General features: G+C 30.9%; 1 long non-coding RNA gene across 1 annotated transcript; it reads right to left on the bottom strand.

Annotated features, from left to right (window-relative positions):
* Window positions 1-7003: 7003 nt before the first annotated feature.
* Window positions 7004-76231, bottom strand: LOC148281737 (uncharacterized). Its single transcript, XR_015822292.1, has 2 exons — window positions 75015-76231; window positions 7004-7036 (listed from the first exon to the last, which is right to left on the bottom strand). It is a non-coding gene; the product is annotated as an uncharacterized LOC148281737 (long non-coding RNA).
* Window positions 76232-128658: the final 52427 nt, after the last annotated feature.

The following is a 128658-nucleotide window of genomic DNA, read 5'->3' as shown; positions in this document are numbered from 1 at the left end:
CCGCCTAATAGGCCGGCCGAAGTCATAACAAGGAAGACAGAGACGCTGTTCTGCGGCAGGTGTTGTCTTAAACAGATTCAGCCTTCAGTCGGTTGATGACAGTGTTGGAGGACGCATGCGCGTAACATGAGCGGCGTATTTGTGAATTTAAATTTATTTTGCTTTAACAGAGCTAAATTACATGTTTATTTGCATAAATTATGAAAAAAGAATTATGTCTACATGTTTTTTTACAATTCATAACCCATTCATTTTTTTTGTTTTGTTTTCCAATTTCTGCCTTGACATTTATCAGGGTATTAATTAGCAATAATTATTATTCATGTATTAATTCAGGCCTATTTTTAAACAGGTACGTACAAGTATAAACACCCTTTTCCGTCAGGGAGACTTGGTGGACGCCTTGTGTTCCAGCGAGGAAGCGACCACGGAATAATATAAAATTTAAATTAACTCTTTTTTCAAGAATGCTTGCAGACTGGCTAGATTTCCTCCCTAGGGAGTCATTCATATTTAAACTTATTGCAACAGAGAGAAAAAACATTTTTGAGTAGGGAATATGGAAGTCTAGGAATTTACAGGGCTTATGACCTGTCATTGGCTGGTTTAAGTGGCCACTTTACACACTGTGTAACATTCACCCATTTGCCCATGTTTGAACATCCACATTTCCACAACTCTTCCATCTGTTGACTTTTGTGAAGTAAAGGAGCTGAAACCTTTATTATGCGGGCGAGATTCATCCGGCTGAACCAAATCACTTACTTAGGCAACGCCTGAAAACAATTTTCCAATTTTTTTACTTCTTCTTTTACCAGGTATTCAATTCACTAATGTTTGAGTACGTCCATATGCTTGCAGACTGGCTGGATTTCCTCCCTAGGCAGTTATTCATACTTATTGCAACAGAGAGGGAAAACGTTTTTGATAAAGCAATATGGAAGTCTAGGCATTTACAGGGCTTACGACCAGTCATTGGCTGGTTTAAGTGGCCACTTTACACAAAAGTCAACAGACGGAAGAGTTGAGGAAATGTGGATGTTCAAACATGGGCATAATGGTGAATGTTACACAGTGTGTAAAATGGCCACTTAAACCAGACAATGACAGGTCATAAGCCCTGTAAATGCCTAGACTTCCATATTCTCTTGTCAAAATGTTTTCCTTCCCTTTTGCAATAAGTTGAAATATGAAAAACTCTTTTTTTCAAAAACGTCATTAACCTATTATCTCCTTATTTGTTTTCTTTTATTGAATCAAATTTATTTCCGATCACTTAAGTGAGTATTATTTATCTTCCGTGTATACTTATTTTTAAAATTAAATCCCGAACCCGTAACTTTCCCAAACTCATATTCATAGCAGGTAACAAAGTTTAAGGAAATTTCGAACCATGCCAGAAACAGAATCGACCTTACTAAGTACGACTTTCGCGTACGTGAGTTTTTAATTACTCCTAACTTCGTAAATCCTAAATTTGCAAGCTAACCAAATCATTCTTGTTTTGTAGGTACTAACTAATGGGAGTTTAGCACACGGGTGAAATCAGTGGTTAATTACAGTTTTCTCAACGTAATGTGACGTTTTTTTTTTTTTTTTTTTTCGTTTTTTTACAATATAAGAGGTAAAATAGAGTATTTAAAAAATAAATCATAATTACATAACAATGAAATACATATTAATAGTAAAAATAGTAAATAAAAAAATCCCACAAAGGCATGGCCTGTTCGTGGATATACAAGAAAATATGAATGAATTTTTGAATATAATAAAAAATGGACAACAGTAATATTTGTGGGTAACATAAGAAAGAGAAAATAAAATATTTTGTAAGAAATTATGTGGCATTTTTTTATAGAAATTAAAAAAGGATTTGAAAAAAAAAACAAAAAATATTCCTTATTATTAAAGGGCAACAAAATATTTCATATAAAAAAAGAGTTCATATCTTTTGTTTGAATCCAGGATAGTGCGTGTTTTTTGAAAGAAAAAAAAAATTGAAAGTTTGGAATCAATGAAATATTATCAGTAAAAAAAGAATTTAAAAGACTTCAATTCAATTAAGTATTCTAATGGTGCCTACCCACATTCTTTTTTAGCCACTGTTACCCCTGTCTGTGCCTAGATTCTTTAATTATGTAGTCGGAAAGATCGGTGCTTTCTGAAACTAGTAGTGCTTTTAAAAAAACTCAAGTGTTCTAAGTAGGTACAAAGTGTTTTGTTAATGACATATTTTTACACATGATTCACCATGGGCCTTACTTATTAGATTTCCTTATACCAGGTTTATATCAAGAAATAACTATACCCAGTTTAACTATTTATAACCGAATTTAAAAAAAGGCTTACTTATTATCTGGAAAACAATTCACTTGTTATTTCATGCTTTATTTTTTTTAAACAGTCAACATTGATAAGTGCGCGTGTGCAGTAACTTTTATAACAACACAAACAAACGTCAAAGTCAAATCGAGACTACTGTCAGTGTAATCGAGAACATGGAGAAAACCGTTTGAAAAAGAAATCAAAATTAGGAAGAAGGGGAGAAGTTCAAAACGAATTCTATAGTATATTCGTGTTTCTTTTTTTATTACAATTAATTAACAACAACAACAACAACAAACCATCACGCCGTTTCCCCGTAGGGGTAGGCAGAGAAGATAGAACGCCATAACACTCCATCTTACATATCACTTTTTTTTTTGCACCACAACAGGCCAGGAGGCCTAATTACAGTGGTGAATTACATCATAGAGCACCCAGGCTTGAGAAAAATCACATTTTTATTTTTTTGTGTTCTCACCGGGAATCGAACCCGGAACCTTCCGTGCGTGAGTCAAGCGTCTTGACCACTACACCACGGAGGCCGCCGGCATACAGACCTCGCTTCCTCTACATTCATACATCTTCTCATGCACGCACGCCGATTATTCCTACTTTTGACATGTCCATCTTCAAGTATTTGATGGACTAGATCGTGCCATGTCTTTCTCGGTCTTCCTCGTTTTCTGAATCCATCAACATTTGCATCGTAGATCCTTTTAGCCGTTCTTTCGCTGTCCATTCGCTCTACATGTTCAAACTAGCGCTTATTATATTAAATACGCGCAACAATTAATTAAAATACACACAAACATATAACATTTCAGATATTATTTGAACAAATAATTCAAAATCACTTAAATCGCATTGAAAAGGTTGCAGGACGTCAAAATTGTTTAAAATTGAAAAAAAAAACTGATTAACTATCCATTTTGACTAGCGAAAAATATGACTTTTGACAAATCGCTTCCTTATTCCAGCGTTATACCACATAATGTGCAGGTATAAGTTTCTATGGTCGCTATCCCAGATTTTAACCGAGGTTAACTCTATGCGAGGTTTATAAGTAATACTTTTTGCTTTACTATCATTATTCTACCACTATTCTAGAGCTTAATTTTATACCCGATTTATAAGTAAGGGCCCATATCTGCATTTATCGTTGTGGGTGTTCCTGTCCCAAGATAGATGCAAGTTGTATGGTGTGTGCTGGGAAGGTAAAGGTATTTATCGGTCTTATAGACATCACAGCAAGAGGTGAAAGCAATCCTATCCACTATCACTCGATCAAATAATTTTATATTCGTTGTCAACGGGTCGCCCCGCTATCACCCTTTGCCATAACTATTATATTATTCTTTCAATCAAATACCCGTCTGGTGTTGTTGCATTACATAAATAAATCAAAAGGTCAATTTTTTATGATTTCTTCCAGTATCTTCCAGTTTGTTTTTCATTTACACGATAACATATTTTGAAAATGAAAAAAATCATTAAATCTGTGATTTTCAAAGGCTTTCCATTTTATTTAAGAGCCATTTCGCCACTGTTGACATTTACCACTCTGCCTATGTTTGAACATCTCTATTTTTTCATACCTCTCATCTGTTGATTTTTACCACTCTGCCTATGTTTGAACATCTTTTTTTCTTAAGTAAAATATAATAATATATAATCCTTTATTGATGTAAATTAAATTCATCCTTTCCATACCTAAGTCTATTTCTTTAGATAAATAAAAATTTAAAAGGTTTAAATTAAATTTATTTATTTATAAAATCACTTTGTATAGCACCTTTGAGATATTCTGTTAACAAAATGACGCTTGTGAGTTATTGATAATAATATTAATAAAGATTATAGTCATACTTCGAGTTTTTTATATTTCTTCTTAAACGGGTTGTTTTAATCATAGTGCCCATCAAATAATGCACACCGCATCTAAGGACTTAAGTATCCTGCTGGTGCCCACGTACAAGGAAAAATTACTGAAAAAAAAGGTCTGTGGTTCGAATCCCACTCTACCCCAACTTGATTCCATTTTCTTATAGTGAGTTATTTACAACTCGTTGAAAATGGCCCTTTAAATTAAATATTTGGGTAAATCATAAGAACGTAAATATTTCTTTTTCTTTAAAAAAAAAAGGGACATAATCCAGTTGATTTGATCTACAAAATTTGATAGTCAATGACAGGTTGTTAGCACTGAAAATGCCAAAATTCTAATATTCCCTTCTCAAAAATACTCTCTATCTCTAATCAATTTCTATAATAATAGTATAAAAATGTATATACCTACCACAAAAATAAAAATAACGTATCCCTAACTCTAGAAGGCCAAGATTCCTCTGTTGAGTTAAGATATAACATAGTGGAAAGTGGAAGCATACATATTATTAAAGAATACTAAAAATTAAAATTAAAACAAAAGCATAAATTTTAATTAACATCTGGACAACACACTTAATAGCAAATAAATCTACGCAATGTCTCGTGGTAGTCTCCTACAATGGTTTCTTAGACAAAATCTTAACTTGTACACTTCTTCTAAAAATGGCTTTCGTTTTGGAGCACTTGATATGTTCATAGATTTTATTGAAAATTCTAGGGACCACAAAACATACATTTATTTGAGCAAAAGTCGTACGTGTTTTTGGTATTATATAATCCAAATAATTTAAAACTGTCTTCAAACATTTAGACGCACTCAAAATATCAATGAATAAATTCGTTCGTTAGCTCTAAAATTCTACTTTTCAAGAGCCGGACTTAATTTGCGGTGACGACACGCCAAGGGGGCGCAGGGAGCGGCGGCCGGGGACAGGTGGGTGCCCCTGTCAACTACCGGAAGTATCTTCTTCGACTGAGAGACCCTATTTCCTGCCTTCCTTTTGACCTGTCTCAGTACTGAACTCGCTTTTCTATCGTATCATCACTAAAGAAACGTATTTTCCTGTTTTTTCCACGTTCCTTTCTCTCAAATTTGCGACTTATAGATATGTTTTTTTTATTAACGATAAAATATAAAAAAATGGTTCATGAATTTGAAATGAGTTCCGTGGGAAGTATTGCGGACTTCAGATCGGGAGATCTGAAGTTCAAACATCAATTTCGTTTACCATTTTTTAAAAAAATTAAAAAATAAGGGTTAATCATAAAACCGCATATATACGAGTATTTCTTCAAAAAAACACTAAAAACCTAAATAGATGAACTTTCACAGCAAGAATATGTACAATATTTAACAAGATAATATATAATGAAAAGAAAAAAAAGTTTTTGAAAATGTGTTAATGTATTTTAATACCTATGTTAACTGTTTATTGTGTAGGTTTTAATTTTTTATTTAAATATATATATATACGCCGAGCCCAGAAGAAAAAAAGGAAACACCGGTAAAAAAAGCTAGAACAAAAAAACAACTTCCTCGAAACAAGATCTGGTATTTTTAAGTGATCGCTTTAATCTAGAAAGACTTACATTAAAAAGGCGAGATCATTATAATGAAAATTACTCCTTAGAGGGAATATTTTTTGCCTGCAATATCTGATCAACAGGGAATCGAACTTAAGACCTCAGCCACGGTAAGCAAACGCTCTAATTTTATACCTATTCTTATGCTTTAAAACCGATAAAATTATATAGTATTAACACTTTCAGCTTAGTTATTCATTCAAATAAACACGAATATAAAGATTTTCTCTCGTGCACACCAAAATTCAAAAGCGGCGAATATTTTTTTTTAATAACTGAAACCTCTAAGTATATCCCTTTTTTTTGTATAAGTCTGTAATAAGCATTAAACTGAAATGTTCATTTTTAACTTGGACAACCAGCTTTTGGTTTGTTTGTTTTGAAGCGAATTCTTATCTTCCTAATAAATGGTAGGTCAAGCAAGTTTTAAACATATTTCAGTCTAATTAAATTAATTTGATTGAATAAACATATGAAAGTATTAGAAGGAAAATTAGGAATCTGTTTGAAAAAAGAATTGTGAAATTTCTAATTAGGCTTCTCTAACTCAATGGAGTTGCTGAGTTTGCAGTGTCAAGTAGAAAAATTAAAACCTGTTTTTGCAAGATTTAGAGACGGTTTTGAATTACGCTATTATTTTGGTAGGTAAGTTTTTTATGTATAATTAGTAATAAATAATTTTCCGTTGTTGGCAGAGATTTCCAAGTTTGCTTCTAATACCCACATATTGTAAGATAGTAAAAGATTTTAAATACATTTTGGGGATTAATTATCAGTGAAATATCAATAAAAACGAATGTTCATAGAAAACGAACCTTCTATATCTAATTTCTGAAGTATAAAAGATAAAAAAAACAATAAAAATACGGTTAATTTTCAAAGAATTCCTTTAGTACAAATACAATAAAAATATTTTTTTACATCCACGGGAAATAATACAGGTCTACAAAGGTTAAAATATAAAATTACTCAAGCAAGCGACCCTTTTTTTTATTTTACCATGTTATAAAACTGTTTATTGACTTTCCAATTAGTGTACTTTGATAGAAATACCAAGGGCTAACATTTTCTGTTTCCTATTTAAAATGTCTGCAAATATAATTTTCCGAATAAAAGGCGCACGTCAGACCGATTTTAGTAATAAATTGGTACAAAAGTAAAAAATAGCAAGGCATTATAAAAACATGAAGCTTACCTGGAATTAATATTTTTCTTTCCACTAAATAAGAGGGATCGGCTTCTGAAAATAAAGAAAAAAACGTTTTTTAATCGTGAACAATATTAAAAAACGTTTTGATATTTGTGATGTAGATAAATTGTTTATAAATTAGTATTTTTTTTAATCAAAGGCCTAATTTTATTATTTTTATAAATGTGTGCATGTTAACTTAAAACTATGTTTACCATATCATTAATGAAGTTATTTAATTAAGCTTCCTGTTTATTTTTCGTAATTTTGTTTTAGTTAAGAAAAGATATTAAAAAACATTTTTTTAAATTAATATTTCAATGGATAACTTATTTGTTTTTTCTAGACTCATACAAAAAAATATTTTTTAGAAGTTTTTTATGACTTGCTGCGTTGTAGAAAGCGATAAACAGTTATTACCGTTATTAAATTAAGATCCTATGATAAAATCTTTTTTTTTTTTTACAAAACAAGATAAAATAAAAAAATAAATAAAAATAAATCTCCCACGTTTACCCCGAATCCGTAAATTCTGCCGAAAAAAGCCAAATAATCGTCATTGACGGCCTTTCAGGGCGGTGGGAGCCCGCTGATTTAGAGAACAGGGAACTTGGGTAAAGGCTAACCTGAGGCATCCGTAGCACATCTCCAAGCCAGGTCCACCGCCGCACCCTTAAAACGCTCGTTAAAAGAGGCTGTTGCGTCCGTTCTCAAACTTAAATTTATCTACGTATTTAAGAAATTCGAATATATTTACAAATAAATCGATAAAATGCTGTAAACAATTTCTGTGCAAAACGATTTTTCTCCTTACACGTGACGATATATTTCTGCGGGGCGTCACGTCCGATCACGGTTAGGATCCATAAAAGAATGAAGGTAATTACCAAAGAATTTGATTTTATTTGTGTACACAGCACAAATGCTTTATAAACATAAACATATATGCATTACACATAACAGTGTTCTATACAAAACTATAAAATAATTCAAAAACAATATTATATATTACGCAGTTTTTAAAATATATTGTTATATATTATAATACTACTAGCGGACCCGACAGACATTGTCCCGTCCAAACCTTGGCTTGCCTTGGAATAATACTTTTCATTGATAAGTAGGTACGTACCTAGATACTTGTTAATGGTTGAATTTTAAAACATGAAATAATTTATTTTCAAATATGGAATTATTTTTGCAACTTTCAAACTTAGCTCTTCTCACCAACAGGTGTGCACTTTATTCATGAATGCAATTTTCGAAAATGTATTTAATGTCAGTTTATATTATTTTAGTTTTACCGAAAATCCAGGAAAAAGAAATAAATGGCAAAAAATTATACGTAATGTAAGGAAAGAATCTGATTGGGATCCATAAAAAGCGAATTTTACTTGTAAATATTCAAAAACAAACTTTTTTAAAAACAAAATCCTTTCATTTTTTTCGCACATATATTCTCGTCGAATGCACCCTGGTAGGTCAATGAAAAAAATATTTATGCTTCTAACTCTTTTTTTACGTAGATATTAAATTTTTCAATCGAATAAATAAAATAAAAAAATAAGTAAACTCATTGAATAATAAAGTTTAAAAAATCGAATGTGTATTTAACACGTATTTATTTATACATTTCTTTTCCTCTTGCTACGATTAAAATAAACATTCAAATAGGAGTTAGATTCCTAAACTATATCTTAAATACCAAGTCAAAACTTAATTTGGCTAATGTGAAAAATTTCAATACAACTTATCTGGTTCCCTAATCTGTGCAATCTTGGAATTGGTGAATTAATTTCATAATTTGTTGCATCAATTTTTATATGAAATGGTACATTATATCTAGTAGTCCTAACATGTATTCGGATTCAATCATATTTTGTAAGTCAGGAGAGTCCAACAAGTCATTTTTAATTTTGAAGAGAAACATTAAATGACTCAGTTTTCGTCCTCTAGGTAAACTTTTCAAATCAAGTGTATTTATTAAAAAATCATAGCTTAAAAACTCATTAAAAATAAACAGCCTGAATTGAATTAAAACACAATAGATTTCGTGGTTGTAACGTGTCCTTTTAATCATTAAATATCATCACGTGATACTCTGAAATTTTATGCAATATTCTTTAAAATATTTGATCAGAATATCCCACCTTTTATAAAATGTAATATTTGTATCTACATGTTGTTTTTTTTACAATACCAAAGTATTTTTCTTGGATGCATTCAATTGAAATATTCGCACTACGTATCCGTGAAAAGAGGTTAAAATAGAATTTAGGGGCAGTTTGTTTCCTTTCAAAGCCTCCAGACATATCAATGGATATCTCAGATGCTAAATGGAAAGAGATGGTTTTTCCTCTTCCAGTTTAACGCCCAGTTATCTCGTACGCCCAGATCACTCAATAGAAATTAAACGCAGATACTTTTTGCTAACGATTAATCTGTCTCGGGCTTCAGGGTTTAGGCTGTACCCTACTCAAGATTAATTTGTTGAATGTCAGGTTTAGTTCAACGGACAGGTGGATCCTTATAAATAATGCAGTCTTATTGCTAGTTTGCGGTTAAACTTGTTATTCGATAAGAGGTCGGCTGATTTAAAGGGTTTGCGACATTTTATAGGCATGTTGAGTTCTACGAGACTCTTGAATAATCATTTTTCGATAATTGAACACTATAGGTTAGGGCATATAGACGTTTCTCGGCCATTAAACGTGAAATACAACTACCCATGTGAGTAATGAATCCATAACATAACCCCATTTCAGAGTTATAGAACTATTATATCTATATTAACTAGAACCAATCATAATATCAAATAATGATAAGCAACTACACTGACTTTTCTTCATATTGCCATCTAATAAATTCACAATTCACTCATACCACAATAAGAATATTTTATATGTTATTCTTATTTATACATTATGTTAGTACATATAATTATATTATTATTTTTTAATTAGGTTTTTATATTTAATTTTGTTTTTTACATTTATTCTTGTATTGTTAAAACTTTCTACTGAATATGCTGTATAATTTTTAGGTTAACTTTTTAAATATAAATCTTGTATAATTTTTTGGTTGAATTTTTTTTATAAATCTTGGGTACAAAGGTAATTTATGTTTTTAAAAAAAAAATTATTAAACCAAATAAGTCAGTATTATAAGTTTTCGCAAAAGGCAGATTTGCCGTTTATGTTAAAAAAATAAAATAAAATTAAATATGTCTGTGTTTGTTTATTTTGTAAGACCGTACTTGATGACATTATATCGTATACATAGCATTTTGTAGTTACCGACCATATTATATGGGACTCGTTGCATATTATTCATTCAATATGTACCAATTAAACCGTTTTTTTTTTTTTTAGAATAAGGTTTTGAAATTTCCGGAGTGTCAAAAATGTATTATTTTTATATATTATATTGTCCATCCACTTCAACTACATTTTATTTTTTTTAAGAAATAACATGATGGTTTTTTTTTCAAATATTCAAAGTATCATCATTATCGTCATCATCATTCTCAATCGCAGCGTATCTTAATGATTTTTGTAACATGAAGGTAAGGTGATCAGTCTTACGCTTCAGGCTTCAGTCTACGGACTATAAAATATTCTAGAGTAAAAACACCCTTTTAAATAATATTTCATATCAACCATGTCGGGAATAGAACCCGAGACCTCTTGCGTGGTAAGCAAATGCGCTAACCATTACACCGCGAGGCCGAGTAAAAACATAAAGAAAAAAAAATGCATTTAATTATATTTTGACGTTTGAGATATATTCCTTAGATTTCTTTAATTTTGTTCAAATAATAGGAAGATATTTATGTATTTCAACGATATTATATTTATTTGAAACCTTGGCATTTAATTGTTCTAAAACAAAAAAGAGCTACAGAATTCCTCGAACCTGCAGTGCCATAATCGTATACGTTAATTTAGTGGGTTTGTGGTCCCTGGCTAGTTTCACGAATTCACAAATCAAAGGTTCAAGGTTTGCACCTCGCTCTATCACAACCTGATTTACATTTTTGAATACCGAATTTTACATTTAGTTGAAAATGGCCCCCAAAATTGAAACATTTGGGCAAATCATAAAAATGCAAATGTTTATTTATAAAAAAAAAAATCTCTATTATTGTCATTTTCAGCTAGTTGTGAATTCGTATGATAGAAAATGAGAATCAAATTATGGTAAAGTATGGTAAGTCTCAAACCTAAGACTTTTGATCTTTAAACCAGTTCCATGGAACTACAACCCGATAATTCTTGATATTTAATTCCCGATATTTGAAGTTTTTTTCTGCATACCAAATTATTTATTATTCTTCATTCTGCACGCTACATTCTACTTATTTGCCAAAGCTTTATTGTACCGTACAAAGCAAATGTAAATGCTAGATTTTCTCTCCATTTTACATTGTTTTATCATTACATATTTACTTATGTAGCGGAAGCTTTAAAACAGTGATCTGAAGGGTGCTTACAGCAAACGAAGCTAATTATGTTCGGGATATTACAATATATACAGCATACAAGTATCACATTTTACAGCACTTTGACCGCGTTTTGTCATACTGAAACTAAAGCGTGAAATAATATGAAGCTCTATCAGGCGCCCCGTTAGTTGCTAGTTAAGGGTAGAAATGTGAGCCGGCCTGAATAGGCTGTGCTTCATTCAAGAGCTGGCGACAATAAGCGCCCCCTGAAAGCTTGTATACTGAAACTAGGTTGGAAATACACAAGGCAACTTTACAAAGCTTAGGTTTGTGTTTCGCTTAGGAAATACAAATACACTAAAAAATATAACAATAGGTATGTTTGTTTGTGAATAAAATCAGTACATTTACATAAATAATTAACCTATTTGTGACAAGAGTTCCGTAAGGAACTCAAAAAAAATTGGCATTCTATCCGTCATATTGAGTCGTTTTGTGACAACACTTTAAAATTTAGTTACCAAAATTTACCCGTGATGATATGTGGAGAGCTGCACTTTCAGCGTTTCTAAAAGGGTGATTTTCAAAACAGAGGAATTTAGTAAAACATAATACCAATAGAATATTTTTTTTTTAATCGTATGTTTTACACAGTTGATAAAATTTGAGTATCAAAAAAAACGGAACAAAATGTTTTTTTATTAGAAAAATCAGAGTGGAATTTAAATTATTTATTTGTTTTTATAAAATACAGAACTCACAGCAGGTCTCACTATAGATTCGTTTGTTCATTAGTTAGCATATTTTAACATTATGAACAATAATAAATATAATAAGAACATAAAACGTATTTTTTACATTTTTCAAATCCTGTTGAAGGGGCAATATTTTTATTGAAGAGTTACCGGATAAAAAATTACATGATGAGGGGATGAGGTGATGACAATCAAATGCCGAATTCATGTCTGATCCCCAAGAAGAAAATAAAAATGTGAAAATTCAACAAATGTGTGCTTTACTCACTGACACCGCTTTAATTTCGTTTGGCTAAGCCTCGAAAAAGTAGGTTTGATAAAGTATGGAAATTCCTGGATAATGTCCTATTAAAAATAATCAGTGTCCGATACGTTAGATGCAAGGTTGGACTATGTGCAAAGTGTTTTAAAGGGGTATTAGACGAAATAAAATATTTGTTTTTGAATAAGTGCACGTGCATATCATACATGTTTTTATGTCCAGGTGGATGAAGAATGCAGTTCTCCGATTGAATTAAAACCAAAACCCCGGACGACTGTTTTTGACTAGACGGCTGCTTCTGTATAAAATCCTAAATAAGGAAATCGAGTAGAGAAAAGTTTGCCTTGTTACGAAATCATTGACGCCTTTGCCAACCATTTTTGAGATTTTAGGTTTAGTTCCTGGCAGAATAAACATTATGTATTGATTTTTAAGGTTATTTAAACTGCAATATTTCATCAACTGGCATCTGAAGCAGTAAACTGATCACCCTACCTTCATCAGACAGATATTTGAAACATACTGCATTTGGTTTACAAATACAGTGCCCTATGCACCACTGGGTATGGAAAAGGTAACAATTTATTTTTATTTTATTTATTTAATTAGACAATACGCCCAAGGAGCATTAAAAAAAATTAAACGGGTGAGTACAACATAGTAAGTAATAATTTTTAAAATGAACATCCTTTTTTTGTATAGATATAGAAACAAAAAAGCATGCTGCAATGCAAAACAAAAAGTGAAACTTTGCATAGTAAAAAAGAAAAATTAATATAAATATAAGAAAAATGTTAGAATGATAAAGCAAATTGTAAAGAATTTACACAAAAAAATGGTATTAACAAATTAATGTTAAAAACAAAAAATAAAAATGTATGATGATTTACCACACCAGTTTTATTGATAATTGAAACTTTATATTATAACTAACTTAACCTAACCTAACCTAACCCAACAAATTGACAAGTATTATTTCTGAGTAGTTATTCTCCGAGAGTTCCATATGGAACAATTTTATGGACTCCCATTGGACGGGGAAATATTTTTTTGGTATTTGAATAATTTTAGGCATTGGAAGTAAAGATGGCAACCTTCAAAAAATTTCTTTTTTATTTATGATGTCATTCTGTAGTTTATTAACTATATTTGATAAAAATCAAGAGTTGAGTTGCAAATATAGTTTTAAATCATACTTTTGATGATTTGAAAATAGTTTTTAGCAAACAAAGCAATATCCATCAGCCATTTTATTCGACCAATGACAGGCTTGAGATTTAAATTTTTAAAATGGCCGTGCTATACAAATATTAACAAAGTTTTTTGAATTCGAGTTTATATTAAAGTTTATTTATTGGTATTTAAAGTTTAAGTTCAGTAAAAATAAAATTTCTAACATAAAGACTCTCTTTGACATTAGTGTAGCAGTTTTTGTTATTTATCTCGAAAACACCATAACAGGAGTTTGCTATCTTTGCTTTTAATGCCTTCAATTGTGTTATAAAATATGTAATAATAATAAATTAATCGTTTAGTGAATACAGATGAATATATAAGAATACGTATTTATTCCAAAAATAAATTTTAAATTCATTATTTGAGTTCAAAAAAATATTTTCATTATTAAATAAATAAAACTTAACGATTTAAGATCTTAGTTGTACTTCTACTCTCATTTACTAAAATGAATTTATAATTCTGCGAGCACTTTAGATAATATAAATTGAATTTATCTTAAGTGTGTAAATTCATTGAGTAATTTCGAGTGCAATTAAAACTCCTGGTACAATAAAGAACATATTATATTTTAAAGTTAACAAGCTGAACCTGGCAACACTTTGCCATTGCTAGATTTGAGTACATACCAGCATATAGATTAAATTAACACAATCTAAAATTTAATATCAATTGTTGTATTTAGCTTACTTGTTGTATCTAAGTTCTTGTTTATGATTGAATTCCAAAACATTAAATAATACGTTTTCAAATATAGAATTCTTCCTGCAAATGTCAAACTTTGTTCTTCTCATCAACAGGGATGCATTTTTATTTAGAAACGCAATTTTTAAAAATGTATCGAATATCAGTTGTTATTCTTTTAATATTACCAAAAAATCCAGTAAAAAGAAATAAATGGGTGGAAATGATAATGAATTTAAGGTAATAATCTGATTGGGATCCATAAAAAACGAATGTTGTTTGTAAAAACAACATTCAAAAACAAACTTTTTTTAAAGACTAAAAAATAAAATCTTCCAATTTTTTTATTATTTGCATTTCCGTTGAATGTAACCCTGGTGATGGTTAAAATAAACATTTGCGCTCCTAACTTTTTTTGATTAATAAATTGAGATTTTAATAGCTTTAAATATGCTCGTGGCAAAAATCTACGTTTCGCTGAAAACTGCACGTATTCGGTCCAGTAGTTATTCCGTTTATCGAGGACACACATATGAATACTACCTTAATTAAACATAGATATAATAATTGTGCTTGAGTGTAACCTAATATATTTTAAAGTCGTATTCTATCTTCTTCTAAGGTCGAGTTCCCATAAAAGAAACCGAACCACCAATGTAAACTGGATTATAAGACGTGCCTTTGAAAACGAGGCCAAATAAAACTCATAAAATACAAAATTTCGCTTGCTTGCTTTAACATTTAACAACGCTTACACGTGGCTTTGAGCCCGAGCAACAAGTTTAGTTTTAAGAACCGTTTTGTAATTTAATTTCAACATGGCAACACTCCACCGCAAAAAAATTACAAAGTGTTTAAAGTCACACAGGTTAGTTTATTCCATAAATCAGATTAAATATGACTTGGCTGGGTTTTCGGTCAAGGAGATTTTTAATTGACAAGTTACATATAACGTCGGTGTTCCTACGTAAACATTGAGTTTCAGGGCCAGACGCGAAACTTCAGAGGAATATCCCTCATGTTAAACTTTTTTTTAAATCCTAATATTTTTTTTCAGCTCATTTTTTTAAATGTTTTTTTATAATTCAAAAATGGAGTAAATCCTTAATTTCTCAGACTAGCATCGCTTCCACAAACTTCTACCCCTCCCCTACAAAAAAAATAGATAAAGACGAATTTGACGAACAAAGCGCTACGCACCGAACGCGGACGACGGAAGCTGCTGGGTAGGGGAGGGATAGGTTTAAATTCTTTTTTTTAAATGAGCTGAAATGATAAGGATTTTATTAAAGCTTACTATGAGGAATGTTCCTCTGAATTTTCGCGGTCTGGCCCTGAAATACGCGTGTCCATGAAAGGTGGTATAAATATACGCACAAAATAATAACATTTCTATGTATTAATCATTTAAAAAAATGAACTACTATCAATCTTGTGTTTGTTGGAAAATCAAATTACCACGACACGCTTGAATATGTTTAAAATTCTTATAAAATTAATTATTATGAATTCAGTGACATTTTCTTTTATTTTTCAACTTTGGTAGATGATCAAAATTTTTGCTAGTAATTACGATTATGTTGGCTTCGTGGTGTAATGGTCAGCGCGTTTGCCTACCATGCGAGAGGTCTCGGGTTCGATACCCGACATCGTTGATATGAAATATTTATTAAAAAGGGTGTTTTTACACTAGAATATTTCACTGTCCCTGAACTGATATCTGAAGCATAAGACTGAGCATCTTACCTTCATGTAACAAAATGATCAAGATACGCTGCGATTGATGTACCAATGCAGTGCCCTATGCAACATTAGGTGCGGAAAGGGAATGATGATGATGATGATGAATTGGGATTATGTGAGTATTATTTAAATATATTTATCAACCATATACCATCGATAACAGTCTTTAACAACATATTATATTACAATATTTTGAGTTCGTTAACACAACCCTGGATTTCACCCCCTAGGGAGTCATAAAGATTAACAAATTACAACACAGATAGGGAACATTTTTGAGATAGGAATATGGAAGTCTAGGCATGTACAGGGTTTATGACCTGTCGTTGTCTGGCCACTTTACACACTGTGTAACATATTTATGTAATATAAAATATCGTAATAAAACCAACTGGTCCAAACATAGGAAAAATAGTGAATGTTAAACAGTGCGTAAAGTGGCCGCATAAACCAGCCAACGACAGGTCTCTGTAAATGCCTAGATGTGCATATTCCCTTCTCTAAAATGTTCTCTATCTCTGTTGTTATTTGTTGACATATCTGTAAATTTTTGTACTTTATTGAGCCTTTTTCCTAAATTTGACCTTGAAGCATTCAGTACTTTATTTTTTTTTCATTATTTTAGTATTTTTTGTTGGTAGTCATAAACATTTGTGATTAAAATACGTCGAAACTTTTCTCAAAATTGGGTTAAAAATAAGATATTACGCTTATAAAAAAATACTTTGAAAAAATCTTTACGATCAACTTTAGACTTGAAATAAAAAAAACTACGGTCTTTCAATAATTTATTCCACTCAAAGTTACTTTTCTAGTTTGTCACTTTTTTTTTAAAGCGTAATATCTTATTTTTTAACCCTAGTTGGGGAAAGTTCCGACGTATTTTAATCACAAATATTTATGACTACCAACAAATAATAAAAAAATACTAAAATCATGAAAAAAAATAAAGTTCTGAATGCTTCAAGGTCAAATTTTTGAAAAACCTCAATAAAGTATAGAAATTTACATATTTCCCAAACTATAAAACTTTGAATATTATGTATCTTTTTTGGGTGATACCGTGTATGTTGGATTTGATCCGACGTTTCGGCTACCATTGCAGGAGCCAAGATTTTAAAAAGAGATTGGTTTCTGGTCTGCGACTGGGACTCTAAAATTAATAAGTGACAGAATCTTAGGGCAATCTATCATGTTATCCAAAGTTTTATACATAAAAATGGCATCAGCCATGTTCCTTCGAGTTTGGAGAGTTTGGAGTTTAGGTGAGTTTATAGATTCATCTGGACCTGAGTCAACCGTCTAAAACGATATCCTAAATTCCGATGAGAAAGGAAACAAACGAGTAAAGCCTTGGCAGCATCCGGGTGCCTAAGTTACGTCATATGGCACTAATTTGAGTTCACCATATAGAAAACATATCAGTAAACCTATGAAGTACATTTATAAATAATAAATGTTTTAATATAATAAATAAAACAACGTTGTTTTTAACCACTTATGTTTGTTTTTAACCACGAAATTAATGGTTAAAAAGAAAGTCGTTTAATTAATTTTATTATAATGAGTAACCACAAAGTTAATGCTTCAAATATAATAAATGTTTTATATATTTGTGTGTAAAATACATATTTGCAATTAAAAAAGAGCCGTTATCACATTAGTAAACATGCAATTTTTTTTAAATAAGCAATGTGGAGGAAATAAAGGTTTTGAATAATATATTTATCAGTTATGAACGAAAAAACAATTCCATTTCTAAAAAAAACTGACCGTTTTAATATTTAGTACTTGTCAAAACTAAGAATGTGTCATAAAATATGATCAAACTTTTATAGGCGCGGTACATATTTAAGTTGTCCCTCCAAAAAGGTTCGAGAGCTTCTATGCTCACATATTTATTATAACAGGTGATATATATTTTTACGGAAGGGAGGACATTTTCATCAATTTTGAATGACGCTCTTAGACAACATTGTTTTATTGCTTAAATCCTTGCCGATGGCAGAACATGACTCGCAACCATCATAATAATGTAGTAGGCACATTTTCCGTGAAAAAATTGACACATTATGAAAACATTTATACATGTTTTACACAATAATGTAATTTACCTAGTTTAAATAAAAATAAGGGGTGGATATTAAATCATCATCTTCATAAGCTCGACAGCCCTGAGTGAGCCTTGGGTGAATCCAGGAGGCTCCTCCACTCTGGCTTGTCTGTTGCCCTTCTTTTCCAGTTTTTCACTTCCAACATTGTCACATCTGCACTGATACAGTCCATTCATCGCATTTTAGGCCTTTCTAGTCTTCGTGGTCTTTGTATCACAGAGAGAGTTGGTGTTTAATGGAGTTTTCGTCGTCCATTCTAATTATATGGCCAGCCCACCACGAGAGTCCCACTTTTATGGAATATATTACAACGGTCTCTCCATAGATTTTGTATGGCTCTATGGAGGAGCTAAGTGGTTGAACATTACATAATTGGTTAATTTATAAATCAAAAAGTGGACTAGAATGAAAAGATGTTTGATTATTTATTAGAGGAATATTATTTGTGAAAGACCTCCATTTTGTTAAATTTAAGACGTTTAATTAGTTTTGTTAAGTTAAGTTTTGTAGTTATTTTACATAAAAAGAAGAGACGGGTACGTCCCAAAACCGGTTAATATAAAAAGTCGGTAAGTGGGTAAATGCTTGTATTTACTAACATTAATTATAATGTTTATTTTTCTTTGTTTTTTCTTTTATTCTTTCGTTTCTTGTTTTAAGTTAATGTATATAATTGTATTTTTTGTTAAAGAGCATATGTTCAAAATATACTTCATTCGTAAATTAATTGAAATAAAATAAAAATGGCATGCTGTCGTTGGTTTCATGCATCATGTGCTAGCATGCTTAAGAAGAAAAGGAATATTTATTGGTAAACTCCCACATTATATGTCATTATGTCCGTAATTCGTATGTTGTTTTTAACCTTTCGTCTAAAATTCATAAGAGGGGTACCAAAAATACCCCAACTATAATGCTTTAAATACGACTTTAGAAAAAATAAAAATGTCATTACGATTGCCATGGTAGGGTTTATAAAGTCGAGTTTTCTGCGAAACTCATACATATTTTCATAAAATACTGCTGATGCTATTTGAAATGCGATGCACTCACCGTGACACGTTGAATAACACTGATTTAATGTCGCGTCACCCATTAGTGTAAAAGTAGAGCAGGAAGTAAAGAAGGGAAATGCATGTAAAATTTAAAACATGAAATCCAAATTTTCGTGGTTATGGCTGGAAAAAAGCCACCAAATAGCAAAAAGCACAGTTGCAATCTAACGAATATTTCAAATAATATAACTGTAGAGCTATAAATTGTAAAATTTGCTGTTTGAATGGCAGGAAGCAAAGATAAATGTGAATTATTATTAAAATTATTTGAAAATTAATATTTCTCTAGGAACTGGCTATATTGAAAAGCCCAATGTTACTAAATACTTAGGACTATATGTTGACTCTCAACTTTCATGGAAATACCAATATGAACATGTTAAATCAAAAATAGTACCCGTAACTGGCGTTTTGCATAGACTTCGTGGTCTGCTTCCTCACTCTGTTTTGTTTGCCGTCTATTACGCTATGATACATTCTCACCTATCCTATTTATGCTGTATTTTTTTTTAGGGGTTTCGCTAACAAAAACCAGATCTCTGAGATTCAAGTTCTTCAAAACCGAGCTCTGAGAAGCATTCTTGGTTTGAAATGGGATTCCCATGTCAAGGATATTTATCGTAACACAAAAATACTTCCTTTCAAGGTAATGGCACTGTATGACATCACTAACACTATTTCAAACATCATAAACTTTTCTGCTCACACAAATTTAAAACTTACATTTAATCATGAAATTCACAACTATAATACACGACATGCAAAAAATCTTCACATTTCTAAATTTTGTTCCACGAAGTTCGGCAAAAGGTCTCTGGAATACATTGGTCGTATACAATTTAATAAACTGCCTGATGACCTTAAAAATGAAATGTCGAGTGGTAAATCTCAAAGACCAGAAATGAAGACCTATTTTTTTAATCTTTTTGAAAGTGATAGTTTTTAGCTCAGTTTCTGTGAATAGTCTATATATTGTGTTTTAGGTTTAAATGTTTTTTTTTTCTTTTTTTAATATTAAGTTCACAGAATGTTTAAATGTTTTTATTTTCTTTTTTAATATTAATTTCACAGAATGTTTAAATGTTTTTCTTTTCTTTTTTAATATTAAGTTCACAGATTGTTTGAATGTTTTTATTTTCTTCTTTAATATTAAGTTCACAGATTGTTTAAATGTTTTCTTTCCTTTTTTAATATTAAATTCATAGATTGTTAAAATTTGTTTAAATTTTTATTGTTTAAATGTATACTATGTATTGTTACAAGAAATGTACTATTTTTTTTTATGTACCGTCCCAAATGAGTTTTCTCGTACAACTCCTGGGAATATAATATCATGATATTCATGTCTTATATGTTTTATTAATAAATAAAAAAATAAAAAAATAAATAAAAAAAAGAATTCGTCAGAAAAGTATTTTGATAATTTTGATACGTTCTTAACATTATTGGTAGGGTTATGCAAAAAATAATATGAACTATATTATGATAATTTACTTTTTTTTTTAATGTTACCTAAAAAACCCTAGACACGCCCCTTTGGCCCGTAAGGGTAAATAATTTATACCATGTATAGAAAAAAAACTATAAAAAACCGTCGGTTTTAACTTTTATGATTAAAACTAAATTAATCAAAATAAAATAGCTATGCCATTTTGTTTGTCCTTTCTTTAATTATCTTGAATTTTCATTTTTTATAACCTTATCTCACATAATTTGAGCACTGTATTGGAATAATTATTACAATGTTTTTCAAATAATAAATAAATAATGGCGGCCTCCGTGTTGTAGTGGTCAAGACGCTTGACTCACACACGGAAGGTTCCGAGTTCGATTCCCGGTGAGAACACAAAAAATAAAATGTGATTTTACTCAAGCCTGGGTGTTCCGTGATGTAAATCACCACTGTAATTAGGCCTCCTGGCCTGTTGTGGTAAAAATAATAATAATAATAATAATTTTTATATAAAAGTAAGTCTTAGCTACCCATTTAGCAACTAGACTGGTGTATTATAAACTTTATGTACGAGGTATACATTTAAGTATTATTTATAAAAAAAAAACAACAAACAATTCTTTCCTTTCGTTTATACTACATAAAATAAAATAAAACTTTACATTCTTAGTAGAATGAACTAGATCTCCCCGCTCTTGATAATGTTTCAAGAGCTGTGCCGAAGAATAAAGTTAGGAATTTCTACTTGTATAATGAGTGGCATGTTTTTAAAGTGAACCTTCCAAAATCTTGTATTTATTCCGTAAATATGTTGTTTTAATCTAATTATGACAAAAACGCGACAAGCTTAGATACTCAGTGGTCCGCTAGGAAAATGGCTTGCAAAAATAATTAAGTCTTTTAAAATGAGACTTTCACAAAGCCGGACTTATACCGGTCGCACAAATCCTCACGTTACGGTAATGTTAGGGTGGATTAATTTTTAATAATTATTTTTATTTATTTATAAACCACGTGAGAAGCATTTGGGTGGAGATAAGTCGCTCTCGTGGTGTACTTATTAGTGAATTTGCCTGCCATCACTACAAATTTTTTCAAATATGAATTTACAATAAGAATCAATCCACTCTATGTCATTTTACCGTGCCGCGTGGATTTGTGCGATCCGTTTAAAATGAGCTATACCTCTTCAGAGAATATAACAAGTGCTTCAAAAACTTGTAATATTCTGTTCATTTTATTTTTACCTCAAAATGTATTTTTTTCTATTGTTGTTCAAGAAATGTTTTTTAAACAAAATTTTAATGTGGATTTCTTATGACAAATTGAAGTTATGTTTTTTTTGCAACACTCGATCCATATTCTATTACATAATTAAATTATTCAAAATATTAAGGATAGTCAAAGTTAAGTAAAAATTTTACTGGTATTATTAAAAACAGTGAATTCCATTTGTTTACATGTAAGAATTACGCTTCAGTTGCTTCTTATAGAAAATAACAAAATATTTGACTGAAACATAAACGCTTATTTAAAAATATTTTTATCAATCTCACAGTGAATCATAAACGATACCAAACTCATGCGTATTTGTCTCTTATTCACTTCACTATTAGACAGATATGGATACGGATATGTACGAATATGTTAGGTTTTGTAAAATTCTAAGAATCAATTAAATTTTAATATAGATACCTATTCATCTTTTAGATAAGGTTTTAATTACCAATTTAATTCTGTTGAAAATATAAAGCAAAAAAATTATAACTAGTAAATTTTATTTTATTTTTAGATAAAAATAAATAAATATATGTATCTACCGAAATGTGTCAACTTTGGGGCCATTTTAAACGCGTTGTCACTATCAGAAAATAATAATTAAGCTGCGATAGAGTGGGGTGTTAAATACTTAGGAGTTTATATAGCTGAGGATGATGGCATGCACAAAGAGCTCGCAAACTGCCTAGGAATTGCGATAAAAACGTTTAACACAATACATGCTGTCTGGAACTCTAGTTTATACTCGGTCAAAACGAAATGTTAATTATTAAACTCTTGTATAATGCCGGTACTCCTACACAGGTGCGAATTCTGGCACCTTAATATAAACATTTATGTAATAAACATTTGCATACACATTTGAAATTTATGGATATATACCCACGTAACGTAAATTGTTGTGAATTATTATCTCTCAAAATATAATGACTTTTTTCAACCAACCTTTTTATACCCGCGGTATCTTCTACCGTAGATAACTTTAATAATAATCCCTACAATATATTGTTTCCTAGTACCATGCGGTACCGTATTATGATGGCTTTAGCGTGTTATAGTCTAACATTAAATAATTATTTACCCGGATCCCACAAACATCTAATGATTTATTAAGAACTCAGCCCTTTCCCACGTAATGGCGGTAATTCGTCGATAATTTTCCCTCCAAAATTGCGTCTATGGGACTTCCGCCTAGGTTTCTCGGGGCACGGGAACGATAATCCGGTTATTTTCTCGAAATTCCGCAGCCGATTATTAATCAAATGGATTTAATCAAAACACGACGGATACGCAATCTCGCCATAACTGTGTGTGATCAACCAACTAATAAATGCCATAACATGTCTAATCTATGAAACTCAAATCAAGGAGCGCGGAATTAGCGGAGTTGCTGATATAATGTTATTTGATATGCGTCAAGCTTGAATCCCAATTTAACAATGAACAGTAAAAAATGATCATTTTTAAAATGCTACATATTATTTCCTTTGGTCCAGATATATCTCCATTCCGGTCCACAACACATAACAAACACGTCCTTGCTTTCAATCCGCATGTGTTTATTATGCCATATAATATTTTTCAGGCATCCAGGTATTGCCGAGGCTTCATTAGTTTGTTCCCTAACTTCGGAGTATTGGTCACTGTGGCTCTAGATTTCCACACCTAAATATTTAAAAGACATGACTTGTTCCGCTGTTTTAACATCTATCATCAGTTTGCATCTTTTAGGGTACTTAGATTTTTGTTTTACTAACTGAAATGCTCGTGTTTGTGTCACTCCTTGGTGCGAAGTGGACTCAAGAGTGGCTCGATGATTTGGGGGCCACATGAACTGAAGTACTCTCTTATGATAGAGAAAATCCAAAAGAAGTTTCTGAGATATTCTTTACATGAGAGAGTGCGGGTATTATCCTTAGCTCTACCCGATCGAGTTTCTCCAGGGTATGCTGGGCTACAACAGTTTAGAGACTAAAAGGAATGTGTATTTGACTACACATTTTTAGCGAATGTTGCGCTGTATGATCGATAATTCAGAGATTATAATGAGCATTCGTTTGTATGTTCCTGATAATTACGTAAGACAGCGTCAGCATATATTATTTCATATTCCAATGTACAGGACCAACCTATCGCTATGCTTAACAACATCGCTCCGGATATTGATCTGTTCCATGTATCCGAAGGGGTTTTCTGGAGCAGGATTCTCCCACTACTTTGACATTTTCTTCCGCTTTCATGTATTTTTTTCTTTTTTATAATACGTACGTATTGAATATATGTTTGTAGTGTATATGTTAAATTTAAAATAAATTAATTGAATTGAAATTAATTTAATTGAATGTTAAATTTCTGAAATTCTAGATGAAACTTGTGTAGCATGCGTTATAAATTATTTTTTGATTATGCCACTATGGTTGCATCATCTGCGTAGCATATTATGTTGATGACCTTATCTCCCATTTTGTAGCTAAGTCCTAGATTTGCCACCTCACCTATGATCTTGTCCATAATTAAACTGAATAGAAAATGACTCAGACTGTCACCCTGTTTTTTGCCACTGGCTGCTAAGATTTCATTGGGCATTTCACCATTAAATTTTATTTTGGTTTTACTGCTAGTGTTAGTTTCTTGGATGGTTTTAGTAACTGCTGGCGATATTCCTTTATCTGTTAATATTTTAATGACATCATTCAGCAATACCTTATCAAACGCTTTCATCAAGTCGATAAAGCATGTGTATGCGGTTTTATTGCATTCAATTGATTTTTCTTGAATTTGTCTCATAGTGAAAATAGCGTCGGTGGTGGAACGATTTCTCTTAAATCCTTGCTGCTCTTCTCTGTTTGCAATGTTTTGCTCAAGTTTTGTTCTTAATACACTTGTTAGAAGTTTGAACATCGATTCAAGTAGCGAGATACCTCAATAGCTTTCAAGATTGCTTTTTTAGCCTTTTTTAAAGATAGGTACTGTTATGCTTGACTTCCGATCTTTGGAAATAGTGCACGTTGCCAGAATTTTACTAAACAATTTTTATATTTTCTTTAATATATTCGCACCGGGGTATTCGCATTTAATTAGTTCATTGTGGATATTGTCAGTGCTATGAGAATTTCAATTCTTCACTCTTATAAATAAATATTTCGTATCAGGCATGTCGGGAATCAAACCCGACACCTCTTGCATGGTAGGCAAACGCACTGACAATTACACCGCTGGGCCGACAATATACTTTAAAATACACTGTATATAGTGACCAACATATTTTTATCAAAAAGAGCAAATCATCTTCAGAAGATTGGGTTGGAATAGTTATAATTTGATTGATTAATGTATTTTGTTATTGTATAATTTCTTTAAAATAAATATGTATTTCAGGTAATTAATAATGTGTACAGTACGAGTATATTAATATTTCATACTCGTTTTTTTTAAAATATTTTTATCTTTAAGCACTCTTTATACCACATATATGTAAATGGCAGAAATGCCGTATATAAATAAATAAATAAAAATATATCCTTTTTCAATTATTATAACAATTATGTTATTTATTTTAATCATATTATGATAAGCTTTATAAGTATTTAACGTTTAGGCATAGCCTAAAAAGGTATAATATGTTAGTGAATATATATATATACAAATGTTATTTGAAATTAATACATAAATACTTACCTAGATAGTCCCTTTATTAAGCCCTTAAGGCGAGTGGATGATGTGATTAGTGATTAAAACGAAGAGTTTGTAGGGGAGAGTTGGATATTGGCGAGCCCCTAACATATATTGCATTTTGCAACTACAACTGAACAGATATTTTAATTTCGATTACATTTATAGGTACGTTCATCTTTTAACTCTAATAACATAAAGGAAAATAATGGAAAATTAGTTGTTAGGTAAGTTTTCTATGAAAAAACAAAAACGTCATCAAATCAAACCGGTATGTTAATAGCGCGCCTTTAGTTTGATATTACTGCGCCTTTCTTGATACATATATGAGTTTAGTTTAAAATAGAAACTTTAATAAAAAAAGCAAAGATAAGACAAAACTTTTAGTAACAATTTAAAATCAAATGAAATCCTTTTTAAACCATATTCTATCATAATTTAAAACCAAAAAATAAAGACAAAACTTTAAAAAGTACTATTTCAAAATCAAGTTTTTACACTCTGATACACTTTTTTACGTGCAAAAGTCACAAATATAGTTATCTGGTGTATTTTTTCCACTGCATTCTTTGTGCACCCAATTACAGCAGCAACAAACAACAAAACCACATTTCTAGGTCTCGTCCAAATTTCCTACAAAAAGCGCTAACTCTTTGGAATCGTCATTCACTATGTCGTTATCAGAATCATCATCACATAGAAACTATACTATTCATCACTCGTTTCTTCGCTGAATTCCAACTGTAATTTCCTCTTGTAACCTGGTTTTACTTTATTTTTACATCGTTTATTGCTATTTTCGTCCTTTTCTTTTTTGATCTTTCGTTTCAAGCATTGTTTTTAAAGGAGTGGGAGTTAGAAATGGCGCGCGCGGTTCAAATACGCTATTACTGGGTCATTTTAGTTTTTAAAAAAAAACTTTTTTAAATAATTATAGTATGAATTGAACAAATGTATTGTTTAATGTAAGCATGAATAAATTCAACCCCGCTTATTATCAAACAAATAGTGATATAATAGATAAATGCAACGTACCTCAAATATTTTAATCTAACAAAAATATAAGAAAACACACCAAAATATAGATCAACTGGTCCAATACGCTCAAGACACCGAAACTTTCTGAAACAAGTATATACTGGAATCCTATTCCAAGCCAATTGTATTATTGTAATCTAACGTGTTCAAACTTGCATAGTTTGGGAGATAGACGGGGGCGCGCCATTATCAACCGCGCGCTAATGTCCAACTCTCCCCTACATAATTCCGTTCTGAAATTTTTCAAACCGAAGCGAAGGGAGGATAATTTGAAGACGTTCCTATGTACATGAGAACAAAACTCGAGAATTTTCACGGAAAAATCATTTTTTGCTGCGCTTGGAGGGCGAAATTTTGGCCAAAACATCAATTTAGATAAGGGAAAGATAAAATCGGTAATTTTTAATCTATTTACTTGGCAATTTATTCATTTAAATATGAATCAAAATGTTTGGTATGCAAATAAGTTGTTCGAATACTATTATTATTATAAATAATAATTTATTTAACAGAAACAAACAGTTGACAATGATATAATACTCGTAACATAAAAAAGATACCGTTTAAAGACAGGCCAGCGAAGTTGTATGAGAGTAAGTGTTTAGGTGTGTGTAAGCGTGAGTGTCATATAGTATGTCATTATGGTACGATAACTGCTCATTTTAATTCAATCATTTGTTTTTTTTTTTATTCCTAAACTAATTGTTTTTAACTTCTTTATCAGTTTTTTATTTAAAATATTTTTGACTGTTTTTTTTTTAAATATAACATTTCTTTCCCTCGTATGCTATATTATAATTTATAAACGAAGAGATTTCATAAATGCACCCTCTTTTATAAAAATAACTTATTTAGAAACACCCCTCATATATTATTATGTAATCCTGAGTGCCTGGAGGGTACACATACGTATAGACATATGTATAATAAATGTTTTAAAGAAAGATCGAAATTCTTGAGAGAAATAATACGTATCGGTTGGTAAAAAACCTGAAGGGTTAAAAAATCTTCTGCCTTATGGCGTCAATTATTTATTTTATTTTATATTGAAAAGTGAATTATGCAAACGGTAAAAAGTATTTTCTTTAATTATGTACTTTTTCAAATACTCTAAAAATTGTCCAGATTCTCAAACGTATGTCCATAGTAGATATAATACATTTATGTACTAATTCAACTAAAGGTTTTTGTTAAATCAAGCACACTTTTTTTAAAAGAAATGGATAATCTAATTTTGCTTAGATCAAAGCAATGAAATTACGTAGATCGAATACGTAAAGCCAAAAATTGCCGACGAAGCTCGCAGCATTTTTAATGGCGACCAATTGAAGTAAAGCGCTTTTTTACAGTCTCCACGAGCAACACAGCGGATAAAAATTATCATAAAGTCTTCAGAATTGAATAAAGGAATGAAAGAAATATGATTTCGGAGTAATATAAAAATGTTCCCGTTTCAATGGCCCTTATAAAGAGTATATCGCTTTCCTTCGTTTGTTAGGGCGGCCTGGAAGTGTTTCCCGGCAAACTATAAACCTGACGAGCCCTGAATATTTCAAAGCTTCTTCGTGCGGAAATAAATACTCGCTTTCATCAGTGTACATTGGGATGGCGCTCACAATCCATGTTGAATACGTTATTGAAATTCGGTCGGGGCGCACTTATTCCGCACTCAAATTTCTAACCTTAAGCAAACCCGAGTAACATATTCCTCTCGGAGGCTGTTTCTCATTCAGAAACTTTCATGACGACGTTTATATCTTTTATGAACTTGGCGTGAAAACCTCGTGTTTATATCTAAATGGGAATGAATCAGTTTATAGGATTCCGCGAAAAGATTTCTCGGAATTTGTTGCTACGAATTATCGGAAAGGGTTTCAACTAAGAGCGCTTAAAAAACCAGCGGAGATTTGAAAACATTTAAACCTCAATGCAATAATACATCGTTTAATGATCTAAAAGATTTAGTTGTCAGAGATGTTTTAAATTTTCTTCATTAAATACTAAATTGTCTCTTAAATTGTTTAATTAATCAAATTCTAATTTTAAGGTCGATCGTACCTTGCTTTCTCTTTCTGCTAACTTAGCTCGTAGATTAGGTAAATTTACACGCTTCCAGACAACCTTTAGAATAGGGAGACGTCAAATAATTTTGTTCGCTAGTAAAACGTCTGAGTTATCCTTAGCACTCTCAACATTAGCTAGCGTTTATGGCAGGAAAAATCTACAAGGAATTTAATTACGTATCTTCTGATTACTGTAATGAAACAATTAAATGATCATACCGAAATCCGCCTTCCTCAGCCCAACGTAAATGGCGAACGATAGAATATTGAAATTTATTACCTCGAAAGAACGTTATGTCCCGTCTATTATCTTCCTTTCCGTTTTATTCTCTTATTAAAAATATTGAATTTGAGTAGAAAGAAATCCAAATATACCTTTTTACATTAATATACCTATGTATAAAACTCCCTTAAGAAAAACGACGACAAAAGAATTCAATGACTTTATATGTCATTGTATTCATTTCAGAGATATTTCAATTAAATAAAAAAGGTTTTTTTCCAAGTGATTTTGCGTGTGTGTGAAGCCTAATTATAAAATATGAAAACAAGCTGAGATTAGTCCACCACCTAGTTAAGTGGTTGGCGCGTTTGGTTACAATACATAAAATTCCGGAATCGATTCCTGACAAAATTGATCCGAATTTTTAGTCCAAAGCGTGATTTTACACTCCAATATTTTATTGTACCTCGACTACCACCTAAAGCAAAAAACTGATTAACTTACCTTCATGTTACAGATTATCTAGATACGCTACATATGGTTTTCTAATGAAGTTCCCACTGCACCATCAAGTGCGGATTGGAGTATATTGATGTTGACATGATTATCTGTTGTCGTAAACCGCTGAAGTTCTTTTTTTTTTTTTAGCGTTTTACAGTTTTCTATATTAACAAAAATATTTTTCATATATCTGTACACAGGTAGAATCATCAATCCAATACGTTTTTTACACTGTGGTCACTATGTGAGCGTAGGCATTCCTATTTGGTGACGATTTTACTAAGAAATAAAATAAAAAAATTATAAGATCTGATATTTTTACTGTACTCTATGCGATACTATGTTAAAATTCCAAATGTTGTTTTGTGAAACCAACACAGTCATAGTTATAAACAATATCTAAAGAATAACAACAAATAACAAGACTAATTACGGGTTTCATATAGGTACAAAAATATAAAAAAACAAAACGTACAGTTCGCTAGGAGTGAAAGGAAGTGGGATGGAAAAATAGGGAAGGAAGAGAAGAAGAAGAAATCGTAAATAAATATAAAACAATAAAAAAAAATTAAAAAATGTACATATACAACATACATACATATACATACACACACCCTTTTTTTTCCGCAACATATCAGTTTCTTAGAATAGGCATTGCCTTTATAGGAATATATATATGGATGTGTGTTTATTTTATTTTTACTTATTTATATATAAGAAAAACCACATAAGCCAAATTACAAACAAATATTTTACTTAAACACTAAAGATAAATCTGTTTGTCTGTGCTCTATATTAATTTGTTAAGTATTATAATATATTTAAATGTAATTGCCTAGCTTGGAACGGGGTATGTACCCTTGTCAGCTGGGCAAAGTGAATATGGAATTGTATTTTGATAAAGAGTGTGAATAAATAAATAAATAAAAAAAAATAAAAATAGTAACTAAAAACTTTGCTACTGTGACGTCTCTATCGCAATTTTGATATATTTTTGAAAACAGTATTTTCTTTCGTTGAAAAAATCTGTCGTGCTTAAACTTTTATCGTATCTTTTACATAAATTTGTGTGTACTCTCAAGAAGCATTTTACCTGCCACATTGCTGCAGGTTTTGACTAATGCTCGTTGTTTCGTTACTCCACCATTGTCAAAAAAAATCAAATCTAACATTCAATATTCAAAACAATCTAGTCATGAACAATTACCTTGCATAAATATTTGAAATACCACTTAAAACAGCCATTACATTGTCTGACTCCAATTCAACCACTATCCGTCGGTTTGTATTAGCAACCTATGTCAATATTTCGGTTTATATTGTATTTGGCAAGATACTCGTAGTAACCACAAAGCTGTGAATCTATTAATTAGGGAGTTATAATTCCAACTTTGTTAGAACGATAATAATCGGATCTAAACCAGCCGTTCAAGTGATTCTAAACGAAACTGACGCTTTGATAATTTTTTATTAAAAATTGCTATTTTTACGTTTATTTTCAATGGAAATTTTACAAAACATGGTTTGTGGAAACTTTATACTATATTAACTAACTAACTAACCATCACGCCATTTCCCCAAAGGGGTAGGCAGAGAGGATAGAACGCCACACCACTCTGTCCTGGCACACTTCCTTTGCTTCCTTCACATTCATACATCTTCTCATGCACGCACGTCGATTATTCCGACTTTTCACAAGACCACTTTCAAGAATTTGTTGTACTTGATCATGCCATGGTAACAAATACCAAAACAATATGATTTACGTTTTTTTTTACAAAATGGTGTACAAAACAAAAAATAAGATAAGTTTTATAGCTCATCGGGCAGTTTATTAAATTCGGAATGGCTAATATTTTCCAGAGAAATTCTGCCGAACTTCGTTGAGCGAAACTTAGACACATGAAGTTTCCCTGAGTAACGCGTATTGTAATTGTGAATTTCATGACCAAATGAGTATTTTAAATTTGTGTGTGCAGAAAAGTTATTGTTTAAATCTAGAAAGACTTACATAAAAAAAGTCTAAATCTTTTATTTTCTTTTTTTTATGAGATATCATATGAAAAAGTTATAAAAAATATTTTTAAAGTCTCCTAATAGTCCGATGAAATCTGGTGAAAAATACTAAATTAAAAGCGTTCAAAACTACCAAACGTATTCGTCATTCATTTTCCGCTCTCTAGTTGGAGCATCTCTATTGGCTACCAGCTTCTATGCGTACTCCCGAGTCAAGTTTTCGTCCCGTAATTCTGACATAAACTGTCGACGAACAGTCAGCGGAGGGCGTCCAGGATAACGAGAACCTGATGAAGGCTTTCATGAGGCAAACGCAGTACATAGTCCAGCCAACCGTATCGCCTCCGCTTGATGATAGTTGTCACCGAAGTTTGCTACGTCTATTCCATGTTTACTTAATTTCTCACAAAGTCAAACCACCGCACACCCAAGATTCTTTTGAGACAACTATTCTCAAGATTCAGTATTTTGCTCTTTTCGGCCCAAGTGAGGTGCCACGATTCGAATCCGTAGAGGAGAATAGGTGTTATGCAGGCGTTATGTAGGCGGCATCTGGTTTTCTATGAGTAAATATCCGATCTCTAGACAGCCTTCATACTGTTGAATGTGACGCCTGCTTCTCCTAGCCGCATTTCCAGTTCTTTTTGAAAGCTGCCATTTTCTGTAACATTTACTCCAAAGTATTTGAAACTTTTGACCCTTTCGATGATTTGGTTTGACAGAGTCCAGGGATTTTGAGCATCAAGGCACGAAGTGTTGCTCAGTACATGGATTTTCGCAATATTGATTTTTAAGCCCATGCATGCGGGGTATCTATTTAGCTTATCTACAGTTACCTGAAGACCCCCGACTGAATCGTCTATTATAGCCGCACCATTGGCATATTCTTGGTCGCAAAGATTTTGGGAAAGTATTACAATTATTATATAAAATTATTGTAATAAATTCTAATGATTCCAAAATTGTTGTTGACATACTTTTGTATGCGCGAGTATTATTTAATATTTTCCACTGGAATTCCACTGTCAATACCATGAAGTTTAGCATTAAATAAAGTTCTCAGTTAAATTCACATCCGGCATTCCATTGAAATGGATAGTTTTGACAATGGTTTTGACGCTTCCATCCCAGACAGGATTTCTAAAGGAGCATCCTTGCAGTTGCCAACGCATACCGAATGCAAGCTTTGTTTCTAAAGCTATATCGCTCTATATATATCATCTCATTTTCAATTAACATTATTATGAATAGGGCAAAATCAGATACTACGAATACCGATAAAATCATGTGAAATGGCTTTAGATAAATTAATTGTATTTTCGCAATCAAGGGGACATTCAGGAAAAATGTTTGCTTTCATAATTTTCAAAATAAAATTGTTAAAAAATACGTCTCTACAACGTGACATGTTTCGCTTTTACAATTGTGGCTTCAAGATTCAAACAGAGGTCAAAATTTTACCGAATCGTGACATATAAGGAGCGTGACCGTTTTCGAGAAAAATGTTTATTTTTTTAACTATAAATAAAATTTTCAAATGTAAATTGTATTCTCGAAATCAATATGGATATTGCGAAGAAATGTTTTCATACATAATTTTTTAAAGAAAATTGTTTAAAAAATGACTGCTAAACCGCGACATGTTTGGCCTTGACAATTGTGACGTCAAGATTCGTGACGATGTTCTATTTAAATTTGAACTGTCAGAAACAAAGTTCAAAACTTAACCGAATAGTGACGTTTTAGAGGCGTGGACGATGCAATGTACCGTTTTCGTGGAAATTTAAAATTAATAAAATATTTTTTATGCTACTAATAAGAAAAATCATTTTTTTTACTCTACAATTTAATTGATTAATTAATTTTACAATTTTTAATTTAAAATTATATAAAAATAACGAAATAATTCCGTATTTAAAACCTACTAATCTAAGAATTGTTTCTGATCACATTTTATATCACGCTGTATCTTCTCAAGTGCAAGATTTTTCTCAGTCGCAAAAATGCAATTATTGTGAAAATACTTGTTTACTTTCAGTGCTAATTCCTTTTGTATTTGATAGAATTAGTAAGTACACATACTTTATCACCCGATCTATTGTATGTCCGCGTCGCAATGTGATGGTCAGCGCGTTTACCTACCATGCAAAAGGTCTCGGGTTTGATTACCGACATGGTTGACATGAAAATATTTATTTGAAGAGGTGTTTTTCCACACTAGAAAATTGGTCCCTGGACTGGCACACAAAGCGTAAGTCATGTTTATTAGTGTACCTATGCAGTACACTATGCACCGTTAAGTGCGAAAAGGGAATGATGATGTATCAAATGAACCCCTAATGAAAATGTAAAATTCGTCATAGAGCAGCGTGCCCCGTTACAAGTAACAGTTAAGTTAATATTTCTGAAACTGTTCCAGCAGATGCCAGTACTAGGTTTTTTGCCTTTTTAGAAACAGTTTCACAAAAAAAAATTGTTTTGTGAAACTGTAAGTGATACCGCTACTTTATATAAATAATTTGAATTCCCATCTCTAGCGGCAAACTGTAAAATTAATGCGAAATTAGGTGAAAGCATCTGTATTAAACGGACAATGTAATGCTGGTTAAAGAAGTTCAGTGTAGAGTTTTGATTTATAAAACAAGCTACATGGAGGAACGCCTAGTACTTTTGATTTAACTTGAACAGTATACGGTATTTGAGGTGCAATAACTTAGTTTTATCATTTTCATTTTAAATCAGTTAAAGAAAACCTAGTCTAACTGAAAATTTAATTGATATTTCTTTAAATAAACCTTTCAACTCTCACTTTCACCAAAATGTATTTTAGTATTTGCATATTGGTGTACTGAGTGTCCTGACAAAGATACGAGTACGTCGTAAAAAGTCAAATAGTGGTTAAATACTTATATTTACTATCATTAATTAAAATGTTTGTCCACAAAGTTAATGCTTTGAACATAAATATTTATTTATGTTCGTTTCTGGGTGGATGGAAATATAATTTTATACGTGATATACATCCAGAATCAAACTGTACGATTGTTTTCGATTCAATCGCTACCTTAAGGTAAAAGTCCTGAAAAATGCAATCAAATGGAGATAAGCTGGCCTCGCAAGTAGTCCTAGGTGCGTTTGCCTATCATGCTAGAGGTCCTGGGATCTGGTTCTACAGACAGTTTTTTTCGTGAACTGGTACTGATTATCAATATTCATTAATAATTTTTTAGGCGCCCTTGAATAACGCATATAATGATTATCAACTTGAGAGTCCCTGTCCCATGCAAAAATGCAAGGGTTCAAATAAATAGCATACAAGTAGTATAATAAAATTATACTACTTGTATGCTAAAAGTACATGAGGGTAAGCGGCGGTAAGCGGCCCTACCCATTTCTCAATCGCCTTACAAAAATCTGACCAGGACCTTAATTTTATTTAATATTTGCCTTGTTCGTTACTGCAACCCCCTCAAACAAAGTTTAAGTTTAATAAAATTGAGGTTCAGGGGGTGGTCGCCATATCATTTTTTACTCGTGATACAATGCTGTTTTACAAGTTATCTATAATAATAATAAAATATGTACATAATTTAAAATAGTTTCTCAAGTTCGCAATATTAAAAAAATACCTTATTATAATGTTTAAAATGCTAATATATAACTTGCTATTTGAAATAATACAATTTATGATATTAGTCTACAGTCAGAGACGGTCGGTGACTGAAATTCCCAGCAGGTTATTTTACGTCAAACTTGCATTTTTGGAAAAAAACGGGTATAACTTATGTTTACACTAATATAATACAACAAAACTGCCAATTACAGTATACATATGAGTAGTTATTTGCGAAAATTGAGTATAAAAAAAGGCGCACAACTAAATCACCAATTCACATTACGCTACATAGTTAGAAATAAAGGGCCTAAAGCAGGTAGGCTGTTCAACAAACCTTTCATACTCTCGCAGGCATCATCAACGGTAAATTGGTCCTTCATTCAGGAAGAACAAATGGTTGGTGTTGCCTAGATCTTAAATAGTTTCTGGGTGCTTATGATTTCATGTAAAACTAAAATGTTAGGATTATGAATTAACCCGTTCAGAAGAATAAAGGCCGGAGATTTTTGCTAACCTGTTAACAATTTATTTATTTATTTAGTTATTCACACTCTTTATCAAAATACAATTCCATGTTCACTTAGCCCAGCTAACAAGAGTATATACCCCGTTCCAAGCTAGGCAATTACATTTTAATATATTATAATAGTTAACAAATTAATATAGAGCACAGACAAACAAAATATAAACTTATCCGTTTACACATTTTGATACATTTACATACAGACATACACATATACACACACATTTATTTATATATATATATATATATACACATATGTTTATACACATGTACATACACACACACGTACACACATTTATGCGCATACACATACATACATTCATAAAAACATAGACACTTTATTTATGCGAAACTTCATGGTTGTCATATATAAATATATATTTTTTTAATCATTCCTTATTTTTTATATTTTATTCTTGACATCCAGTAAGGTTCTCCAATCCGTGGCATGCATCAACTTTTCTGACTCCCTACGACCAATGTCATGAAAGAGCGAGGTCAACACCTTCCGTAACTTGACAACACTCCCGTCTTTCCACGATTCTGGCAAAAGGTTATGGACTTTTTTGCCTACGTAATAGTGTTGTCTCGATGCCAGAACAGTGTTGACCCCTTCACTTAGTATCAGATCCCTATTAGAGTATCTTGTATTATGGTTGTGGTTGACGCTTGGGTAAATGTCTCTATTAATTTAATGAGGAAGTTTGACAAAACAGATTGATTTGGTCCAGAATAATTGACGGAATCAAATTTTGCGGGGCGTTCCTTTAAGGGTCAGATATTAGAAACATTGCTTTGATGATTGAACTGTTAATTATATACGGAGAGTTAGATAAATATCTAAGGTAGTGATTGAAATCTCAAATTTATTTTTTTTAAATCCCAAGAGCAATAAATGTGTAAACTTACGTAAAATTCCCGAAATTCCTCTTTCAGCCATGCTCCGTGCGCCTGTTACAGAGACTTTTTTAAAACTCCCTTATCTTATCCGTGATAAAAAAAGTTAAATAATACTCTTAGTACATACTTCGAAGTAATTATATTTTTACTTTCATTCAATCGAACTTTGAGAATATTTCGCCTTTCTCCATACATCCCGAATAAATAGAACGAATATATTTCTTTATTTTCAAGTTCGGATCAATATTTTGAGCTAGATGCACGTCAGTTTAAATTGTAAATTATTTGAAAAATTTAAGGCGAAATGTAGGTCTGTTCACGTACATAAAATACATACTGTCAGCTGCCTGAAAGTTTGTGTCTTGGGTCTTAAGGCTAGTAAAAATCAGGATTTATGAAATATCATGTTTACTTCAGGTAAAAACATAGGTTTATTTACAAACGCATGGTTACTGATTTGCAAAGTTTGTAAATGATTTCATGTGAATTTCAAAACTATATAAGATGTAATCATTACAAGAGCGATCTTTCATAAAATTATTTAGCAGACATGCAAGCTGCAGTTTATCACGTTGAGGAATCTGCTTTACCGGCTAAAAATATGCTACACTCCCGATGCACTCTCTTACAACAAACATTATTTAGACCGGTGTATGCAAAAACCATCCAATCTAAAATTAGCGAATTTCGACTTTCTGATGATGTATGATTCACAAATGTCGAGATCCGTACACTACGTAAAGTTTAATCAACAAAATCAAGGAAGGGGCGCTGCGTTAGTTTAAACATGTAGAGCGAATGAACGGCTTTAAGGATCTACGATGCAAATGTTGATAGGTGCAAAAAACGAAGAATACCAAAAAAGACATGGCACGATCAAATCCAATAAATACTTTAAGATGGACATGTCTAGAGTAGGAATAATTGGCATGCATACATGAGAAGATGTATAATTGTAGAAGAAGCGAGGTCTGTATGCGAAGACAGAGTGATACGACGTTCTATTCTCTCTGCCTGCATCTGCCAAAAAACGGTGTGATGTTTGTTTGTTGACTTTTAAATGAATGTTCCTTCATTATTTGTGATTTTTTTAATTTTCTGAAGACGTTCAACCTAAATGACTAAAGAATCTTTTTTAGAGATTTTTTTCTTAACCACAACCAATAAATCTTTGAAAAAATTACGTCAGAAACATCTATGTGGGTTGACAGTTTTCAGAATGTTTCACTTTAAAATTATTTTCGCACATAAAAATGTTGCGGAAAAAATCTAACTCCAATAAAAAGATTTTGGAGGTTTTAATAATATAAATTTAATTATATACTTATTTTCAAGCACCTAATTTATTACACATTTTTGGAGACATGGGTCCTAACTTCATGGGACCAAAAGTCCTTTGTTTAGTTGGGATGAGTAATTATTTGACACAAACATACGAGTATATCACTATAAATATTATATAGGACGTGAAACATAATAAAAAAATTGTAAAAAATAAATAAACGGCGCATCAATATAGTAAACAAAAAACTCAAACATTTGGAAAGTCATCAAGGAGTTTCCCACTTAAATCCCTCCCACTAAGGAAAATCCAGTCGTCAACTTCTCTACTGAAAATAGTTTTTGTCCTTGAGAGCTTATACGCTCTTCCAAAATATTGAACACTCTTCTTAAGCCTGGTCTTGTCAAAAGTAGGCAGAGCCAAAGGACATGTATGACAAGATGTATGAATGTGGAAGAAGCTAGAAATATATGCCAGGATAGACGTATGTGGCGATCCATTCTCTTTACCTACCTCTACGGGAAAATGGCGTGATGACAATAGTAGTTAATTAAATAAAGTTTTCTACAGTATTTTGAGTTTGTTAAATTTTTGTAGACAAAAACTAAAAGAATAAATACTACATAGAATAAAGTTTAGTACATTCATATTTTTCTTCAACTTTTTTCATTTTGCTGATACCATCTAGCCAATGAAATTCTCAAACTGTGGTTTTATTGACAAAATAATAAAAATATTGAATATGACATACGGTAAACAATGCTTTTGAATTGTTATTTTTAAAACAACATAACACATTTTTTTTTTAAATATTTGTAGCGCCTAACTATGTGGATCATTGTTATATTGTCATAAAGTGTAGTTGCCGAAACTAGTCAGTTGTGTCAATAAAAAGTGGTTCATAAAACAAAGTTATTTATCTTTTTAAAAAAAGAACCTAACTTCTATTATTTAACACAATGACGTGATATTCTTTTGAATTCCGCAAACTTTCTAATGCAATTATCTCAGCTTGCCAATTTATGGGTAGGATGATTTCTAGATAACATAGTCCATTCAGTAATTTACCTTTGCACTAAAATACGTAAATATAATTATATTACCAAGTAAATTCGTAAAGATTGGCTCCGACATATTTCCCGGTGGATAAGTATTTGGAAAAATCTTACAAAAAAGTCTTACAAATATAGTTTTGTTGTACCGTGTAGTACCTATATTATTTATTGAATCGGCATTAATATTGTTACACGATTAAAAACAAACAAGAAACTAACCATCACGCCGGGTAGGCAGTGAGGATAAAACTCCACATCACTCTGTACATACAGACCTCGCATCCTTTACATTCATTCATCTTCTAATGCACGCAAGCCAATTGTTCTGTTTTTTGACATGTCTATTATTAAGTATTTGTTGTGTCATTTTTTTTTTTTTTTTTAAAAGAAATATTTACATTCTTATGATTTACGGAAATATTTAATTTTGACGGCCATTTTCAACGAGTTGTAAATAACTAACTCATGTCATGTCTTTCTTTTTTTGATTATTGCGTAACGAAAAAAAATGTTTTTTAAACTATTAACGTTTTTTCACGATAGTCTTAAAGCTCATATTTATATGTATTTATGAGGTTTTAAGGCAAAAAATGAGTTTTGTCGTTCAACAATAATAATTTTTCAGATAGAATAGTTTTTTTTTAGATAAAAAGCAGGCTGCATCGATTTACAGCCCTCCAACTATCGTTCTACAAAAAATACGACGATCCGCTAGTCTACAGCATCGTTATTCTCTTTTAATATTGATTTTTCCATAAATTTTCGCGAAGGGGTGATATTTTTTTCAGGAGTAAAGGTAAATTGTGACACTTATCAGCTCCCTGCTATCCCTGTGCAAAAAGTCACATCAATTGGTTTCTTTGTTGCAAAGTGAAAGAAAATTTATTTTTTTGAATTCTGAATTTTCCCCAGGGAGCGATATTTTTTCCGGATGAAAAGTAGCTTATGTCACATCTCAGCTCTTCGGCTAATCCGATGCAAAAAATCTAGTCAATCAGTAGCTCCGGTGCAACGTAAATGAATGACAAACACTAATGCATTTATAATATTAGTATGGAAGTACGAATACTAGTTGCATTCAAAATTCATTATGTAATTTTTTTATAATGTTTTGTATGTGGCGGTATTTACGTTATGTAGGTACTAATATTTATAAGCAACATTGAGTAGGTCGGTGAAAAAATACTGCATTTAACCCACGAAAATTTTTGCATAATATGACGTTTTTACAACGCTGTTTTAGAAAATTATGGTTTTGAATATATGCAATTATAAAGAATGAAGATATTTAGAGGATAAAAACAGACAGAATTCCAAAATATACACAGTAGATTTTGTAATTTAAACTTGTAATATTAGAAATCAAACACTGATTTGAGTCTACTGAACACTTTATTTTATTTTTTACAAATATAAAAAATATTTAAATATTTAAAATATAAAAGCAAAAATTTCGTGACAATTGTTTTGCCTTGTTAGGACATTTTTGAAAGGCTAAACAACTGTTGCGAAATTTTTGTTTTTATATTTTTTATATTTGTAAAAATAAAAAAAAGGGTTCAGTAAACTCAAACAGTGTTCGACATCTAATATTAAATGTTGAAATATGGAGTTCTACAAAATAAACATACAAAATCAATAATTAATGTGTAATTATTACAGAAAGGCATAAATTAAATAAATTCGCAAACGTATAATCTACAATCTTTAACATTTGTATCTCCATTTAATTACTTGTAAATCAAAATATATTTTGCACTTTAAATACCATTGAAAGAGAAAATTGAAACAAATAACGTTCCCAACACGTTTGCTATAAATTTGTGTCGTTTTTATTGAACAATTTCGTAAATTGCATTTTGTTTATTTTTATGTAAAATAACACACTTTTCAACCCAGATATTTTTCAAGTTTCTACTCCTTGGGTATGAATATCATTATCTGATGGAGCAAGCAAATGAGTTCATAGTACTCCCCGTAATGAATTTTATTCAAGAGATTGCATAAAATATCTTACATTTTCAGGAAATGCAACCTACATACACTTCCAGATCCTGTAATTGCATTTAGAAATGACATTATTCCATGAGCTGCAAAGGTTTTCCTTGCAATGAATTTGCGACTTAACACCTTACGCGTCACCGTGTGTATTTTAACTATCATGTTTTACTTGATATTATTTTACTATACGGCTTGAGAAACTGTTCAAATGACTGATCGAATCATTAGTCTTGTTAATAATATGTCTCGTAATTTACTAATTGGCAAAATTTTGCGTAGGAAGGAAAAAAATTATAACACGTCCTATTTTAATCAATATTTTTACTCAGACTGCGCGCACATATAAATACTGCATTACAAAAATTATAAAATAGGCCTCGTCCAGACATTATATATGATGAAATAAAATTCCTTTGAGTTTCTGATTTAAAAAAAAAATATTCGTTCTCCATTTCAGGACCCGTATTATAACGGAAAGTTTACAGAGTTATATTCAATGGTCTATAAAAAAACAAAAGAATTCATATTTAATTCTTATAAAAATTTATAATGAAAAATGTATAATTTATTGTGTCAGGCTATTTTTCACGCTAGGCGAAAATAAAAAAACTTTTAAAAAATCTCTTTTATAGTAAGTCGGTATATATATTTTTTAATTAAAAACAAATATTGGCTTTCTTACGATTTACCCAAATATTTCATTTTGCAGGCCATTTTCAAGGAGTTGTTAATAACTCACTATTAGAAAATGAGGATCAAGTTGTAATAGAGTAGGATTCGAACCACGGACCTTCGGTCCGTAAGTCTGAGACACTAGCCACGGGACCACAATCCTATTATATTATTTAATTTTTTTAGTGCAATTCCTTTGAACTGGAATTGTTATTTTGACTATCGATTATAAATTACTAATTTCAGCTATATATCTCGAGAGACGAAAAACTGATTAGTTTAAGTATTTACAGGACTTGTGACATAATTTTTTGGTTGATCAATTAACTTAATGTCCTTTATAATTATATAAAATATAATAATATGTACCTGTATAAATTTGAAAACGCCTTAAATCCTTTACATAATGAAAGGGTTGCTAAGATATATAAAACATTTATATTACATAAGTGGAAAATATCACGTGTGTATGTCTAACTCTTAACAATGAATTACTATAATACATAAATCACAAGTGTAGACCCACGAACCGTTAACCACTGGTCATGTTTGGCACCCATTAATTCATTTCAAATCGTTAAGGGTTCTTCATAAATCAAACGTCGAGTGTTTATGTCAAACTGTGACGTTAACACTCCAGCTTTCGAAAGTTTGATAACATCTTTACCAATGAACGGATTTTGAATTTGATATGACAGATTATGACATGTGAATAGGTACATCCGTTTATTGTGTACGTTTCACACTGGCATATTTACAACATTGGCATAAAATGTGTGTTGTATCTAGAATACTTGCAACGCAAGATTGCTATTATTGACAGTTTTTCATTTTTAGTTATATTGCCAACAAAACAGGCGTTTATTTAAATTGAGGACAGCTTTATTTTTATAAAAGGTAAAACAAATAATTGGGTAACAAAGGTACATTAAAAAAATCAGTATATAAATTAGTTAGCTATTTTAGAACAGCTATTTATAGCAATTTTTATAACGATCCGTTATTCCTTAGCTATTTTTATACTCTCTTTTATATTACTCAGATATTTTGTTTTAAAAGTACATAGTTAAACACAAAATTTAAATATTCATTTGAAATAAATAAAAATAGTTATTACAAAAAAAGTCATCTTATCATATCACAGTAGTTGGTCTTTTATACGTTTTCTCTCTTGAGTCATCAACCATTAGGTAAAGTTTTCGTTAAAATAAAAATTGTTTTCACTACGTATTTTATGCAGCGGGAGATCCTTACAAATTTTTGGTGCATTAAAAGCAACTTTTATACTTATATACGAATGTTATTTTTTCTAGTTAAGCTCCCGTGTCCTTATTGTGCGAAGCGAAGCGAGATTCTCCCTCATGTTGGGGAGGGTTCAGAAAAAAATTCTGAGGTATCTCTACATGAGGGAGTATGGTAGTTATACGTGGCTCTATCCCAAAGAGTTCTTCTTGGGTATGCTTGGGACCAATAGTTTGCAACTTAGAAGGGATGGGTCTACACTGACCCATTTTTTCAGACTGTTAAGGGGTTTCATCGATAACTCGGCCATTTTAGAGAGTATCAATTTTTATGTTCCTGATGGCTATCTCCAACAGCGTCAGCACAGACTGTTTTACCTCCCGGTTTCCAGAACCAACCTGCCTTTGGTCATGCCAATTGGAAGAGCAGTCAAGCAGCTGAACATTATCACTTTGGAGATCGATATCTTTCACATTAGTGAACTCTTGCTATTAAAGAGTATTATACCTTGATAATGTCGAACCATTGCTCAAGGGTTCTTGGTTTGATATAAAGTTCCAATTTAAAGTCTTGAATCCTTTGTTATTTGTTATGTTACTTTGTGAATAAATAATTTGAATTCGAATTTGAATTTGAATTTGAAATTGTGCTAAATGGATAACGATCCTCTTTGTTTTCTAATTTCTGTTGGTATAACTTTCAGGTAAATTGTTGTTATTAAAACAGTTTAATGCATTTTTCAAGAACAGTAATATGATGTGCATAAAATAATAGTAATATGAAGGTGCCGAGACGAGCCAATGCCGAAAAAGAACTACTGTCCTCAATAAAGCAGAGAAAACTCGCATATCTGGGCCATTTCATGCGCGAAAGCAAAAATATGCGCTTCTACAGCTAATCATGATGGGGAAGATCGAGGGAAAGCGTGGAGTTGGAAGGCGACATATGTCCTAGCTGAGAAACATCCGCGACTGGACGCCCTGGACGGGAGTGCGCGGGGTCGAGGCGCTGTTCCAGTTGGCGCAGGACCGGAATGCCTACTCTAGAGTGATCGCCAACGTCGTGGGAAATGATATGGCACAGAAAGAAGAAGTAGATAAATTATTTAGTTATGAATAAAAACAATCAGATTTAATTAGCTTATTTTTATATTTACAGCAAATCCTTTTTTTAATTATTTATTTTTTACCATTTTTTTTTTTAAATATTTGCATTTCGTTTTCCATATGTATCGTATTCTTTCAGTAGCCTTTAATGATTTTTTAAATGTATAACCACATACAGGCCATAACTTGATGTTTTTTTTGTTTATGTGATTTTTTTTTGTTTTTGTTATATTTATTGTAAAAAGCAAAAGATATTCTAAAAATGAATAAAAAAATGCTAGTCCGTAACATTAAAGATTTTTTTTCCATTAAATAAGGAAAATTATTTCGTTTCATCAAAAAAAATTATTAAAAAAAAAATTGAGGTTTTTTAGAGGTTTACCATGAGGAATGTTCTTCTGAAATTTCGCGGTCAGGCTCTGAAACACCGTATAAACATTTTTTTCTCTTTTATATTTCTTTCAACATACGCTACTTTGTGGAGCATGCGGACATCACCAGCCAGGTACACTACCGCAAGTACAAGACGCTTGTTATATAACGCTGCTTCTGCAGTGTCCCTTCCAGCATTTCAAATTACCACTTTTTTGTATAATTTTTAAATAAGCACGTAGGTTCATTGTTTGAGATTTATTTGAAATCATCACTTTTTGTCTTCTATAACACTTAACTATTATTTAAACTTGTTTGAAACTACATAAAGTTGACCATAATATACTTCGTATGATCATTAAATTGTCAGCGCTTTTTTGTTTTACATGACAAGTACTCTGTTGTTCGAGCGATTCTGCAAAAATGAGATAAAAGACTGAAAAAATAATACAAAAACTTCGGAACAGTAAACTTGATCCCGAGGAGTGAAATATGTTAAGTAATTACTGGTCCTTTTTAGGGCCGCGGAAAGTTAGGTTAGCAAACTTCGTCACGTCTACAAAGAATTTCGAAACTTAACTTAAATCTAAATGACCATTATACGATGATAAAATTAACTCGCATAACTCAACAGTGAACGAGTAGAAAGTTCACCAACTCCAATTGAAACAACGTCTTTATTGCCCAGAAATAATAAAAGGCTTTTAGCCCGACAATTAAAGTAAATTTATACGTCTACTCATGCCTCTGAAATGTTTTCTAATTGCCTTTTCATTTCAGCCACCCTCACCTACAACTTCCATCCCTTTGCTCTGTGTTTGCCCCTTTCGCTGAAAACAAAAATCATGGAAGCTTTCGGGTCGAAAGGGTGCCGTATCTTATTTGCAAAGGTTAAAATACCATATTGGGGCTTGCGTCTTTTTTATCCGGATTATCCGACGGCGGCTTAAGGTCGGAAATACGAAGCACTCGTTAGTAGGCGATAGATGATACAAATGAACGTAATTAACATAAACTCCTAAAGGACTTTAATATGTTTGGCTTTACTTTGCACGTTTAGCGGGACTAATAATACACTAACATAAACAACGAAAATGTTCTTTGACCAGTTGTTACATCGAAAGCTTTTTCTGAACGTTTAATAGGCACAACGCGCAACGCAAAGAAATAACGTTTACTGAATTATTGTATTTTCATAAACGTGGTTCAATAATACCTATGTTTTTTTTCCATTACAAATACTCGTAGAATGATTTGTTTTAAATATTATGAATATTTTTCCATTAGAAAATAAACAGTTTACATATTTATTTACCTGCGTACATTACAATCTACAATCTGTAATTCATGGAATGAGTGAGTTGAGGTATTTTTGATTTAATTCATTAACGAATTTCAACAGAGATGGAGAATACCTTTAATAACGGAATATGGAAGTCAAGGCATTTACAGGGCTTATGACCTGTCATTGACTGGTTTAAGTGGCCACTTTACACACTGTGTAACATTCACCGTTTTACCATCCATATTTGAACATCTATATTTCTTCAACATTTGGACAAACTCAAATAGCGTAATGATTAAATACATAATAAAAATAATATTAAATATCATACCTTATTGTAAATCATCACTAATAAAGACGTCAAATAAATGTTTTTATTTGATTGCCATAAATGGGAAACGTTACAAAAAATAAATTTCATATTTATATCAAATCGTAAGAAAATAGTTTACAATAATATTTCGCAAATTTATATAAGAAGAAAATCTATACAAAAGTATTTTTCAGCCTCGTGATGTCATGGTCAGCGTATTTGCCTAACATGCAAGAAGTCTCGAGTTTTAAAAAATATGATTCAAATATGCTGCGATTGGTGTACCAATGCAACGCTATACGCATTATTAGGAATTACGGTCATGATATAAGTAATAATCCAATTTTCATTTCAATTAATTTATTTTAAATATAACATATACATTACAAACATATATTCAATACGTACATATTATAAAAAAGAAAAAATTCATGAGAGACTCATATTAAGGTAGTAGGAAAATCCTGCTCCAAAAAACCTCTTCAGATACATGGAACAGATCAATATCCAGAGCGATGTTGTTCAGCATAGCGGTAGCCCTTCCAACAGGCATAATCATAGGCAGGTTAGTCCTGTATATCGGAATATGAAACAATCTATGCTGACGCTGTCTTAGGTAATTATCAGGATATACAAACCAATGCTCATCATAATATCAGAGTTATCGATCAAACCGCGCAATAATCGATAAAAATGAGTAGTCAAATACATATTCCTTTTAGTCTTTAAACTGTTGTAGCCAAGCATAACCTGGAGAAACTTAGTCGGATAGAGCCAAAGATAATACCCGCACTATCTCATGTAGAGATATTTCAGAAACTTCTTTTGGATTTTCTCTATCATAAGAGAGTACGTGGCTCCCAAATCATCGAGCCTCTCTCGAGTCTACTTCGCACTAAGGAGTTGTAAAGAGTTCCCAGAACGCGGGTATTTTCGAAAACCCTGGCAGTACGCAGAACAAATCCTAACATCTTCAATGCATTACCACTGATTGTCTATATGTGTTCATGAAATGTCAGGGTGCTCACAAATCTAACGCCAAGATCCTTAACATTCGATGTTCGTATCAGATTCTGGTCATTCATTTTGTGGCGAAAAAAAAGTTTTTTGGGCGCTAGTGAAGGGCGTGACCGAACACTTGGAAACATTAAACCTAAGTTTGTTTTGCCTTCTTCATTCAAATATATTAGATATATTCGCTTGGAGAAGACAAAAATCGTCAGAAGTTGTCACCTTTAAGACTAGTTTTAAGTCATCCATAAACAACAGAAAACGTTAGTTCAAAATTACATTTTTAATATTATTAATAAAAATTGAAAACAACAATGGACCCAGGTTAGAGCCTCGCGGAACACCCGAGAAAGTTAGGAAACACTCTGACGCGAATAGACCGTGGGAGACGTATTGGTTTCTATTTTGGAGGTAGCAGGTAATAAGTATTAAACACTATTAGTAAATAAACATTGTTTTGATTGTACGTATTTAATGTTCTTATCCTATCTACACTTAATTTTCTTATTCAGATTTTTACCTGAGAGTAGCTATTGAGTCAAAACCACTCGTCCAGAGCTCCGGTTCTACATATTTCACATACCGAGATGTATCCTTTATTCAGTACATGCACTAACATCTTCTTTATGTATTTAAATATTTTGTACGTGTGATGTTACTGAACTCCTCCATAACGATTTAACCAAATTACGTGCGGTTTTCAGCGAAATGTAGATCTTTGCACCGCGCGTGTTTACAGACATTAAAATGTTCAATCGTTAGGAGTATAAATCTTTTTTTCATTGACCTACCAGGGTTGCATTCGACGAAAATGCACATCCAAAAAAATTGGAAGATGTTGTTTTTTTAGTGTTTAACAAAGTTGGTTTATGAATGTTAACAAACAACATTTGCTTTTTATGGATCTTAATCAGATTTTTTCCTTAAATTCCTTATAATTTCTTCCCATTTATTTATTTTTACTGGTTTTTGGTAATGCATACCAAAATAATATTAACAGACATTCAATGCATTTTTGAAAATCGCATTCATGAATAAAGTGAACCATTGTAGGTGAGAAGAGCTGAGTTTGACATTTGCAAAAATAATTCTATATTCGATAATTAACTTCTTTATGTTTTGGCATTCAACCATAAACAAGTACCTAGGTACCTCCTTAAATTCAACATTTTAATATTAATACTGTTTAACTTTGGAATTCAATCATCATCAAGTACCTTAGTACATACTTATCAATGAAAAGTCTTTTCTCTTTAACCCGGACAGTTTTTGCACGCTTTCACGACACAATTAGACATTTTTCTTTTCACTTTTTTTGGTTTCGAATTAAATCTCAAGCTCGCGTCAAAACCCAGTTACCGATGAGTTATGACACGACTTATGGCACGAAAACACTGATTTTTGCACGATTTTGATTTAAGCATGACGAAGACTCTTAGCCAATCATATGAGGAGATACAACGAAAAACTAAGCCTTTTTAGCAGGCAAGCCAACGTTCAAGAAATACAACGTTTGTCGGGTCCGCTAGTATATTATATTTATTCGTAAACAAATTGCGTGAAATGCCACAAGCATTTTATTTATAATTGTTAAAAAATTGTGAACATCTAAATATTTACTTTTAAACACAATCAGAATAAAAACAACAAAAAACATTTTTTTGTTCTTGATTTTCTTGTTTTCCTTGGTACAATCTGTCTCCACATTCAAAATCAACTGATTACTTTTCAATCATCAACGCATCATTTATTTTATATTACATTACGACGTTATATCCTGAGACTTGTAATTTAGGGAAAATTGCGAATTACGTAATCGTACCAAATAATCACTAACAGATTTTCAATTATATTGCTAGATTTTAAGGGAAGTAAGGTTAAACCGAAATATAAAATAATTCAATATATTAAAAAGCAAAACTTTTTTTTTGTACCACTTTAAAATTTAATAAATAACTAATATCGGCAAAAGCACCATGTCCTCTTCAGGGTTAATTACAAATTCCTATGAAACATATAAAATAGTTTAAAATTAACCCTGTAGAAGAAAGGCATGGTGTTTTTGCCGAAATGAAATTGTTATTAATTTTGAAAAAGTCTACTGTAAAATTAAAAAAACAAAGTAAACATACTACAACAGAGATGGAGAACATTTTAAATACGAAAATATAGAAGTCTAGGCATCTACAGGGCTTATAGTCTCTCATTAGCTAGTTTCAGTGGCCACTTTAAACACTGTATAACATTCTGCCTATATTCAACCATCTATATTTCTTTAATTCTTCCATCTGTTGACGTTTGTAATAAGCCCTATAGATGACTAGATTTATATATTTCCTTCTCTAAAATGTTCTTCATCTCTGTTGTCGTACCTTTGTTAATATTAACAGCTCCTTAAGGGGTTAAATCTAGTTGATGTCTACAAAAATTCGGACAAATTCAAAACATTGTTGAAAAACAATATTGTTTCATTTTAATGTATTGAATTGGTTCCATAAGGTGAGGGCTTCAAACATTCAAAATATATTATATTAATTAATTATCAAAACAAGTATTTTTCAAGGCTGTTTGCTTTGAAAAATCTCGTTTGATATTTTATTTTTTGACCTTTTAATTATTTGAAAAAAAATAAAATTATTCTAAAAACCAAAAACTTTAATTTGATTATTTATCACAAAATTTCAGTATAAATTTTCAAAAGTGCCCTTAAGAAATAAAACTACATAAACATAACAAAACAATTTATCAGTAATTATAAAATATATCAGTTATTTAAACTTAGTGTTGAAAAATTACTTTTATTTTCATTTAAATTACCTCTTATTTCATTTTCTAACCAATATTTTCGCTGCTCTTATATTAAAAACCTTTAAAAAAACATTCTTTAGAAATTATTCTTAACCTTAATTTTTCTTACGTTAGATGAAAATCACATTTTCACATTTTTTTAACAAAATTTTAAAATCGCTGGGGGCTCTTAGGAAATGTTATTCTTTTCATTAATATCATAATTAACTTTTTAAGGCTTTCAATGAGATCTTTTTACCTCAGACAAAAGCTGTTAAGGCAGTAACTGACGAATTTCCAATGCCTTAGAATGAAATCCTAATAAAACTGTTTTGATTAGGGGCAAAATACTAATTATTTACTTCTACAAATATGTTTTTCTGTCGAATAATCAACTTCAGGATATTGCAAATGACAAACTGTTTTGAATTTTATTGATTAATTAATTTTAAATGTTGGAAAGCAATAAGAAACGAAGGCCGTCCATTTAAAAAAAAACAAATGATTGAGTTATAATTCATTGCGGAAGAGAGGGAGGCAATGAATTAAACTATTAATCTACTGGCATCTGAAGTAAAACATCGAATATTATTAAAAAAAACTGTTTTGTCCATTTCTCTTTCATTTTTATGTATGTATGTTAGGGTGGTCCATACTTTTATGGCGAAAAAAAATCTTTCAAGTAGAAGTCACGCCACCCCCTTGTTTTATTACAACTACCATATCTATTGTGTGTTCGAATTTTCAGCCCCCTATCTTATATACAAGGGAGTGCTCATCGACTTGGAAATATCTGAATTTTATGCAAAAATTCTTAAAAAGAACTATTTAGTACAAAACGTAAACTATGTATAAAAAGTGTTTTTTATATTTAAAAAAAAAATAATAAAATCCAGTCTGATGATGTTGGTCACGACGAAACCTAGACACTGGTAAAAATTTATAAACAAAAGTGGAATAAAACGTTACACGTATTTTTATTATTATAATTAAAATGCAGTTACACCAAGAAATGTCAGTTAAAAAACTCAATCTATTTAAACACACATAAAATGTTATATGTTAAATAAAACAATACTTCAAACAATATTATTTACATTTCTTTTTTCTCAATCTTAAACTTTCGCTACTTAAAGTTCATTAGGACTTTTTTGGATGTTTCAAAAGAAACGATTTTTCTGTTCTGTTCAACGACATGAAGTAAAATTTTTTTTTCTTCCTCATTTTTGATGAGTATCGTATTGTAATCATCAAATAATTTAACACCCCTTTCTGCAGCGTCGTTAACCACACACAAACTTCTTAGGCAACTTTTGCCTTGAAGATGATCAACATTCGCACAACCCCAAATCCCAGGATGTAATTGCAAGAATGAGTCCGTGATGTCTAGAGCTGAGAGCGTTTTCAGCGTTCTTTCTGATTCAATGGCTTCTTATGTGAATTCCATGGACAGTTTAGCAGAGTCACCTCGTACTAAACGAAAACCGTCGTCAACATCCATTTTTTGAAAAATTTACATTTTCTTGCCATAAGACAGCTTGTCAGAAAACAAGGCAAATGCAACTAGCTCATCAGACAAGTACCACAAGGAATATCGATTTCAGAATCAATGGATTCGTGTAATTTTAATCTCTTCCAAAGTTGCAAGTCATCAATCGGTGCATCTTCTGCCAAAGACGCTTCTATACAAATCTTGGTGTATAGGAGAGCACCGAAACTAACAAATCGAACGATTTGTTTTTCTTCTCTTTTAGTTAGCTTCAGTGCGTGAACATTATTCTTAAGGAGAAATATAGCATACGTACAACAGTTTTGTCATCCATCAAGCATTGTGTATTGGTCCCGGGACGCGTCAATGAATTCTCGCAGGTAGTTTGTTCAGAACAATCATTGTGAGATTCGTTGGCTCGTTGTAATCATCGCAAGCTTGTTTTTCTCCTGTTAAAGCTGTCGCAAGACTCTCAAGAGTGTTTTCACCAAACTGTTCCCTGCTAGTGCTGGAGTCAAGACACTCGTAGTGCTCTTTTGGAAATGTATCTCAAACATCTCAACGGAAACTCAAGGGAGCTTAATGGCTCAAAGCATAGTGTAAATATTTTTGAAAGCATTATTTCAAACACGTGATGACGACAAGCCATAAAAGATCAGGACCTATTTATATTTCTACCAGAGTGCACGCTCCTTTTTTGTCACCAATGTTAGAGGCAGTAATGTCAAAACTCATAGTGCGGACTTAATTTGTGACATTCTACTGTTTCATTTCGTCAAAAATAGCATCGGACGTATTTTTTTCCGTTCCTGCAGTAAGTTTGGGTACGCTAAATAGTTTTTTTTAAAACATTACCGGAGACAAAAATTAGAAGGCGCTCTACTTTCTTATTTTTCTTTCTTTTCTCTTCTATGACTTCTTGAATGAGTATTTATGCGCAAAATCTTTTTTAAAAAAACCTTTAACGTGTGTGATAACAAAATAATGTGATAACAAAATAATGTGATAACAAAATAGAACCTACCGGAGCGCTGGAAGTTGGCTAAGCCTTACCAATGGCTTAAGATCTCAACATCCAAGTAGAAAAACGTCGTATGTTTTTCGAGTTGATGAATTTATTTTAATTCACTGATTCCCTCACAGTCTAGAAAATAAGCATAAAAAAAATTATGTTCTTTTATAAAACTTTTTAACAGTTGTATTTCAAAGTAGATTTCATTAATTTATCACACGAAACTGATCTGTAACAAAAAATCAACATAAGGCATTTTTCACAAAAAATTCAAAAGCAGCCCTCGATTGAGCACCCTCTTTCGTTAAAGCTAGCCAACTGAAATATTACCATGTTATTACTATGGATACATGTTACAAATTTACATGGTAGCCAAACTGAAAAACACTAAAAAATGTAGACTACCCTATGGGTTTTGTATGTATATAGATAAATATGTATGTGTGTATGTATATATATATATGTATATATATCAGGGGCGAACCACGTTTAGAAGCGATTATGCTCAGCTTACCATTATATTTGACTAACCATAATATTGTTTTATTGTAACTTTATTTACAGAAAAACTAAAAAATAATTACCTATTGTTCATAATAATTTCCACGGTTTGCATTTTTATCCTAATATAAAAATAAATATTAATAAAGCGCGCCCAGCGCCTGCGGTGAGCCAAGAAACTATCCGATTATTCCAGATTATTTTTTCGTACAAATAAGTATACTATATTTTGAATATCTCAACCCCAGTGCCGGTTTTCTCTCCTAGATTAAACTTGCAGATTACACAAATTATTTGAAGTTTCTTGATTTGGAAAACAGTATTTCAAACATTGTTTCCTTAAGACTATTTTTCTTTGAGATGATACTTTAGACATAAGACCATAATTACTTTCATGCGTCATATTACAGGACATATAGCGCTTGACGTGGCCGTTTTTAGCGCTATTAATTACTAGAACAATTCGGCCAGTTGACATTTCCATTGAATACCTAATATCGACTGAATTCATAGTGGTATTTTTCATTTATTTTTTAATGAATTATGTTTTAAAGTAATGGATAATATATCACGAAGCTACATCGTTTGAGTTTATTTCATGAAAGAGAGTTGTTGTATCACACAGAATCACAGAATTATATCAATTTATAGGATATATTACTTACATTATATTATGTCCCTCCTAAGTATGTACAAATATATGACTTTATTTTAGCTTACCTGTAAATAAAATCATCATTCGCCACTGAGATATATATATATGTGTATATGTAAGTTTGTATGTTTGTGTATGTATAAATATGTGTATACTAGTAAGTATATATTTTATTTGTTTGTTCTTTCTTTTAATTTGTAAATAATTATAATGCTTTAAAATGTAATTACCCAGCTTGGAACGGGGTATGTACTTTTGTTTGCTGGGCAAAGTGTACAAAAAAATGTATGTAATATTAAAATATGTATAAATAAATAAATTACTTGTGTCGAGAAATAAACAACAATTTATTACAAATATTAATAAATGATTCATTTAATTTATCGAGACAACAAATATTTTAATTTTCTCTGTAGTTAAAAATTTTATAACTAAAAAATTGTGTCATATAATAATATTCTCTACAAAACAGGTCCAAACAATTATACAATTAGAAATGTAATTTGAATTCTATGTTTTGTAATAAATTGGAATTAGAATTCCCAGATTATTTATTTATTTTCACAAATATTTCTGAGTTCCTACAATATTTCTATTCATTTTAATTGAATTTATAATGATATGCATAAATTCTTTATATGGCGCTATCATCTTTTGAAGTTATACGAAGCAACAAGATTGATCCTATTAGGGGTCCATGTTTAAATAGTTGATGAGCATGGCAACATTAAAATATATTCGTCAAAGGAAACATTCAAAGGGTTAATAATTATGACCTCGTATTTTGTATTATAAATACATATTTTGGAACATCAATTTACAAAAACATTTAACACTAATTTCGACAACATATTTTGAAATAATTTCATCAAAATATTTATCGGCCGAGTTGAAATATACTTATACATTCAATGAGATGTAATTGCATTTCTTATATGCAAAAACAAGATAATCGAAAAGAAGTAAAGCAATGTGGTTTATACCATAAATTACTGATTTAGAGATCTTCACACTACCACAGGACCTCAATCCAAGTCATATTATAATTCTAACAGAAGTTAATTTAACATATTATTTATTATTGTCAAATATGAAAAATTAAACGATTTTGAGAACGAAGTATTTTTAGTTACTAATAAACAATGATAGTTTTATAATTTCTATTTAAAAAAGACGTAAAAATGATTCTTAAAAGTTCTAATAAACTAATGAAAAATCACTTTTGGCATTCGATAAGCCTTGTAAAAGTATGCACATATTTTTCTATTTTAAAAACAACCCAAACCATTAATTATTTATATCTTGGCATATATTTAAAAATACTAGTTTGAAAAAAATAGACATTTGTGTAATAGTCTCACCAACGCAACTCATTTTTTTTTCTATCATAATTAAATCGAACGCATATCTATTGTCATAAACAACTCAATGAAGTTGTATTTTTTAATTTCGACGTTGACGAAAATATAGGTGAATGTCATAAATATATATTCTTTTAATATGAAATGTTTTTAAAAATGGAAATAAATAATAACTCAATTGATATTAATAAACCTATATAGAGTCCTGTGTACCGTGAGTACATAATATATTTTTCAACATATCATATTGAAATACGCTTTTTGTAAAAATATATGTAAATTTTATGTAACCAACCCTAAACAGATTTTCAGTTGATAAGCTCGTTTGATACTCTATAATACACACGCGTTCGAACATCTCAATCGGATTTCCTAAATGTATGCAAATAAGCCATAATAATGCTAGCGTACGTTTTTTATTTTTCAACATTTCTCCATATAATTTGAGTAATTCTCCTTTTTCACAAAAAATCTAATAAAATTTTTCACAAGATACGCCTTTTTCAAATTATCATGTACCTTCTACAGGATTTTTGTGAATTTAGGTAAAACAAAATGTCCCTTTTTGTATTTTGATGATCCGCCTATCGAAAGTAACATCACAGTATTTTTTCCTTATTCTGACTCCATTTTTTATATTTATTGTCAATATTATATGAACTTTAATAATCTTTTCGCATTCATATTATTTTTAACCAGTCATATTATTTGCTGTATAATTCTAGTTGCATTAAAGAAATACATTTTACACTAAATTCCAAACATTCTTCCTATGAAAGAAATTTGGTAAATCAAAGTGTAAAACCATATTTGAGCATTCACCAGGTACTAGACTGATTTGTCGTGGAAGATTAGTTATTCCAAGATCTAAGTCATAAATATGGACAACGAACTCTACGCTTTGTTGTGCCAAAAATTCAAATCTCATTCCAAAATTGAACGAAAGCGTAAAACTTCAAACCTTTACAAAGCAAATTATCTAGATACGCTGCATTCGGTGTACGGATATGCAGTAATTTATATACAATAAGGCGAAGATAAGGAAATAGTAATTTTGAAAACGTTAGTTCTCAATTACACACTAAGAAAATGAACTTAACTTAAGCTCGCATTGACGACTTTGACGCGACGACAAACGTAAAACATCAACACATTGGAAAATCACTAGAAATCTGTAAGGAACCAGTTTTTTGCGTTAAATATTTACGATCGAACAGAATCAATATCATAAGTCAACAGCCTCAGCAACAGTAATCCCTCCGTCATGCGTCAGTACCGCATTCATCTCGTTACCTAAAAAATGCGTCTTGCCATCGGGTATAACGGATCACCTGCTTATAGAGACGTCTGAATATGGGATTGAATATCTGCGGTAGCAATATTGTACCGTAAAGTTGGCCATTAATTCCTTTTAGCGGAGGAATCCGCGTGGCAGGGATCCACAAGTCCAGTTTTTGTGTTTCCAATAACTAGTTTGTAGGAATCGGGAATAAACGACATGCGACATTATTAACTCGTACCTCGGGGGACATTCCGCCGCGCTAGTTAGGAGAAATCAACGTATTCATTTCAACGAAATATTTTCATAAATGTTATTAAATATTTGAAGACCTCCCCGGAAGAAGGATCTATATGGTACGCGTGGTCAAAAAGTGATTTTTTTATGAAATAATGATCTTTATACCATTAGGTGTTGGAATGTTATTTCTCTTTTTGCAACACTGATTTTGACTCATATCTATGGTTGAAGTCTTTGTTTTCGCGTATAAGGATCTATGTGAATCCAAATGGCGGATACTTACCAGGTTGAGCTGTCTTTTTTTTTTCATATAGACCCTTCTTCCGGAGAGATCTTCATTTGTATATAACCACTTACCGACTTTTCTATGTCTACCGGTTTCGAGATGTACCCGTCTCTTCGTCAGGACACCGATTAAACCAACATGCAAACCAACATGTAAAACCCACTATACACCTTCACCATAGTTGTTGCACAAAAATATAAAACCAACACGACATGCAATTTAATAAGCACATGCACGGATTAAATTAAATTAAATTAAAAATTAAATTATGAAAATATTATTTTGTTTGAGAATTAATGAAAAGAGTAGAGGGGATGGAGGGAGGGGGTAAGCTTAATAGGTGTAATAGGATGACTATTACAGTGGAACATCGTATAAATGACTATATTGGAATTTTGTTTGGTTATTGATCAAAGTATAATTATTTTTTAAAGCTTTTCTAATGTGAAATATTTCGTTTAGAGTTTAGTTTAATAGGTGTCTTGACGAAGAGACGGGTACGTCTTGAAACCGGTAGACATAGGAAAGTCGGTAAGTGGTTATATACAAATATTTAATAACATTTATTAAAATGTTTGACCACAGAGTTAATGCTTTGAATATTAGAAATATTTTCATTATTATGATTTACCTAAATATTTCAATTTTGCCACCTTTTTTTTTATTCGTAAATAACCGTGTTAGAAAATTTCGAATTATAAACAAACAGAACAGGCTTTCGAATCACAAACCATTATTTTTCTTAACGGTACAAATATTTACCTATCAAGATATTTTTTTGAATATTGTAACAAAGCATTGGTTTTATGTATTAATTTTAAAATGTACACATAAAAAAGTTTTAATTTTAAACTGTGCCTTTCCAAAAGAGGTCTTGTGTTTTTAATTTTTTAAATATTTTTTTTATTATCAATATATTTTCAAAAACGGTAAAAGTTTTTTTATTATAATACAAATCTGCTTTTATATATCTAGTTAATGTAATAACCTCTCCAAAAAAATAAAACTATCTCTTGTCCTTGGAGAATGACTTACACTGTTATAGTTATTTATTTAATAGAATTAATATAACTTTTAATATACTAGTACATGAGAAAAAAAAACTTATAGGATGTAAAAAGAAAACAATAATAAAATAGAATACAGTTTTTGCACGGGTTCAAAAAATTTCTTTTAATTTACTAGTTTTAATATTTTTTTGTTTATTTTGGAGATTATTGTAATTTTTACACCTTTGAAGACAAAGCTATGTTGACCATGACTTGTGTGGAATTAGGGAATATTAATATTACTTTGGTATCTGGGTGACTTATTCATCTCAAATACTTTTATGTTTTCTTCTTTTTAAATTCGTATAATGGAATTTATAAATTGTGTATTCTGTATGAATTTTAAATTATTTGTATAGAATTTCCTTATTAAATGTTGAGGGGTACTTTAAAATTATCTATTCATATTATAAATATTTCAGCTTATTTGACTAAATGAAACCTTAGCCGAACTTTCACCGATTTTTCATTTAGTTGGTTGGAAGATATCACTTAAAGCAATAGCCCACCAATGTACATAATATATATATTATACAAACCTTAAAAAAAGAAACACCTAATTTAATGCATGTAATATTAAACTTTTACATTTGACAATTACATGGTTTGCAAAGTTCACAATAAGTTGACTATACCTGGCATAATGGTAAAATAGGGATGTAGAAAGAACATTCTTGTAGCTTACCCCGTGATCCCAGGGGTCCAGGATCGGATCCTTCGGGGACATTTCCATTATCCTCTGTATCCCCGGAAACGGGAAATATCTTTAGAGAAATTTCATAAAGAACGACGACGGACAAAGCCTCAAATCTACCCCATAATTTCATACATAATATTTTCCTTGTAAGTTTATTTCTTCCATGCCCAATGAACAAATGATACACATGCAATTAATTAATATTCCTACTATTTTATAAAAGCATGCTTTAATTGATAAATACTTTGTAAGAAACTATTATGAATCTGAAATTGAAAAAAAAAAGGATTTTCTTATAGCATTCACACACATATCGTAACTTTCGATTTTTTAACAATATTTCACTTCCGATTGAATTGTTGTTGATGATTTGAAGTTAAACTTATTTGACTAAAATACTAGGATGCTATTGCTAGTGACTGTTTTTTATATCTCATGCTATATAATATCTCTTCCTACCGTAAATAATTACGTCAGTTTCACATAGGTCATATCCATATTTGTAATGCTAATGTCTTTTTGACTGACAACTATAGCTGTCATTTCTTAAATAAGAGACTCAATTTTGACAGCTGCTGACATAACCGCAAACATGTGAATAAAAAAAAACAGAAATGCATAACTTTGAAATTCGAAGCGGGCAAAGTTTTTTTGCTAAGATAAAATTGGGTACTCATTATACTCAAAAGAATTTTACGATAATACGAATGACTCAAGGTTTTATCCTCTTGAGGACCGAGATAAACCTGGTCACCAGAAAAAATTACTTTCTCTTTAGAAATCATGAGGGTAATAAAAATAAACTTTTTTTTAATTAGAAAATTATTAAGAAATTAATATATTTTTTTATTAAAAAAATAACTTTACAATGATTTAAAAAACATGTTATGAAGGCTAATTTAATAATCTGTTACATGTTTATTTACTCAAATACTTTCCCACTTAAATAATTACTTTAAAAAGCATTGTTTTAAACATAAATTAATAATTTACACTCGAGGATTTTTAACGGAAAAAATAACTATTAAAACCGGCCTTAAAATGCTATGTGCTGTTTTAGCAGTCAAAGAATCTAAAGAGTTGTGTAAAAAATATATTTACTGTGTTGAAAAAGATAAAAAACTGATGTTCACCCAGGGACGCTACAGGTTGATGAATGTTACTATACAAATATTCATAATTATACAAGCAGAGTTCTCCAAGTATTTATTACACTAGTCTAATAATAAAAACTATAAATTAATAAACTGTTTTGTTTCTCGTGGAACAACTACGTTGTGGTCCCGTGGTAGTATTGTGGACTCACGGACCAAAGGTCCCAGGTTCAAATCCTACTCTACTACAAGTTGATTCCCATTTTTCCGACTTTTATTAACGACTAGAAATGGTCTGAAAACTGAAATATTTTAGTAAAAAATAAGAACTGTAGTATTTCTCTTTTCATTTCGAAAAAAAAAGTAATATCTTTGATTTTAGATTATTCTTTAACAATACTAATAATTCAGTGAGCTATTTTGTCAATGTGTGTAATGTCTTCTACTGAGAACCAATTGCACTAAAAATGTTTAAGTTTAAATTATTGTTGCGTTTTCGCCAAAATTGAGAAAATAAGTTGTTTTGTATTTCTGTTTTAGTGCAACCCATTTTGTCAATTTTTGCGAAAACGCAATTTTTTGGTGCAACTGGCTCTTAAATAGAAAAAAATCGCCTGTCGTGAAAATAATGTATTTATTCTATTTAATTAAGCATTTAAACAAGAAACAATTTACATCACTATTAATGAACGCCAATGGGCAATATTTAATCATGAAAAAATTGTCTACTTTTTTGCAAACACATTACGTTCGAGTCATTTGTAAATACTCTTATCACAAATAAAACACGTTATTTTTTTATTTGATTTTATTTATTATTTTTAAAAACTCGTTCGGATAATATAATAAACATTATTAAAAGTCTAGTCATGTTATCTCTCGAATAGTTAGTATAGTCATCATGTGCTCTTTCAAGTTTATTTTAAATTTTTCTCCAGTGCAATTTTGCGTTTAAGGGTTGTACTGTTTTCAGTCCATTGTACGGTATTTTTGACTGTCCTACGTTTGTCTCTGGATTTTTAATGTGGTTGTGTTGTTGTTGTCTGGTATGTATTTATTGTTATTTGTGTATGGCAGCATTTTTGGTTAATGTTATGTCATCATATTGTATTTTTCCCAGTGTAATTTATTGTACAATTTTTATCGTCTTAATTTTCATCAAGTTTTTTATGTCCAACTGGTGCGTTTTGTCATACAGTTCAGTTTTAGAGGTCAGGTAAAGTAAGTTGCATGTTAGTGAAGTTATTTTATTTTGTTGTCTTTGTCCTTTCTATGTCTGTCTTGTTGCCGGTTCTTCTGAAGTATCTTAATTTGATTTTAACATAAGCTCCGTACATCATGATTTTTTTCTTTTTTTGGTGTAAGTTTTTTAATTTCGAAGAAGAGGCTTTGTAATTATGCCATTTACTTTGGTGAGTCCTTCTATGTGTTTCGTCCATTTGAATTGTTAGTCCATCGTGCTTTTTACATTATCACGTGTTGTAGTTCTTGGAGAGTATCGTTGTTTATTTTTATGTTTACGTTATGGTTTAATTTTTGTGTTCCAAATTGTATTATATTGCATTTTTTTGGCATTTACTTTTAGATACTGTTTGTGTACGTCTTTGTTGATATTTTAAGTTATTTCAGTGACATTATTTTTTAATAAATAATAGTCTAACGAATAACGTTAATAAAAAAATAAAGAATTAACAAAGTCGGGTCTATAATAATATTTAATATCTTGAAAAAAACTAACTTTTATCTTTCTTCCCACCTTCGGGGTCTAACTTGGCGAATTCTCCTTTCTCCATTACATTCTCGGCTTCCCTCGTCTCTCAATACTTCAACTTTTAGTTTTAATACGATTGGCCGAACTAATGAAAATTATCAGGCATTAGCAGGATTATTATAGGGAGTTATTTAATTGATAGCGATTCATTTCCGGAAATTCTCTATCGGCAAAGTAATTGAAAAGAACATCAATATTATTAAGCCTCTTTTCTTGAGTGAGATCTGATTGGAAATCAATTTAATTGTATTAAGTCAGAGAGCGAGTTATTTCTACCGGTAGAAATCATTGTTTAAATGGAGGTCATAGGATATAACATTTTAAAGGTAAATTTACGAAGAAAAATAAAGTAATTTAATTTATTTATTGATTGATTTTTAAATTATACATAATACAAAATATAAAAAATAATGTTTTTAACAGGGTACTTGTGTCAAGTAAACTTTAAAATTAAATTAATAGTAATACCAAAAACAATATTATAAGTGAAAAGAAATCGCAAAAACACTGTTTCGAGACATGAATTAAGTTTAACTAACTATTTTTTTTTTGTATTTAAATAGTACAAACATAATAAATGAATGTCCTAATATTAACTTTTATCTAATTATTATTAAAACATGTTATAATTATTAACATTTTTTAAAAATATACGTACACTTAAAAAGAAAATTTCTATAAAGCTAACACGAATAAGATTACTTTTTAAAACTTACCTGCTAAACACATGTTTTTTTAATTGACATTTAAATGAAAAAAAATTTTTTGACCTATTGAAAAGTACGTTTTGGGTATTAACATTCAATTTAGTCCGTTTTTTTCCTAATTCAAAAATTAGCACACTTGTTTTGAGCACTGTTGGCAAAATGTATGAAAGAATACTGATTAGAAGCGTAAGAAAATTTAATAAAGAAAGAGTCTGGGGTATACAAGCGGTTTTATGAATGAAAGAAAATGTATGAATCAAAAAGTTGCTTTACAAATTATGACAATAAATATTCTTCCTAAAAATCAAAAGCTTTTCTGCGCATTTTTCAATGTGCAAAAAGCGTTTGATAGAGTTGACCGAGAAAAATTGTGTTAAGTGTTATCGGAGTATGGAGTGAGCGGAAATCTGACACGGGTTATTGATTATTTGTATAAAGATAGCACAACAAGTGTCAAGGTAAATGGATCATACACATCGAGGTTTGACATTCATAAAGGAGTCAAGCAGGGATGTGTGATGTCATCATGGCTGTTCAACGTGTATAATGATAACTGCATGAAAGAACTGAAAGGCTTAAGAGTGGGAGCAGAAATGGGTGATTAATATGCTGATGATGCCGTGCTTCTGTGAAAGTGGAACTGCAATCCATGGTAACAAAAATATACGATGTAAGCAATGGAAGCGATTTGCTGATGAAAGTCAATAAATTGACGTGATGATTTTTGAAAGAAACGAAAGCATGACTTAATGTGAGGTTATACTAAAACAGGTAGAATAATTTGTGTATTTAGGATGTATGTTTACTAGGGATAAAATGATTGAGAAAAATTCACTCTGTTCCCGGTACTTACCCTCCAACCAACAAATCAACCTTGGCAAACAAATGTTTGTCGCATGTGGCAAAATTAGCAGTTCACAACGGGTCCCGACTCTAATGAATGGGAGCGAAGTATGGAATTGAAAAAACGGGGATAAAAGTAGACTAAATGCTATCAAAATGCGATCTCTCGGGCGAATGTGAGGTAAAACCGTGTGCTATAGATGCGCAAATGTCGAGGTTCATAGATTATGGCTGAGATAAGCATTATCGACAAAATCAAGAAAAGAGCGCAGCGTTGGTTTGGACATGTATTGCAAAAGGATAGCTAAAAAACGTCTCAAATATTTACAATGCGAATGTTGATGACTGCAGAAATAAAGGAAGACCGAGAAAAACATGGCATAACCAAATCCAACAAAAACTTGAAGATGGACATGTCAAAATTCAGAATAATTGGTGCGCGTGCATGAGAAGATGTATGAATGTAGAGGAAGCGAGATCTGTATGCAAAGATGATGTAGCGTTCTATCTTCTCTGTTTACCCTTACGGGGAAACGGCGAGATGTTTTTAGTATTTTTGTTTGAAAAATGAGGACCAAAATTGAAAGAAAAGTTGTACGTCATTCGAAAAAAAAATCTGTTCTACAAGTGATTGTGTCTGCTTTAACGTCACACATATTATTTTATTTGATTACAAGCCTTCAAAATGGAATATCAAGTAAATGAGCATTTTCGACACACCTTCTGTTCACGTTCAATCAAGGGAATGAAAGAGAAAATAAATAGGAGTAAAATATTGCAGTATAAAACCACCTTATAAGCGAATATTTTATGTCGACCTTCCCAGGAATTGAACCCAGGACCTCTGGCATGGTAGGCAAACACGACAACCATTACACTACGAAGCATTTTTTTTTCTACTCGATTTCCTTTTTTAGGAATTTGACCTGACAGACCAAAACGAGATTTCAGTTCCATTTTGAAAAAACCAAACACGTGGAGTATTTTTTAATTACGAAAACGTTAACTGTTGACAAAAGGTGTATATTTCAATGAAATGCAACGTAATTCGAGTTGAAACAAACAAGATCTGTAAAAGAGAATTATTTTAACAACGAACAAAGAATGCTACATTTAATTCGTAAATCAGTGAACCGAATTCAATTTAAAATGATTTCAATCTTCGCGGTATCTCGGAATCCTCCGGGAGTAGATTTTAACGGTCTGTTTACCATCAAACAACTCTGAAATCCGTTTTTATTCCTGAAAAGCCTTTTCCGAGGATAAATAAATTACAGAAATGTTTTTTTATTGGCTACAATAAAAAAAATATTTAAGTCAAAAGAAACAGTATAACGTGACATCATTAGAAATTTCTAATGAAAGTTTTAAAATAACGTCTTATTTTTGTAATAGGTGGCGTTCATTTTTTTTACATGGTCATCATAATATTATCCTTTTCCGCCATTGATCTAAAGGTACTGCATAAGTACTTCCATTGCAGCGTATCAGGAATAATATAATTTATTTATCCGTTTTCAAAACAGTTCACAAAGAAAAAAAACAAATAAACATACATGAATTTAGGTCAAGGGTACAAGCATATACATATATGTATTGTTTTTTTACTATATTTTTTATTGTTTTATTACTGATTATTCTTACGTTTTAGATGCCAGTCCAGGGACAGTGAAATATTTCGGTCAAATAACTCTGTCGACATACCAAAAACACGAATTAAAGATTAAAATGTTTTTTTGTCGGTTTTGCTAATACAATTTTTTTGGTCAAAAAATGCGTAACTACATTTTATTTAATTAAATTTCATAAAACTTGTTTTTTACTAACTTTAACTCTAGTATTTGCATGGCCTCTTTCATTAGAAGTGCGGAATTTTTTTTTGAGAACTTAGATCGGATATTGCCGTTTTTCCTTTAGGACTAAACTGCAATTATTCGAATAGTAACAAGAACTATTTTTTTCTGAAACCATTAGATATTTTCTATCTCTAAACAACTGTATAGAAAATGGTAGTGCTTTTATTTCAAATAATAATTATAATTTAATCGAACCGTACTTAACAAATTAAAAAAAAAAAAAAAAAAAACTTAAGTTTTTTTTTATTTTCTCTTCTTAAAAAAACTAATCTTGGATCACTACATTTGCTTCCGTCGGCTTTTTCTTCAATGGGTTTTTCAGAGTTGAAGAAAAACTTTTTTTTTTTTAGAGTATCTTTACATAGGCATACTTTCTTTGCTTTGTATAGCAATATAAAAAAAAAACTATTACTATAATTGGCTTAAAATTTTGGTTTATTTGTAAATACTGTATTTTTTTGTTGTGATTGGTGTTGTTTTCTTTAACTCTTAAAAGACTGTGGTAAATAATTATTTTGCGCGCGGTGATGTTACATCGTGTTACCACTAGTAAAAGATAAAATATCCTAAACTTCAGACATTTGTAGAAAAAAAACTGTTTAATAATTCTTATTTTCATTTGTTAAGCCTTACGGATTATTACATTCATTTTACAAAAATAATATACACATTTTTTATTCATACTCTGTTGTTCAAAATAATATTTTTTACATCTTTTGAAAAGTTCGTCTAAGTCTTTTGTTTGGTTTTGTCAATCGAAACCCGATCTCTTACATGGTAGAAAAATGTGCTAATATAAGGCCGATGTAAGTATAAAACTAATAGAAATAATTATGACTTACGAAAATATGTTTCTCTTTCAAAAAATTGTTAACAAATTGAGATATTTAACCTATGTTTTCAAACGTTTAACTAGTTACGTTCATCTAAACACTAGCAAAATGGTTTATTATACCCTTGTATAGTCCTCACTTTTTTTTTATAATTGGATGGGGAAGGGCCTACAATAATTATCTAGACTTTTCGAAACCGTACAAAAACTAATTATTGAAATAAAGCTTCATAAAAATTCAATTATTTCAGAAGTCTGAACTTTTAAAGCATCGAGGAATCTATTGCCAGTAATGTTTAAAATATGTTTTTCTACGCCAACATTTATTTTCTAAAAACTTTAATAAATCAAGTCAAAGATTGGATACTTCACTTAAAATCCCTATTGTAAATCCAGACCCGGACAAAGACACTCATTTTTCAAAGCTCGAAATCTGTTCAATACATTTCATAAGGACCTTGTGATAGAAATTAATTATTTAAATTTGTTTAGATCCATATTTTTGTTGAAATTATGGATAAAAAAAGCAGATTTAAAAAGCTTATTTTTTAAATAAATAACATAGTTTATTACTTTTTTAATACTCGCATAGTGACAAAATTGAAACATGTTTTTTTTTATACAATCTACTTTTTAATTTTTTAATGTTATCGTTGTTAATTTTTAAAAAAGAGACTAACTCTTGTGCTTGAAGAGTGACTTACACTGTTATATTTATTTTGTAATTTAAAATTAAAATACTATACTATCGTATACTTTTATTTTTTATTATTATTTCATTATAATTTTCTTTTATAGTGTTTATAATTTCATTTTCATGGTAAAAAAAATTATATTTTAATATAACCACTTATTTTTTTAAATATTTACTGTATTCTTCCAGTAGGTTTTATTAAAATTTAAAATAAAAATTTGTATTGGTAAATTATTTATTTATGTAGGTATACCTTTTGTAAAATGCAAAGAAAAAAGTATAATGAAAAAATGATAAAATAAAAAACGCACAAACAACGAAGCTGACTCATCTTCACTGGATTTCTTATTTGATTCCTTATTTCATTTTTGCCCGAGAGCAGACATCGAGTCAAAAACACATGTCCAGAGTTCTGTTTCTATTTAACTTACAGTACTGTAAATTTTCGTACTTTTGGACAGAAAAACTTTGATAATTAAAATTTTATCTAATCTAGGAATAACGCATTTATTTGCCTACTATTTGTACTCTAGTAATAACGGCAGTGGAATTGACTTGTCTATTAGACAAATATAAAATACATTTTTTTCTGTTTTGACAATGTTATTTTAAATCTGTTTTTTACAATATGTGTTCATTTTTTTTTATGTCTTTTTTTTAACTACTAAATAAACATACATTTTATTATGTCTTTTACAATGATTCTTAACAGATATTTTATTTTTACTACGTTTATTTACTGGGTTTCTAAATAAACTTTCTTCTATGTCTTTTACTCCATTTTAATGTGTTTTTTTACTTTGGGTTTTAATTGTTTTTTTACTTTATTTTTACTTTGTTAAGTACATTTATTTGTTTTTTCTATGTGTTGATTACTGTTTAAATGATGTTTTAGAACCCTAGTTATACAGTCAAATCATGTGTTGTGTATTATGTGGCTACTTTACACACTGTGTAACGTGCAACAAATTTAGATCTTAAAAATTCCCTTGGAAGGAAATCCAGATTGTCTACAAATATTTAAGCGTATTCAAAACATTGTTGATTAAACAACTTGGGCTGGTATTACAAACGCGATTATAGGGCGAAAAAGCGCGTTTTTACGCACTAAATACGCGTTGTAGCGCGCTGTAAGTGTGTTCGGAATACCAGCCCTGGTATAGTAAGAAGCATATAAATTAAAAATTGTTTTCAGGTTTTGCCTAGTGGGTAAAATAGTTAAGCCGGAATAATTTCACTCACGTACTTAAGGTTTCAGCTCTTTTACTTCACAAGATATTTCACTTTTACGTCAACAGATTGATGAGTTGAGGAAATATGAATGTTTTAACATAGGTAGAATTGTGAATGTTACCCAGTGTACAAAGTGACCGCTTTAACCAGCCAATGACGGGTATAAGCCCTGTAAATGCCTAGCCCTCCATATTCTGTTCTCGGAAATGCTTCCCTCTCTGTCGCAACAAAATTAAATTAAGGGTTCCTGATTAACAGACATTTATATATTCAGATTAGGAGAAACTATATTAAAGGCCTAACGAGCCTACATTTAGCAAGGATTAGAATTTAATCCTGGATTTACCTAATTGAATAACAAACTGATGCTTTTAACTTGTCGCAGGCGGTTTTGATCCACTCGATGACATACTTTTCCTTATTGAATAAAGGACGAACTCAACTCAACTGCTTGTGATTTTGTATCGCCGCGTGATCGGTTATAAGATATTAGAGTGATCGCAATGGCGTTGCCTAGTATGTGAAGTAATTCAGTCAGATAAATCTCTTCACAACAATAAAGGTTTCAGCTCTTTAACTCTTTCAAAAATGATATACCTACCTTAAACGTATGACGTTCTAAAAGTAGTTCCAACAGATTGTGCCTCTTTAAAGTATATAAAAGTGAAAAATAATACAAACAGTGGTGTTTTTTAAAAAGTTAAATAATTTGAAAGAGTAGTTTTGGTGTAAAAATAACAAATAAACTAAGTATCGATGAAATAATAACTTTTTGATAAAATATTACAATCTGACAGTTAACAATTAAAACTTTCAAAAATGTGTTTTTAAGTGATAAAATAAAAACATTCTAGTGTAAAAATAAAAAATAAATTAACTCTATAAAGAATAGTGAGATAAAAAAAAACAATGTTCTAATAAAATTATAAAATATAAAATCTGATAATTAACAATTAAAACCATTTGAAAAGTAATTTTATAGTGCCATCTATGATATCAACAAAAAAACTATTGGATAATTATTAACTAATTAATTATAATTATAGTCGTACTATTAAAATTATTCAATAGATGGAAAAAAAAAAGTAAAATGAACTGATATAAAAAATAATGATAAAAATAAAAATATCGCAATACATTATATTTTTAACTTGAAATATATGGATTAATATACTTATTTTTCGAAAGTGAAAATATTATTCATTTAACAAGAAAAAAAAAAAAAAAAACATTTTTTATATCCCGAAAAAACTTAATATGGAATGTAAAATATGTAATAGTGGCTTGAGCCCAAAAAAAACTCTAAAATGTAGTCGATGCTATGAAGTATTCCATTACAGCTGTACGGGGACAACAGCAGAAAATTATAAAAAAATGTCGAAAATCTACCGAGATAGCTGGAAATGCACCTTATGTCGTAAGGAAGATCCAAGAAACACTAAAAACATGAACTTGGAAAATCTACGATCAAGGTCCCTTACTCCTACACCAAATGACAAAAATAACTTAGAAATACTCAAATGTCCTTTTTGTAAACAAACCCAAGATGTAGATAAAAGTATAATAAATAAATTGAAGGATCAATTTGAAGAAAATACTATTATGACAAAACAAATATTACTAGAGTACAAAGAAAATACAAAATTGATTAAACGTATGTCTCAAGAATTCATCACGGATTTAAATAAATATAAAGAAGAAATAAAAGACAAAATATTTACATTGCAAAAAAATATAGAAGAAATGCAATTAACAATACAGAAGAATAATTATGAAGAAAATAATTATGTGGCCAAAAATAGTGAAATATTTTATGAAAACCAACCTCTTGAAATAATAAACAAAGTACTTTTACCACCAGGAGAAAAGATCAAAATATTAATATTCGGAGATGAAGAAGGGAGAAGACTTAGAAAAAAAATTGAAAAAAATATATTCAGTAATGTACAGTGTAGCAGTTACATCTTTCCTGATGCAACAATTGATAATTATATGTCGACAATTATTCAAGGGTGTAAACAACTAACAAAAAATGATCTTGTATTTTTATACCCAGGAAAACATGAAAAATCACCTATTAATATTTTAAGCAATCTTTACTTTATACTCCAAAACTTAAAGCATACCAATGTAATTGTCCATTCGGTTGCAACAAATAAAAACCTAAATGTATCAAAACTAAACGTAGAAATAAAAAACAAAACTAATCTATTTGAGCATGCTAAATTTATTGGCCCAATATTTAATGACCAAATGAATTCATATTTCATCAACAATGCTTATAAAACAGAAACATACAGAATTATAGATATAATTAAACAAGAATATATATTGAATGTTTTCAGTGATACTAATGAAAATAATACTTTAGACAAAAAAAATTCTAGTGGGTCAAAAAACTTGGAAAAAGAACCGGATCAAAGCCTGAACTAACAAGTTTTATAATAAATAACCACATTAAAAACCTTAAAATACTGTACATAAATATTCGTAGTCTGAAACCCAAAATAGATGAACTAAAAGCACTTATAATAAGTGAATTTAAAAACCCCGATTTCATCATTCTAACTGAAACATGGCTCACTAATAGTGAAGCAGAATTATATGACATCAATAATTACAATGTAATAAACTCCTGCCGGGAAGGTAGAGGAGGAGGTGTAGCAATTTACATAAAGAAAAACTTAAATTACGAAGCAAAAAATATTGAAAATAACAGAGATATGGCAAACATTGTTTTAATAAGTCTCATAAAACAAAAAATAAATTTGTGTGCTATCTACAGACGACCAAATAAAACCGAAGTACATAGTTTCATAAATCTTCTAGAAACCCAAATACTTCCGTATGGAAATAAAGGAAAAACAATAATAGTTGGGGATTTTAATATCAATATATTAGAAAAAGACAATGTACTAACAAATGAATATGTAAATAGCCTAATATCTAATAATTATGTAATTCTTAACGAAATTTCACTTGAAAAATATACAAGATGGAATCACAGAGGAGAAAATTCGATTATTGATCATGTATTAACAAATTTTGTAGAAGCTAAATATACAATAGACTACAAAGATACTCCACTAAGTGATCACAGAGCACTCTATCTAAATATAGATATACCTATCGAAAGACAAAAAATATTTAAACAAAAATACACCTTAGAAATAACAGATTATGTCAAATTAAAAGAAAATCTCGTGGCGAAAATACAAGAAGTTAATAGTTTTAAACAGTTACAAGACATTATCCAAAACGAAATAAAAAACAACACAAAAACCAAGGTGAGAAACTTCACAACATCAATAAAGGAGGGTTGGCTAACTAAAAACATATTTCAAAAAATAAAAAATAAAAATCAAGTATATAAAAAAATGATTAAAGAAAGAAATAACAGTCAACTTGTAACCGAACTAAAAAATATTCAAAAAGATTTAAGAAATGAAATCAGAAAATCAAAAAAACAATATTACCAGAATTATATAAAATCAGCAGAAGGCAGCAGCAATAAACTTTGGAAAATAATAAAAAATATCAAGTCTGGAGAAAAATTGCAGTCAGCTAGTATAAAAGAAATGAATGTAAAAGATGGGATTTTCACAAATGATGAAGAAGAAATATCAAACATTATCAATGAATATTACTCCAATGTAGGCCAAAACCTTGCAAGTAAATTAGATGGACCATGTCTAAACATATCAGAAAAACGAAGAAGAAAAATAAATAGTACCTTTTTTCTTAGACCAACAACGACAAAAGAAGTGTGTAAAATAATTGACAATCTTAAAAAAAATGCATCGCCAGGATATGATAAAATTAAACCTTCACTCGTAAAAAATCTCAAAGATGTTTTAAGCCCGGTCGTATCAAAATTAATTAACATGCATATAAAGTTTGGAATCTACCCGGAAGAACTAAAGACTGCAAGAATAACTCCTATATTTAAAGGTGGAGATCGAACGGAACCTAGTAACTATAGACCTATAGCAAATTTAACTGTATTTAATAAAATCTTTGAAAAATGTATTCATAAACGATTAATGGGACATATTAAAAATCTTAATATAATATGCTTAAACCAACATGGTTTTCAAGAAAAAAAAGGAACTGGAACCGCTCTAGTAAATTTGATTAATTATATTCAAACAAATATGGATGCTAAAATTTCAACCACAGGAGTAATATTAGATTTTAAAAAAGCTTTTGATACGGTTCACATTGAGACCATGATAAAAAAATTAAATGATATAGGAGTAAAATCTCAAGAATACAAACTATTAAAATCATACTTAACTAATCGGAAGCAGTATACCTTTGTAAATGAAAAAAAAAGTAAAATACAAACAGTAAATTTTGGAGTCCCACAAGGATCTATTTTGGGTCCATTGTTATATATTTTATATATTAATGACTTATCACTGTATAATTTTAAAGGGAAAATTATTATGTATGCCGACGACATTGGACTTTTTTATAAAAATCAAACAGACGTATTAACAAACAATGACATAAACGAAGACCTTACTATATTGACTAAATGGACAAACACAAACTTACTTACACTTAATGAAAAAAAATGCAATATTATCCATTTTGAATCTAGAAAAAAATGTCACAAAGTAGATGCTTACATAAATAATGAACGACTAACTGAAATTGAACATGTTAAATATTTAGGACTAACAATAAACAGACAATTGACATGGACAATTCATATCAACAATTTAATTAGCAAAGTGGCAACTTTATCGAGTCTATTTTTTAAAATCAAAAACTTTGTTCCAATAAAGGAAAAAATTTTAATGTATGAAGCATATGTTAAAACTAAAATATGTTATATGCAACTACTATGGGGAACAGGATATCAAAATGACATAAACAGACTACAAAGACAGCAAAATAAAATATTAAAGTTAGTATATGACCTTCCCTATCTAACAGCAACTAAAGAACTTTTTGAACAAACTAAACAATTAAACGTAACTGAACTCTTTAAACTAGAATCTTTAAAATTTATTCATAAATTAGCCACTGATGTAATTGTAGACGAAGAATTAAAACTTGAAAAAAAATTGTAGTAAACATGAACACAATACGAGAATTTCAGAAAAATATCATATACAATCTTTTAAAACGAGAAAAGGACAATCGAGACTTATAAACCATGGACTGAAATTATACAATAAACTACCAGACAAAACTAAACAAAAGACTCAGGCAACCTTTACAAAAGATGTTAAAAATATTATTATTAACAGTAGAATTTGAATTTTAAAAGTGAAAATATTTTGTTAAATGTATGTAACCCGTAAGGGTTTATCAATAAAATTTAAATAAAAAAAAAAAAAAAAAAAAAAAAAAAAAAAACTATTTGGCTCTTCGAATCGGAGAAATTCGTTATGTCTACTGATCGCTATTTTATTTACATAAAATCAACTATGCATGAGGCAGAATCTCAATTTTTATTTTACCGTCTCGGTTGATTATTTTGATAACCTTTTAAGGCTTATTTTGTGATTCTAATTCAAAACAAATATGTCCGCCTTCTCTGAGTAACTGCGGTATGTCATAAATATTTTATTTGATAAATCTTCTACCTTATTGTCTCGTTGCGTTGCGTAGTTAAGACTGTAGTCTGGTAAAACGCTCGCAATATTAGGAAATCATACGATTTCGCCATTTTAAAACGAACGGTTTTTTTGTAATCGCACAGTAATAAAAAAACAAACATTAGACAAAAACATTTTTTTTAATGGTATTTCTTTTTAAAAATATACTCAAAAGTTTTATGTAACTAAAATATAATTACTTTTAGACCGGCAGATTACGCCATATCAAATTTAGACTTAACTTAGGTATCTGGGATCTCAATAAACTTTGGTATCTGGGATCTTTTATTTCTACGTAAAATTATGCATAAGAAAAATATGCATATCTACGCAAAATTATGCATGTCTACATAAAATTAGGTAAGACTAAAAAAAAAAAATTAATATTTTTGTTGAAACCTTTTTTTATAGAATTGTAGTCTCTTTTTTAAAAAAGAAGACAATGAAAGAAAATTTCACAAAAATTTATGTGATTTAAAATGCTTGTATTTCTTTTAAAAATCAAAAAGTTGGTCCTAGATTTAGTAAGTATATTATACATGCATTTCAAATTAAATATTCTAACAGGGGAGCTTAACTATAAATGTTTAATAAAGCAGTTTAAATTAACATGTTTTAGTGATGAGGGAAATTTCAGATTTAGTGCTGCTTTTTAAGTTATTAAATAATGTTATTGACAGTCCCGAACTTTTGAATTTGAGACAACGTGGGACGAGACAAAATACTTCTTTTGCTGTTGATTTGCATAGTTCAAACTATGCTAAACACACCTATTCCACGGCTCCACGTGTTAGCGAACAAACATGGAAAATTTGATTTATTTTATTTTTCTTTATTCAAATTAAAATCATTACTTTTTAATCACTTCTTTTCTAAATTTAAAAAATGTACTAAGTGTGAAACCTGTTTTACTGTTTATACTAGTATACTCGTACATTGCCTCTGTTACTTCAATACTTTTTATATTTAAACTCTTTATTTTTTTTAAATTTTATTAACTTTAAGCTGCATATCGATGTTATTATTTTGTACTTAATTTTCTTATTTTATTTCTTTATTTTCTGCTATTTTATGTACCTATGTTTTCTTTACTTACGTACAGGTGTTTTGTTTCATTATAATTGTTTTGCAATAAAATTTTATACTTTGTCAAAGGCGTAAGCCCTCGTAATAAATAAATAAATATTGTGTCAGTAGTCAGGTAGTACAACTTGAATGAATTTTTCCGAGTCGTGGTCCCGTGATAGTGTTGCGGACACCGTACCAAGGGAACGAGGTTAGGTTATATACGACTATTTGACAATAGCCACCAAATTAAAATATTTCAGTAAATTACAAAAGTATTTAATAAATATGAAATAAATAATAAAAAGGGCAGAATTTTCAAATATGAAAAAAAAATGCATTTGATTGAATCTCCACTATTTTGAAAAACACTAACAAACATTATTCATTGTTTTTCCAGTAAAGCTATCGGAAGTTTTTATGCTTATGAAGACATTTTTAAAGTCAGGGTCAGTTGCACCACAAAAAGTAAGGTCAAAAACAATTAAAAATAATTCTTGCGTTTGTTGCAAAACCGTTATGTTATTAATTTTTTATGTAAGTGATTGTTTGAATTTCTTTAAAATTGCCAAAATGGGTTATTTTGTCTTACTTTCTCCATGAACACATTTTGGACTTTTGGACTTTGGAATTTTTTTGACTTTTTTTGCACCACAACAGGTCAGACCCAATAACAGTGACAGAACACCCAGGCTTGAAAAAATTCACATATAATTTTTGTTTTCTCATCGGAAATCGAACCCGGAACCTTCCGTGCTTGATTCGAGCGTCTTAACCACTATACCTCGGAGGCCACCCATTTTGTCCATTTATCCAATTAATTTACTTAAAACTCATTTTTTCAATGCAACTGAGACTGAAGTAACAAAACTATGTTGATTTTATCATTAAAAATGCACGAAAGCCTAATTAATGTCCACATTGTAGCCATTTTTTTAATAAAACATGAGCTTCAAAAAACCTATTTAAATTCAAACTAAGGAAATACCAAAGTAAATTTTCCAGAGAAAGAACAACAAAGCGATGAATAATATAATATTGAAAGCCTTACCTTTTGTGATGTAAGGAAGTCCTCTCAGTTAAATCCCCTGACGCCAAATCAAAATGTTCCTCACAGCTTATACTTTTTTTCCGTCTCTTGTTCTGTTTGCGCTATAATTTGAAATTTACCTCGCGCAGGGAAAGTCGAAATGTTTTTTCAAACTAGAAATACTTCCCTCGAAGCAGTTCGTCGACTGTCTTTACACGTTTTACCACCCCCTATTAAAATACAACCCTCAGAAACGAATTCGTTCACAATTTTCGCCGAGCGAGACAAGTTGATTAAATGTTCAAATAATAGATTCGCGTCGAGTTTATTTTGGGATTATATGTAATCAAAAAGAGAGTGTCTCTCAACTTACTCGCGGCACACCGAACACAGATTTAATGTTTGTAACTTGTCGCTATTTGTAACAGTGAAGCAATTTGGCGACACAATAAAGTTTGCGGGTCTTGAACAGTTTTTTAATAACGCCGATAATCTTCTCCACACACTGGAAAGTCGTATAAAGTTCTTCGGAATTAATGTCGCGACTGATGGAGGTTAAGTTTTTAACGTTCTTATTTCGCTCGCAGCGTAAAAAGTTTCGTTATAAAGATTCCTTCGGCGATGAATTTCACTTTTGAAAGTGGTCGTAAAAGAAAAGGATATGTCGGAAGATATGTTTGAAAGTTTAATACGAAAGGTAAAGAGTGTATAAAATCCTTTTTGTTGCGAATTATTACTTTACCAAAAAGCGGGTTCGGGTTTATGAATTAATACAAAGCGAATACCTCGCTTAAAACAAACGGTAGATATTAAGAAAGTGTAGTTGGAAGGGAAACGATCCAAAGAAGTTTTGTAAAGGGTAAATATCAATTTCCGGCGCGGAACCGGGAATAAATTTAACTTTAAAAAAGTTTTGTAACTTTGGCACAAGTAACTTTTGTCTAGATTTTGAGGATTTCGACAGCCTCGGTGGGCCAAAGTCGGTTCGGAAGGTGCAACTGCTCGCTGAAACTCGCTCAGTTCGAGGGTTCCGTCCAGTGGCTGAAGGGATCTCGGTGGGAAGGATCCGATGTCCCGGGTCGACAACTCTCGGGTGCGGAGGTGAGGCGGGTCGGGTGCCAGGGAGGCTGGATGAGGCTGGACTGGGCACTTTGGCGCGCTAATCTGCTAAGGACGACACGAGACCACTTGCTTCGATATCGCCCTTTATACGACTGAACGCCGCGAACTCGACACGGCGACTGGGGGAAGGGAAAATCCCGCTAGTTCGGAACGGCCTAACCCCCGCCACGCGATTCTCACCCCTAATGGCATCGCGCGCACATATCGCGTTCGCGCATAATTCTAAACACACCTGAAAACTGTTAGGCGACTCTATTCACTTAACCCTTCCCGCCTAAGGGTCAGAATCGCCGAGAGGCAGACGCTTCAGTTTCCGCGTATACCGGAAAGGGAAGGATATAGGCCCGCACGGGATTTCCTTCTCGCGAGACAAGGACGGAAAGTACCGCGAGGTGTTTACCTGTTTAAAATGTAAGTCCAACGTCGACCGGCGGTGAAATTGAAGTTTGACGTTTAGGTAAGTGATTCTCATACCGTTCTGCTCGTCCATCTCTCTCCCTAGGAAATAAAGGGAATAGGAACGCAGACTGTATGGAGCGTAGATACTTAATAATGAATAAGACTTTTTTATGGAATATTTGAATTTCCAAAGGTTGACGAACAAAAAAAATAATTGACAAAAATCGCAAGCATCCTATTTGCATCAATTCTGGCGATAAATTTTACGATTATTTTTTAGTAAGATATTTTTATTTTACCTGTGTCTGGGCGGACGAAGCATACAGTTCAAAGTGTAACAGAATCCTGGACAAGTGTTTTTGACTTGACAAAAATCTTGAAAAAAATCGAGTGTATTAATCTCCTCAATACAACTAAATATTATTGTCATTTGAAAAGTTTTTGAATAAAAATATTCGTTAAATTCTACGATTAATATGTTATATATATTTTAAGTACCAACTGAATATTCAAACAGGCAAAATGTTAACCATGTAAAATCAATGATACTAGCCAATGAAAGGTCGTAAACCACATAAATACCAAAACATTAACTGTATTTATTGGACCATAATACGCACTTTTTTACTCTGAAAATTCAACCAAAAATTGGTATTCGTCTTATGGTCCGATGCGTTGTACCGTCCAAAACATCTTTTTTTTCTAAAAATTAATAGATAAAGTTTTAAGTACGTCCTATAGTCCAATGTGTCTTATCATCCGCAAAATAAGGTATATTTTATTCCCTTAAATAATATTCTCCATCAAAAATATAAATGTCAATCGAATAATATGTTATTTATTTTGTCACACACGCAACAATAGGTACTCGAGATTGGTAAATGGTTAAATAACTTTTTATTGAAAAGGTACTAGAGAAAGAGGAAAGCTTATTGGTTTACTTAACCAATCTAAATACTTAACTTATTTAATTCGGCCTTTGTTAAAGCATCCGTATATTTTCGGGTCTTCCAACTGTAGTTTACTATGAATAATAATGACAGAATGAAATATCAAAATATTGTGCATACTTAACGTTCTCTCAATAAATTGCAATGATACAAAATAAAGCTTGCGGTAAATTAAAAAGCTTAAAGCTTGAAATAATCCGGTTTGTTTCATTAAATAGAGTACTTTTTTTGATAATTCACATTAAACTAAAATCGAAGCAAAGTTCGCATCATCCGCTCTCCATCGGGCAAAAATAGGATTTTCTATTACGGTATGAATAGTGGATTGATATTTCCAATAATTGTCATACAAACTTAGTATTTAGTCGGTATATCTCATTGATACACGGTGAATCATAAATCATTGTACCATTATTCTGGATTATCTTTAATTTTAAGTCAAAATATTTTTTTCGTTATGTACTCCATTGCAATACTAGTAGTAAGAAAATGTCTAGTTATTTTTTTTTTGTGTTTTTTATACCTTTTTTCAATTAAGTAGGTATACAAAGAAAAATCAAGTATATTAAGTTTTTTCAACTGTGGGTTATACTGTTTTGAAAATTTAAATTTTTCTCTCGGTATATTAAATTTATAACATGAAAATAAAATAAAAAGTACTTACATTTTCTATTCTCCATAGCACGGGTTACTTTGGTAAGGATTCATTATGATACATTTAATAACTGATATTGTAACAAAAAAATATGCATATTGCACTAAAAAATTACGAATTTAGGTAATCGATAATTCCAACTAATAGAGGCTTGTCAGCTAGTGGGAAAGTGTGGATATGGAAGGAGGTTATGAAAAATTCACCACAATACCTAGACCAATTGAGTACAAAATATTTTTTGAATTTTTTTCTTGCAACTGGCGGGAATCAAACCCACGACGTCAGATTCACAGTTAGCCGTCTAACCAACTGCGCTACGGCACAAATCAATTTATTATTAAAAATACTTTACAACCGGTTGTACTGATTATTATTTAATGGAATTAACATTCGCACAACGAATCCCACCCCCAGAAACTGTCAAATATTCCGTTTTAATTTCGGAAGCCTTTATTATTATGCGTTTCATACCATAAGAACAATAATTCGGTAGGTAATTTGACGGCCTCCGTGGTGTAGTGGTCAAGACGCTTGACTCACGCACGGAAGGTTCCGGGTTCGATTCCCGGTGAGAACACAAAAATTCAAATGTGATTTTTCTCAAGCCTGGGTGCTCTGTGATGTGATTCACCACTGTAATTAGGCCTCCTGGCCTGTTTTGGTGCAAAAAAAAAAGTTAAAAAATGTAAATGTAAATGTAAATGTAAAAATGTAAATGTAAATATAAATAACACAATGTGTAAAGTGGCCACTTAAACCAGCCAATGACAGGTCATAAGTCCTGTAAATTCTTAAACTTCCATTTTCCTTTCTCTTAGAGTTCTCCATCCCTGTTAATAATGTTGATTATATTTAATATAAATGTTTGTTAGAACTTTTATTTAAAAAAATCATTTTTCTTTTATTGTTTTCTCCTTATTTACCTTCAACCTACTTTATTATGCTCAAAATAACTTTTTAAACGTCTACACATATGTAAAAATACAATGAATACATTACAACATACAGAAAAAATTCATGTAGACTTGACTGGAGGGTAAGTATAATATAATTAGGATAAATATGATCACTGAAGATAACCATAATAATAATACTCAATCTATAAAGTTTTTTTAAACGCTGATTAAAACTCTAAAGATCTGAAATATATTGGTGTAAATTTAATAACTTTCCTAACATGCATTTTTTTAATAGTTAATAAATATTCAGTGGATTTCTTGCACCTTAAATCAACCTGGATCCCGTAATGTCGGTCCTTTATATTTTTCTAAATTTTGTTCCTAGTTTTACATTTTATATTGAATATTTTGATAGAATATTGTCTTAAATTATCAATTTTAAAATGTATTTTTTAAATTTAAAAAATTGGTCGAATCAGTAATTATTTAAAAAAAACTTATACAAACATTTTTTGTCGAGTCAAAACCAATAAACTTATATATTTATACTTATGATACATTGCACATTTACATGTATTATACATTTTACACTTATGTATTGTATTAACTCTTGTGTGGCTTTGATGTAACACATGTCTAATGAGAATACAAGACTTAATATATCTCTCTTACTTATTTAAATGATGAAGTTGTGTTTTTTGTTATCTTCAAATGGGCATTTTCGCATGGGATTTGGGAAATAAAATTTGTGAAAATATGCTGGATTTTGATATACAAAAATATTTATCTCTACTATGCGAATAAAAATTAAACAAATATAAATTCTGCCAATACCACAATAAATCTATTTTACTGCATAAGAAAGACCACGAGAATAGAACTTATAACAGGAAAGAGAGAAACGCTGTTCTGTGGCCGGTGTTTGTGTGAAAGAGACAAAAACAAAATACCAAATTAGTTCAATCGGTCAGTTATTGGCAGTTTGTGAGAATGCACACTAGTTAAATGACTGGCATATTTATGATTTTTAATTTATTTGGCTATCACGGGCCTTAATTTAATTATATTTCTTATAAATTATGGAAAAATTATTTTTAAAAGTATGTCTTTACGTTTTTTTAAATATCTGAAGTTCAGTATATTCTGTCTTTTGCTTGTGTAACACGATGTTACATCACAGTGTATAAAGGAATTCCGTAGCCTTGTGGCCTTTTAAAAGTTAACTGGAAATTTATGATAGCAGTTATGCGTTGTAATTATTTTATTATTTGGCTACTGAATATATTTTACATTAAATTTAGCCAACCAGACATATACGTCCTATATTGTTTTAATACATACGTGATAATAATAAAATATTTTTATTGCGTTCGTTTGAAATTTCCCGTTGATAAAACGACATCTGTGCGACTTCCATTAACATTTCATAGGAATAATATTTGTTTTATTTCCAAATAAAACGACTCAAAAACATTAAAATCGGACATATTCACAATTAAAAAATGTTGTGTTTTTTCTCTGTTTAATTGACTATCAAACATAGTAATATTTTTTTTATTTTTACATATTTTATTATTATCCCTACGATTTTTTAATTTTTTTTTTTTATTACTCCGTCACTATTTCTCTTCGGTGAGTCTACTGACTTATGAGCTGGCTCCCTGGAAACCGGAAATCTATCACAATCCTTTATCATTGGTTGATTCAACGTCATTAAAAGTAGTTAATTTTGATTTATTTTTTCTTACATTTCAGAGAAACTTCGCCGTACAATTTTTATATGCTTTAATTTTTACCGCGTTTAAGAAGAAAAAAAAATATCCTTTTTCCCGTAGCACTAAACTTCCTCATTCTGGTAATTGATAAACATGACAAATACACGTTTTTGAAAAATATTTATCAAAATTTAAACAAATATAGTTCATATTTAAAGCGTTTTTTAGCAGCTTTGTAGTCAAGAATTTTAATCAATGTAAGTTAATAATGCTTTATAACCATTTACCTAATGTTCTGTCTACCGGTTTCGAGCCATACCTGTCACTTCGTCAGGACATTAATTACACTTACATTAAAAATCAGCTACATACTCATGGTAATTTCACAAAAAAAATCCTAGTAAACGTGCTAATAGGACACATGTTTTTAGTAGATACATTTATGTCTAAATATGATATAACTGAATGATATTACTTACACTTTTAATGATTGTAAGTCTCATTATATTTTGTTTTAAAATAAATTGTATTTAAATAAAGTAAATTAAAAAATGCTATTTCAGAGTGTTTTAGTTAGTTTTAGTATGTAACCTCAACGATAAAAAAAATATTGTAGCTAAGCATACAAATAAATATGTTCATTCACATACGTCTATTTTGCAACGGTTTGGTCGTGAAGAATCGATAAATAAATAAAAAATGAAATTCGAAAGAGTTTAGGTGAATTTTTCTTCCCGAATTTGCGATCCTCTATTCACCAAAACTAATTGCTACCGGTTAGGCTACAACGCTAGAACATAGCAGTGCTGAATGGGCTCGAAGCTTGTTATGTCGATCACATAAATATATTTAAGAAAAAACATATTTTAAATAAAAAACAGAACCCTTACAACATAAATTAGATAGTAAATTGACTGCTTTTTTTTATTCTCAAAAACATTTTTTTTTAAATGTATTTATTCTGCTTGGGTAAGAAAAGGTTTTTGGCGTATATATTGTTGTGCTATATTTAGTTATAAAGGTGCTAAACTTGCTTTGTTTCTTTGTTGTTCTCAATACGTGTTATTTTCTAAATGTTAATATTATTTTTGTCCCGAATTAAGTTGTTGTAACTCCTGGGAATGCAATTCAGCGTATTATACTTGTAAAATACTGTTATATGATTTATAAATAAAAAAAATCAAAAAATAATTGCAGTTAACATTATACATTTGCATTTAAGTAAAATTGCTACCAGATTCTAGAATCCATTTAAAATACAACTTTCACTATTGCTTGTTGAAAATTATAATTTTCTTATTAATGTGAAACATAATCTTGCAAAAATAAAATATAGCAGCGCGTTGAAATCGGATTTTTAAGAAAATATCATATTGGCTGGTTGTTTTTGTAATCTGGAGTGCTCCATCTAAAGTTATGGGTCATCTGGTTCGATTTATCATCAGGTCAAGTTGATTGATGGTTCCATTAAAAGCATAACTTCATGGCCCAGAAAAGGCTTCGACATAACACAGCATTAACATGGCGACGATGACAGTTTCTTGATTTGTTCTTTTCCAAATTACACAAAATCCTTTTATTTTTTTTTCGTTTTATATCGCTGAATTATTCATTTATGGATTGCTTCATCATCTTAAACCCTGATTCTTGAATATAGAATCAACTTTAATAAACCAGATGGCACTAGCCAAGCTGTATTTGAGACATTATTGTCACTAAATAAATAAATACACAATAAATTTATAATAAATAGAATGGTAAAAAAAGACTGTAGATATCAATTGAAGATTGATATAATGTCTGGGGACATTGAATCAACAAAATTTATAATAATCTAAAATAACTTTGTTTCAGCTAACTGATTCCCTCCATCTTGACACCTCTATTGCCCGGAACGATACGCTTAGAAATTGGACGTTACTAGAATTATCTACTACTACCATCACGCCATTCCGTAGAGGTAGGCAGAGAGAATGGACTGCCACACACGCCTATCTTGGCATACATTCCTAGCTTCTTCCACATTCATACATCTTGTTTTACATATCCTTCGGTTCTGCTTTTGACATGACCAGACTTAAGATTTTGGTTTATCTGATCATGCCACGTCTTCCTTGGTCGTCCTCGTGTCACGTGATTGTTCATTTTCGCTAAATATACTTGTTTTACCATTCTTTCATCGTCCATTTGTTCTACTTGACCAAACCATCTCAGAGACCCTTTCTTGATATTATCAATTATACTTGACTCAGATTTCCTCTCTCGCCTGATTTCATCATTCGTAACCCTGTCATACATTGATTTCCAACACATTCGTCAAAGGGGTCGCATTTCAACCGCGTTCACTCGGCTTTAATCCTTCTTTTGCCAGTTTCATGTTTCACTTCCATACATAAGTGTTGGGACTAAAACTTCGTTGTGCACTGCCAGTTTAGCTTCGATTGGCATATTTTCATTAGCAATTACTGTGCTTAGTGCTCGGTTCATTTTGTTGCCCGCACGCACTCTTCTTTCAACATCTTTTTCCTTTCTTCCATCTCTTGAAAACATGCTTCCCAGATACACAAATTTTTCTACTTGTTTGAGACATTCGTTGTGTACATTTATTATGCAGTCAGTAACCTCACTATCCCTTTCAAATGCCATCACTTTTGACGTACTTTTGTTCATCACCAATTTGCTCTCCAGGCATACATCATACATTCTAGAGACTATTTGTTGCAAACCATCCTTGCTGCTTGCTTACAAAACTGCATCATTAGCATACAAAAAGCAGTTTACTGAAAAATTACCCATTTCACACACCATACAATTTCCATAAATATTTTCAAACTAATATACCAAATAAGCTAGATCCAATACGCAAGTCTTATAACTCTTCAAAGACTTTGATAAATAATCCCTTGGCGCTTTCAAGACCTTTTTCTACTCTTACGTCTCTTGAAAACATGCTTTCCAGATAAGCAAATTTTTCTACTTGTTCAAGACATTCTTTGTTTACATTTGCAGTCAGTAAACTCACTTCCTTTTCAAATAGAGATTTAAAAATTATCTAACGTCGTAACAATGGGATCACACTCATAACGGTGTGATCACAGCAGAAAACGAGAGGATAAAAGGCGAATTTCTGGCACCTCCAAATCAGAACCAATCAGCTAAGAAAAGTCAACCCCGACAAAAAAATCCACCAGAGAAGGCAACGGGAAACCACTCTGGCCATATTTTCCCAGGAATCACTGTGGCGAGTACATCCAATTAGCAATTATCCTGGCTGCGGAGTATAAGAGTAGCGCAGGACTGAGATGGTTCCGCTGTTATGATCGCCAACGTCTGGGGGACCTGACAAGGCACTGCAAGATAGAAAAAGATACTAAAATGGTGGCCTATATTTCTACCAAAGTGGGCATCGTTCTATCTACTAACGTCACCCATTACAATATGTACATTGTATTTTTTGACAATATTATTATTTCAAAAATATTTTCTAAATTAATTACGTGGTTCATTTTTAATATAATTAATGCACTGTGGCTTTCTTTTTTGAGCCACCGCACCGCGTTAAATCTTATATCTCGTTCAGGTTACTACATATGGTGCGGTTAACAACGATAATACAACATGACGTTTCTAGACACTTGGCTACCATTGGTATGACAGTAGTGATACTTGGTATTGTATTTTAGTGGTATACACTAAAATATACAACACCGGTATCGGAATATACTGGGAAATGTATGAGATACTTTATTTTCTAACCGGTTCAATCAAGCGACAATGTATTGAAAATTTTTGCGTTAAAGAACATTAAAAAAATAAATAAACCAACACAGTTATTTCTATTTTTAAATATCTTTAGCTTTGTTTTTTTTATTTTCTATTGAATATGTTTTGTAACTTGAATTGAACGCAGAAAGCAGCCAGTCCACAATTTTGAAAAGACGAAATATTGATGTTATCGGATGCAACAAAGTTATTCTATGTTCTGCTAAAAACAGCCAGACCGCTTTCATACAAAAAACTGTATTAATCACCTTCTGAAAATGATGTCCACAAAAACGACATTTTTCAATTTGCAGAAAACACCCACAGCACTGGAAAAACCTAATGTGTTTATTGTTTATCATTTGTTAAAGTCAAAAACATTCCAACGGTCGTCTAGATTTTATTATTTACTCTTTTCACAAAAATACTATTATCCCATTACAATATTTGAGTTTGTCCAAATGTTCGTAGACATGACAGGTCATAAGCCCTGAAAGTGCCTAGACTTCCATTTTCCCTTATTTAAAGTATTCTCCATCCCTGTTGTAATTTGTTACTATTATTCCAGTTTCTCTTTTCTATGGCAGACAGTTTTCTGCATAATTACGTTCAATTATAAAAAAAACTTTTATTTCAATGCTTGGTTTGGAAGAAATTGCCGTTTTGCAATAAACCCGCCAATGTACAATTAAATTTATGTACAAAACATCAAATAACATTTTTTTTTAATAATTTTAAAAAATAAAAAAAATTTAAATATGTATAAATTTACGGAATAAGGAGGGAGTTTTTCGAAAAACTGTCGGACACTTAATAGTATTCATCGAAATCATTTCCTAACCGCACCTAATGGTGCATAGGGCATTGCATTGGTACACTAATTACAGTGTATCTTGATAACTTTTTATTTTTACGTATTTTAAAAAAACAATAAAGGTAAGATTATCGGTCTTACGCTACAGGTACGATTCCGCGTACTATGAAATATTGTATTGTAAAACCACCTTTTTAAATAAATGTTTCATGAAAACTCTGTCGGGAATCAAACCCGAAACCTCTTGCATGGCTGGCAAACGCACTGACCACTACACCACGAGGCTAATATTTCATAGTTTTACTGATAATTTTAAAACGCATTTTTTGCTGTTTAAAATTATGTTAATGTCACCATCCAATTTTTATGAGTGCAATTAATGTATACGTAAAAATAATTATAGTTTGTTGAAATTGTTGAGTAGGCAATTTCAGGTGTTCTTGATGTAGGTATTCATTTTATGTTCCCAGCACTACCCTTACATTATAGGGTGGTTTAAGTACATACGAATGAGAAGTGCAACATCGCGCATCGCTACACGCAACAATACGGAAAAACAGGTATTTTTAACTTGTTTATTTTTTAAAATGAAAACTGTGTTTATTCCTTTTTAATAACAAAACCTCGTATTTATTAATTATATATCATGGTAATTACTTATTAATATCACTTGAAAAATTAATTATTCACTAAAATGACGTTTTTATAGATTTCATACTACTGGGTTTGCACCTGTCTGTTTGGGTTGTAGTCTAATGGTTATCGCATTAACCTCCAATGCATGAGATTTTGGGTTTTATTCCCTACAAGGGTAGCATAAAACATTTATTTTTGAATTGTTTTGAAACTGCGATATTTTATATATTTCGCTTAGCTTGAATCTATCTTGATCAGAATATATGCATTCAGTGGTTTTTAATTTTTGTTTCATCTGTTGATAGACTTATCAAACTAAGCCAAAATAATTCATTTTCATGTATCTGCCCCGTGATGAAATGGTCAGCGTATTTGCCTACCATGCAAAAGGACTCGGGTTCGATTCCCGAGATGTTTTCCACAGAGGGTGGAATACAAACTCTGTTGGCTTATGTATAAGTCACTGCACAACTCTGATCCAGAATATCTAAGGGAACTCTGCATTCCAGATGAACTAGCTGACAGACGTCTTATGCTTAAATCAGCTACATCTAAGTCGAAATGAAAAGTTATTATACCTCTACGCTAACAGCGCACTAAATTCGGCGAACGCGCATTTGCGGTCGCAGGCCCTACGGCATGGAAAGCTCTCCCAGCAGAGGTCCGAAACTGTGAGAGTGAAGTGACATTTCGGAAGAAACTTAAAACCTACTTGTTCTCTAAATCATTTGAATAAATTCTTAGTATGTGGTGACAAAGTATATTATTTTTCTTAAATTAAAAAGTTACAATTTAATTTATATCTTTCTTTAATCACTTTGAAAAGCGCCCTTGAGGTATTATATTACGGAAATGGTGCTATATCAGTTAATCATTATAACAATGTGGATATAACATATTTATTTAAAAGGGTGTTTATACACTAAAATATTTCAAAGTCCCTGGACTGGTACCTGAGGCGTAAGACTGATCACCTTACCTTTATGTAACAAAATTGATCAAGATATTTTGCGATTGGTGTATCAATCCAGTGCCCCATGCACCATTAGGTGTGGAAAAGGAGTGATGATTATTATCAATTTTGTAACTTTGAAATTATATCTCAAAAAATGAGTCTATCAGATATTAAAAAAAAAAAATAAACCGAATAATTAAATAAATACATGACTTACCCAAATATTTTATTTTGAGGTAATGCAACTGGGCAATGGCAATTTTGGGCACATGCAACTTCAGGTGCCAGGCTTACCACGACAAAAGCGTAACACGTTACCAACGACTAAATAACTAAATTCAGACTCTCTCCGCCCAGCATTCGTTCCGGTCGTCTTCAAAACAACGTCGTTAATTACTTATAATATTTTACGTAAATTAATTTCAATTATCAAGGTTTAATTCTACCATTATTGTTCGGTATTCATTACAATGTATTGTATTTAATTATAGTCAATTTAGCTGAAAATACATAAAACTCCAGATAAATATCTAAGTTTGATCTATTATTTCATACACACAACTCTAAAACAAAATTCTATACAATTGTTATATTAAACAAAAACAGATTCAATAAAATAAATAAAACAACTTTGTTTTTAACCACTAATTTTTATTTTCCACCGACAGGTTTCAAAGCAAAAAAAGCTTATTCGTCAAGGTTTACGTAACTAATGAATTGATTCCTATTTTTTATTTCTATCATGTTCACTAAATACTACACGTGGACCCAATAAATCAAGTGGTTTTTTCCTTATACGGGTGGTAATTTGTTTTCATTATTTTCGAAGTAAGACAGGAGAAGACTAAAAGAAATATTGTTTATTTGGTTATTAATTATTGTTTTCTTATTATGAATCGCTTTTTTAATTTCAAAGATTTCTAAGTTGTCTAATTTTAATATTTTATTTTCAACATGAAGTACTTTTAATCCAGTGTCTTTATTGAATTTATGATTATATTCTATCAAATGATTTGCGAATTCAGAAAAATTATTATTATTTAAGCATCTTAAGTGTTCTTTTACTCTAATATTAAAGTTTTTTTTAGTTTTTTCAATGTAGATTGAATCGCAATCATAACAATTTAATTGGTATATTCCAGATTTATTATATTTATGGACTTTGTCTTTGTAATTTTTAAACGATGTTCCTTTATTATTAGTTGCGTAGAAAACCGGTTTAATGTTTGATGGTGGGGAATTTGATAATTGTTTTGAAAAATGTTATTTAAAAAAAGAATCCGCCTCCATTATTTACGTGGGTTTGCTTTATTTACTGTGGGAGTCGAATATAAATATTTGTTTATAAGTTTGCGTTTTTGTTTTTGATTTAATATTTTATCAATTAAGTTCTCATTATATCCATTATTATTAGCAATCTGTTTTATTGTATTAAGTTCTTTTTTAAAATTAGTACCATCTAGTGGAACGTTAATTAACCTATGTATCATTGAATGGAATGCGGAATGTTCATGAGCAATTGGATGATTTGAAGAATTATGAATAATTGTGTCTGTATATGTTGGTTTACGGAATATATCGAAATCATTTTTTTTTATTATTGTTAAAGACAAGTCAAGAAAGTTTAATTTTTTATCTTTTTCCATTTTCAAAGTAAATTTTATTTTTAAATTTATTTCAACAGACGGAAAAAAAATTGAAAAAATTTTTAATATGAACAACTCCCTGGGGAGGAAATTCAGCCAGTCTGCAAGCATTTGGACATAATCAAACATCGTTAAATTTTATTTTTTACGTAATGAATTTAGGAAATTTAGAAATGTCTGAAGTTTTCGATCCGATCCTGTAAATAAACAAATATGAATTTAGGAAATTTAGAAATGTCTGAAGTTTTCGATCCGATCCTGTAAATAAACAAATATGAATTTAGGAAATTTAGAAATGTCTGAAGTTTTCGATCCGATCCTGTAAATAAACAAACAACATCGTCCACAAAATTTTAGGAATTAAAAAAACAATTCATAATAAGAAAACAATAATAAATAACCAAATAAAGAATATTTCTTTTAGTCCTCTCCTGTCTTACTTCAACAATAATGAAAACAAATTACCACCCGTATAAGGAAAAAACCACTTGATTTATTGGGTCCACGTGTAGTATTTAGTGAACATGATAGAAATAAAAAAAAAGAATCAATTCATTAGTTACGTAAACCTTGACGAAGAAGCTTGTTTGCTTTGAAACCGGTCGGTGAAAAATAAAAATTAGTGGTTAAAAACAAAGTTGTTTTACTTATTTTATTATAATGAATAACCACAAAGTTAGTGCTTCAAATATAAACTTTATAAAAACAGATTCACTACAAAAGCGTCTACTTTTTAATGGCGATTGCATAAAAAAGAACAAGCATTTTTATTGCATCAAAAATTTGGACGGTAAAGGAAATTATTATTTTTTTGTTCAAAATGGCTGGACTTGTGGCATTTGGTTAATAACTTATGGGGTGTCAGAAAATTACAATTCAATTATACTACGGAGGCTGCGTCTAGTCTTCTTTTATATCAGAATTTTCCACACATAATAATAGCCGTTTTTGTATTATAAGAATAAACTTTTCCCCGCATTATTAAGAGAATGTTCCATTTTCGAAAAATCGAAAAACAAAATCACAAAAACACCCGTGTAACTTTATGATACCCTTTTTAGAAACCTTTGTCAGAACAGTTTTAAATTACCTTTGTCAATTAATTAATACTTTCCCGCTCCTGATGAAAACAGTGTGCGACAAATTTCACCAATACATGGCTATCTATATACGTATGATAGATTTTCATCAATAGCAAATTCATTGTCAGTAGCTAACAACCTTAATTTTATTTTTTATGAGTCAGGCGTCGTGGCGCAGTTGGTTCGACGGCCAACTGTAAAACTGGCGTCGCGGGTTCGATTCCCGCCAGTTGCAAGAAAAAAATCCAAGAAAGATTTTTTTCTCAATTGATCTGTGTGTTGTCGTGTATTTATCATTACCTCCTTCTATATTCCCTCTATCCCACCTGCTGACAAGCGTCAAAATAGAGGCGTAACGGGTTATTAAAAAAAAAAAAGTAAAAGAAAATAAACAGTAATCACAATCAAACAAAAGATACCGTTATTATACGCTGCACAGGCAGCTTTGATTTGTATTAACAAATCTATTACAGATAAGATTGGTAACATTTCATCACTTTAATCTCATCTTAATCTGGAAATAAAATCTGATGGTTTTTAGGTTTTAAAACCAGTTGAGTACTCGTATATTAAATACCTGAGAATAATTATTGACAAAAATCTACGATGGGAGGTTCAAGTCCAATCGCTGGTTTCCTGATTAAGATATCTGTGTCATGTATTCTGCTCACTTTTATTCTGCGCTCATCTTGGACATTGGCACTCTTCGAACTGTATATTTTGCTCTTTTTCAGTCAGTAGCCATCTATGGTAAAGTGGGCTGGAGAGGTTGCACGGCATCTATCATGAACCCCCTAATATATGTACAAAAATTAATACTTAGAGTGATGCTTTGATGTCCCCCCACTTTCCCATCTGAGACATTGTTCCAATTCATAAAGGTACTGGACATTAGACCTTTTAAAAAAAAAGAGTCATTGACATATTTCTGGTAATGCGACTACACGAGTAGATCCCGGCAAAATGCTCGTAAAAGGTTTTCCTGTAATTTTCATGATTCAATTTAATACGTACGACGTTTGCTCAGAGGAATTTCTTTTTTATGGCCCCAAGAGTGATCAATGTCCTGGATGAACATATTAAGTTCTCCAAAACGAAAGTCATTTCTAGAAAGAGTGTACAAGTCTGGATTTTGTCTAAGGGAAGAGACCATTTCAGGAGACTGCTGCGAGATATTGCATGGATTTATGTACTATTAAGCGTGTTATCCACATGTTTATTGAAACATTTGTATGTTTATGTAATAATATTTCATTTTTATTTTTGCTATTATTTAATCATGAACATACTTTCTCATTCCATTACGTTGTATCACAACTCAACACAGGGCTCTTGGCCTTATAGAGTTAAGGATACGATATTATTATTTTTTTGTAATATGTATGTATTTGTATGAATAAATAAAAATAATAATTATATTTAAAGACCTACTCAGAGACTGCATAAACTTGGCATTGTTTAAGCTCTATTGGTATATAAACAATATTTTGAGTTTGTACAAATTTTTTAATAGACAAGGACTGGATTCAACTCCCTGGGAAGCTGTATAGATGTTGAAATATGGGCAGAATGGTGAATGTTACACAGTGTGTAAAGTGGCCACTTAAACCAGCCATTGACAGGTCATAAGCCCTGTAGGTGCCTAGACTTTTATATTACCTCCTCTCAAATGTTCTTCATCTCTGCTCTATTGGTTTATATTTTTTTTATTTGACAATTGTAGTCTCAGTACTTTACGGGTTGTTTGACCCATTACGTTATGCCGACTACAAATATTCGGCAGAAGAATATTGCGAATGACAAGTTAGAGCTTATCCAGAAGAGGCGAATTCACCGCGAAACGTTTTACGCGAATGGTTAGCGAGATACGGGGCGCCAATACATCGCGTCCACAAGCATCGCGCGAATTCAAAATACGCGCATAAATCGCGTGCACTTCGCCAGACTCTTCGCGCGTGTCGAGATACTAGAAACGCGTTGTTGCGTCCAGTTGACGCGCGAACTCCAGAGCGAGTGCACATATCAAGTGCGCTTCGTTCAACTCCATGTTTTCTACTGACTTAATTCGTCCCCACATGTTCGCTCGTTGGTACGCTCATTCTGGACGCAACGGTCGCGCGTAAGACGCACGAGAGAATCGCAGCGAATACGCCCTTCCTGGACGAGCTCTTAATGAATGGATGCTAAACTTCCGATACGTACTAAAAAATAGTTTTGTATTATTTGCAGAAGTCTAGTCAGCAAGAGAATTGCCCTATTAATAATGAACTCATTCAGTTCTGGTTTGCATTCGTACGACTTCTGTATATGTAAAACTGTGCATATGATCTCGTTTTATTATTGGGAACATACAAACTTATCTTTTACAGCTTATTTCGATTATATACATACTTCGAGAAATCAACATAGAGAAACGTTTCCCAAGAAAAATATGACGACAAAATTCAAGGATGTTCAATCCAGCATCCCTGCTAAAAATAATGATGGGTAATTGTTATTTTTAAATTTGTTGCAACGGAGATGAAACATATTTTTGAGAAGGGAATATGGAAGTCTAGGCATTAACAGGGCTTATGACCTGTCGTTGTCTGGTTTAAGTGACCACTTTACACACTGTGTAACTTTCACCGCTCTGCCTATGTTTGACATTTACATTTCCTCAACTCTTCCATCTGTTGGCTTTTGTGAAGTAAAAGAGCTGAAACCTTTATCATGTGGATGAGATTTATCTGACAGACAAGCAAGTATTTGGACATACTCAAAGCATTATTGAATTTTTAATTTTTTTAAGATATAAGTGACGCAAAAAATGTTTTGAAACATTTCTATTTTAAGAATGTGGTTCGACTCCGAAGGTTCAAATTATGTAACAGTATTCCAGTATGCTGCGGACAAATGTTTCATACAATGTGCGTATTGCAGTTGTTTTACTAAAATATCTAGTTTCGAAGTAGTAATAAGCATCTTACTTTATTTATCCACAACACTTTCAACGTGAAATTTACTTCAAAAATAATGCCAAGATCATTAATTTGGTAATTGCGTGGTAAAAGTACGTAATTCGTGATATGAGAAAATATAGATGTTTTTTGGAGCGAGTATACAAAATAACAAAGCATTTTGGAATGCTGAAAGGTAATTTATTAAAAACTGCGGTTCAATATCAAAATTCGAAGAAAGGCTTTTGATAAATGTGAAATAATTTATTGGTTCAATTCGCCATTTTCTTTTCATGTCCTATTTTTGGTTTTGTTAAAAAAACATTTTATTATCTGTATTTGTTTATTTTGTTTACTTTATCACTTTGCAGTGTGCAAATAAGAACCTACTTTTAAATTACTTTTTTTTAATGTAAAAACATGCAAAAGCCGTTGAAAATACGTAAATAAATCAATAATAATAAAGAGATTACACGATTTGTACTTCGTCAAAAATAATAAAGAATTATTTAATTTCTTTCGTGTTGCTTAAGTTTTATGACATAATATTCCTTCTCCCAATCAGTGGTGCATAGAGCACTGTATTCGAACATCAAATTTAGCGTATTATCCATAGAATTCAGAATAGTCCAGAAACCGCATACGCACATCAAGCAAGAGGTGACTAAACTATTCATAAATGAGTAGGTTTACGTTTTGACCCACTAGTTTCTTTGTAGACGTCGCTCAGTACGCAACTCCTGATTTGAATTTAACCATGCCGTGTTGTGTTATTTTAAAGTGTGGAAATACTGCTTGGATCTTAAAGAAACATAATGCAATCACATTTTATGTGTAATTAGCAAATGAATGTGTATGTAACAAATGCATTACTTTAAAATTGAATTATTTTTCAGATTGTCAAAAAAACAAAATAAACATTTCGTTGGTGCTGCCAGGGTAGTAAATTTTTTTACCCTACTTTGCTCGTCTAGTGAGAGAACTAATGAAAATTGGACCTCAGATTAAACAATTCTGTGGTGAACATTTGACCGATATTATCTTTGAAACATCAAATATTATTTAACATGATATTCGTTTTATGTAAAATAAAATTTGTTTTATATTTTAAGTTTAAATTTCATTAATTCAATTACTCTTATTATATGACCCTTTATTTATATTCACTGTTATGTCAATCAATATTTCAGCGTGTACAATAAAATTTCAGAGAAATTAAAATACTGCTTTTTTTACCTTACATTTGTGTTATAATGATATTTTTTCCCATCGTGCAACATTACGTGGCGGCATCACGAATTCGCGCGGCGAAAGTGAGGCATGGTGGGGGAATCATTGGGACACAGCCCGATGTATTCAAATATGATTCTACGCTCCTTCAGGACCCTTCTTAATTCTATGGTATTATTATATAACACTTGTTAGTAATGTGAACAGTCTTAAGCTTTAAATTTTAGTCCAGAAACAATGAAAATTGTAGTTCAGAACCACCTTTAAAACCCAATATTTCACATCAACACCGTCAGGAATCAAACCCGGAATCTCAAGCACGGTAAACGAACACGCCATCACGGACTTATCTTCACTGGATTTCCTTTTCCGGGACTATTGCCTGATGTTCAAATATAGGCAAAAGGTGAATGTTACCCAGTGAGTAAAATGGCCACTGACAGGTCATAACCTTAACTTTCATTTTCTCTTCACAACAATGTTTTCTATCTTTGTTGGTAGATAAATCAAGAAATGTTTTTTTTTATTATTTGAAATCAACTTGAGTCAAGGCTAATGTGTAAAGGTAAATTAACCAATGACTTATTGACATCGGGTACACAAATGTATTATTAATATAATTGTGGATAACTCTTATTTCCTTTTATTTAATACAATAACTAAATAGTGCTTTACGAAGTGATACTATAAACATAAATTTAATTTAAACATAAAGTTATTAAATGAAATTTTAAAAATATTTAGTTATGATACAATAACATATATTTAAACATAAGTTACCAATTCATAATATTTCGTACATTTACACTTATTTATTTGACCAATTAGCTCTTTTACCCTTTGATGGGCATCTTCAAACTGGTTTTTTCATATTCGGTAATCGGTCAAATAAATAAGTGGGAGTGTACAGAGTATTTTTTATTGGTAACTAAAATTTAAAAATAAGTTATTATATCATTACAATTGAATTCTATCAAGAATTTTTAATAAATAACCTAAATCAAATTTGTTGCGACAGAGAGAAAAAACATTTTTGAGAAGGGAATATGGAAGTCTAAGCATTTACAAGGCTTATGATCTGTCATTGGTTGATTTAAGTGGCCACTTTACACCCTGCGTGAAAATTTACATCTAAATGACATACTCAAACCATTGTTGACTAAACTATCTGGTGTAATAAGAAGCATAAAAATTCCAAAATTGTTTTCAGGCGTTGCCTAGTGGGTGACATGATTCAGCCGGGTTAATCACGTGATAAAGGTTTTAACTCTTCTTCTTCACAAATATCAATAGATTGAAGAGTTGGGGATATGTTGATGTTTGTCATGATCAATTGTCTTCAACTGAACATTGACAAATGTAAAATAATATCTTTCTCGCGACGAAAAAAAACTTATACTCTCAACTACAAATTAAAAAATATTTCCCTTTCAACGGTTTCGTCAATAAAGGATCTTGGCATTACTTTTGATAGTAAACTCTCTTATCGTAAACACATTGATAATATTGTAAAGAAATCTTTCAAACTTCTCGGTTTTATCAGTAGAATGACGACGGACTTCAAAAATATTAATACCATATCTGTATTGTTCACTAGTTCAACCCCATCTAGAATACGCCTCTCCTATTTGGCTTGCATTCTACAGAACTCATATTATCAATGGCTGGTTTAAGTGGCCATTTTATACACTGTGTAACATTCACCATTCTGCTCATATTTGGACATCTATATTCCTTCCTTTTATCTGTTGATGTTTGTGAAGTAAAAGAGCTGAAACCTTTATTTACGCGGTTGAGATTCATTTAATTGAATTATTTCACCTTCATACTAGGCAACGCCTATACATGTTATTTTTTCAATTTCTATACTTCTTCATGGAACAGATGGATTAATAAACAATAGTTTGAGTTTGTCCAAATTTTTGTAGACAAGGACTGGATTCAACTCCCTGGGGAGCTGTGTAAAGTGGCCACTTAAACCAGCCATTGACAGGTCATAAGCCCTGTAGATGTCAAGACTTCTATATTACTTATTATTCTTGTGATGTAGTTCACCACTGTAATTGGGCTTCCTGGCCTGTTGTGGTGCAAAAAAAAAAAAAATTACCTTCTCTTAAATTTTCTTCATCTCTGTTGTAATATGTTAATATAAACAGCTCCCAAGGAAGTTGAATCCAGTCTTGTTTCACATTTGGACAATTTGAACTCAAACTATAAATGATTTAATTGAATTGAAATTTTCCCACTTAGAATATTTTTATTCAATAAATTTGAAAAGGGAATTGAATATATTGTGTTTGTCGAGTAGATACGTACTCTGTTAGCATATTTGAATCCAGCGCAAATATTTCGCCCTAAAACAATATGCTTTCGGCTAGTATTGTGTCGTACAGTTTCCAATGCATTATTTACCCCCTGACCGAATACATCCAGTAGGACTGGCCCGAATATATAAGTATATTTTAAGAATACTTTCTATTTAAAAACGATCATCATTTCCTTTTTCTCACTCAGTGGTGCATAGGGTACTGCATTGGTAAACCAAATGCAGCATATTTTGAACAAACTATGGCCGTAATTCTCCGATGGCCCCGTCTTTGTCGTATCGCTATCTCAAGACAAGATCTGGACTGTATGGTTTAAATTTACAACGATTTAAACGAGCACTAAATAAATATTCTAGATGCCTTGAGGTCCCTTGTCTGTCATTGCTTCTTTTATTGTTTCTTTTATAATGTTTTTAACTATTCATATATTGTTATATTCATTCCTATAAATTGTATAAACGGACAATGTCCGTAAATAAATAAATAAACAAATATTATTCATCAACTATTATTATTAACAAATTATGACAGGGATGGAGAATACCTTAAAGAAGGGAGTACAAAAATCTAGGCATTTACAGGGCTTATGACCTGCCATTGGCTGGTTTAAATAGCCACTTAATAAAATGTTTAACATTAACCACATTTCTTAAATTCTTCCATTTATTGATTTTAGTGAAGTCAAAGAGCTAAAACCTTTATTGTAACGAGTGAGATTTATATGATTGAATTATTTTACCTTTATATTAGGAAACGCCTGAAAATATTTTTTAATTTTTGTTTCTTTTTGGACCAGGTGGATTTATCAACAATGTTTTGAGTTTAAGTATGTATATATAAATAAATACTCAAAACATCTGTATATACATATATATATAAATATATATGTATATATATACATATATATATATATATATATATATATATATATATATTTATTTTTTTTTATTTTTTTTTATTTGAAAATTTATTTATAAACCCTTACGGATTATTACATTCATATTACATAAAATAATATATACATTTTTCATTTATACTCTGTTGTTCAAGATAATATTTTTTACATCTTTAGAAAAGTTTGTCTGAGTCTTTTGTTTAGTTTTGTCTGGTAGTTTATTATATAATTTCAGTCCCTGGTTCATTAGTCTTGATTGTCCTACTCTTGTTTTAGAAAGTTGTATATGGTATTTGTCTGATATTCTCGTATTATGTCCATGTTGACTACAATTTTTGACTAGTTTTAGTTCTTCGTCTACAATTACATTAGTGGCTAATTTATGGATAAATTTTAATGATTCTAGTTGAAAGAGTTCAGTTATATTTAATTGTTTAGTTTGTTTAAAAAGTTCTCTAGTTGCAGTTAAATAGGGAAGGTCATACAGTAACTTTAATATTTTATTTTGTTGTCTTTGTAGTCTGTTTATGTCATTTTGATATCCTGCTCCCCATAATAGTTGCGTATAACATATTTTAATTTTTACATAGGCTTCATACATTAGAATTTTTTCCGTTTTTGGAATAAAATTTTTGATTTTTAAAAAAAGACTCGATAATTTCGCCACTTTGCTAATTAAATTGTTGATATGAATTGTCCATGTTAGTTGTCTGTCTATTGTTAGTCCTAAGAATTTAACATGTTCAATTTCAGTAAGTCGTTCATTATTTATGTAAGCATCTACTTTATGTCATTTTTTTCTAGTTTCAAAATGGATGATATTGCATTTTTTTTCATTAAGTGTAAGTAAGTTTGTGTTTGTCCATTTAGTCAACATAGTTAGGTCTTTGTTTATGTCATTGTTTGTTAATCCGTCTGTTTGATTTTTATAGAATAGTCCAATGTCGTCGGCATACATAATAATTTTTCCCTTGAAATTGTACAGTGACAAATCATTAATGTATAAAATATATAATATTGGACCCAAAATGGATCCTTGGGGTACTCCAAAATTTACCGTTTGCAAAAGGCTTTTTTTTTCATTTACATATGTATACTGCTTCCGATTTGCTAAGTATATATATATATATTACATATATGTGTGTGTATGTGTGTATGTATGTGTTTACATTTATTTATTTATTTTATTTATTTTTATTTGGGAAAAAAACAACAGTTTTTACATATATTGTATAAAAAAAATAAAAATACAAATGAACGAAAATTGTGAAAACAGTCAATAAAAATTTTCCACAGTGGTGTAAGATATCGATTAAGTACATTATCGGTAGTAAAATAAAAGCAATTAACAATTGTTAGGCACTTTGAAACTTACAAATAAAATAAAAATACATATACTTTATAAAGTTTATATTTGAAGCACTAACTTTGTGGTTATTCATTATAATATAATAAATAGAACAACTTTGTTTTTAACCACTAATTTTTATTTTTCACCGACCGGTTTCAAAGCAAACAAGCTTCTTAGTCAAGGTTTACGTAACTTGACAAAGTAAGCGTACGTTACGTAAACCTTGACAAAGAAGCTTGTTTGCTTTGAAACCGGTCGGTGAAAAATAAAAATTAGTGGTTAAAAACAAAGTTATTCTTTTTATTTTATTTAATATATACACTTGTTTACAGTTATAAAAATAAAGTTAATAGAAACAAAAAAAAATAAATTTAAAGAATAAGAAAAGAAAAAAGTTATATCAAAATAATGTAAAAGGTACAAAAATATAAAAATGAACATACGAATACATACATAATTACTGACATCATAAAACTTAACGGGTGTACTGTCTATAAGGAATTTTTGATATTTCATACATGGTGTTATAATATACCTAGCTGGGTACATTTTCTTTTATTGTTTTTTCTAGTCTTTCTTATGTTTTTCTTACTTTTAACTTTTATACTACTACTGAACTTGTATGTATTGCTAATAAATGTAAAAGACCACTGGGCATATAATTAAAAAAACAGTATTAAATTAATAAAATAATGTTTTAATGAATTTGATTGAATTTTAGATGAAATTGGTAAGTGATAATAAACCCATCAAAGTACAAGCAAATTTTTTTTCCGAAAAGTTTTATAAATTAACCGTATGAATAAAATATCTTTTTTTTATGTTTATTTATTTTGACAAAAAACAGCGAACAATATAGAATTTTTTATCCCGCAATCCTAAGACATGTCTGCGGGTTACATTATTTTTTTTATAAGGTAGGTACTGATTTAAAAATATATAAAGAAAATATTTATGTGCACAGTTACGAATCACTTACTATTTTGAGTAAAATTTTAGAGTTGATTTTTAAAAATGTATTTACGTTTTCTTCCTCTCAATTTTCACTAGGTTGCGGGTAAGTTACTCACGTCCCATTAAATTCAGTCAATGCACACACGTAGCTGCATCAGAGCGATAAATCAAATTCGTATTACGTCAAATGTATCATTATTGACCACTGGGATACAGAAATGTGATGAATATACCGATTTAATCATTATATTACAAGGGAATTGGAATTCAAAATTATTTTACCATAAGTTTTAACTAAATCAATACCGAGGAAAACCAAGTTAGTTGAAATATTCTAATCGATTATATTGTTTGTTGAGCGTAAGGATTGTGAAGAATATTATAAAGATGAGAGAGAGATTGAAATTTATGCGCTGATGAAAACGAAACCACTTAAGTTCGGAAAGAAAAGATGATTCATGGTCATACTTTTTGAGATTGAAAATAAAGCGGATGCTTTGATTCTGCAAACGCTCCAGACAATCTATGAGCTACGTATTGGCGTCGAGATAGCAAATGCTAGCAAAGCACAGAAATTATTGATACAGAACTGTATTCTTCGCCCGGGCAGTTTTGACATTGTATTAATAATTTTGTCTGTCACGGCAGATGTAGAATACAGTTCAAGTGTAAAATAGAACCAGAACCCTGGATGAGTATTTTCAACGCGATGGCTACTCTTAAAAATATTCCGCCTGGAAGATTAGTGTTTAATATGTTCGCCTACCATTCTCCGACCCCCTCATTAATTTACTCTCTCCGATGGCGCTACAGCCCATATCGAGCTTTAGCCTCCAGCAACTTTCGCCTCCAACTCTGTCTGTCCTAAGCCGCCGTCTTCCGATTTGCCACCTGGAGAAACTGAGCTGCATCCTTTTTCATTAATTTTCATTGAGTTTGTATTCTTTAGAAATAATTTTGCTAACTTTACTACCAACAATTTTCACATGATACGCAATCCCACCAAGAATCGTCACTGGATAACCTTCAAACACATTTTTACGTGAAAAATTTCTTAGGTTTAAAATAGGCGTGACCTAAAATGGAAGTTTTTGATATTTCACTGGGCAAAAATAAATTCAAACGCCACGACGCAATTATTATGCATTGGAATAAGAGTGGAAAAGTAGCGAATCTGGTTTATTTGCTATTTGCTTTGGGCTCACAAAGGCAAAGTCGGGAAATTGAACTCATTAGCGAAGTTGAGACAAGTTTTCTCTGTATCGACACCGCAAACCGAACATAGGTCTACGTACTATGTTACCAAAGAGGTTAGCACACGAATTTTCATGAGAAAATAATTTGTTTTGAAGTTGAAGACAAACAAAGGTCGAGTCCTTGCCATATTGTCTTCAAATTTCATAGATTTTTACTCCGTGTGTCATTCAAACACTTTTCTGACAGATTGGGTCGCATTACAGCGTTTATCATCGGGCAAATATAAATATATTGACGCTGGAAAAGAAAAAGTTATAAAGCTACATTTGGCAACTTTACAGAAGAGCCCCGTAAAGGTTTTTTTTTAAATGAATGAAGAATCTTGTATTTTCAATTTTTATTTGAATTATGAGATTTTTTATTAATTTTAATTGACTGCAAAAATTAATAATTAATTCGAAAAAAAAACATAAGTTGGTTATTTTGTAAAAGTGCTACATGTCGCTTAGAAACTATCCTGCTTTGATATGTAACGTTATTTACTTAGGATATATACTACAGTGTTGCATTCTTTACTATATGAACTGCATGTTATTCTGAATAATATGTACGAATAAAAAATGATAGTATTACTTTAGCCCCTAATTGAGTTGTCAAACTCCCGATGATAGAATTCATTGGTATTATATGTTTAATATATATATATTTTTTTAAATATGCAGTCTCCGCTTTTATGTAAATGATATAAGTCCATTCAAATATCTTCAACCCTGATGATGGATACTGTAATGCGATCCAAAATATCGGAAAAAAATGTAAACGACACAAAAAAAAATATCCCATAAAAGTTTTCCCCACACATATTGTCTTTGTTTCGAAATAGTTTGAAATTTCATTTGTATCACATAATAAATTCTAAAAATGTGTAACATGGCTGAAAATTTGCTAGTTAATGCCACGCTACCAAAAATATCAACTATTTGGGTGACGTTTGGTCCTTTCAATATAGCGCGTGGAGTACTATAAATTTTATTGTCTATAAAAAAAATATTTAAAATATTAGGTAATGGGTGAAATTCTACTTTTTAGTTCAGTAAAAAACTGCTGTGTTTAGACAATTTTATTTGGATTAAATACCTGCATTTTTGTATATTGAAAAAACGTACCTATATTTCACGAAAATGTTCCATTTCCTTTATTTCTTTTAATGAGTCAAAATGCCCATAAAACAGGAAAATAAGATTTTTGCAGCTAGCACATTTCTCGTAATGTAATACTTCTCATCCTCATTTTATACTCTTGTTGGTAAAACAATATGTAGAACGGGTTCAAAAATTTTCGATTTTTCCGCTAGAAAATTACTGTCAAACCGTAGGTTTGACTTTTTAGTTTTATAGATTTACGGACAAAGTAAATTTGAAACATAAATTATAACGAAAACAATCATATATAATAACACAAAACTAAAAACGCGACAATAAAAAAATCTTTTCATATGTTCTTCTTCATTATTATTTTTATATTTTATTTTTTTACTGGTGGAATTATATGGAGAATCTTTTTACGGGTAAGCTTTTTTCTAATTTTTTTATTGCATTGTTTTGACTTATACATATAAAACAACAATTGCCCTATAATGTTGGTTTATTTGTATTTTTTGTTTTGTTACAAAGGCTGTTGTTTTCTTTTAATAAATAAAATATGAAAATATAAAATATAAATATTAAAAAAAAAAAAGTAAAGACAAATAAGTGTATTGGACAAACATTATGGGATCCATGATGATTATAAGACAAATGGAGTTTATTGAGTATATTTAATATTTTTTTAGTTTATTAGTTAAGTTATTTGATTCACAATTAAAAAATTTCAGATTCCGATTTTCGTTAACCAATCCGATCATTCGGGTAGAGGTTCCTGAATATTATATTTAGCCTTAATGTGATGACCTAGGAACAAAATTTCATTATTTCTGAGTCTACGCGAAGGAACATTTATAGGTATTTGTTGGAGAATAGTTGGGACATCATACAAACTATATAGTATTTTAAAGATGCAAATAAAACCTGCATCAAATCAACGATTTTAGAGACTTAATAGATTGAGAAAAAGTTTCATGACAGTATGTTTATAGTTGTTTCTTGTGATTCCTAATTTGTGAGCATTTTTTTAAATAAATTTATTCTGAATTGATTTGACGCGATTTATTTATCTATTTACTTATCACTAGTTTATCACCCATTTTTGTAACATAAGTCACAACTCCATGGGACTAAAAGTTCTGTGTTGAGTTGTGAGTAACATATGAAGGAGACCATATTGCAGAGACGTATTCAAGAATAGGACGAACGCGGCGACACAAAAGTAAATCGCGAACGTTCGCACCAACGATCGCAAAGACGTTCGTTCGCGAGAGTTACATCTGTTTGCCTTTTGAACCTTCTTTACTGGAACAGAATGCCTACATTTCCTACATACCGTGTTGGTATAACCTTACACTTTGGTATCAATTTACAAATACCGCGCGGTTGAGTTTGGCAGCGTGAATTCAATTTGTGAGTGAAGACTGTCAAACAAATAGAATCAAAATGAGAGAAGTTGAGCAATAATTTTATTAAAAGAAAGAAAAAAATCAAATATTTACATATAAACCAAAATTATGGGCCAATTATAGTTTTCTATGCATTACTAAATACAATGTCAAAAAAAAGGAGAAAGTTGTACCTTTAAAAAAACCACTCCGCATAATTCCACATGTAAAAAAAGTACTTCAATAATAATGAAATAATAAAAAAATGAAAGAAAAAGTTTTTTTTTGCTCGGACTTAAAAATCCTTTCGCCGGCGGATCCATACGGAGTAACCCCAGATCAGCCTTCCCTCTTTTCTTCTTTCAAGCAAATAAAATCATTACAATAATAAAGTAAACAAAAAATAAAATATTAGGTAGGTACAGTTAGATAAAATTATAATGATTATTTGTTTAGAATGAAGAAATATATATGAATTTCAGTAAAAAACGTGCTATAATTATTTAGCATTCTGGGAAAAGATGCATTCTTATTAATATTCGAGCTTGAAATACCAACATAAAACAATTGTTGCGGCCAGCAACTTTTATAACTAACATTGAAGTTTGAGAACGGACGCAGCAGCCACCTATAACGAGCGTCTTGAGGATGCGGCGGACCTGGCTTGGACACGTTCTGCGCATGCCTCAGAACAGCCGAAACCTAAATTGCCTCTTCTTTAAACCTGCGGACTCACGTCGTCCTGGAAGGCTCTCGATGGCAATCTTTCGACTTTATTCGGCGGAACTAGGGGGTGCTGGATTGACGTGGGAGGAGGCGCAAATGCTGGCTGGCGATAGGGTCTTCTGGAGTCGACTGGTGATGTCCACAAAAAAAAGAAAAAGAAGAAGAAAAAATTACCCCAATTTTATATGCTTTTTTTAATAAGTACTTAAATAAGTATAATTATATTTTTTTTGCTTTTATTTCTAATAAGAGTATACATCTTTAATGGTCCACCTCGTCCAGTAAAAATGTATCATTGTCACGAAAAAATAAACTTTCCAATGCCTAATAAATGTAATATTACAAGCCTTAATTTCGTTATATTTCCCCCAAGTAAAAGAGCGTGAAAACTAGGACCGTTTTCATTTCCCCTCTTTCCAGATCTGTTCTTTTTTTGCGAATCTTATTACCATCCCACCTTAGACTTTTCCTCACAATTGAAAATAAGGTTAAGCCACTATAAGTTTCAGGCGCTTGGAGAAAACCAACTCAAACTCCATTTAAAAATTACTTTTATTCTATTAAAAACTCCATACTCCATTTAAAAATGAATGGATAACAGTTTACAAAAACGTAGAACGCATATTGACTATACTATTAATCGATGTGCCATCATTACTGCGACAATGTTCAATGTACTTCATAGTCTTAACGCTCCTATATACCTATATGAAAAATTTCAACGCTTATCAGTTCATGGTTTACCTTTTCGTTCTCATTCTCAAGGCACTCTCTTAATACCCATACACAATTCCTCTTTCTTCTCTAACTCATATAGTGTCCATGCGGCTCGACTGTGGAATCATCTCCCATCCACCATCAAAGATGTTACTACATTATCTCTGTTTAAATCACGTCTGAAGAAACATCTCCTTTCTCTTTCTTAATCTCTCCTACTTTCTTTTTTTCTTTTTCCCATTGAGTAATAGTTTTGATTTAAGGTAATTTATAAACAAATACGTTTATTTCTATTTTTATATATCTTTAGCTTTTTAATGTTTTTTTTCTATTGAATAAGTTCTGTAACTTGAATTATAAAAATAAAAGTTTTATTTTATTGGTTGGTTGGAAGAAATTGCCATTCGGCAATAAGCCCGCCAATGTACAAATAACATTATGTACAAAAAGTTAAATAAATAAATAAAACAAGTAAAATTCCATTTTCCGACTCGTAGGTTGAGAAGCAATGAAATACTATTCATCAATCAGCATAGAACAAAGAATGGCCTTAATTCTTCAATGACCCGTCTTTGTCGTATTGTTTACTTAAGACAAGAGCTGGATTTTTTTGGTTTAAGTTTACAATGATTTAAACGAGCAATTAATAAATAGTCCAGATCTTCTCTTTACGTCCCTTATGTTTGTCAATGCTTCTTTTCTTTTTTTTAAATGTTTTTAATTCTTCTTATATTGTTTTATTAATATCTTATGAATTGTATAAATATACAATGTCCGTTAATAAATAAATAATGAAAAAAAAAATGAGTTCGTCTGAATTTTCGTAAATAAGTTTGTCCGAGAGGATAAAATTGTTTTGTGTATAAAAGTATAACCAGAATCCTGGACGAGTATTTTTCAACTCGATGGCTACTCTCAGGTAGAAATTCTGAAAAGGAAATCTAGAGGAGATAAGTCCGCCTCGTGGTTTGAGGTTCTAGGCTAAATTCCTGGCTGGATGGCTTAAAATAATGGGTTCTAAATGTAGTTCTCCGTTGCATTATTTTGTTGTTCTTGGAATAGTAGTATCCAAAGCGTATGACTGATCACCTTACCTTCCATGCAACAAATGTTCCAGATACGCATCAATGAGGTTACGAATGCAGAACCCTATGTACATTAGTAGTAGTATAGGTTCATTCTTCATTTAAGTCCTTTTCTTTATGATTGAGGATGGCGGCAGCATTCGACCATTATTTTTGTGGCCTGCTTCCAGGTAATCCTGTTCTGGGCAAAGCGAAGAGCTTCAATCACAAAAGACCTCCGCGTAGATTTAATTAAGTCACTTTATCGAGTAGGTGAGCGAACTCTAAATCTTCTTACTTCCAATCCGCCCATCACACCGAGCTCTTCGAGGCTGTCGGGTTCACTCTTGGAGATGTGTCCAAAATATTGTAAGATTCGCTTGTAACATAAAGTTGATATTTATACAGTATGGCCACATTTATAAGCATCACTGTCTGAATTTCTTCTGTTATCCATTATTTTCTTGCCTCAGGTCTATCTTTGCCAATTATTTCCTCTGCCACAGTTTTGATTTTCGTTTTTATCTCTTTTCAGATTTCATTTACATGTTCCTTATCATTTGTGATACCAACTTTTGTCTTTTACGTGTGTATATTTAACCTCTTTATTCTTCAAAGCCTTAGATTTTCATTTATTAAAAGTTTTTTTTTTTTTTCTATTTCATTAGACTTTTTTCTATGACCATATTAAGATCATTGTCAATATGGGCTAGTGTAACTTTTGCAATCTTTTACTCTATTTAAAAAAAATTCTCTTACCATCATATGGTCAATCTGTAGTTTTAGTTGATCTCCTGAAGCCTTCCATGTAAAACGCTGCCTTGGATGATATTCAAAACTTGTATTTGCGATTGTCAGTTTATGTTTTTAACAAAATTCTGTCAATCGATCGCTTCTCGCATTTCTCGTTCCTAGTCCAAAGGGTCCAACACATGTTTCCTCACGTCTTTTCCATTCTACAGCATTCCAGTTTTCTGATATGGTTAGGTTTTCTCCGGCCTTACTTCAAGTATCAGTTTGTCAAGTGTATTGTAAACTTATTTTACTTCCTGGTCGTCGTGGCTTGAGGTGGGCATGTATACTTGGATCAGTACAGTATCTACAGGTTTTTTAAAAAAATATATTTTTTTAAACTTTTTGTAAATAATGTTAGTTGTACATTGGCCAAATGAAAATTTCTTCCAACCAACAAATAAAATAAAAGTTTTATAATTGTAATTCATGTTACGAAACATATTCCATAGAAAATAAAAATAAAAAAGCCAAAGATATATTATAATAGAAATTAGTGTATTGGTGAGTAAGTTATCTTAAATCAACACGTTTATTCAATGGGGGGAAAGAAAAAAACAGGAAAAGGAAAGGAGAAGAGATTAAGGAAGAGAAGGGAGATATTTTTTCAGACGTGATTTAAACAGAGATACTGTAGTAACATCTTTGATAGAGGATGGGAGATGATTTCACAGTCAAGCCGCATAGACATTGTATGAGTGAGAGAAAGAGGAGTTGTGGATGGGTATTAAGAATGTGCCTTGAGAATGAGAACAAAGAGGTAGACCATGAACTGATAGTGAACTGGTTTTGTTTCTATCTTGACTAGAATAATTCTACCGTTATATTGCACATAGTCTTTGAAACATTTTTTCCATTATTTGCATCATACAACACCTACTACACTCTGTCCAGCCATTAATTATATAGCCATAGTTAAACGGATAAAAAATAAAAATGATTTTTTTTTTGTAAAATATTTTTAAAATACAAAAATCTTTCTAACGATTCCTTTAGTAGGTGTAAAGGGTATTCCCTTAATTCATGTCTGAAAGGTAAAAAAAAAAAAACATTAAAATGTTCCAAAGAAAAACCTTCGATAAAATTTTTTGCAAACATCATTTCCAGTGTCGTAATTTTGTCGTTTGAGTTGTTCGTTTGTAAGATCCACTTAAAGGACCAATCCGGGCGGATTATACCAGGACACAAGGATATCTCACGCCTTGGTATCCCCGTGAGATTTTTATTTATGAATCGTCTTCTCATAGCTTCTCCGTGCCAATTTCAACCTGAGACTGTCTATTATCCGATTGACTTACCTTTGAGAGTACTTAATACATTTTTCTCGACTAGAGATAAATTGCGAATCAAAATACTTGACGCTTAAAAATTTATTCAAAGCAGATAGATAAGTACTGGAAATACGCTTTTTAGACATTATATATAACGTTATATAGGATATAATTAAATATAAAACTCGTGAGTTACCTGATGAAATGAAATAAATGGAAAACCTTATAATACTTCAAATCAATTTTGGTAAATAAGATATTGACAAATTTTAATATTTAATCCAACGTTATTAAAAAATTATATTAGTTCTTAAGATTTTATGAAGTAACTTAATTTAGAAGAATCAAATAAATTACAACAGTCGACTTAAAAAACTGTAAAACAAAAATTAACATTATTTAATTATTGTCTTGTAGACGTCGTGGTTTTGAGGTCAGCGCGTTTGCCTACCATAAAAGAGGTTTACTGATTCAATTCCCGACTTATTAAAATATTTTATATTCACTAGACTGACACCTGAGGCGTGTCAATTTCGATTTATTTATTCGATGCCTTTGTGTACATCACAAAATATAAATTTCAAGTCATACATGAGACGACAAAAATTAACAATACGAAAAGGAAGTTTAATGCTACTGGAAATTTGTTTTTTTTAAACGCGGTAAAAATTAGAGAATTTAATTGTAGGGTGAAGTTTCTCTAAAATATGTGAAAAAATTAATAAAAATTCTAGTGAACAGCTGTGAAGAATAACCAATCAATTTTGTGTTTTGATATATTCCCGGTTTCCGGGAAGCCATGTTTGGCGTGTTTTCTCACATACGGTGTTCACATGTCAGGACAACTCTCCGACGACAACTAGTGACATCACAGTTGGAGTAATTTAAAAAAAAAAAAATATTATCATGGCTGTATGATACATCAAAGATTTTTTTTTAATTGGCTTAGTTTAATAAAAAAAGTTTAAGAAAACCATGAACTTCCACATTTGATTGTGAAAAATGGTAAAATAAAAATCGCGAATAATTGTTATGGCAAAAGGAAGCTATCCTTCTAGAATTTTCTTTCCGTAACATAAAAAATATGTTGATATCGGAAGAGATACGGTTAAGTAAAGACATTGCTCTTCCTACTAGCTTGACCATTGGCAGGCTGGTTCTGCAAGCAGGAACATAAAACAGCTAAGGTCTCCGACGACTAACAAAAAATAATCAAACAGAAAAATACTCTCCATTACACCTAAATTAATCGTAATACCAGGCATCAAGCGGAAAAAATACATAAACAAATAAATATTTCTTCTTTTCTCCAAACTGCTTGAGCCAACCATTTCATATATATGTATATAGCATCCGTTTTTTCTTAGTAAAGACACCTCAGATATTTACAATGATTTGGATATTTACCTTCATGTAACAAAATGGATCGATATACGTTGCGTTTGGTGAATTAATACAGTATCCTTTGCACCATTAGGTGCAAATCGTGTGATGAGTATTTATTGACTTACGAGAATCAATATAAATTGAATCATTTGAATTCTTTTTTTTTTACTCATATCTTGTTTTTTTAAAGATAATCAAGTATTTTTCTATTGCTTCATTAAGATGTTCAAAAAGGAAGTTCGGTGTTTTTTTTTTTTTTTAATATTTGAATAGACTATCAAATTAAGTAAAAAATAAATAAATTATGTATCGTATTATCAACGATGTGATTTTTAAAATGTTGTAGTTTTGAAAATACTTCGCATGTGACGTAATAAGTTATCTTCGGTGGCTTCAGAATTGGCTTCTCGTAAACCGGAAATATTTCACAACACTATCATTCATTGATCCGAAAAAACTAGTGAATTTTTTTTTTCATTTTTTTATATAAACTTGAATACATCGTGTTTAAAACATTCTGAACATTTTGTCAAGTATCTCTGTATATTAAGTCTTCTTTGTTTATTCTCACTTGTAAAAATATTTTTTAAAAGTACATTGTTAATTGTCCTCAACACGGATAACCCCATTAATCATTTATCTTTAATCTTTGTTTATTATGGAAAAACATTAATCTTTGTTTATTATGGAAAAAAAACAATTACATTTTCTAGAAACTTATTCTATTTCCCGTAGAACTGAACTTTCTCATCACGTACGTTTTTTTTTCTGTGATACACTTTTTTATTCATATAGACAAACTGCCATAACTAGTTTCTTACAAAACTTTATTTAAAAATTGCATTTTCATTACAGCATTTTTTTCTATCTCTTTTTACGTATTTTATTGAAAATATAACAAAACTTAATCGTACTTACTATGTCAATTTTAAATTAATTCTTACTTAGTAATGACCAATTTAGATTTAATTTATTTTATAAGTACCCACTTCACAACCACTTTAGAGTATTTACTCATAAGAAGTGCTAAAATTTTGGTCAAATAGGTACCCTTAACCTTAATCAATATAATTATTAGGCAAATGAAACTTAAGAGCAATTGAGCCCTGGGTATTATAAGCACAGAATAATATTACTTAAATGTTCATTTTCGAGTCCTCTACTTTACGAGAGTAATCTAATTAGATCTTCATACCTTCTCGAAGTGGATTTCTCTCGGTGATATTTTATGTCCATCAAATTCATGCCGGAGCCATTTCGTCACCATTTTGTCACCATTATTACATTTAATTTCCTTCGCCAGTTTTGCTCCGTGATGGTAATACTATTTAAATCACTACCTCGGGCAATTAGTTAATAATCCAATCCGCGGAATATTCCACTCTTTTAATATATTTTAGCAATCGTATATTTCGCGAATAAATTCAAAAGACTCACCGTAGCGTTTCCCAATGTTAAAATAATTAGACTATTTGAATAGTAACAAACATGGATTTTAATCCGAACGAGCTCGAATGAATTCCAGGTTTTTATAAAACAAAAATTAACTTGTGTCGACATGCGCTCTAAGAGATATGGACTATCAACAAAATTGTTTAAATTTTAAAGAGGAAAGACAAATCAAAAATGCGTCTACGTTTATCAAAAGAAGTTAAACTATGAAAGGAAGAAGATTCTTCGTACAAGTTAAAATAAGTATGAGATTTACAATCCAGAAGTTTAAGGAATCTATTATATATTATATCTAGTAATGCTACATTACTTGTATATCGATAATTCCAAACAACAAATATAAACTCAAGATGGCTGCGAACGTTTGCATTATATAAAATTTTGAGAGATGCGGTTGTTTTGAATGGTTGAGTAAAGCGTATAATAAAGCTAAGATTTCTGTTAAGCTAGGGTTTCCTAGGACAGCGGTGCCCGCATCTTAACGGCCGTAGTGAACGGTGATGCGGTGGACAGCCGTCGTAATGGTGACTAGAGAGTGGTTTTATTTTTTAACGGTGTTTTCAACACCATTTTTATAGGAAACGACTCTCTAGTCACCGTTACGACAGTTGTCAACCGCATCAATGTTCACTACGACCGTAAAAATACGGGCACCGCTGTCCTAGGAAACCCGAGCTTTAGCCCTATATAGGAATCAAACAATATTAACCTTACATTTTTTTAAGCCAATCAACAGGCTTAAGTAAGCCCTAATAGATTGGCATTAATGATTTATACTTAATCTCAACATTCTTAAAATCTACTTAAATTAACAAAGTTTATAATCAACAAAAGGTATGTATATAGCATAATCTAGGCGGAAATGGCAAGTGTGACATCGCGAGTCAGGAGAGACAACACCGCTTGCTTTTTAAATGCCTGCCCTTGCTGTAGGAACACATTGACAGTACCGTTTAATTAGATTTCGTTCACTCTTCTGAGGATCCTTGGCAGAGGGGAAAAAATCCGATGTTAGTTTTATAATTTCCCACAGCAAAGAAAGGATTGGTACGCAAGTTACGGAGAGGTACATTAAGGTTTATCTGAACAAGGATATCATGGGTATCTATACAGTTAGATATTAATTTGTGCCAGAATATCAAACCAGCCAATTTTTTTCTGAATTCTAAACTAAAGATATGAAAGTACTCTAGACGATCGTAATAGTTGATTATGAAAGTATTTGATCCGATTCTAAATATTAACGATTGAAAAATTTACGTTGCACCTATTCAATCCACTCCTTAGGGAGATAATCCAGCCAGTATGCAAGCATTTGGACATACTCAAAACATTGTTGAATTAACTATCTGGTAAAAAAAGAAGTATAAAAAATTGAAAAACTGTTATCAGACGTTGCCTAGTAGGTGTATTGGTTCAGCCGGATGAATCTCACCCACATGATAAAGGTTTCAGCTCTTTTACTTCACAACAGTAAACAGATGGAAGAGTTGAGGAAATTTGGATGTTCAAACATAGGCAGAACGGTGAATGTTACACAGTGTGTTAAGTAGCCACGAACAGGCCATGCCTTTGTGAGACTTTTTGTTTACTATTTTTACTTTTAATATATATTTCATCACTATGTTATTATTCTCTGTTTTACCTTTTATGTATATTGTAAAAAAAAACAAAAATAATTCAAACCAACCAATGACAGGCCTTCTCAAAAATATTTTTTCTCTCTGTTGCAAAAAAATTAAATATATGAAAATACTAAATATTGTTTATTGAACTAATCAGTGTTTTTTTTTGTTTTTGTATATTGACTTGTATTTGTACGTATTTTACTTGTGAAAATCAGGATATAAAGCCCTTTTGGGCGTTTTTGAATTTATATAATAAATAAATAAGATCTCTAGACCTCAAAATCGGTTAACTATATCTCTTTATTGCAATAAAGTAAAACATAAATTACTCTTTATTTTGGACGCGATGCACTGACAGAGACGGAAGAATACAATTTGGAAATTGGACAGGCAGATTTTGGTAGATATTGAACAAAAGGTCCTTATCGAATACTCCCACGTGTCAGTCAACATGTAATGGAATATACCAGACACTTCATCGGAACTCCGAACCCTGTTCCTGCGTAAATTGATGGATGTTCTGGGAGGAGATCAATCGTACTCCTGCATGTCAAGCTCCTGCCGATTTCAAGGCAGAAATGAAATAATCGAGAAATATGTGCTCGTAAATATGCATATGCCAATAAGTTATGAAAGCTTCTATTTAAAACGTGAATAATAAAGACGATAATAACTCGGCCTATCACTAGTTACTCAAAATTAAATATGAGATATTTAATTAAATTAAATAATGTTTTGTAATATTACTTTTTAAAGTTTGAGACTAGCGAATTTTTTTGAATCTTCTTTCCTTCCATACTATTTTTTTTTTTTTGCACCACACACCCAGGCTTGAAAAAATCACATTTTTATATTTTTTGTTCTCACCGGGAATCGAACCCGGAACCTTCCGTGCGTGAGTCAAGCGTCTTGACCATCTTTTATTTGTTTATGTGTATATCTTGATAATTTGATGTTTTTTTAGTATTTATTTTTGTGTTATTTAATTTAGTATCTCCTCGCTATTATTTTCCATATTATTTATTACAACAATGTTTTGAGTATGTCCATATGCCTAGATTCCTATATTCCTTTCTCAAAAATGTTTTCCCTCTCTGTTGCAACAAATTTAAATATGAACGACTCACTTGGAAGAAGATCCAGCCAGTCTGCAAGCATTTGGACATACTCAAAACATTGTTAAATCAACTACCTGGTAAAAGAAGAAGTACACAAAATTGGAAAATTGTTTTCAGGCGTTGCCCAGTAGGTGAATTGGTTCAGCCGGATGAATCTCACCCACGTGATAAAGGTTTCAGCTCTTTTACTTCATAAAAAGTCAATGAATGAAAGAGCTGAGGAAATGTGGATGTTTAAACATAGGCAGAATGGTGAATGTTACACTGTGTGTAAAGTGGCCACTTAAACCTGCCAACGACAGGTCATAAGCCCTGTAAATGCCTATACTCCTATATTTTCTTCTCAAAAATGTTTTCCCTTTCTGTTGCAACAAATTTAAATATCAATTATTATTCTAATTTCTTGATAGATTACAAACTGAGTTCATGGAAACCATATCTCAATTATCATTTCAATTATGTTTTTGTATTATTTTTTATTGATTTCAATGATTCTGTTATTTTGCTTTTTTTTATTTTTATTTTATACATTTTATGAAGGCAACAGAATACAACACAACAAATATATCAAAACAGGAGTTAGAAAGAATATGGCTTAGGTATTAAATGGCATTGTAGTTGTATTCCAATTAGAGCCTAAATTTCTACTGGGTATGTCAAAACAGGGTGTGTGTGCGTGAGAGTGAGCGAGGGTGGGTGAGGGGGTATATATGTGTGAGTGCGAGTGTGAGAATATCATAAAAAATATATAAGTGAGGATAATTACAACTTATAATATTAGAAATCAAACACTGATTTAAGTCTACTTTTTTTATTTTTACAAATATAAAAAATATAAAAATAATAATTTCGTGACAATTGTTTCGCCATGTTAGGGCATTTTCAAACGAATGTGAAGATTAGATGGATTTAATGTTATTATATAGTAATATAATTCAAGGTACTTAAGTAAAAAATCAAAATAATCTTATGAACCATAACATTTACATTAATCATAATTGAGGGAAAAACCAATGGTTAAGGGCAAGGCTAAGTGTTTAATAGGTAATGGGGAATTTAGGCATTTATATTTGAATTTCGGAAAAAATATAACAAAGTAAGTATTTATTGACATACATGTATGTATTGTGAGATAATTAATGAAGCTTTTATATTTTTTATATTTGTAAAAATAAAATAAAGTGCTCGGTAGACTCAAATCAATGTTTAATTTCTAATATTATAAGTTTAAATATGGAGTTCTACAAAATAAACACCAAATCAATAAATCAAGGATAATTACGGTTAAAAATTTATTTATTTTTCAGAATGTTATTTTTAAACGATGTTGCAGAGTCTAGTAAAATGTTAATGTCAAAGGTATCTATTTGATTGTACAATGTCAGGACACGATTAATGGGTGAATTTGTTGCTGCATTCGTATTGTATTTCGATGTATGAAAAAGTTTTGTGTGTCTGATCCGACTAGGTGGGATATTGAAATGAATCAAGGAGAGTAGGTCTGGGCAGTCAATTTGGCAATGAAGTATTTTATGTATAAATAGAAGGTCCGCAAGTTCTCGCCGTTTCTTTAAAGTTGGAAGGAGGTATGTAACTAACTTTGCCTAATTTATATTCTCATTGTTCTTTAACGATAACTGATTATTTTTTTATGTCTTTGATACGAAAAAAAAATCCCACGTGGATGCGGGGCAAGAAATAGCGGGAAGCGAAGCCCTAGGCCTTTAACGATATAGTGGACTGTATTTTAAATTTAATTTATAAATAAATTAATATCCTCGATATGCGGTATACAATGTCAATCAGTCACAACTCCAACAAATTAAATGGATCAGGAATGGAAGCCACTGACCTGGTTCGTACTTGATGGAATTGCGGTAGTCCGACTGGTCAATTGCGAGCGGCTCCAACACTAGGACAGGCCCCTAATCTAGAGCTGAACACTGCTGGTTGGTGGTTGATGGTGATGCGGCACACGTTCAACGAAAAAATATATACGACACGAGGTCTTGCTGTGGCAGGTTATCAAAAGATACTGGAGGCGAAAGGTGAACAGTTGTTGTGGGTAAAAAGGATGTTGAAGTGTGACAATAATCGACAAATGCACACCTACATAATTCGCAACCAATCTTCTTCTTTGAAAATTTATTTTTTATACTTTATTTTTCTGGATTGTTATTCTATTGCATTACATGTTAATATATTTTAATTCATTTGACTACTAACAAATTACATTAAAGATGGAGAGCATTTTGGATAAAGGAATATAAAAGTCTGAGCATTTACAGGGCTTTTGACCTGTTATTAGGTGGTTTAAGTGTCCACTTTACACACTGTGTATTATTTATCATTTTGCCTATGATTGAACATCCGTATTTCTTCCACCTGTTGATTTTAGTAAAGTTAAAAAGCTGAAACCTTTATTGTTGTGAATAAATTCAATTGGTCAAATTATTTCACATACTAGGCAACGCCTGAAAACCATTTAGAATTTTTTGAGATTATTATATTACTAAATAAAATACAAATGTTAATACACAATAATATAAAAAATGAATTAAATTACAATATGTTCAAATATATACATAATTGTAATACAATTTCACTAAAATAATCTTTTTGGCCTCGTGGTGTAGTGGTCAGCGCGTTTGGCTTCCATGCAAGAGGTTTTGGGTTCGATTCCCGACATGGTTGATTTGAAATATTTATTTTAAAAGGTGTTATGACACTGAAATTTTTCATAGTCCCTGGACTGGTACCTAAAGCGTAAGACTAATCATCTCACCGCCATGTAACAAAAATGATCAAGATACACTGCGATCAGTGTACCAATGCAGTGCCCTATGCACCACTAGGTGTGAAAAGGGAATGATGATGATGACACGAATATACATAATAATAGAATTTATGATATTAGAAAAATGAAATAAAATAATTCAAAACAAAAACAAAACTTAATAACTTAATAAAAAAAAGTTACTAAAATATCGAGACAGCTGGGAATCTTAATTCAGAAAATAAAATTTAAAGGAGAATTGTAAATATAATAATGTTCAATAAAACAACGCAAATCCATTACAAGTTATAAGGTAAATGACTTAAAATGGCAAGGTCGGAATCAAAATGACAAAATCTTCGCATTTTGAGGTTGAAGCTAGCTGGGGTAGGTAGGTGAATGGTACATTGAGTACAATTACTCGATAAATTAAATCATGTCCTCTCATGAAATTCCATAAAATGTCTGCAGACTTGGCCGTGCGAGGATCGCACATTTTGATAAGAAAAATAAAAATTGAAAATACAGTTTGAAATTGCAGTTTCATATAAATCAAATATAATCCTTTTTCGACTGGCAGATTACGCATGTTGAAATTTAGATCAAAATTCATTATTTATAAATAAAATACTTACCAATCTGAATAAAACCCGAGAGGGTGAAAGCACTAATTGGTTTGATAAATCACAAAATGTGGAAATGTACCAAATATCTTAAATCAATAACGTTTATTTTAATATTTCTTTAATCCGCGCCCTACGTCTGAGGATGGTGATTACGCCCGACCCCAGGCATGGCTCGTCTGAGGACGGTCTCCTTCCATCTGAAACGGTATTGTGCTGTTCTGTAGGCATCTATAAGTGATAGTTCTTATAATTCATTGATCAAACCGCTCTATCTTGTCGGTTAACGTCCACGCAACCGTGTACCTTCGACACTTCCCAAGAGGGTAGTTTTCTCCAAACTATCAGAGTTTCCTTTAGAAATATGTTCGAAGAACTGCAGGATTATTTTCTCGCACATGAATGTTAGTTTTTCTTTTACGTCTAGTTTCTAGGGTATAGATATTTTGTACGTCTGGCTGTCCACGGAATCCGCAGCATTTGCAGCAAACATATTTCGAAAGCTTCGATTTTCTTACTTTCAGATCCTCTGTGTCCAACACTTCACACCGTTCATGAATACTTAGAAAACCAAGGCCTTTTCCGTATCTTTTGGTGTTAATGAATATTTTGCGATTATTCCAAATCTTCACCAGGTGACTCACAGCACTTTTGGCAATACCAACACGTCGCCGAATTCCACCTTCACACCCCCACCATCGCTTATATAAGTTATTATATTATTAATTCAATGAAATTTCATCAAGAATATTTTATAAGTAACTAAAATCAATCGAATTCTTTATCCGCTTGGACACATGAATAAATTAATTTATAAAATATAATGTCCGTGTATTTTTCCTGACTATTCTCATCTGTTTTTAATGTTACGAGATGGGAAAATTAATCCATTTAATATTATTTGCGTGATGTGCAAATACTTTCAGAGTACCTCCCAATATTCCCCACAACTCAAGCCAACGACTGTCAACAAAATAATGATAAATTATACTAAAGGAAATGACAGCATCTTCCATTATCGTTGTCCGTAATAACCACAATGGAGCTATTAGTGAATTAACATATTTATACATTAACATATTATGTAAAATATATAAAGACAGCATTATAATAGAAAGCATGGACACCTTAGTGTTTCGATAATGTTTGTTATGAAGAAACTCGGTGATTTATGGTCGAATTAGTGCATTTATGGCCGCTAAATAGTTAAATTGGTGACTCCCTGAGCGGCCAGGTTGTTCATTTAATGCCGGCATTTAATTGAAAACTCGTTGAATTAACGTCTATAGAAAGGGTTCAATTTTGCTTTTTTCATACTTATTTTGTTATGTAAAGTTTGGTAAGGTTGGTTTAAGTTTAAAAATAAAAAATAATATTATTTTCACTGAATTTAATACTTGATTTAATTCAATAATTAATCTTTAACCTAACTTAAGAAATACTTTTTTATTATAAACTTAACCCAATCTCTCCGAACCTAACTCGGTGGTTTTTGGTCGTTTCCAAAGGGATAGCTTTCAACCAGCCAACACGTTGAACCCTGAGTTAACTTTATTCATTCAATGAACGACGTGCTATTCAGTTCAATGCTGGCATTTAATGAATAGCCTAGCATAATTCATATTTTATGTACCATATTTCAATTATTAATATATTCTTTTGATTTTCATTAATCTGTTATTTTGTATACTTTATTATGTTTGTATGTATAATTTGTATTTTATTATTTATATATAATAATAAGGTAATTTTCAATGTTTTATTTTTTGGATTACTATTCTTATATTCACTCTTGTAGCAAACGTTATTATTAATTATTTAAATTTAAATTAATTGCAACAGAGAGGGAAAACACTTTTGAGAAAGGAATATAGGAGTCTAGGCATTAACAGGGCTTATGACCTCTCATCACATACTTTGAAACTACCTGGTAAAATAAGAAGTATAAAAATTGGAAAATTGTTTTCAGGCGTTGCCTTGTAGGTGAATTGGTTCAGCCGGATGAATATTAACCACATAATAAAGGTTTCAGCTCTTTTACTTCACAAAAGTCAACAGATGGAAGAGTTGAGAAAATATGGATGTTCAAACATAGGCAGAATGGTGAATGTTACGCAGTGTGTAAAGTGGCCACTTAAACCAGCCAATGACAGGTCATAAGCCCTGTAAATGCCTAGACTCCCATACTCTCTTCTCAAAAGTGTTTTCCCTCTCTGTTGCAATAAATTTAAATATGAGCCCAGCCCTAGGGAGAGAGCCAGCCAGTCTGCAAGCATTTGGATATACTCAAAACATCGTTTAATTATTTTATGTTGATTATTGATTGTTGATTATTATGAATTTACACGGACACGGCGTAAAAGCCATAATTTATGAAGTAAATTTGTAAACAAATGTAATTTGAAATGAATCGATATATAAGTAATAGTAATAAACATAAACATAATCCTTTAAATTTTCAGTATACTTTAAGAATGAAACGGTTCCAAGGAAGAACGTTTTCAGAGACTTAGGAATAGTTTTAGATTCCAAGATTGTGTTCGATATTCACATTTATGGAATTATTAATAAGACATACAAAATGCTAGGTTTTTTAATGCGAATGTCTAATGACTTTAAAAACATTAAAACATTTATATTGCTATATAACACATATGTGAGAAGTCAATTAGAATATGCTTCAATTATATGGAATCCCCAATATAAAATAAATATAAATAAACTTGAAAGGATACAGAAGAAATTCACAAATTTAATCAAACATAAATTTCACTGTACACCAAATTCAATTCAAACTCTGGAGTATAGAAGATTGATTGCAGATCAAATATTCCTATTTAAACTAGTAAACAACGTCGTAAACAACGTCGTAGACTGCCCTTTACTTACAAATTCTTTAGAATATCTTGTACTCAACAGAACAAGACTCCATACTTCATTTAATTTGCCAGTACCTAGAACTAACTCAAGGAAAAATGACTTTTTCTTTAGAGAATGTCATTATTATAATACTGTTCTCTCCGGTCACGCAGACATTTTTCATCTCTCCTATATGAAATATAGAAGATTTTTTATAGACAGTACACCCGTTTAGTTATACGATCTCAGTAATTATGCATGTACTCGTATGTTAAGAAGGTTAGAAGTAATTTAGAATTCAATTCAACAATTTGGTCACCTTATTACAATGTTCATATTTTAAAGTTAGAAAGAGTACAACGTAAATTCCTTAGATTCATTAATTACAAACTTAACATACCCACTGAAAATATTGATAACGATAATTTATTATGTACACTAAATATGTCAACTCTTTGTAAAAGAAGAATCATAAATGGTTTATTAAATTTATATAAAATAGCAAATGACGTATTGGACGTCCCGGAATTAACTAGTGTTATCAGCTTAAAAGTACCTGTTCGAAATACTTGGCAGCTAACGTTATTTTTTTAATCTCCTGACAGTCATAATTATTATTATAATTCACCAATACCTAGACTACACCGGCTAGGTAACGAGTATGGTGAAGTTTATATATTTCTTCTGTCTTTATATAAATATAGGTTAAGTATTCAAAATGTTATAAATTAATTTGTATAAAATTTCTTTATATTGTTCTTTATTTACTGTTTTTTTTCTCATGTATCTCCATAATAATGTATAAACTTATATGTATATGTATGTGTGTATGTTTTTATATGTAAATTTATTAAATATTTTTCTATGTACCCTATACCTATGTTGGTACATTTCCTTATTTTTCCTTATTAGTGTATCTTTTAGCTTTTCCTATGATATCTTTAATTTTAACTAAATTTACATACTCATGTTTTACTGCTGCACTTGAATGTATCTAATATATGTAAAAGCCCGTAGGGCGTGTAAATAAATAAATAAATAAATTAATTATATTTTGTACCTTTTACACTATTTTAATATAACTTTATTATTTTCTTATTCTTTAAATTTATATTTATCTTATGTATATTGACTTTATCTTTATTACTGTATTTAAATAAATGTATTTTTATTTCATTTGCAACTTCCAAGTGCCTAATATTTCTTAATTGTTAGATTGCTTTTATCTTGATACCGATAATGTACTTGATCAAAAGCTTACACCACTGTGGAAAATTTAAATTGACATTTTTCATAATTTTCGTTTACATATATTCTTATTTTCTACATACAATAATTGTACAAACTGTTGTTTTTTTCCTATATAAAAATAAGTAAAAAAATAGGTTAATAATTGTACAAAATACTTGCAATAACATTTCATACCCTTGTCTTGTACACGAGAAACACAAATTTATCATATGTACTACATGGAATATCATTCTTGAAACAATTAAACTTCCATCTACAAATATTAACAATGTAAAAGTTTGGTAAAGGAACAGGTACTGTATCTATCACAGCAGCTTATTATTAAATTATGTTCTTGGAAGTGCAACTCGAAATGTTAACTGAAACGCAAACATTCTCATCCATAGATAATGCACCCGGTGTATGTACCTAATAATAGTTGCATTTAACAAAGGTGGCAGAGTTAGACTGCAGTATTCAGCCGGTAAATCTGCATCACGTCGGTGGTTTTGGAAACTAGCTTGAAAACTAAACACATCGAAAATTAATTTCTGCTTTGCGTTCGTTAATTACTTGAACAAGTATTAATGAATTCAATTATTTACTCAGAAACATAGGAAAATATATTTTAAATACAGCAAAATATAATATTGGATTCCAGCTCAATTGTTTCCTTACAAGTATTCGAAAACAGTGAAAACACTCCTTCCTCACGTCAGAAACAATCATTTTAAGGGCGCAAAATAGGCAAACAAAGTGTGTTGGGTGCGCAACTACTGGCATTTACTAAAGTACTAAATTTAAAAAACATAAATAAACACTAAAAAAATAAAATAAAAGTACACTGTTAACAAACTATTACATATGAACATAGATAAACAAACAAACAAACCATCACGCCGTTTCCCCGTAGGGATAGGCAGAGAAGATAGAACACAATATCCCTCTGTCTTCGCATACATACCTCGCTTCCTCTACATTTATTTAGCTTATCATGTACGCACGCCATTTAATTTTTTTTTCATTTTTATTTTTTTTTTGTTTTTTTACAATAAACATAAGTGATAAAACAGAGTTTAAAAAAAAGCATAATTACATAGCAATGAAATACATATTAATACTAAAAAAGTAAACGAAAAATCCCACAAAGTATTCCTACTCTTACATGTCCATCTTCAAGTATTTGACGGATTTGATCGGGCCACGTCTTTCTCGGTCTTCCTTGTTTTCTGCATCCATCAACATTGGCATGGTAGATCCTTTTAGCCGTTCTTTCGCTGTCCATTCGCTCCACATGGCCAAACCAACCCAGAACCCGTTTCTTGATTCTGTCGATAATGCATGTCTCAGCCTTACACAGTTCACGGATCTCGACATTTGTGCACCTATCATACATCGTTTTACCACACATTCGCCTAAGGGATCGCATCTCGACGGCATTTAACCCACTTTCATAATTATTTTTCCAATTCCATACTTCGCTCCCATACATTAAAGTTGGCACTAGAACTCCATTGTGAACTGCTAGTTTTGACTCCTGACATTTGTTTGCCAAAGCAGATTTCAGTGCACTAAAATATAGTAAGTAATTTTTACAGCATTTAAATGATGAAAGTTATTTTTATTTATTAGTAAGAAGTTTTAATCTAAAAACCGACAATGGAAAACGAAACATGACAATTTATTTATTTCATTTATTTATTTTTAGTTGAGTTGAGTTGAGTTGAGTACATTGAGAACATTACAGGGTATCCAATTAATTCTCATTTCTCCATAGGGTATACCGGGGCTAGTGGACCCACTTTCAACTTAGTAATTTAAAAAAGGGGGGGAAAAGCCTTTTACTGGTGGAACATTAATCTTATATTGTAATATATACATTTGATTATGTGATCATACAATAAAAAAACTTGAAACATCTGCCTGTAAGGAAGCAATTATGTTAACAGAAAACTCCTTTCGGTGGGTCGACTTACCCCGGGTATGGGGCTATTAGACTCATAATATAGGGTAAATTGACTCATTCTAAAATAAAAGGGTCATGTTAACTTGACCAAGTAAAAAATATAAAAACGCGTGATTTATAATTTGAATTGAAATTAAAATTTTCTTTTCGAATTGATAAAAAGTGGTAATAGTTAAATTTTATATTTAAAAAAATGTAAACATAAGACAACGATAGGTAAAGGGCATATCAATTAGTAGTTGTAGTTATTATTTATATATCGTCATCGGAATTACAGTGAGTCGAGTAACCTCAGTGCCACTAAGTCGAATAATCCAAGTCGACAGTTTTTGTCTGAAAGCATTATTTCCAGTAAACGATTGGTCCGACAAAAAAAACAACTCACTCGCAAAAGATGGAAAATAAACATTCACCATACATAAATATGATTTTGTTTACTTAAGGGATAGTAAAAAAGAATGAAATAGAAGTCAAAAAGTTACTCACCGAAGCAAAATATTGCAAATCAGCTCTATGTAAAGCGACACTTGCGTCGTGATCCAAAGGAACACAAATACTAATCCGCACTGGCCACATTCCAGACAGGAAGGACTTAGAGCGCCATGTGTTGTAAACCGGAAGAGTTATCACCGATGAGTCTACTGAAGCCTATAGTCTTTTTACCCCGGTCTTCCCTATTTGTTTCCGAGCCGACTCTGACTTAAATATCGTATTTTTTTGTTGTAATGGCTGTTGTTTTCATGAAATAAATTAAGTAAAAAAATGTTGATAAAAAACATCGAATTCTTTCCTTAATATAAAAGATAATACAAAAACTTTTTAAAGCCAATAAAAAAATACATGTATATTTGTACTGTCATTTACTTTAACACGATTCATTTTCATTGATCTTGCAAAGCATAATTTTCATGTAAATTTGTATGTAGTAAACCGAATGAATAATCATTTACTGTTGAACGCTAAATCCTTATTCGTTTGAGACAGACATTTATTTTCCAAGATGACTTTACACTGGAGTATTTTATTGTACGTATTATTGTACGATCATTTAAAAACTTTTGTTATTGAGCTGTCTATAAATCGTTTTTTGTTGTTTTTTTGACATAAAATGGGGAACAATGCTTGGCGTGAACCGGCCCGTCAATTAAGCTCTGGAATAATCTTGAAAACTCGCCGAGCACACACGCGTCTTACGTCCATCGAAATCCAACTACGCGTCCAAAATAGCAGAAAATTGGCAAACCAATTTAAAACATTTGATTGAATCTAAGAAAAATACTAGACTATTACATCTAGGAAGTTCAGTGCTACAGGAAATCAGATTTAAAAAATGTTTTCTTACACGCGGTAAAAATTAGAGCATTTAATTGTACCGCGAATTTTCTCTTAAATGTATAAAAACAGTAAATAAAATTATTTAAATAATAATGAACTAAACAATATTTTGAGTTTGTCCAAATCTTTGTAGACAAGAACTGGATTAACTAACATTTTCAGGCCTATTTGTAGGTGAAATAATTCACTTAGATGAATCTCACCCGCATAAATAAAGGTTTCAGCTCGTTAACTTCACAAACATCAACAAATGAAAGAATCGAAGGAATATAGATGTTCAAATATAGGCAGAATGGTGAATGTTACACAGTGTGTAAAGTGGCCACATAAACCAGCCATTGACAGGTCATAAGCCCTGTAGATGCCTAGACTTCTATATTAACTTCTCTTAAATGTTTTTCATCTCTGTTGTAATATGTTAATAATGAACTACTTTAAATGACATCACACGTTCTTCTAAATCAACCAATGATAGAGTGTTGTGATGGATTTCCGGTTTCCGGGAAACCAACCCACCAATTAGGACTTTTTGTGGCATGTGATACAAATTTAAAAGCTTCCATTAGATTTATTTATCGATAGAATCACTTTGTAAAGTGCCCTTAAGGTATTATATTACGAAAATGGCTATATATAAGGTATCCATAATATTAATAATAATTCGCAGAAGAGAACTAGTGATGTTACGCACGAAGTAAAGTTTACTAAACTTTAAAAATTTGTAGCAATGATACGGTACACAATTTTTTTTCCGGCTATAAATAAAAAAATAAAAATAAAACCCCGGAACTTCCTCATTACGAGTTGAAATTCGAAATTCGAAATTCAAATATTCCGCCTGTTTTTTGATCAAACCTTTTTTATTCACCTCTTTTCTGAAGTAGTGATTTTTTTTTTTTTTATGAAACTTCCTTGATTTTTAGATTACGCTATTGCCATAATCAAAGAGTCGTTCTATTTTCTACCACCACGCACCGCCACAGCCGCGGCTAATTAATCTGTGCACGCCAATTTGAAGTTTGCCAGTTGACAACATAAATAATTCCACATCGCATATGTGGCGAGCAAAACAGAACGCTATTAAAACGGCATACGAGGGATATGCGAGGTGGTAATGCAATTTCCCCGCTCTTTTTTTGCTTTAAATTCATAACGCTAAAATGTGATGATTTTCGTGGTATACACCAAATGTCGTTTATAAAAACAAATGTAATTAACTTTGGTTTAATATAGAATGATATAAAATATACGTGAGTATCTACTTATCTTCATATATACTTTTTTCTGTACGTGTGATGTCACTGAACTCCTCCTAAACGGCTTAGCCGATTTACATCCGTTTTTAAAATTTTATAAAATGTTAGAAGCATTAATATTTTGTTGATCTATCAGGGTTGCATTTGACGAAAATGCTTATACAAAAAAATGAAGGGATGTTGTTTTTTTGTGTTTAATAAAGTTGGTTTTTGAATGTTTACAAACGACATTCGCTTTTTACGGATCCCAATCAGATTTTTTCCTTACATTACTTATAATTTCTTCATATTCATTTCTTTTTACTGGATTTTTGGTAATATTAATATAAGATTAACTGACATTTAATACATTTTTGAAAATCGCATTCATGAATAAAGTGCACCCCTGTTGGTGAGAAGAGCCGAGTTTGACATTTGCAAAAAGAATTCTATATTTAAAAATGAATTATTTTATGTTTTGGAACTTTAACAAGTACGTAGGTATCAATTAAGATTATTTTTCCAAGCTAATAGCAAGCAAGCCAACGTTCGGTCAGGATAACGTCTGTCGGATTCGCTAGTAATCAATATAAACGAAAAAACTGCAACATTGTTCAAGTTAACACATTACAACATAGAAGAAGATTTGGTTTAGTAAATTATTTACACGGAATTCATTAAATCACTTATTAACATCAATTAATTACAACTATTAAATACAATGAGGACCTTCAGCCCTACCGGAAATTGGATACAATAAATGTTTTCTTGAGCGTGGTAAAAATTGTAACATGAAATTGTACGGCAAAGTTTCTAAAAAAAATATACGAAAAAAATAATAAATTTAAATTACTTAGGAGTTATTTTAGAAATACAAAACTTTAAAAAATCGTAGCGCTTATAATACGATTTATAAAAATTAAAAAACATATTTTTAGGCTTAGTTTAATGGTCTTTTAACACAAAAAAAACAAATAAAAAAAACTCGACTTCCTCGTTTAACAATAAATAAATTTAACTCAACAAACGAATAGTTTAATTTATTCGTTTTTGGGTTTAATTTAAACTCAAAAACGAATAAATTAAACTCAACAAACAAATTAATTGAAATCAACAACACAAACAAAATCAACTAACTAAAATCAATAAACAAGAATCTAATGCCAAGCTGTCTTGTCCTGAAAATGTTCTTCGACTTTACAGTAGCTCTTTCCAAACAGCCCGTGCTTGACAGAATTTTTAATTTTTTTGGTAGGCAATGCCTGAATTTCCAGAGCTACCTTGTTGTAGTATCGTTTACAGTTTGAGACAAAAGCATTTATAATTTTTTGCTGTCTAGTAGTGGACACAACTAGCTTTATCCCACTGAGTTCCTCCAAGGTATGCTAGGTTTTAGCAGGTTGAAGACCAAAAGAAATGTGTATTTAAATAAGCACTTCTTTTGATTGCTGCGCGGTATTATTGACAACCCTGAAATTATGCGGAGCATTAGCTTTTATGTTCCGCATAATTACCTTAAACAGCGTCAGCATAGACTGTTTCACATTCCAAGATACAGAACTAACCTGCCAATGGTTATGTTTATGAAGAGCTAATTCTATATTGAGCAATATTACTTCGGACATTAACATTTTTCACGTCTGTGAGGGAGTTTTTCATCACAAGATTCTTTTACTTTTTAACATATTATTCTCTGGATATTATGTAAACTTATGTGTTATATTTATATATACCTAATTTTACGTTTTTATTTTTATTATTTCTACATGTATGAATATTCCATTCGATTGAATTGAAAATAATATCTTTATTCCTCCTGTTGAACCTATGGAAATTTCTAGTTTTTTTTTAAATCATCAATATTTTTACGCACATTTATCAAGTTTTATAAATATATTGACATGTGACTATAAATATTCATTTTCTGGAATTCATATTGTAAATAACTCGAACAGCTCTCTTTTGCAGCATACAAAATCAATATCTGCAGCATTTTCCCACAACTGTATGCCGTAAGACATAACGTTGTGGAAGTAACTGAAGTAGACCAACCTAGCTCTTTCTGAGAACATTTGTGAAGATGAAATATGGAAGTCTTGGCATTTATAGGACTTCTGACCTGTTACCGGTTGGTTTGGGGTCACTTTAACTTTAGAACATTCACCTGGTTAACTTCTTAAAAAGGCAAACATTGGCAGAACAGTGAGATGAATATGCTGGTACTTCTGTCGCGGCAGTCAGGATCAGATCTGTTCTCGTTGTCAGGAAAGAAGAGCACTTTACAAATTACACAACACAGTAGATTTAATAGTTATCCGCAAAATATATTTTTGCCAGTTCAGTTGTTGTTCTGGCGCCGGAACAATATAGGTACCCACGGTAGGCATAATGCAACATCTTAACCTGTGTCCCATAGGCAGTAAATAAATTCGAACGCCTCATCCTAGCAAATGTATATAATAAATATAAATGTGTGCACATTGATTAAATGTGGCGTAACAATATTTTTGAATTACAAAATTTGGAAGTTTAAAATACGATTATAAAATTTAGCAGCCGTATAATATATAAAACGCTTGCCTTATGCATAGATGGTTCTGGATTGGTTCCCTAGTGCGGTTACAAAAATTAAAACATCTGTTTTATCAAGCCTGGGTGTTTTGTATTTACCATTGTTTTTGAGCCTTTTGGTTTGCTGCGGCACAAAAAATAAATGAGTTATTAATTTAAACATTGTAAAGTTATACATTTTTAATTGAAAACTTTTGCGTAACATCTATGAAAACAACGATTGGTATCTACAACTTGTTTTCTGATTAAATAAGTATCACATGCGGAAGTTTGTGTTTTCTGAATGGGATTCTAGCGTCAAGAGACGCACAGAAAGGCAATTAAAAGTTTCGTATTAAATAGTTGAGTTACGAAGCTTTTCTCTGCAATGCACCTTTGTTCTACTGTACTTGACAGATCTACTGCTTTGCTGTTCAAAAACTGCAAATAAACATTCAAATAATATATTCGCAAGCCAAACACAATAAAAAATTGTAATCAAAAACCCCTAACATTGAAGTTTGTTAGTAAAAATTCTGAATTAAAGTTGATGAGGAAGTTTAGTGGTTTTTTAATATTTTTTTGTTTGTTAATAGACTATCAAACTAAGCCAATTAAAAAAAAAATACATGTATAGTATTAGTACTTATGATTTTCTTGTTGTATTATTGTAGAATATTTTATTATTTAAACTTTCTACTGAATATGCTGTATTATTTTTAGGTTAATTTTTTAAATATAAATCTTGTATAATTTTTACCTTTATTTTTTTTATATAAATCTTCGGTATAAGGAAAATTATGTTTTAAAAAAAATCCATCCAAAAGGCCACCACTCTTCAGATATTCCACAGCGACCTTATCATACCCAACGGATTTT

This window comes from Micrasema longulum, unplaced genomic scaffold (assembly GCF_059751315.1).
Source record: "Micrasema longulum isolate JH-2025_06_02 unplaced genomic scaffold, ASM5975131v1 h1tg000415l, whole genome shotgun sequence".
Taxonomy (NCBI): Eukaryota; Metazoa; Arthropoda; class Insecta; order Trichoptera; family Brachycentridae; genus Micrasema; species Micrasema longulum.
The sequence above is the reverse complement of the archived record's forward strand: the minus strand, read 5'-3'. Positions and strand labels throughout refer to the sequence as shown.